At 43.1% G+C, this 144,179-nt stretch overlaps 2 protein-coding genes and 2 pseudogenes across 13 annotated transcripts; 2 read left to right on the top strand and 2 right to left on the bottom strand.

Moving 5' to 3' along the window:
• The first annotated feature begins 823 nt into the window (after positions 1 to 823).
• Positions 824 to 4,149, top strand: LOC107000777 (5-hydroxytryptamine receptor 7 pseudogene; annotated as a pseudogene).
• Positions 4,150 to 21,773: 17,624 nt separating this feature from the next.
• LOC100428529 (small ribosomal subunit protein eS26 pseudogene) lies at positions 21,774 to 22,274 on the bottom strand (annotated as a pseudogene).
• A 23,908-nt stretch (positions 22,275 to 46,182) lies between these two features.
• FAM234B (family with sequence similarity 234 member B) lies at positions 46,183 to 82,725 on the top strand. Of its 3 annotated transcripts, none has more exons than XR_013400920.1 (13): positions 46,183 to 46,240; positions 57,136 to 57,531; positions 60,025 to 60,123; positions 63,137 to 63,325; positions 64,405 to 64,535; positions 68,154 to 68,301; positions 68,661 to 68,802; positions 69,811 to 69,954; positions 70,137 to 70,218; positions 72,691 to 72,846; positions 77,474 to 77,591; positions 79,142 to 79,319; positions 79,925 to 82,725. XR_013400920.1 is itself a non-coding variant. In XM_015151168.3 (13 exons), exons 2-13 carry the CDS (start codon positions 57,441 to 57,443, stop codon positions 79,928 to 79,930), a joined length of 1,527 nt encoding a protein of 508 aa, XP_015006654.2. In that variant the 5' UTR covers positions 46,183 to 46,707; positions 57,136 to 57,440; the 3' UTR covers positions 79,931 to 82,725. The 3 variants fall into 3 exon arrangements, 2 of the variants coding, with proteins under 2 accessions (XP_015006654.2, XP_001087297.2); XM_015151168.3 differs by having other exon boundaries at positions 46,183 to 46,707; positions 79,099 to 79,319; XM_001087297.5 differs by having other exon boundaries at positions 79,099 to 79,319.
• Positions 82,726 to 84,039: 1,314 nt separating this feature from the next.
• On the bottom strand, positions 84,040 to 102,725 carry GSG1 (germ cell associated 1). Of its 10 annotated transcripts, none has more exons than XM_015151170.3 (7): positions 102,517 to 102,725; positions 89,789 to 90,107; positions 88,504 to 88,572; positions 88,156 to 88,203; positions 87,204 to 87,356; positions 86,446 to 86,557; positions 84,040 to 84,522 (listed from the first exon to the last, which is right to left on the bottom strand). In XM_015151170.3, exons 1-7 carry the CDS (start codon positions 102,562 to 102,564, stop codon positions 84,180 to 84,182), a joined length of 1,092 nt encoding a protein of 363 aa, XP_015006656.2. In that variant the 5' UTR covers positions 102,565 to 102,725; the 3' UTR covers positions 84,040 to 84,179. The 10 variants fall into 10 exon arrangements, with proteins under 10 accessions (XP_015006656.2, XP_077809786.1, XP_077809792.1 ...); XM_077953660.1 differs by having other exon boundaries at positions 86,446 to 86,584; XM_077953666.1 differs by having other exon boundaries at positions 88,036 to 88,203.
• Positions 102,726 to 144,179: the final 41,454 nt, after the last annotated feature.

Below are 144,179 nucleotides of genomic sequence, written 5' to 3' on the forward strand. Positions count from 1 at the left end.
TGGAGTGGCTTTAGACAGCGGTGGTGGGGAAGATCCTCCCTAGGCCGGTCCACCGCCGCGTCCTCTCTCAGGTGCCTGGGCTCCAATCTCCGAGTCCCGGGTTGCTCACGCTTCTTCGGTCCTCTACCCGAAGGCTCGATCCCGCTGGTACAGTGGTGGCCAGGCTCCCTGTCTTGGTAGCCGTCCCTCTACCCCCGCCCCATGACCTCTTCTAGACCATTGAAAGAGCATCCAAACCACTTTCCTGCTGCCACTCTTTCCCACCATCTCTCTAAATCACAGTTTCCAGATGACTTTTCTAAGCATGACTTTTCTCGTTCATGCCTATTAAAAAATCTTCTCACCAATTTTGTCACTATTTACTGGGTTGAGTGCCTGCTTTCTGTCAGGTATTTAACAAATATATCTCTACTCCACACACCACCGACAAGAAATATTTTGGAGCCATTTAAAAAGGAGGAAACGGAAACTTCTGCCGCTGCCTGATCCTCCATTGCTTCGAGCCGCGCGGCTGCTGCGGGCTGTGGAGCCGCCTGCCGAGCCTCGCCGGAGCGCCCGCGAGCCCGCGCGTGCCGGGCGTCCGTCGGGGTCCGAGGCCCCTCCCGCAGGGAGTCCCCGCTCGGCAGCGCTCCCGCGTTTCACGCAGCGGCCGGGGGTCTGGGACTGGCGGAGCCCGGAGGCCGAGCCTGGCGCTCCCCAGCAGCCCGCGCAGGCCTCAAGCTGGGCCAGGCGGAGGGGAACCCGCGAATTAAAGCCCCGGGGCCGAAAGCCGGAGCCTGTGGGGGCCGGGCGGGGGGGCGGTGGAGGTGGGGGTGGGGCCGGCTTCTTGGGCAGCGCCGCACGGCGGCGCGGTGATGGATGTTAACAGCAGCCACCCGGACCTCTACAGGCGCCTCCGCTCTTCCCTCCTGCCAGAGGTGGGGGGCAGGCTGCCCGACCTGAGCCCCGACGGTGGCGCCGACCCGGTCGCGGGCTCCGGTACGCCGCATCTGCTGAGCGGGGTCCCCGAGGTGACGGCCAGCCTGGCGCCCACCTGGGACGCACCCCCGGACAATGCCTCCGGCCGCGGGGAGCAAATCAAGAAAGGGCCGAGAAAGTTGTGATCGCCTCAGTCCTGACGCTCATCTAGCTGCTGACGATCGCGGGCAACTGCCTGGTGGTATCTCCGTGCGCTTCGTCAAGAAGCTCCGCCAGCCTTCCAACTACCTGATCGTGTCCATGGCGCTGGCCAACCTTTCGGTGGCCGTGGCGGTCATGCCCTTCTTCAGTGTCACCGACCTCATCGGGGGCAAGTGGATCTTTGGACACTTTTTCTGTAACGTCGTCTTCTCCATGAATGTCATATGCTGCACGGCCTGGATCTTGACCCTGTACGTGATCAGCATCGACAGGTACCTTGGGATCAGGAGGCCACTCACGTACCCTATGAGGCAGAATGGGAAATGCATGGCGAAGATGATTCTTCTGCCTTCTCTCCGCCTCTGTGACTTTACCTCCCACTCTTTGGTTGGGCTCAGAATGTAAATGATGATAAGGTGTGCTTGGTCAGTCAAGACTTTGGCTACACGATTTACTCCACCGCAGTGGCATCCTAATCTTCATGTCCGCCATGCTTTTCATGTACAACCAGATTTACAAGGCCTCCAGGAAAAGCGCGGCCTAACACAGGTTCCCCGGCTTCCCTCGAGTGAAGCCAGACAGCAGCAGTCACCCCGAATGGCACAGTGAAGTTCCAGAAGGAGGTGGAAGGGTGTGTAAACCCGTCGAGACTCCTCAGGCATGAAAGGGAAAATATCTCCATCTTTAAGCCGGAACAGAAAGCGGCGACTACCCTGGGGATCATCGTCTGGGCCTTCACCGTGTGCTGGCTCCCCTTTTTCCTCCTCTTGACAGCCAGACCCTTCCTCTGTGACACTGCCTGCAGCTGCATCCCACCGTTAACGGAGAGGATATTTCCATGGCTGGGCTATGCAAACTCTCTCTTTAACCCTTTTATGTATGACCTCTTCAACCGGGACCTGAGGACCACCTATCACAGCCGGCTCCAGTGCCAGTACCAGAAAATCAACCGGACACTCTCTGCTGCAGGCATGCATGAAGCCCTGAAGCTTGCTGAGAGGCCAGAGAGACCTGAGTTTGTCCTACAAAACTCTGACTACTGTAGAAAAAAAGTCATGATTTGTGACTGAAAGCGGGATAATGGAGATGAAATAAACAAGGCAAAATAGAGGTGGAAACAGAAGAAAGTCATTTGCCAAGACTGCAGAATGGAATGTGGCTTCTGTCCTTTCTTAGGATGGCTAAAACGTCACAAACAGGGTGACCTGATGTACAAAATATCTTATGAGGGAGATGGTGACCTCTCCTTTTTTCCGTGGATCAGTGTTATTTTGTGTTCTCAGTTTAAGATAGCAGATCATCTCAGCAGTAAGCACATTGACAGAGTTGAGTTCCAGAAAGGAAGCAGTTTCAGGTTCTTAGCACATGTCCAAATCCATGCAAGTGGAAGAGAGTTCCAATGCACACTTCCCATGCTTCGGAGTCTAGGTCTTGTGGTGAATATTCGGGAATCATTCATGAGACAGAATGTATTTTGTTGTGTGACAGAAGGGTTTACCAAGCAAACTGTGGTAAGCATAGTATTGAATATGTTGCATGTCCATGTTAGAAAACAGAACCCAGTCATCAGCTAATACAAATAATTTCCCAGAGCAGTGTTTGTTTCAAGCTTCTGTCAAACAGTTTGGCTTTTCTGCAGGGTCCCTGTAACTTCCCCACTAATGTACTTCTTTGTTAACTCCCTTATTGTTATGGTGTAGCTCAGGAACAGGTCTCAGGATGGAGAGCAGCATACAACCAGAGCAAAGCTTTTTCTTGTGCTCTGAAGGGTCCTGAGATGTGAGGGGGATGCCTTCCATGAGGATTTTTATCTCAGTGAAGTGCGAGTGGTACCCAACTGTATTGTCATTAACATGATTATTGGCATGTTTTTGACTCTCATTTTTCACAAGGGTGCAGTGGGGCCATGGACCATCCCACAAGATGGTCCATAACTGTAAGTTATATAGAGAAAGTGTGGGAATAATGGGTTGTCCATGAAAGGTTGTGATGCTTCTGGAGATGGGGACATAAACATGTTCATTCTTGTTGAGCAGCATTGTATTAAACCAAATTGTGTGAAGCGGAAGTCACCTGAACCACTCTTGGGAAATACTCCAGAACACCAGTCTGTTCCTTCTAGATACTTTGTTCTCTGTATTTATTTTTATTTTTTATTTTGAGGCAGTGTCTCACCCACCCTGTCTCCCAGGCTGGAGTGCAGTGGTGCGATCTCGGCTCACTGCAACCTCTACCTCCTGGGTTTAAGCAATTCTTCTGCCTCTGCCTCCCAAGTAGCTGAGATTACAGGCACCTGCCACCACACCTGGCTAATTTTTGTATTTTTAGTAGAGAGGGATTTCACCATGTTGGCCGGGCTGGTCTTGAACTCCTGACCTCAGATGATCTACCTGTCTTGGCCTCCCAAAGTGCTGAGATTACAGGTGTGAGCCACTGTGCCTAGCCTGTTCTCTGTATCTTAAATCAATTGTGTGCCAAAGCAATTCTGTCCCCTGACTCCCACCCCTACCCAGCAACAAATGGTAGACATGAAGGGCAGGTAGGGGAACAGAAAAGGTCTCTCTGAAGATATATATGTATTTTAAACCAACTGTGTAATAAGTATGAGCTAAGGAGACAGAAACTAGATGAGAAAAGAAGAGTACCTATACCTACAAGGGGAAAAATGAGTGCAATCCTTTATTTGATAAGAGATAACTGAAAGAGAATATTATTTTTCTACAATAAAGCAAGCTGTCCTCTCAGGATAAAGTGGAATTTCGACACGGATTATGGACTTCTTCCAACTCCCATTGACATTGCTTCTTACCACACATGGGGAAGGGCTGCCTTTCCTGAAATGGGAAGAAGGCACTGTACTTTCAGACAAAGCTTGTACACATTCCTGAACTGCAGATTTGCTAATGTGACCGTATATACTTATATTCATAATTAAGTGATTATTTATGGTCAGATACATATTGTCAAACTTGAAAATGTTTTATTATATTACATCAAATAAAGTCTATTTGTAGATGAAAAAATTAAAAATAATGAAAAGGAGGAAACTGATGCTCAAAATAATTAAGTAATTTTCCCAGGCAACAACTAATGTGTGGCTTGGTGAGGATTTGAACTCATGTCTGTGGTGTCAGCATCCATAATGCTTTGTACTCTGTCACTCTGGCTTTTCCGATCTGTATCTACATCTACATATGGCACTGCTTTCCAAATACTCTCTGAATGTTCAGCTTCCCCCTTGGACTCACTCCTTGAAACTGACTTCTTTGAAAGTGTCCCTCAAACACTGTGTCCATGAACACTGTGTGGTCCTTCTGTTTGACCTCTCTTGTTATCTCATTTGTTCTAATATTCTGCCTACATGAGGATTCTTTCTCTTTTCTTTTTTTTTGAGATGGAGTCTCGCTCTGTCGCCCAGGCTAGAGTGCAGTGGCGTGATCTCTGCTCACTGCAAGCTCCGCCTCCCGGGTTCATGCCATTCTCCTGCCTCAGCCTCCTGAGTAGCTGGGACTATAGGCGCCTGCCATCACACCCGGCTAATTTTTTGTATTTTTGGTAGAGACGGGGTTTCACTGTGTTAGCCAGGATGGTCTCAATCTCCTGACCTCGTGATCTGCCTGCCTCGGCCTCCCAAAGTGCTGGGATTACAGGCGTGAGCCATTGCACCCGGCCTCTCTTTTCTTTTTTGATACGGGATCTCACTCTGTTGCCCAGGCTGGAGTGCAGTGGCACGATCTTGGTTCACTGCAGCTTCGAACTCCCTGGCTCAAGTGATCCTCCCACCTTAGCCTCCGGAGTAGCTGGGACTGCAGGTGCACACCTAATTTTTCTATTTTTTATAGAGACAAGGTTTCTCCATGTTGCCCAGGCTGGTCTCAAACTCCTAGGCTCAAGCAATTCATCTGCCTTGGCCTGTCAAAGTACTGGGATTACAGGTATGAGCCACTTTGCCCAGCCTATTTTTCTTTTTTTGAGAGAGGATCTTGTTCTGTTGCCCAAGCTGGGGAGCAGTGGTGCGATCATAGCTCTTTGCAGCCTAGAACTCCTGGACTCAAGCGATCCTGCCACCTCAGCCTCCCGAATACCTGGGACTACAGGTGTGCAACACTACTGCCAGCGAATTTTTAATATATTTTTGCAGAGAAGGGAATCTCACTATGTTACCTCCCCTGGTAACATAGTTACCAACATGGGTACCATAGGAGCTCAAACTCCTATCTCAATTGATCCTCCTCCATCGGCCTTCTAAAGTGGTTAAATTAAGCCAAACTGCCTGGCCTTTATGAGGATTCTTTATGCATTTTTTACTCATTGGTTGCATTGTCATTTGAAATTGTTAACCTAATTGTCAGACTAATTTGTGGCAGATGCCCTAAACCAGAGCTGAGGGACTGCCTGCTGTGCTTTCATCCTGAGCAAGGGGAAGTTGAGCCGGAGCCAGGTAGTGGCAATCAATAATAGTGATACTGTTGACCTCTAGCTTTGTGGTAAAAGATATTAACTTTATTAACTCCAGAAAAAAGGTTTGCCCTTTGACAAATATTTGTTCATTGCTATAAAGTAAATTGCCATTTAATTATTTCATAGTTCCTTGACTCTAAGATGCTATTGATTGTAAGAGAGGCCCTGTTATTTTATGTGCCACCAAGAAAGAAAACAAATGCTGCTAAGTAAACTATGACATTCAACTGATTTTAAATGCATCCAGAGACATTAAAATGTGAAATATCATGCAGCTTGGAATTCATCAGAGATTCTTAGGTTGCCTTGTAAGGGTCTCTGAGTATTTTTGTCTGCTCATAACCGTACCTCCTTTATAACTAACTAATCTTTTAAAAAGGCAAGATCTATTTTTCTTTAGCATTTCCATCACTAGCCACACTCAGAGGTTGCTCAATAAGTGTGGAATGATTTAAAAAATTCTTGACATTAGATCTAGTCATCTATTTTAGTTACTAAACTAGATACAGTGCAATGGGCTCTATTACTCAGTATGGTCAAGTAGCAAAAACATTTGGAATTCAGAAAACAACGGGTCAAAAAAGATCTGGATTCCAATCTGGCTTTGTCCCACCAGTGTAACGAATATTTCTTCTGCAAATTTCCTAACCTCTGCAGAACTCTCTTTCTTTCTTTTTTTAAATTTAGAGACAGGGTCTCGCTATGTTGCCCAGGTTGGTCTCAAACTCCTGGGCTCAAGTGATCTTCCCACCTCGGCCTCCCACAGTGCTGGGATTATAGGCGTGAGCCACTGCACCTGGTCTCAGAACTCACTTTCTACATCTGCGACACTGGGGTAATAATGCCAGCTCACAGTGCTGTCGGGAGGATTAAAGGAGTCCAGGCAATAAAAAGCACTGTGTACACTGTTAAGGACTAGATTCTCCCGACACCCATGGTCAAGTTTGTTCTGCTACCAAGAGCTGAACATTGCTGCTTTAAGAGCATTGTGGGAAGCATCATTTTAGAGTCCAGATTATTTGGTGTCTTGCTTTTTTTTTTTTAGATGGAAACTTGTTCTGTCTCCCAGCCTGGAGTGCAATGGCACGATCTCGGCTCACTGCAACCTCTACCTCCTAGGTTCAAGTGATTCTTCCGCCTCAGCCTCCAAAGTAGCTGGGATTACAGGCACATGCCACCACACCCAGCTAATTTTTGTATTTTTAGTAGAGACAGGATTTCACCATGTTGGCCAGGCTGGACTTGAACTCCTGACCTCAGGTGTTCTGCCCGCCCCGGCCTCCCAAAGTGCTGGGATTACAGGCATGAGCCACCGTGCCCAGCTATTTGGTGTCTTTCTTTATCCGAAGAATTTGGTATGCTGTGAGACATTTTCCTTTGCAATTTATTAGGTATTATGATTGAATACTGTTGAGAGTGTATAAACCGAAAGAAAAATTCTAAGCCTCCCACTCAACTGAATGGACCCCTCATCTCCGCCAAGGGAATTCCAAAGAAACCTGAAAAACTAGTTCAGTCCATGATGGGAAGTGGGGGTCCCATCATGCCTCATTACACTCACCTCCTGTTGGAATACAGGCACAACTGACCAGCATTAACATTAAGTCTTAAGGCTGATAAAACAGACTCTTTGTAGCATTGAGATACCAAATCCTAACCTTGTATAGCATCATATGACAGATAGCATATTTCTGAAAGAAATAAAAATATTTTAGAGGCCAGGCACGGTGGCTCATGCCTGTAATCCCAGCACTTTGGGAGGCCAAGGCAGGCGTTGATTTTGGAGGCCAAAATTACCTGAGGTCGGCAGTTCAAGACCAGCCTGCCCAACATGGCAAAACCCCATCTGTACCAAAAATACAAAAATTAGCCTGGTCTGGTGGCTCATTCCTGTAATCCCAGGCTGAGGCACGATAATTGCTTAAACCGAGGAAGCAGAGGTTGCAGTGAGCCGAGATTGTATCACTGTACTCCAGCCTGGGCAACAGAGTGAGATTCTGTCTCAAAAAAGAAAAAACAAAAAAACCAAAAAACAAACAAACAAACAAAAAACCAGGTATGAATCAGAACATGGGTGGTTAGACGTGTCTCCCATCATAAGAGGAGAGTGGGAGGAAAAGGTGGGTGTCTGCCTATGTACTTTTGGAGGTTGGAGGTGGCAAGTTGTGGGAGCCCCTGTCAGAAGGCTTTCATTTTCTCTGTGAAATAGGTTATGGGAATGATGGAACAGGAAGCAGGAGAGAACAGTTACCACCATTCTTTCCCTATAGGCAAGACATGGGCAAATCAAATAATATTTGGCAATAAGGCATCAGGACCCAGTTGCATGTAAAACTAAGTAGGCCGGAATTTATTCTCAAGGTAACGAGGATCTATTCCATTAAGATTTTTACATAGGGTGGCTAAATAATTAGTGTTTCTGCCTCAGTTTGGCAGTAGTATTTTCTGGTGCACCTGGCCCAAGAGTATAAGGCTCATAGAGAGGGGGTATCTCCTCCTTATTATCCCCTCTCTCCTTTGTGCAGTCTGCACAGGGACTGCCTTCCCAGTCAGTTTTTTTTTTTTTTTTTTTTTTTTGAGATGGAGTCTGGCTCTGTCACCCAGGCTGGAGTGCAGTGGCGCGATCTTGGCTCACTGCAACCTCCACCTCCTGGGTTCAAGCGACTCCCCTCCTCAGCCTCCCGAGTAGCTGAGATTACAGGTGCCCGCCACCACGCCCAGCTAATTTTTTTTGTATTTTAGTAGAGATGGGGTTTCACCACGTTGGCCAGGATGGTCTTGATCTCCGGACCTCATGATCTGCCCGCCTCAGCCTCCCAAAGTGCTGGGATTACAGGCATGAGCTACCGCGCCCGGCCCCCAGTCAGCTTTTTAAATTTTTGCCTTCCTATATTTTATTTTTAAGTGACATTCAAAATTGTATATATTTATCATGTACAGCATGATGTTTTGAAGTATATACACATTGTGGATGACTAAATCTAGCTACTTAATGTATGCATTCCCTCATAGTTATCATTTTTGTGGTGAGAAAGCTTAAATCAACTCTTTTAGCAGTTTTCAAGAATATTTTGTTATAACTATAGCATCCATGTTGTACAATAGATCTCTTGAACTTCTCCTTTCTATCTAACTGAAATTTTGTATCACTAAACATGACCCCAATACCTACCCCTCCCAGCTGCCCCAGCCCCTCCTAACCACCGTTCTACTCTCTACTTCTATGAGATCAAGTTTTATAGCACCCACATGAGTGAGATCATGCAGCATTTATTTTTCTGGGCCTGGTTTATTTCACGTGACATAGTATCTTCCAGTTTCATCCCTGTTGTTGCAAATGACAGGATTTTCTTACTTTTTTATGGCTTAATAATATTCCATTGTGTGCATATACTGTATTTTCTTTATCTGTTCATCTGCTGATGAACACTTAGGCTGATTTCATATCTTGGCTACTTACTTGAAGTACTGTTCATTAAGCAAAGCCAATAGTTTGGCTTGATTTTCTTTTTCTTTTTTTTTTTTTTTGAGGCGAAGTCTGGCTCTCTTGCCTAGGCTGGAGTGCAGTGGCCGGATCTCAGCTCACTGCAAGCTCCGCCTTCTGGGTTCACGCCATTCTCCTGCCTCAGCTCCCGAGTACCTGGGACTACAGGCGCCCGCCACCTTGCCCAGCTAGTTTTTTGTATTTTTTAGTAGAGACGGGGTTTCACTGTGTTAGCCAAGATGGTCTCGATCTCCTGACCTCGTGATCCACCCGTCTCGGCCTCACAAAGTGCTGGGATTACAGGCTTGAGCCACCGCGCCCGGCCAGCTTGGCTTGATTGATTCAAGTACTGTGAATAGTGCTGCAATGAACATGGACGTGCAGATATCTCTTCAACATACTGATTTCATTTTCTTTGAATATAAGGATACCCAGAAGTGGGATTGTTGGATCACATGGTAGTTCTAATTGCAATTCCATGAGGAACCTCCATACTGTTTTCCAAACACACAGAGGATGGAATTTAGTGGCTGTACTAATTTACATTCCCACCAGCAGTGTGCAAGGGTTCCTTTCTCCACATCCTTGCCAACACTCATTGTCCTTCGTCTTTTTGATAATAACCTTTCGATGAGGTAGGAGGTGACATCTCACTGTGGTTTTAATTTGCATTGCTCTGATGATTAGTGATGTTGAGCCTTTTTCATATACCTGTTGGCCATTTGCACCTTCTTTCGAGAAGTGTCTAGCCAGGTCCTTTGTCTATTTTTTTTTTTTTCTTGAGATGGAGTCTCGCTCTGTTGCCCAGGCTGGAGTGCAGTGGTGTGATCTCAGCTCACTGCAACATCTGCCTCCTGGGTTCAAGTGATTCTCCTTCCTCAGCCTCCTATTTGGAATTACAGGTGCACACCATTATGGCCGGCTTATTTTTGTATTTTTAGTAGAGAAAGGGTTTCACCATGTTGGCCAGGCTGGCCTCGAACTCTTGACCTCAGGTGTTCTGCCTGCCTTGGCCTCCCAAAATGCTGGGATTACAGGTGTGAGCCACCAGGCCTGGCCCGCCGTTAAAAATTTTAAAAATTATTTATTTATTTTTTATTTTTTGAGACAGAGTCTTGCTGTGTTGCCCAGGCTGGAGTGCAGTGGCACAATCTCGGCTCACTGCAACCTCCACCTCCCGGGTTCAAGTGATTTTCTTGCCTCAGCCACTTGAGTAGCTGGGATTACAGGCATGTGCCACCATGCCTGGCAATTTTTTTTTGTTGTTGTTTGAGACGGAGTGTCGCTCTGTCGCCCAGGCTGGAGTGCAGTGGCGCGATCTCAGCTTACTGCAAGCTCTGCCTCCCATGTTCATGCCATTCTTCTGCCTCAGCCTCTCCAGTAGCTGGGACTACAGGCGCCCGCCACCAGGCCCGGCTAATTTTTTTGTATTTTTAGTAGAGACGGGGTTTCACCGTGTTGGCCAGGTTGATCTTGAACTCCTGGTCTCAAGTGATCTGCCCACCTTGGCCTCCCAAAGTGCGGGAATTTTAGGCATGAGAGACTGCGCCCGGTTATATTTTAAAAATAAGATTATTTGTTGTATAGCTATTGAGTTATGTGAGTTCTTCATACATTTTTTGGTATTAACCCCTTATCATATGTATAGTTTGCAAGTATTTTCCCCTGTTTTGTAGGCTGTCTCTTCACTCTGTTTTTTGCCCTGCCGAAGTTTTTTAGTTTGATGTAATCCCATTTGTCTGTTTTGCTTTTGTTGCTTGTGCTTCTACCAGCATTTCTCATCCAGGATAGGGCTCCTCCCAAGGTGTCTGACTGTGGACATGCTCCCCTCTTCAGGGTGGGCCCACTCTTTGCCCACAGTGGTGTGCTTTTTCTTCTGTCTCCCATCGGAACACAGGGTACCAGCAATATTTACTCACTAAGAAATTGTTTCCTTTCACCTTTCTTTCTAAATTGTAAAATGAAAAGTCACCTTCTTTAATGTTCAACATTTCTGGATGTCTGATTTGTTTAAATGTATAAACAATTTATAGATTTAAATTTACTGATTTGTGTTAAACTTATTCACCACTGTTTACTTATTACCTACCCAGTTCCCAGGTAGTCTATGGGGTTCTAAACTGTAGCAGTGAACAAAACCGACAAAAATCCCTGCTTTACTGGAGTTTACATTTTGGTGTGGGAGATAGGCAGCAAATAAACACATTCATAAATATATAATAGGTCAGGTGGTGTTTGTTGAGGCCGACGTATGTCAGTGTGCGCCACTTTAGATAGGGTGGTGACATTTCAAGAGAGACTTCCCAAAAAGTGAGGGCATCACTGAGAAGATAGCCAAGGAAGAAGTTTTCAAGTCAGTGGGAAAGGCACGTGCAAAGGCCCTGAGGTGGGAGAGGCCAGTGTGGCTGGAGTTGACCGAGAAGGAAGAAGTTTACAGGCATGGGCTCCAGAACCAGGCTGCCTCAGTTCAAACCCCTGCTTACAAGTCAGGTGACCTTGGGCAAATTATTTACTCTCTCTGTGCCTCAGGGTTCTCATCTGAAAAATGGCAATAACGATAATATGTACCTCAGAGGCTTGTTATGAGGATGAATAATTTCTAAGCACTTAGAACAGGGCCTGGCACATAGTAAGTGCTCTAAAAGTGAATCTTAACCTAAAAAAGGAGAAGAATGATGAAAAATCCAAATTGAAGCAACTATTTCAGTATCATAAAATTACTAATCTACATTCTTTAAAAATGTCAATGTCTTAAAAGACAAGAAAAGGCTGAAGAATTGATTCAAATTAAAGGAGACTAGAGAGACACGACAACTGAATGTCGTCTGTGATTATGGGCTGGACCCTGTGCCAGGAAAAAATACTCTAAAGAACATTAGTAGGATTAAATTGATTAAATTAGAATACAGACTGTAGATTAGACAAAAGTATCATATCAATGTTAAAGTTCCTGACATGGATAACTATATTGTGGTTGTATAAGAGAATATCCTTGTTCTTATGAAATACACACAGGGGTATTAAGGGGATGGGGGACATGATATATGCAATCTACCATCAAATGGTATAGAGATAAACTGTGACACACACACGCACACACACACACACAGCCTACTTCTTTAACCTAATATGTTAGTATCCTTCTCCTAGTTTCCTATACTGTAGCCACATTGGTCTCCTTGGTATTCCTTAAGAATACAAGTATGTTCTAGATCAGGATGTAGGTATTCACTGTTTGTTTGCTTAGAATTTCTTCTCCCAGAAATTGACTTGAATGGCTTCTTTTCATCATTCAGGTTTCCAATCCCCTTTTCTAAGAGAGCTTCCTCGACTCCCCAACCTAAAGTGTCCCCTCTCCCTAGAGCGCTTATCATTATCTGAAAATAATTAATTCATTTCTATGCTTCTTTTCCTTTTTGTCTTTTTCTTCCCACTAAATTGTACATGCCGTAAGAGGAGACATCTTCTAGATCACAACTCCATCTTCAGTACCTAAAATATTGCCAGAAACATAAGCTCTCAATATACACTTGTTGAATGAATGGGATGGGATAGGGGTGGGTTGTTGTGGGATAGGAGAAGACTCTAGGAGGAAGGTCAGCAGCATGAACACAGTTATTGGAGAGACTGTGTATGCATTAGTGTCTATCATTCCATCCTACTACACGTATAACTTTTTAAGAAGGGAGATACGTTTAAAAGAAGTCGGGAGGAGAAAGAGAGAAAGCACAAAGAGGAAAAAAGTATAAGATATGCTTATTTGAAACTTAGAGGTTGATCATAATCAGCACTTTTAGAGAAAAAGAGGAATCAAAGGGGAGGAACTTTGTTGACATGTCCAAAACAATTGTAATGTCAGCTATTTCTTTCCTTTATTTTATTTTATTTTTTTTTTTTTTGAGCCAGAGTTTTGCTCTTTCACCCAGGCTGGAGTGAAGTGGCTCAATCTCAGCTCACTGCAACTTCCGCCTCCCAGGTTCAAGCAATTCTCCTGCCTCAGCCTCCTGAGTAGCTGGGATTATAGGTGCTCATGACCACCCCTGGCTAATTTTTGTATTTTTAGTAGAGAGAGGATTTTGTCATTTGTCCAGGCTGGTCTGGAACTCCTCACCTCAGGTGATCCACCCACTTCAGCCTCCCAAAGTGCTGGGGTTACAGACGTGAGCCACCACGCCCAGCCTAATGTCAGCTATTTCTTTTTGATGACATAATCCACATTAAAATTGTATCTAGAACAGTAAAAGGAGCCAGTCTCCAATGACATCCACATGGGTGTATTGTCCTTTATTTTGGAAAATTCCCCTTCCATCTTTACTTAGTACAATGTTGTAAGTTTCCCACTCTATTGGGATCGGCACCTGGATGTTGTCTTTGGCTCTCTTCATCCTTACATTTTCTTTTTTACCTCCTAAATTCTCAATTCTTTGTGATACTTCTCTTATATTGCTCTCACATGTCGACCTATGATGTGGGTCAGTGTTTCTCAGTGTGCTCCTTGCATCTGCTGTATCACTTGGAGAGCCTGTTAATTATGCGGATTCCTTGGCCCCAAATCAGAATCTCTGAGAGGGGGCAGCAGGGAAACTGTTAACTTTAAAAATTTTTCATTTTTTTAAGTAAAATATACATTTCAAAAATTCAAAATATACTAAAGGATATGAGATTAAGAATTTTTCTCCTAGACTCTGTTTCTCAGCTACCCTTTTCCCTTTCTTAGAAGTATGCATTATTGCTTTTTTTTTTTTTTTAAGGCAGGGTCACACTCTTTCACCCAGGCCTGGAGGGCAGTGGCACGATCTTGGCTCACTGCAACCTCCGCCTCCCAGGTTCAAGTGATTTTTGACTCTTAACCTCCCAAGTAGCTGGGATTACAGGCGCATGCCACCATACCCAGCTAATTTTTGTATTTTTAGTAGAGATGGGGTTTCACCATGTTGGCCAGGCTGTTCTCAAACTCCTGACCTTAAGAAACCACCTGCCCCAGCCTCCCAAAGTGCTGGGATTACAGGTGTAAGCCACCGCACCCAGCATAAAAGTATGCATTGTTATATTACTTTCATATATATTTTTCCAGAGTTTTTTTGTGCATAGACATGCAAATACATGCATATATTTTTCTTTCTACTTTCTTATTACACAAATGATAATGTACTATGCTTATGATTTCTGTAAATTGTTCTTTTGTTGTCATGTGCCAATATATTTTGGAAATCATGCCATAGTGGTATATGAGGAATGACTCACGTTTTTCCCAGCTGTATGGATTTTCATGTATGGATGTGCCATAAATACTTAACAAGGAGCCTATCAATGGAGGTTCGCATTGTTTTCAGTCTTTTGATAATAGGAACAATATTGCAATGAATAACCTCTGACATGTATCATATCCCACATGTATAAATATACCTGAAGAAAATTTTCCTGGTCCAAAGGATATGTACATTTAAAATTTTGACAGATATTGCTAAATTATTTTTTGTATAGGTTGGCAAACTCACCAGTGAAAACATCTGGGCCTTCAGATTTCTTTCTTGGAAGGCTATTAATGATCGATTCCATTTATTTGATAGAAATAAAGCTATTCAGATTATTGATCCTTGTGTGAATTTTGGTAGTTTGTGTCTTTCAAGGAACTGGTCCATTTCATCTAAATTATCAAATTTGTTGGCATAGAGTTGTTTATAGTATTCTTCTTTTCTCCTTTTAATATCTATGTGATCAGCAGTGATAACCGTTCTTTTATTTCTGACATTGGTAATCTGTGTCTCCTCTTTTTTTCTTGGTTAGTTTGGGTAAAGGTTTATCAATTTTATTGTTCTTTCCAAAGAACCGGTCTTTGGTTTTGTTGATTCCTTCTATTGTTTTTCTGTGCTCAACTTCATTGATTTCTGTTCTAATTTTTATTCCTTCTGTTCCTGTGTTAGGATTAAATTGTCTTTCTTGCTCTAGTTTCTTAGGTGGAAGCTTAGGTTATTGGCTTTACATCTTTCTGTGTTTCTAATACATGCACTAAATTTCCCTTTAATCACTGTTTTTGCTGTACCTCACAGATTTTGATAAATTGTATTTCCATTTTTATTTAGTTCAAAATATTATAAACTTCCCATAAGAGATAAGTTGTTGAGCCTCTGTAACCTAAAAACTGACATATTTGCTGACTACCTGTGCTTAGAGAAAACGCAGAGAGCAATGTGAGGCTGAAGTTGAGGAAACAACGGAGCTTGCGAACCAAGAAAGTGGAACAGGTTTTAGGTTAGCAGGGAAAGGCGAGAGAGAATTCCAGCAAAGAGTTCGGATAGTAATTCCTACTGGGAGAATGTCTATTTGGAAAGCATTTTATTTTAAATCTATAAAACACATGACAAAATTACCAATTTAACGTGCAATTATGGGTATTCGTAATAATATTTTCTTTCTTTTTTTTTGGGATAGAGTCTCGCTCTGTCTCACCCAGGCTGGAGTGCAGTGGTGCGATCTTGGCTCACTGCAGCCTTTGCCTCCTGGGTTCAAGCGATTCTCCTGTCTCAGCCTCCTGAGTAGCTGGGACTATGGGCGTGTGCTACTACTCGACCAATTTTTTGTATTTTTAGTAGAGACGGAGTTTCACCATGTTGGCCAGGCTAGTCTCGAACTCCTGACCTTCAGAGATGCACCCGCTTCAGCCTCCCAAAGTGCAGGGATAACAGGTGTGAGCCTCCTAGCCCAGCTCATAGTATTTTCTGATTAATGACTGTAAGAAAGTGCTTTAAAATAGTCAAAATATACCTTTTAAAGCCTTATTCTTTGAGCCTTATTCTTTGACCCATGTGTTACTAAGAAGTGTGTTGTTTAATTTCTAAATATTAGAGGGATTTCCTAGCTATTTTTCTGTTATTGATTTCTAGTTTAATTTCATTGTGGTGTGATAAATTCCTTTGTATGATTTCTATTCTTCTAAATTTGCTAAGGTGTGTCTTATGGCCCAGAATGTGATTTATCTTGATGAATGTCCTGTGTGGGCTTAAGAATAATGTGTATTCTGCTGTTGTCGAGTGGAATAATCTATAATGTTAATTAGATCAAGTGACTGATAGTGCTGCTCAGGTCAACTATATCCTTACTGATTTTCTGCCTGCTTGATTTATCAATTACTAACAGAAAGTTGTTGAAGTTTCCAACTATAAATAGTGGATTTGTCTGTTTCTCCATTCAGCTTGGACTTTGGCACATTTAGGATTGTTACGTCTTCTTGGAGAATTGACCCCTTTATCATTACAGAGTGCCTCTCAATCGCAGAAAAATTTCCTCATTCTGAAGTCCGTTTGTCTGAAATTAATATGGCTCCTCCAGTATTCTTTTGATTAGTGTTAGAACGATTTATCCATCTCTATTTCCTTCCTTCTTTTCTTTCTTTCTTTCTCTCTTTCTTTCTTTTCTTTCCTTCCTTCCTTCCTTCCTTCCTTTCTTTCTTTCTTTCTTTCTTTCTTTCTTTCTTTCTTTCTTTCTTTCTTTCTTTCTTTCTCTTTCTTTCTTTCTCTTTCTTTCCTTTCTTCCCTCCCTCCCTCCCTCCGTCCCTCTCTCTCTCTCTTTCTTTCTTTCTTTCTCTCTCTTTCTTTCTTTCTCTTTCTTTCTTTTTTCCTTCTCTCTTTCTCTTTCTTTCTTTCCTTTCTTTTCTTTCTTTCTTTTTCCATTCCTTTATTTTTAATCTGTCTTTATAATAAGAATGGTTTTCTTGTAGATAATATATAATCTTGCTTTCCTTATCCACTCTGACAGTGTCTGCTCTTTCTTTCTTTCTTTCTTTCTTTCTTTCTTTCTTTCTTTCTTTCTTTCTTTCTTTCTTTCTTTCTTTCTTTCTCTTTCTTTCTTTCCTTTCTTCCCTCCCTCCCTCCCTCTCTCTCTCTCTTTCTTTCTTTTTTCCTTCTCTCTTTCTCTTTCTTTCCTTTCTTTCTTTTTCCATTCCTTTATTTTTAATGTCTTTATAATAAGAATGGTTTTCTTGTAGATAATATATAATCTTGCTTTCCTTATCCACTCTGATAGTGTCTGCTTGCTTGCTTTCTTTCTTTCTTTCTTTCTTTCTTTCTTTCTTTCTTTCTTTCTTTCTTTCTTTCTCTTTCTTTCTCTTTCTTTCTCTTTCTTTCTTTCTTTCTTTCTTTCTTTCTTTCTTTCTTTCTTTCTTTCTTTCTTTCTTTCTTTCTAGACAGGGTCTTTCTCTGTCACCCAGGCTGGAGTGCAGTGGCATGATCATGGCTCACTGTAGCCTTAATCTCCTGGGCTACAGTGATCCTCTCTCCTCAGCCTCCTGAGTAAGCTGAGACTACAGACACATGCCACCATGACTGGCTAATTTTGTTTATTTTTTGCAGAGATGGGATTTTGTTATGTTGCCCAGGTGATCTTGAACTCCTGGGCTCAGGCAGTCTGCCTACTTTGCCCTCCCAAAGTGCTGGAATTACAGGTGTAAGCTGCTGTGCTCAGCCTCTATCTCTTAATTGGTGTATTTACTGATATAGTTGGATGAATATCAACTATTTGCAACTATTTTCTATTTATTGCCAGAGGCTTTCTGCCTTCCCTGGTTTCAATTGAGCATTTTATATGATTTCATTTTATCTGCTCACTTAGTTTATCAATTATATTTCTTAAAATTTTTTTTAAGTATTTTGCTTAGTTTCAGTATGAATTTTTGACTAATCTAAGTCTATCTTCAAATAACACTATACCATTTCACCTGTAGTACAGATACTCTCTTTAGGTTGTAATCTTAAGCAAGTCTGGAGGGTTTTAGAGATAAATGTGTGGAGGACTGAATAATCTACTTTATCTCTCATCGGTGGAAAAAGAGGTTAAGGAGTCCCATACTGCCTACTTCTCCCTGTATCACCTAAAGGTTTGCTTTTATGGGTTTTTGATGCTATGTGATTTGGTGCACAGATATATGTAACTCATATCTTTATCATGCATTACACCCTTTATCATTATAAAGTGCTTTGAAAATCTTGTAATTGCTTTTTGCTCTTATCTCTGATATTAAGATCATATCCCCAGCTTTTTTATAGTTAGACTTTTCAGACACACTCTTGCTGTCCTTTTATTTTTAACTTTTTTGAATTTTGAGCACACATATTTGACTATGGACAAAGAATTCCACCTCTGCCTATATGCCCTAAAATGCACTCTACATCTGAAATCACACTTTTCTTGTGCAGAGATGCATCCATATGCATATGATCTTTACCAAAGAAGTTTCCAAATTTATTTGTGATGGATGAGAATGTGTATTCAAAGGTAATATAGTACTGGAGTTACCTTCAGGGGTATCATACTCCTCTTGACTCAGCCCCTACCTCGTCACTAAAGATTTGTTTTTAAAGGAACAAAGCAATAGACAATAGAAAATCTCTTTTAGGTGTGCCCAAAACAGAGTTTTGCTTTGCAATCCAATTTGCAAATTTTTAAAAAAGTGTATTTAGCTATTTCACATTAATTCCAAGACAAATGTTTGGTTTTTGTCATAACATTTCAAGTTATATTTTCTATTTTCACAATTTATAACCTCTTTTTTTGTGTGTTTCCTGTGCAAATACTAAAGCATTTGTATTTTTATACAAATGGTTTCCTTTATAACTGTGTTATTTATAACACCCTATTCACCTGCATTTCTTGAGATAAGGCCAATTAATTTCCTACAATGAGCAGCAATAAAATTAACATCTTTGTTCTTCCACCTCCCTCCTGGTGTTAGTTTGGAAGGGGTGCTATAACAAAGTACCAAGATGTGGGTGGTTTAAGCAACAGAAATTATTATCCCACAGTTCTGGAGGCTAGAAGTTCAAGATCAAAGTGTCAGCAGGGTTAGTTTCTCTTGAGGGCTTGGAGGGAAGGATCTGTTCCATGTCACTCTCCTAGCTTCTGGTGGTCTCAAGTATTCCTTGGCTTGCAGATGGCATTCTCTTTGTGTCTTCACATTGTCTTCACTCTGTATGTGGCTGTCTCTGAGTTCAAATTTCCACTTTTTTTTTTATAAGGGGGCAGTCACACTGGATTAGGGCCCACCCTAATAACCTCATCTTAGCTTAATCATCTGGAAAGACCTATTTCTAAATCAGGCTACATTCACAGGCTCTGAGGGTTAGGATTTCAACACCTTTTTTGCAGGAACACAATTCAAACTATAAGACTCTTCTACAGCTAGATTTTAGCCACATTACTCACTTCCTAATGTTTACTTTGAACTAGTAAATGTACTATGGTTGTATTATTAATTTATTATTTTTAAGTTATAGTTTTTACTTCTGACTCTAAATGATGAATAAATCAAATTACTTACTGCTTTCTATCTTCCCTCTTGGTCACCACTCAATTTTTGCTGATTATATCATTTATGCACTGTAGAGCTTCATAACATTCACATTTTACTCTATTATTTCCACGTTTGTTCAGCTTTGCTTGCTCTTCTCATTCCTGCCTTCTTTTTCAGTTTCTGCAGTCTATTCTTTCCCTCATTTTTTTCGTTTCTCTGATATTTTTATTTCTGCTTCTTTCTGAGCTCTCTTGAGTTTTTGTATTTCTGCTTTTTAGTTTTGTTCTACAGTGGTAATTGTTTCATTAAATTTTTATAATTCATGACAAAATATTTGGCCTAAATTTTCATCTGCTTTATAGGGATATTTTTCTGGTGTTTTTTGACCCATTTATTTTCTGTTCCTTTTCTCGGTGTTTTTTTTTTTTCCTCTTGTATTTCTGGACAGCTCCTGTGTTGGTTCTATTTTGAATACTTAGTTTTTTTGTTTTATGTTTTTTCCCGAGACTGAATCTCGCTCTGTCACCCAGGTTGGAGTGCAGTGGTGTGATCTCGGCTCACTGCAACCTCTGCCTCCTGGGTTCAAGTGAGTCTCGTGCCTCAGCTTCCCAAGTAGCTGGAATTACAGGCATGCACCATCGTGCCTGGCTAATTGTTATGTTTTTAGTAGAGACGGGGTTTCACCATGTTGGCCAAGCTGGTCTCAAACTCCTGATCTTAAGTGATCCACCCACCTTGGCCTCCCAAAGTGCTAAGATTATAGACCTGAGCCACTGTGCCCAGCCCTTGAATACTTAGTTTTAAGTAAATACAGTGTTTACTGTATCAGCGATTCATGGTAAGTCAACGTGGAGAAGGGGCAAGAATGTGTTTCAAGCTAGGGAACTTTTCAGAAACAATTCTCAGTATGAGAATTTATTTATCTCAATATGGGAGTTTATTTAGCCTTCCCTGCACCCAACCAGATAAAATCTGTTCAGTTTTCTTAATACCCCATGGACAGATGATGAGAAGGAGGAGAAGAGGAAGAGAATGTGGAGGAAGTGAATATGCCTGCATCAAGGGATTCTTCTTTTAAACCTACATAATTTTTAAAAATCAACCTGTGCATCCCAGTTCCCATTGGTGCAAACCAGTGATTTTGATTTTGTACTTCAGTGCATGCCCTTAACCTTGGCGAAATGTCTTTGCCACTTCTTTCTGAGATGTACAATCCTGAGTGATTGCTCCCTCTCTGAATGTTTTTGACTCCCTGCTTAATCTTCTCCACTTTTGGCATTCTTTTGCATACTTTGAGGTTCAAGGTTTTAACTGTTTCCTAATTTTACCATGTATTATGTTTGTGTTTGTGTTTCTCCTTCTCCTTGCTATTTTTGGATAATTTTCTAAGAGGCAATAGAGAAATTCTGCTTTTACACCACCGTATTTAATTGAAAAGATGGAATCTGCATTTTGAAGGTTTCAGTGTGATAGATGACCTCAAGTTCTTTGATGTTCTTTCCATTGAGAGGTGGGGTCTACCTCCACTTCCCCTTGAATCTGGACTAGCCTCAGCCACTCACTCATATAACTAATAGAAGGTGGCAGAAATGACGCAGCATGACTTTTGAGTTAAGTCAGAGAGTCCTGCAGCTACTGCATTGTTTGCCGGTACACTTGCCCTTGGAGCCCTGAGCCATCATGTAAGAAGGCTGCCATGCTGAGAAAGCCTAAGCCACAGAGAGAGGCCACATGGAAAAGCTTGGTTGATAATCCCAGTTAAGCCCAGCATTCGAGTCATCCTAGCCCAGGTACCAGACATGTCAGTGAAGAAGACTTCATCCGTAGACATTTGAGACATCCCCAACTGCTTAAACCTTTCCAGTGGCATCCCCCAGACATTGTGAAGCAGAAACATGCCGTCCTTACTGCGCTCTGTTGGAATTCTTGACCAATGGAATCCTTAGGTGTAATAAAATGGCTGTTTTATGGCATTCATGTGAAGGAGGATTATTATACAGCAACAGACAATCAGAATGTCTGGTGAATCTTTTGCACAATAAAATTTGAAAACTACTGTCTGAGATAATTTTCACTGTACCCAAGAAAGTTGACGTCATGGTTGTATGGTGTTTTAACCTAGCTAAAGTCAAACAGTTCTCAGAATTTCCTTCCTTGTGTGGTTCCAGGTTGGAGCTGGCCACAGAAGAAATTTGTGCAAGCTTTTAAGGGTGGAGATGAAGAAGCAGTCACTTTTAATGCTCTAAAGGACAGTGTAGGGCATCAATTGCCATTGCAACCCAGACACATTATCACTGATCTGCTGATTTACCTTCTTGGCATGGATCTGCAGCTCCTTCAGCTCATTTTTTTTTTTAAAGTATAATTCCCAGTTTATTTTTCTCCAGAGAATAGTCTGTCTTCAGCCTTTAAGAACTCAGCTCCTTACGCGGGTTTTGGTGGGGGTCGTGCGGCAGCATCTGCAGGTCTAAATCTGGTTGGGGGTGTTCGGTCCTTACGGGCTTCATGAGGTCAATTCCTGACTAATTTGTTGTGAACTGGATAACTCACACAGTAATGCAGCTTCACATACAGCTTGGGAAGCACATAGGCATCGAAGATGTTCATTTCAGGAACGTCCCTGACTGTTGCAGCCTCCACTGTGTTTCAAATGACGAATTTCTTAATGGCCTTTTCCTTGGGCACACATTGGGCACAGTTCGTGCAGCAAATAAGCTGCATGTGGCTGCGGCCCATTTTGGAACAACCATTGTTCCTTCTTTTCTTTGTCGTCTTGGAGGTACGGACTGGAGACTCCTTCAGCTCTTGATGGACCTCTTTGAGTTCTGGGTCAGGCGAGAGTGCTGCTCCATGGTGAAATATGCCAAAGAGTAGGATAGTTAACAGAGCCCTGGGGCAAAACAGTAAAGGAGTATTGCTGCTCATCTCACATTAAAAGCAAAAACCTGAAAAACATTTGGCCCTCTTTCTTGCTGAGGATTGAAAAGAATGCCCTTGCCAACTCCATAATGTAGACCAAGCAATACAGGGTTGTGTTGTCTATTTCAGTTAAGGTGCCATATTGCAATGTATCTGGGTTGCAGTGACAATGGGATGGCAGCTGTGTATGGGACTACAACGTTGTTCAGCTTTTATAGGTTTAAATTAGTAGTCCAGCAGGCAGTTAATTTTTTTCTTTTTATTTCTTTCAGGGCCAGAAAAGCAAATTAAATTGGAATGTGATGGAGACCACTATCCCTGCCTCCTGTCCTTCGTTAAAGGTGGTACTAATTTCTGTAATTCTTTTCAAGATGTGGCTTTCCTTCTGATATACCATCATGGCTGGAAGAGAAGACATAGGTGAGCTTAGAGGCTTCCACTTGGTCATTTTTACCGTAATAACTCTAATACAATAGGTCAAGAAAGAAATCTGAGGGTTTTTCCAGTTTTTAATTATAACCATCCCAGTTATGCACTCAGGGGTCTGACCATCACTGGTAGGTTTATGTAGCCCACGTACCCACTGTGAAATAGACTTGGACAGGGACTCCATAAATCTCCTGGCTTTCATAAGCTCCTACTCTAACCTGGGGACTATGCTGGCATTTCAGACCCCCTGGCAGAAGTATCAGCTAAGACTGTATGTCTAATGGCTCTCAAAAATCTGGGTGTTTCCCTTTTCCCTAGTATATCTGGAAAAAGGCTGCAGGTCCCTTTGGGGAGGGAATGGGGGCATGCTTATTGTATGTATTTGCAGTGGCATTGCAGGATTCTTTATCAAGGAGGTTAGACTTCCTCTGCAATCAGTAGGCTTTAGTTCTGAGAACTGGCCTGAGATCTGAAATATAGGATTGCAGTTACCCATTTGGTGACTGGCATCAGCCTTTTGTTCACTAGCTTTCAATTTTTGTGTGGTTATATAAACCAAGTAGTAGTCTAATTGGTTGCCCTTCTGTATTGCTCTTATTGGCCATTGCCACAGATACTAGTAGGTCAAGAAACCTTGACTGTCACTCTAGCTTTGGTCTGTATCACAGTAATTATGTTCCTCCTGACTTTTAAGATTAGATGCCACCATCTGGTCTCTGCTATTCTTGAATCTTATCATCCCCATTGATAATAGCCTAATTCCATTGCAAAATCTCTTGCTCTCAAACGTACTAAGACATAAGATACACAGATGTACTAAGGGACAGTTATGGCTGACCTCAAAAGACGCTGGCGCCTCACTACCACTGTTATTACTTCCTGTACTGGTTATTACTTTGGCCTTCCTGGGGGACCTAGGCAGGTGTTAGGTTCTCTGATTCACATCGCAAAGGATTTTAATATGTATACCTTTCTAACTTGTTGACACCTTTCTCAACACTCTGTTGAGGCAGTTCCAGCATTTCTATCTTATGAGAGATTGACACTGTATCCAAGCCTCGAGGAGTCGTCCCAACAACACTTTAGGACTGACTACAAGTGTCCTTATCAGGACATTAAGTTTCAAGTCATGAGTCATGAAAGAGTGCTCCCATATCATTATCTGCTCCCTTAGCTCACCTTATATTCTGCCCTCCCCAGTCTAACATCCTTAAGCTCCACTCCCATAAGCACTCCAATTAGTATATGTTAACCAGGTCTTTAAACTTGTTCTGTGTGTATATAATATGCTTCAGGAGGAAGAATCTTCACTTGAGTTGTGCTGCGCCTTGTTCCTGTCACTGGTTTGGAGGTAGTTAGGGAAGATAGAGTTAGATCTTGAGAAGGACAAGCACCATTTTGTGAAGCACCTGCTTCACATGAGCCCTCTGCAAGGTCTCCTATTGAATGGCGGCTCTTCTCTTTTAACAAGGGGGAAGAACCTTAATCCTTCAGGTTGGTGAAAAAAAAATCTCAGTAGGTCTCTTCTGTCAAGGTCACAGATCTGGTATGATAATCGTGAGAATCAGAGACTAAGATGAGGATATTTGGTTCAAGGTGGTCAGGTTCATGCAACCAAATATCCTCATCTTAGTCTCTGATTCTCACGATTATCATACCAGATCTTTGACCTTGACAGAGGAGATCTATTGAGGCTATCATTCAGTATTCTTGGAGCTCTGCTAGCCTGGCAATTCAATTCTGGGCTTGCTTTTGAATAGCATCTGCCCTGTGGCTACAAAGGATAAGAACCTCTTCAAACACTACCATGGAAGCTTTCTCACTTTCACGGTATGTCTTGAGTTGTCAGCTTAACCTGCGCCCATCTGTGGTTTTTTCCCCTTTTTCTTCAAGACCTCTAAAGCCGTGAACAAAAGTCAACCAAATTCATAGTTTTTATAATTATCTCTTTCCTGCTTATCCTACTTGGTGCTTTTTAAGGCTGACCAGTAAGTGACCCAGTCTCAGCATCTCAATCTGAGGGTCTGCTTTCTAGAGCTACTTCTTTATTTAACTGTTTTTAAATTGACAAATAAAAGTTGCATATATTTATGACATGCCACATAATTTTTGAAATATGTATATATTGTGGAACAGCTGAATTAGCATATGTTTTATCTCACATACTTACTTTTTGTGGCAAGAATGCATAAAATCTACTCCTGGCAATTTTCAAGTACATCACACATTGTTATAACTATAACCATGTTTCACAATCACCATCTAATGTCGTTATATTCTATGATAGATCTCTTAAACTTATTCCTCCTATGAAACTGAAATTTTATATCTTTTGACTGACATCCTCCTTAAAGACCTCCCTACCCCTCACCATTCTACTCTCTGCTTCATGAGTTTGATTTTTTTCGATTTCACATCTAAGTGAGTTCATGTGGTACTTCTCTTTCTGGATCTGGCTTATTTCATTTAACAAAATGTCATTCAGATTCATCCATGTTATTGAAAAGGACAGGATTTCTTTGTTTTGTTTTCAAGACAGACTAGTATTCCATTATGCAGAGCCACTTCTAGTACCAACTGTTTAGCCTAGGTTTCTTCAAAGTGCTGAGCCGAGACAAGGCTTGTGCAATGGTCATTATTTTGGAAAATAATACTTCAAAAAAGAATAAGGGAAGAATGAAGCAGGAAAGGAGGGAAAGATAACTTAAGAGCACCTTACTGAGTGGATGGCACTGTGGAGAACTGGAGATTAATCCTTGTTAGGGACCCTCTGGGAAGTCATGTGCAGCACATTTAAGAATCATCTACTTGAAGGGGAAGAAGGGAATATTTATCACTGACTCCTGTACATTGCTGGCTGAGGATTGTCCCATGGGATATAACTCTCACATTTCCATTTTTTTGGAAAAAAGTATTTGGTTCTTTTTTATGTTTTAAAGATGATCAATGAGACTTTTAAAAAGGTATCATTATGAACTTATGGATTTTAACATATTTAAGTCTCTCTATTGTAATCATTACTCTTATTGATAATGTCCCATCTTTGGCTATTGTGAGCGCCTTCAAATTGGTTCCTGTGACCTTTTAACCTGAATCCAGCAGACTTTAGTAGCTTCCTTGTTTTCTAGCGCGACAAGGTCTTCTAGGCTCATTCCTGCTCCAGACACGAAATCATCCATTTTCCCAAGGAGCCCTTCAGAGATCACGATCTGGCACTAGAGGTCCTCGTTGCTATTGGGTTGGTCAATGTATGAAGACCTGTTTCCTGGACAGAGCTAGAAATATGTTTTTGTTTATGGAAAAGAGAAATACCTCATGAGTTAGTACTCATATTTCCAATTCAAATAAAATATTACAGTTTTTCTTTACCTACCTTCTTTGATTTTATATTTGCACTTCTTTACTCTTTCTAATTAACATAATTACTTATTTGCTTGTTAAAAGAAAAACTTTAGACACAATTGAGCAAAGAGGGATTCACAAATCGGGGAGCGTTCCCATCTCCCGGAGCCAGAATAGGTTTGGAGCAACTGTGGAGCTGTCACGTGGTTGGATAATATTTATGGACAGAAAAAGGAAAGTGGTGGACAGAAAACAGAAGTGAGGTACAGAAACAATTGGGTTGGTTACAGCTCAGTGTTTGCCATGTTTGAACATGGTTTCAACAGTTGGGAACCTGTGATAGGTTACAGTCTGTTTACATATCCAATTAGGTTACAGTCCACTTTGGGTCAAACTTAAAATATGCAAGGAGGCAGCTTTAACTTAACACAGTTTAACCTGTTCTATTTGTATATATAATTGTTTCAAACATCATTACAAAATTACTTATTTTCTATACCCTATCATATATGTGTGTATGATAGTTTGATACTCACCATATCAATATTGTTATTAACAGTATGAGCCCTGAATACAATTTAAGATTTCTTTGCAATTCTATTTTTCCCCTTAGAACATATCCCATTAGGAGGGTACAGTCAAATTAATATGTTTTGAAGTTATTGAATTTATTTTATTTTATTTTATTTTATTTTATTTTTTTTGAGGCGGAGTCTCCCTCTGTCGCCCAGGCTGGAGTGCAGTGGCCGGATCTCAGCTCACTGCAAGCTCCGCCTCCCAGGTTTACGCCATTCTCCTGCCTCAGCCTCCTGAGTAGCTGGGACTACAGGCGCCCGCCACCTCGCCCGGCTAGATTTTTGTATTTTTTAGTAGAGACGGGGTTTCACCGTGTTAGCCAGGATGGTCTTGATCTCCTGACCTTGTGATCCGCCCATCTCGGCCTCCCAAAGTGCTGGGATTACAGGCTTGAGCCACCGCGCCCGGCTGAAGTTATTGAATTAATTGGATATCACATTCTCTATATGTTAATAGTTAAACCATCCCATCAACTTAGTATTTGTTTTCAATTTTTAGGAACTGATATTTTCCCACCTTTATTTAATTTTATTTTTAAATTATGTAAACCATTTATGTGGTTTGTAAATCAAAAGTTCTAAAACAAAGTATATTCAGAGAAGTTTAACTTCTAACCCTATTCCCTCTAACTTGTTTTTTCCTTCCATTTTTCATTAGAGTTTAATTTATTCTTCCAGTTTTTTGTTTGTTTGTTTTTGTAGAGACAGGGTCTTGCTCTGTCACCCAGGATAGAGTGCAGTGGCATAATCACAGCTCCCTGTAACCTTGAACCCCTGGGCTCAAGCAATCCTCCCACCTTGTCTTCCCAAAGTGTTGTGATTACAGGTATGAGTCACTGTGCCTAGCTCCTTATTCTTCCATTAAAAAAATCTATATATATGTATAGATAGATATATTTGCATTCCTTCCTTTCTTAGATAAAAGGTAGACTACTACACACCTTAATCTGCACCTTGCTTTTTTTCACTTAATCGTACTTCATGCAATTCACTTCATAATGATACTTAGAGATTGTATTCCTTACTAGAGCTTCACAATTCTCCTTTTTGTGAACTTATTAAGATATAAATTGAAGACGGTGCAAGCAGATTTGGAAAGCAACTGCGTCCTTAACTAGAAGGATAGATTTATCACTTGTTGCAATGTGGAAGACCGCAAAAGGAAAAAATTTCTGGAGAAATATCAGAAATTTAGTGGACATATTTTGCTTGAGATGTCTATTAGACATGTAAGAAGAACTACAAATAGACAGTTTTGGATACCCTAGTCTAGAATTCAAGGGTGAGGTCCAGGCTAGACATATAATTTGGAAGTTAATAGCTGGGGAGTTTGGTGAAAGAATGGAAGAGTAAATGCTCTAGGCTGGTCATTTCTCCCCTGATTTTATTAACTCCTAAATGTAGGAGATTTGGGTTGCCTGTTTTTAGCCCCTGGACTCCTGTTTCACTGATTTCCGTGGTGAACAGGTAGGCAATCACTGTCTGCAAGCAGAGCAGGAAAGGCGCAAGAGGAAAATGCAATCTTGTTCTCGCTAACCTATGTCCCCTGCCAGTCTTCTCTCTTGGGCTATTGTCAACCCTTCTTCCCCCACCCTCTTCAGGTGCAGAACTTCCATCTCCCAGGGTTTCTTACTGTTGATGTAATTAGTTCCTGGAATCTATGCTTCCTTCTTAGCTTCTGCTTGTTTAATTCTGGGGAAGGAAGCCGGTAACCCATGCCAGTTTTCCATCTTTGCAGGAACTCGAAATTCTATTAGATTTAAAAAATTAAACAGGGGAAAGAATTTTTTTTAAGAGAAACAAGATGAGGAAACTGATTTATCATCTCTTTCAAATATCCTGTGGAACTATTCCAAGGAGATTGATTCTGATTAGACTCAGCCTGGGGAAAACAGGGATTCAACAAAGCTGGAAATTGCGTACTGGCTGAGAAAATAAAGAACTGACTACTTGCCAGGAAACAAAAAGTATTCTATGTGAAGACACGCTTTAACTCTAAAACCTTTCTGAAATTTTACCTTGGGTAAACATGTATAGTATATCCTTAAAAGCTACATTTCCCCAGCCTATGGTAAACAAGGGGAAAGATACCGAGTTCATCTCAGATTATTTCTCTTCAATCTTGTATGATTCACTACTGTTATGTAGACAAAATGTTTTAATATTATAAAGTCAAGCATAAAAACCTACAATCAAAATTAAATACGATGAACATTAAAACAAACAGGAGAGGTAGTTTATAAAGTTAAACTAAATGACATAATTGGAAGTTAATAAAACTTAAATAGATCTTAGAAAAGTTTTCTGATGGAAATTAATATCTACATTTTTATATAGTTTCTCTTAATTGGCTATGTCCTTAGTATACTCTGTTTTTTGTTTTCTATTTTTGTACTGGTGGCTTTTAAACAATTTTTACAAGAAATATGTTTATTATCTACCAATACAGATGAAAAAGGAGTCAAAAGTGAAAGTTCCCCTATGATAGCAGAACCTTCCCTTCATGGATGCAAGGCAACATGCCTCCCAGAGATAACTGCCCTTGACAGTTTAGTATTTATCTTTCCAGACTTTAGAAACACAAATTAACATTTTTACATACATATGCATATATTGAATACATATGTATTTCAGATATATGTAGAGAGATAATTACATCTCTATGTATCTGAAACTTACGATGGGTATGTTTTGATATTATTAGTACATTTAGATCTATGTCTTTATTTGAAATAGCTAAAATTGATTTTGCACATATATTTATAAATTATATTTTATTTCATTGAAAAATACACACAAAAAGAGAAAATTAAAATGAATCTGCCTGTGGTCCCAGCTACCCTGGAGGTGGAGGTGGGAGGCTTGGGCCTGGGAGGTGGAGATTGCAGTGAGCCAAGATTGTACCACTGCACTCCAGCTTGGGTGACAGAGCAAGACCCTGTCTCAAAAATAAAACAAAATAAAATAAAATAAAATAAAACAATAAAAATAAAATAGAATAAAATGAACCATATCTTTTTTATTCCTTTTTAAAATAAAACATTATAAAAGTAATCTGAAAAAGTAGTATCTGATCATTGGTCCCAGTTGTATCTCTTCTTTTCTATGTTGCCAGTTTGTATTTTTTGCACATTCACTAAAAGAGAGAAGAAATTCACAGATCTGTAAGGCTAAGGTGTAAAAAGGAATGCATTTGTAATGGAAGCAAATAAACTCTTGAACGCCTGGTCTTTAAGACTGGGGAGTGGAGGAAAATATATTCAACAATTTATCAAATGAGAGAACAGAGATGGAGGATTAAAATTAAGGTTAAAAAGAGAATTTGAACGCAATTATATGGGACAGGCAGAAAAACTTCATGCAAAAACCCTTTCTTTAAAATGTTTACTGTTATTTAAGGTTGGCTTTGTAATGAAGAAAATAGCTTCATTCTTAGAAATGAGAACAAACTTCAGGTTTTTCAGGCCAACCAATGTAGAAAAACAAGAAGTGAGTTCTGTGATGAGACAGGTTGAAGTAGCCTCCAGTACATTCACTTCTCTAAAAATAGCCATTTTTTTTCATGACAAAATAGCTACAGAAGAATAATGAAAATTGCCATTCTTGGTCTTTAAGCCTGTACTAGTGGAAATGGAAATTTTCTCAGCTTTTAGAGTCCATATCTAAGGTCTTTAAAGACCTAAGCCCATGCAGTGAGAGAGAAAACATTTGTGAGAGGCAGGAGGAATTAACTCCATAAAGAAATACCTCTCAAGGGAATGTAAGGCTTGATTGCAGAAGTGAATATTAGCCTCAAAGGAAAACCTTTTGCAGTAAAATGATAAAACTTCATGTACTTAAGGCAAAGGGAAGGGGAAATTTCTTTTTTGTTTTGAGACAGAGTCTTGTTCAGGCTGGAGTCGCTCAGGCTGGAGTGCAGGGGTGTGATCACAGCTCACTGCAGCCTCAACCTCCCAGCCCAATCAATTCTCCCACCTCAGCCTCCTGAGTAGCTATGATCACAGACACGTGCCACCATGCCTGGCTAATTTTTTTTCTTTTGTGGAGATGGGGTCTTGCCATGCTGTCCAGGCTGTATTTTTGATAAAAAGAAGGAAATAGCGTCAAGCAAAATTTCCGAAGAACCCTGCATCAATATTTCAGGCATTTTCAGGGTTGATGTATGGAGCAGGGATTCAGCATTGCTCTCTCTGTCTTCAGAAGACAGCATCAGTTTTCCTGGGAGGCAGTCACAGGTGCAGTCTCCAAGCCCTACAACAGCGGCTATCTGCTGCGTGCTGAGTTCTGGGGAGCTGAGGATGTCCCAGCAGAGATAACATGACTGAGGATTAAAGAAGCAATTGCTACTCAATGGGGATTAGATTTGTAGACCTCTGAGATCCCTTCCAACATTGAGATCAAATGTTATTAAAAGAAACAACCACACACACCCACCAATCCCCTGCAGCAGGGCTGAAATTGGACCTGGGTAGGGGTGAAGTGGGGTGGCTATGTGGGGTGGGGAGATGGTAGGGTTGGGGGAAGACCTGGGGAAGTGTTTCTAGCAGAGCCTCATCAGTAGAAACAGTTTGGTTTCAAATGTATAGCTAAATTCCCCAGCATGTGGTTGGGGCAGGTTCCCCTAGGAGAGAAACAGGGAATAGCAGGGGTATGCTTCCTCAGTTGGCATTGCAGCCACTGGAGGGGACTTAGATTTCAAGGAGGACACCCCATAGCATGGCATTCTCTGAGGCATAAGGCTCAGAATTAGGGCCCCTTTTGTGTGAGGGCTGTACTGCTCTTCACTCTAAAATTGTCCTTCTGGATTTACTGAGAAGGCATGAAATTAAAGTTGGTAGGTGAATAATATCTCTGGCAAATACATGGTGTTTAGGAGTAAAGAAGTTTTTTTGTTTCTTATTCCATCTTAAACTAAATGTTTGCCAAATTTTCTCCTGCATTTCTTTACTTAAATTAAAAATGAAGAACATGTAGTTTTTTGAGTACCAGAAATTGCGAGAGATGATAGATCACCAATGAGATGAATATGTTAAAACCTGAGTAATGATGTAACGGAAGATAGATTGAAAGTGAAATTGTTATTCTACTTGGAAAGAATTACGTAATACAAAACTAAAGGGCAATACAATTCTTCGGTGTCTAATATTTTAGCCCGAGTTTCAAGGTAAAAGAGAAAAGATGTATACAGATTTTCTCAATAAGAAAACTCAATTATAAGTTTTTACAGCTGAGAAAAAAATGTGTAGTCTTAAAGAACAAGTTTGGCTTATGTGAAAGTTCTCTATGAGAAATCTGTTTGTCTCAGAACCTCTATTACTGAAGGAGAAAGTAGCTTTATGTAAATAAAATCTCTGGAATAAGACAACAGTTTCATGACTTTCAGGCCAAAGCATAAAAAGAAATACAGAAACAAGTATTTTTTCACTGACATAAGTAGCATTATGCACAATCTCCTGAATAAAAGAATAAAATCTTAGATTTTTGAGGCGGAAGGTGGTGGAGAGTAGGATGAAAATAAAATATTTGTGATGGTAATAAGAAAACAGCTTCATGTGAATCTCTCTAAGAATCCTACTTAAAAATCTTCAAGCTATTGACAAGGCAAAACAAACAAACAGCCAAAAAAACCAAACAAGTCTTTAACTCCAGGGTAAAAGAAAGAATGAAAATGAAATGTCTAATTTCATGGAAAGGTAACTCCATGCAATATCATCTGTCTAAGAAATTCTCCTGGATTTCATTTTCAGGCTCTTCCAAAATTAGGACAAGAGCCCTTTCTTACCTAGGCTGTACCTTGGTTTTTTTGATCTTGAGATAGAAATTTCAGACACGGAGGGACAGACGCCATTAGAGAATTTGTTATCACCTTTATCCTCAACATACAGTACCAGGTATGACCCTTGTGGCTCCTGTCCTCTGCCTGAAGAGGCCTCTTTGAAGTTTCCAGTGGTCCTTGGCCCACATGTGGTGAGTCTTTGTTCGTCAGGACGTGGATAAAAGACAGGTTGCCGACCCCTTGCAATTAAGTGTCTGCAGGCACAACCTAGTGACTATTTCAAGAAGGATTGCTTTTTGCTTCAAATATATTACTTTGTTCAAAGCAGATCCTGTGGGCTTACAGAGATATCGCAGCTTATCCTCTACTTCATTTGGTTCACCGAAGGACAAGTGTATGCCTGTCCTCTTAGAAACACGAAAAAATACAAAGCACAATTTCCCAGCAAAGAGGGACTCTTCATGGTAAAGTTGTGGAAAAAAAAAAAAAAAGTCGACGTTTTCCTCTTTGTGTCAGATGTGCAGCCTGGCTTTTGGGAAGAGCTTTATAAATCTTGCAGTGCCTTGTTTAAGAACAATAATTAGAAATGGTCTGTTAATCCCATCTGCTTCCCAGGAGGAGAAAGAGTCACTACAGGGATGGATTAGGGCCTCTCTCCAATCCTACATAGGGACATCTGCAAAGACTCTCGTAGTAAATGTTAAAAGCTTGGCTAGAGAAGAAGAAAGTCGCCTTAGAGAGAATCTCTCGAAGATAGAGCAAGAAGTAGATAAGATAATACTACTGGGCAAATATACTATATAAGAGAACAAAAATTCACGTCTACTAAGTAGAGATAAACCTAAGGAATATTTATGATTACTGAAGGTTCAGGGGACTCAGTAAATTAATACCCATCTTCTCTGCATAGCTCTGAACTGGGAATAGACTGAAGAGATGGGCGGATGGAGATAAAATATCAGCTTTACTATTGAGAGAAAGCTATGCTGAATGACATGGCTTAGATCTGTTGCAAAAGGGACTTGCAAATTCTTTATTTGAATTGGAGAGGTGTACTCAGGCTAGCACAGCTGGACAACTGAAGGCCCTTAAACCACAGCAGAGTAGAACAAAATGTGTGCTCTCTGAAGGCAGGCACATTACCCTTTAGTCTTTTCTTCCTTGATCTCTCTGTGGCATTTAAAATAATTGACCACGCTTTTCCCACAAACACTTTTTTGCTTGGTTTCAGGGACACCAAATTTTCCTGGTTATCCTCTGATCGTACTGGCTATGCCTGCTGCTTTCCCTGGCTGGTTCCTCCTCTTCTCCCTGAACTGTGAATGTTGAAATGCTGCAGCGTTCACTCTCCCCTCCCCTCCTGCCTCACACATGCTTTTTGTGATCTTATTCAGTTTCCTGACTTTGGGTTATGTGCATTAGCTACCAAATTTACTTCAAATCTACCAAATGACTACCAAATTTATATCTCCACCTAGGACTTCTCCCTGAACTCCCGAGATTCATACATGCAACTGCCTAGTCAACATTTCCACTTGCATATCTAATTGGATGTTGAATTTGACACATCCAAAGCCAACCCCTGATGTCTCCTTCCCATCCCACTCCCCTCTCGGTCTTCCCCTTCTCTAGTCTTCTGGTTGCTAGGTCAAAAGACTCACCACTGTCCCTGACTCCTTTTTCTCTCATGCCATACATTCAATTCTTCAACAAATTCTGTGGGCTCTACCTTCAAATTAACTTAAGAATCCTCCCACTTCTCCCCACCCTCAAAGATACTACCCTAGTCCAAACCACCATCAGTTCTGGCTTGGGTCATTGTGATAGTCAAAAGTGATTTATCACTCCCAGTACTCCCACAGTCTGTTCTCAAATCAGCAAAGTGATCTCAACAGACACTTTTAAAATCTAAGTCAAATAAACACTTCTGTGCCCCAAAGCTTTCAAAGTCTCCCTATTTAATCTAGACTAAAAGCCGGAGTCTTTACTTTTCCCTACCAAGTCTACAGAATCTGTTCCTACTCTGGCCATATCTGACCTCATGTAATCTCTAATCTGTCCCCAGAACCATCCTTTCCTGGTCGGGCACGGTGGCTCCCACCTGTAATCCCAGCACTTTGGGAGGCCAAGGTGGGTGGATCACCTCTGGCCAGAAGTTTGAGACCAGCCAGGCCAATGTGGTGAAACCCCACCTCTACTGAAAATACAAAAATACAAAAATTAGCCAGGTGAGGTGGCAGGCACCTGTAATCCCAGTTACTCGGAAGGCTGAGGCAGGAGAATCGCTTGAACCTGGTAGTTGGAGGTTGCAGTGAGCGGAGATAGCACCACCACACTCCAGCATGGGGAAAAGAGTGAGACCCTGTCTCAGAAAAAAAGAACCATCCTTTCCAGCCACCTTTTTGCTGGTCTTCAAACAGGTCAGGTATGCTTCTGCCTCCAAGTTCTTGTTATTCATGATGCCTCTATTAGATCTTTCTTCCCATATCACCCTCTTACTGAAGCCTTCCCTAACCATCCTATTTAAAATTGGACATCTGCCCACCACTCCCTGCAACTTCCACATCGCATCTCCCCTTCTCTATTCTATTTTTCTGTAATACTTACCACCATCTGACACAGCATGTATTTTACTTAACTATTTCTCTTCTCCCCTGCTTGACCCCATAGCTCCCACAAACATACATGATGTGGACAAGGACTTTTGTCTGTTTTGTCTGGTCTGACATCCCCAGCATCTAGAATAGGGCCTTTCAGTAACGACTGCTCAAATATGTGTTGAATAAATAATTCTATTTTTTATATTATGTAATATTATTTATTTATTTTTTGAGGTGGAGTGTCACTCACTCTGTTGCCCAGGTTGGAGTGCAGTGGTGCTCACTACGACCTCCGCCTCCCGGGTTCGACTGATTCTTCTGCTTCAGCCTCCCGAATAGCTGTGATTACAGGCGCGTGCCACCATGCCTGACTAATTTTTGCATTTTTAGTAGGGATGGGGTTTCATCACGTTGGCCAGGCTGGTCTCAAACTCCTGGCTCAAGTGATCCGCCTGCCTTGGCCTCCCAAAGTGACGGGATTACAGGCATGAGCTACCGCACTCAGCCTAAATAAGTAATTTTAAAAATGAATCAATGAATGAATCTCAAGGGGAAGCAGCTGTGCTAAGCAAGACCTGCTTCCTTCCTCTGAACACCAGTCAGGAGACTCACAAGATACTCTAGTGAAAACCCTTCCCTATGGGAATCTGAGGGTTGGGGACTAAGTGTTCCTCTAAAAAATGATGGGAGAAAATTTATCACAATATGTCTCTTCCAATCAGGCCAGTGTTGTTCTTTAAGATTGTGGAAGTGGAGAAAAGATGAGCTTCATGCAAAATCTGTCAGGAGAAGAATAAAACTAGGGTTTTAAAAATTGAGTCAGAGAAAGAAAGAAAATGATTTGTGTTAGGAAATACCTTCCAGAAAAATCTAAACAATCCTCCTTTGGTCATTAAGGCTGGGGTAAGAGAACAAAAATTAATCATTTGATTAAAGAATAAAATTCCCAGATCTTGAAGACTGAAATATAAAAGGAGAACATTTATGGTAAGAAAGAAGAAAAAGAAGTGAGTGAGATTTTATGAACTGGACAAGTAAAAAGTAGCTTTTCATACAGAAGTCCTTGAAAACTTTTCCAGAGCCTTTAGTTCCTTAAAGATAAACTCTTAGAAGGAATAAAACATAAAAGAAGAAATAAAAATATTTGTGGTGGCAAAGGTACAGTAGATTTATTTGTCTCACAACTCTCTCTAGTTTGTGGTTACATGCACACTTTTAGCTCTGCCATTGTGATTATTCCTCTCAAAACCTCAACTGGGCCAGGCATGGTGGCTCACACTTGTAGTCCCAGCTACTTGGGAGGGTGAGGCAGGAGAATTGCTTGAACCAAGAAGGTCAAGGCTGCAGTGAGCTATGATCGTGCCACTGCACTCCAGCCTGGGCGACAGAGCGAGATTTCATCTCATAAAAAAAAAAAAGTAATTATTCTTAGGTAATTCATAAAATTACATTAAACAATGTGCTTCAAATAAAGAAAGCTGAAAGTGTTAACTGTGTAGGAGTGAGACTATGGATAGTATTTAGCATGATTGTGTGTTAGGGAGAATTTATTTTTATATTTATTTATTTATTAGTTTTTGAGATGGAGTTTTGCTCTGTCGCCCAGGCTGGAGTGCAGTGGCGTGACCTCAGCTCACTGTAACCTTCACCTCCCATGCTCAATCAATTCTCCTATGTCAGCCTCCCAAGTAGCTGGGATTGCAGGCACCGGCCATCATGCCCAGTTAATTTTTGTATTTTTAGTAGAGACAGGGTTTCACCATGTTGGCTAGGCTGGTCTCCAACTCCTGACCTCAAATGATCCACCTGCCTTGGCCTCCCAAAGTGCTGGGATTATAGGTGTGAGCCATCGTGCTTGGCCTATTTATTTATTATTTATTTTGAGATGGGTTCTTGCTCTGTTGCCCAGGCTGGAGTGCGGTGGTGCAATCAGGGCTCACTGCAGCCTTGACCTCCTGGACTCAATCAATTCTCTTGCCTCAGCCTGGGGCTACAGGTGTGCACTACCATGCCCAACTAATTTTTACATTTTTTGTAGAGATGGAAATCTCCTTATGTTTTCCAGGCTGGTCTTGAACTTCTGGCCTCAAGTGATCCTCCCATCTCAGCCTCTCAAAGTGTGAGCCACCACAGCTGACTGCTAATTTATTTTTATATAGTATAGCTCAACTGATGGCTGTTTACCTTCCCTTCATGATAGCTCAATTTAGAGGGAATTTTTTTCCATATATTATGTATTGGGCTCTCACCTAACGCAATGGTTCTAGATAGCCCTGGCATCTCTCAGGGGAGAAGAGAGCCAGGAAGCCTCAGTGTCTATATGATTTGGTCCAGTCCCCAGGTGAGAGCTGACAGAGGCTGCAGGAAGACCAGCTGCTGGGGGGGGGGGTGGGCAGGAATGTGTCAGGCTGGGTATGGGTGACTGTCTCATTTGCAGTCAGGCTCGCAGAAGAAACAGGAGCTCTGTTATTCTTAATAGTTTGTGTAATAACAGAAAAATAAACAGGACCCGTATTTTCTTTCTTGTCAGAACGGGAAAGCAGGTGAAAAGCGAGAATTTGTGCACACGTTGTGTCTGGGAGACAGGGCATGAGTATCTGAATCCACCACCAGGACCTTTTGCTTATAACTATCTGGTCTTCCTGTCTTCATTCATGTTATCCTCCAGTTTATTCCCTGCATAGCAGCCAGTTGGATCACATCAACTTTTCTAATTAAAGTCCTTCAGTGTCAAGGCACCTGCGTGATCAGGTTCCTGTCTGCCTCTTGCTTCTCACATCAGCTTTCGGAACTATCCTTAGGCACACTGGTTTTCTCCATAGAACCAAGCTTCTTTCTTTTCCTTCCTTCCTTCCTTCCTTCCTTCCTTCCTTCCTTCCTTCCTTCCTTCCTTCCTTCCTTCCTGCCTGCCTGCCTGCCTCCCTCCCTCGCTCCCTCCCTCTCTCCCTCTTTCTTTCTCTCTTTCTCTCTTTCTTTCATGGAGTCTTGGTCGCCAGGCTGGAGTGCAGGGGTGGAGTCTTGGCTCACTGCAACCTCTGCCTCCCAGGTTCAAGCAATTCTTGTGCCTTAGCCTCCCTAGGAGCTGGGATTACAGGCATGTGCCATCACGCCTGGCTAATTTTTTGTATTTTTAGTGGGAATAGGGTTTCACCATGTTGGCCAGGCTGGTCTCGAACTACCGATCTCAAGTGATCTACCCTCTTCGGCCTTCCAAAGTGCTGGGATTACAGGCATGAGCCACCGTGCCCAGTTGAACCAAGCTTTTTTCTGACTCGACCTTTACACGTCCTGTTCTTCAGCCTTACGTGAACAACTTCTACCCATTCTTCAGGCTTCAGCTTAAGTATCAGTTTCTCAGAGAGTCATTTATTTCCTCACTCCCCAAACTAATCTATGATGTCCCCGTGATTCTTTCTCACAGTACTAGGTTCTTTTCCTTCATTGTGCTTGCTGCACTTGGTAATGATATATGTATTTATTGCTTGCTTAATGTCTGTCTCTCCCCTAGATTGCAAGGCCTTTGAAGGAGCTTACAGGATTTGTTTACTATTCTACATCCAGCTCCTTGAAAGCATGGGCTAGGAAGGCCTCATGAGCGTAACTTGATACTAAGTGTCAACTTTTCCTATTTTGTGTTACCATTTTTTTTTTTTCTTTTTTGAGACACAGTTTTACTCTTTTTGCCCAGGCTGGAGTGCAATGGCACGATCTTGGCTCACTGCAACCTCCTCCTCCTGGGTTCAAGTGATTCTCCTGCCTCAGCCTCCCGAGTATCTGGGATTACAGGCATGTGCCACCATGCCCGGATAATTTTGTATTTTTAGTAGAGACGGGGTTTCACCATGTTGGCCAGGCTGGTCTCAAACTCCTGACTTCAGGTGATCCACCCGCCTCAGCCTCCCAAAGTGCTGGGATTACAGGTGTGAGCCACCACACCCGGCCTTATAATTCTTTACAGATGTGCAGAGATGAAATGGCCAGAAGTAATTATCAGAAATGCTGAGTCCACCTAACAGGAGGGATGGGGAGAAGTGACAGCCACGAGGCATATGTGGCGCATGTGCACGCTGCTGAGATTCACACGCAGAGGGACTACGTTTCCCTGTCATGCGGCCTGGGTGCTTGGACTATGACACTGGTATGGAGAAGAGTGGTGAAAGAACATGAGAATATTTGCATTACATAAAGCAGGGAGTATGCTTTGTTTTATTAATTATATTTATTAATTATATTTATATTAATTATAAAATCCAGTTGGGCACAGTGGCTAACGCTTGTAATCGTAGCACTTTGGGAGGCCGAGGCAGGCAGATCACTTGAGCTCACAAGTTCAAGACCACCCTGGGCAACATGGCAAAACTCCCATCTCTACAAAAAATACAAAAATTAGCCGGGTGTGGTGGTGCACACCTATAGTCCCAGCGCTCGGGAGGCTGAATTGGGAAGGATTGCTTGAGCCTGGGAAGCAGTGGTTGCAGTGAGCTGAGATTGTGCCACCGCACTCCAGCCTGGGCAATAGAGCCAGAACTTGTTTCAGAAAATAAATAAATAAATAAATAAATAAATAAAACAAAATAAAGTCCTCCCCCTCTTTTTTTCCTAAATTGAGTTCATTCTTTTCTCATAATGTGATGGGTATTTATTCCTACATTCACATTTATCCAATACACATCTGGGACCATATGCTATGCATTGTGTAGGGCTAAAAAGATACAAAATTTCACTTCCATTCTTTAAGAACTCAACATTTAGTATGGGAGTTTTAATATGATAGACATATATTCAAATTTAATATTAGATATTCAAATTAAACATGGTATATATATTCATATTACAACACACAGCTGCCTATAATAAATAAGATGTGCAGAAAAATGAAGTGTTCTAGAACTTCAGTTACCTAGCCAGTGGTACCCTGATTTACTGACTTTTAGAGGATTACTTAGGACTTAACCAGTGAGCTAGACATGCAGAACTGAGAAGAGTCAACAGGGATGTAATCTAAATATGAAAAACACAGTACTGCATAGGTCCTGACTAACCAGAACATGTCTGACTAATCAGCTAGCACTCCCAACCAATGAGAACAAATGTTGGCCAAATGTCAGTTACATTCAACACTGACATCTGTCATGAATTAAGTACTGTCATAAAGGAGTTCATAGTTTGGTTACAATGCTATAAGTGAGGCAGGGATTACAAGTAGTTTTCCATTTTTGAGCCGAATCCAATTGATAGGTAGTGGCTCCCTGGATAGCAGAGTGAGGGATTCTGAAGCTATGTCTGGGCTCACTGTCAGAGTGTGGTGATTGACATGTGCCCTGGAAGAAGAAAAGACAAACTGGGCCGGGTGCGGTGGCTCACGCCTGTAATCCCAGCACTTCAGGAGGCCGAGGTGGGCAGATCACGAGGTCGGGAGATTGAGACCATCCTGGCTAACACGGTGAAACCTCGTCTCTACTAAAAATACGAACAATTAGCCGGGTGCGGTGGTGGGCACCTGTAGTCCCAGCTACTCGGGAGGCTGAGGCAAGAGAATGGTGTGAACCTGGGAGGCAGAGCTTGCAGTGAGCCGAGATTGCGTCACTGCACTCCAGCCTGGGCAACAGAGCGAGACTCCGTCTCAAAAAAAAAAAAAAAAAAAGACAAATTGGAGCATGCATGCCATCTATCTGACGTCACTGCTTGTGATTAAAAGACAGAAAAACCTGCATTCAAATCCTTCTTCAAGTCCTCGGGAATTGTGTAACTTTGGGCAAATGGCTTTATGCATCTGAGTTTACCTTTTCTCACTGATAGACGACCTGCCTCCTAGGATTGCTGTCAGAATTCAACAAGATATTATTAGAGGGGCAATGTGGAGAACAGTGTGTGAGAATTCCACTGTATGGAATGACAACTTCCATGGAAATGTTCTGCCCATAGGATGGAGGTGAGATTCCAGCCTCATGTTGAAGCTAACGGCTGCAGAGGCAAGGAAATAAGGGAGGAGGAGGAAGCCTGAGAGTGGAACTGACCCAAGAGATCTTAGTGGTGGGGAAGAGGAAGTGATGGGGCCAAGAGCAGAGACTGGGAGAAGAGATGCATCTAACAGAGATTTTTTTGGGGGGGCAGGGGTGGGGGGGGAATGCTACGTGCCTTGACCCATCTCCCTGGCCCCTTGAATCTTCAGGAAAACCCCTCAAGTCACAAGATGCTTGGCCCATTGCATATTTTTTTTGGAAGTCATTGAAAGGGCTGATCACGACTGGCAAGGGTCCAAAACACTGTCTTCTCTTGGGGGCTGTTACCATCCATACTGCTACTACAGGTCCTTTGGTCAACATGAACACGCTAGAATGAGGGATGGGAGGACGAAGAGCTCATTTGGCCTGGGTGTGTCTGTCCTTAATTACACTGTTCTCAAACATGTGTTCCAGCCAGAGGCTTGTTAAGAAGAAGCCTTTGTTTAAATTTCAGGGCCCACAAAGCATTTTAGAGTCCAGACTCTAGAAAGTTTTATAGGCTGGAAGTCTGTGTGATCTGAGTGAGATGAGCCCTTGTGTTTTATCAAAGGACATTCTGGGAACATAAACCTGTTTGTCTTCATGACAAGGCATGCAACTCCTGGGTAGAGTTCAGTTCTCTGTGAAGAGAAGTGAATATGCCACAGGTACACATGCCTTTCAAACTTCCTGATCCCCATGCAAGACTGATTTCACAGGCTCCTTGACATCTGTGTTTAACCCCCAAATGTCCTCTGCTGGGTACCTCTTTCGTTTTTCTCAATCTCACTGCCCACATTGCTATTTGCTATGACATTTTCTTTTTGCTTTTTGGATCTTGTACTCATTACTGCTTCCTGACCCTTTTTGGCACCCATGTAGCTGAGGGTACTACTCTCCGCTTCAGATAAGTCAGTGGAGTTCAGATTTGTCCATCCTCTGCTGATAGATGTAGGAATGGCTTCCAGGAATCTCTCTGCAGAGGGAGTGAGGCGCCTCCTGGGAGAACTTCAGCTTAGACACATAAGTCGTGATGAGAAACTCAGCTCAGGAACAAAGCTTTAGTCCCTACAGCAGAAAGGCAATCCTAAGGAGAGCAGCGCCTGAACCCTTTCCTACCATCAAGAACTCAAGAAGTCAGGTCTGTAATTTACAAAGGCATGGGGTGACCAGTGTCACAGAGATTGGCTAGATGCTCCCCAAACTCGTCTCCTTTTCTTCCTGGGCTCATACCTTCCCAGCACACATATTCTGTGTCTGAGGTCTAGCCTAATAAATGTGGGCAGAAGTCACGTACACCAGCTCCAGGCCTGGCCCATAAAACTTCCTGCATGATCTGGGATGCAAATGATCCAGTGGAGACCTCTGAGGCCCTAAGGATGAAGCAGCTGGAGACAGAAGGGTCTGGGTCCCTGAATGACTGGGAGTAACAGAGCCCCAGCGTAGTCTACTTGCACCCCCACCTTGACTGTGACATAGGCAGAAATAAACTTTTACACTCTAAAATCACTGAAATCTTGAGGTTGTTTGTTACAGCAATTATCTTGCTCTGGTTGACTCGCTAAGTAACCAGAGCTCTGTCTAATGAAAATACTGCATTCAACCTGAAGGAGTAGCAGCATAGCACTGGCAATTTCCTAATAAAGTGTAACATAAAAAGGAGAGAGAGGCAGTCTTCCGTAGTTACTTTGCTCCTCACAGCTTTGACATTTTAGGAGCACTAAAATATGAGGTGGCATTCAGTGGGAGATACAGGAAGAGGCAGCAGTTTTTGAGAGGAGGCGGTTTTTGAGGGGCCTGGCAGCGCAGTGGAACCAAGGAGGAAGGGAGGCGGCTGCTGGTAGATACAGTGGCATTGATTCCAAGAGGAGGTGGTGAAACCTAGCGGGGGTAGTCAGGACCAGCAGAAGTGGCCACACTGTCCAGGGAAAGGCAAGCATTAGATGGCCAGATTTGATCATAAACCCATGCAGGACACTTAGAGATTTTGAGCAGTACTTGGAGTATGACGAAGGTAATAACCAGCAATATGGGTTCCCTCTATGAGTTATGGGAACTTGAGAAGTTTGGGGAAGAACACTCTCACTGGAGATCAATGTAGGAAAAATAGAAGGTGATTTTTCTGGCTTCAGTTGTGCTTTTTCAGAAACGTAATTTCTTCAAAGAGGCACAGCCGCCAGGCAGGTTAGACTGTCCATAGGCATCCTGCCCCTGCCACTCTTGTACTTGTCAGGGAGGCAAGCCAAGTTCAGAAGGCAGAGAGGGCCCGGGTGTTTGCATTTTCCACAGTGACCTCAGTGGGTGTTTGGGCAACAAAGGTATTCACATTCCACTCGGTAGCTAGAGAGGAACTCACAGGTATTCTCTATGTAAAAGGTAAGGATCCTGATTCATTTGGCAGCTGCTTTGAAGTTTTTTCTTTAATTGAAAAAAAGTACATTAAATTTGGGAAATACTATTCTAAGCTGCAGTTCCTATATTCAAATGGAAAAAAGTTGTGGAGGGATGAAAGAGATTTCCAGAGTGACAAGGAAGACAAAGTGGGGGAAAGCTCAGAGAGCCAAGGAAGGAGGGATTCCTGGGCGCTGGCCTCCTGGCAAAAGTCATTCGGGCAAAGCTGGGGTGATTATGGAGCGTGGAGATGCCTTAAAGGTCAAGCATTGAAATCTGAGGAGCTGGAGATGCTGCATCTATTGGATGTGTGTACACTAACACATGTTTATATGTACACATGTAAGTGTGTGCATGCACATGAGCACTTTGGGTAACTACACAGTTTGAAGCAAAGTTTTTTTTTTTTTCTTTTTTTTGAGACAGGGGTCTCATACTGTTGCCCAGGGTGGAGTGCAGTGGTTCAGTCACGGTTCACTGCAGCTTCCAACTCCTCAACTCCAGTAATCCTCCCGCCTCAGCCTCTCAAAGTTCTGGGATTGCAGGCACAAGCCACTGTGCCTGGTCCTGAGAAAAAGTTTTTAAATAAAACTTTACATTTTACATCTTTATTTTATTTATATCACAGAAGAAAGTACTCTCCTGGAATATACCTTTTTACTAAGAAAAGGAGACAGATTTTTCTTCTTTCTTCCTATCCTGTGTGACCTGGCTATGCCTTTCCACCCAAACTTTCTCCTAGAAACTCAAGTTCTTGTTCTGCAACTAAAATGAACATTTTTCTACATCCCTGTCACATTCACAGGTTACTTTTCTCAGTCTTCGTATTTCAGGAATGTGTTTCATTTAGTTAAACTGATATCAGGCAAGCTACTACTGGCTCATGGTGACTTGTAGTGTTGCTCCTCTTAGATGACCTACATAGATGTAAAATATGTTTTTTAATCATGCCTCTAGAGATGTGGCAAGCTGTAGAAATTTTGGGTATTGTAGAATGCTGAAAGAATTAATAAATAAATACATTACTAAACCATTAAATTACTATGAAATGTATTATTTGTTATTAAGTTACAAATTCTAAATTGTTAAAACATTAAGAAATTATTGATAAAAAGAGTGAACACTTAGAAAACACTAAGTACCAGGCACTGTTGTAAGTACTTTCCACATATACATTTAATTCTCAGGAGAACTCGATAAACTAGAAACTGTTTTGTCCCCATTTTGCAGATGAGAAAATTGAGGTGGGGAGAAATTAAGCAACTAACCCTCTGCCTGGCATCTAGGAAATGAGGGAGTCGGGATTTGATCTCCGCAGGCCTGGCTCCTGGCTCCAGAGCCTGTGCTCTATCAGAGACAATGACATTTTTTTTTTTTTTCCCGTGGGAAGAAAGGAGGTGAGACTGATTGCTGGAGACTCTCAGATTACTCCCACAGGATAGTCCTGTCTGCAGTTTCTCACGGGAATTAGGCAGCCTGCAAATGAGATTATCTTGGAGCTTTTGTTGTGACCCTCAGAAGTTACATTACCTTTCTATTTCTCAGCTTTCTCTTAAATAAAACAAGGAGAGTGGGACTAGATGGCCTCTAGGATCTGTTCCAGTTCTAAGATAACATAGTATTAGCATCCCTGCACTAAAATGCTGATCTCTTGCTTGTGGGAAAGCAGCAAGTCAGTTCTTCCTTCTACACCACTGTGCCTGGTCCTGAGGCAAGCCAAATTCAGAAGGCAGAGAGGGCCCGGGTGGTGTTTGCATTTTCCGCAGTGACCTCAGTGGGTGTTTGGGCAACAAAGGTATTCACATTCCACTCGGTAGCTAGAGAGGAACTCACAGGTATTCTCTATGTAAAGGTAAGGATCCTGATTCATTTGGCAGCTGCTTTGATTTTTTTTCTTTAATTGAAAAAAAAGTACATTAAATTTGGGAAATACTATTCTAAGCTGCAGTTCCTATATTCAAATGGAAAAAAGTTGTGGAGGGATGAAAGAGATTTCCAGAGTGACAAGGAAAACAAAGTGGGGGAAAGCTCAGAGAGCCAAGGAAGGAGGGATTCCTGGGCATCGGCCTCCCGGCAAAAGTCATTCGGGCAAAGCTAGGGTGATTATGGGGAGTGTGGAGATGCCTTAAAGGTCAAGCATTGATATCTGAGGAGCTGGAGATGCTGCATCTATTGGATGTGTGTACACAGTCAGTTGCTCCTTCTACACCCTTCAACTAGAAGCTGCAGCGTAGGATGCTGAGTAGACACCTGTAAAGAACTGGGAGCAAGAAATGAGGGTTCCAGCTAATAGCAAACTTCAACCTCTACCTAAGAAGCATAATAGAAACACTCTTACTAGGTGCCTACTGTGTGCTGTGTGTTTTAAACAGGTCATATCATTTAATTCTCACTGCAAGCCTGTGAAGTATGTAGTATGCCTTTAATTTAAAAAAAAGCAGCTGCAGCTCAGATGCCCCAAGGGACTTGCCCAAGATGGCCCAGCTAGTAAGTGATGCAAGCAGGATTCAAATCCAGTCTGCCTGATTTCAAAGCCCACGTACATTGCACAATCCACACCTCCTTAAATATCTCGTTCGAATCATTTTCACTGCAAGCTTACGGGGTATTTTCTCCCCATTTCACTAACAAGGCAAGTGAGACTCAGAATGGTGAGGTGACCTGCACAGGTAGGGTGGAAGAAAAGCCTGCGGACCTTGTACTCGGGCTTGGCTTCCCTCGGCTCTGTCCCCAGCAAGCAGGTCTCACCTTTCCCGGTGCCAGCCCGGCTCACCGCCCGCCCGGAACTACGCTTCCCGGCAGAACCCGGGCGTGCGCACGCGCACCGGGGCCTCCGCCATGGCGACCGTGCTGTCCAGGGCGCTCAAGCTCCCGGGTAAGGAGTCGCAACCTTGCGACCACCCTGTCCCCGCCAGTGTTGGAATAAGGGGAGGCGAGGCTCTGGGGTGAGGCCGGTCGGGCCTTGGCCTCAACCCAGACACAGCTGCAGGCGCCCAGTGGCGAGGAGGGTGCAGTCCCTGGGGGCTGGGGTTCCTGTGCCACCAGGGGGCGAGAGGGGCGTCCAGCGGGGCAGGGGTCGCGGGCGCCGGGCGAACGCGGAGACGCGCGGGGAGAGGGCGCCGAGCAGGTGTTATGGCGGGGAGTGTCAGGACGCCGGTCGCCGCTGTCCCGAGGGGAGGCTAGTGAGAGGAGCATCCTTCCCGAGTGCCGCGGACCGGGCACCGCGGGGACTCCGGCGCCTTCTGTCTTGGCTGGACCTGGACGGGGGCGGCGGGACGGCGAGTGGCCCTCTGTGGATCATCCCCTCTACCTAATGACAGCAGCGAAGCATTCATGAGGCAGGTGGGACAGGTGTTTACGTCCCTTCCTAGTTTACAGAAGACAAAATGAGAGTTATTTGGCTAATTGAATTGTCCCAGGTCTCTCAAGTATTGGGAAAGCTCGGCCTTGAACGTCAGGGGTCTTTTCACTCTAAATCCTGAACTTTTGATTCCACTTGGTCGGTCTCCAGCTGCCGAGATTAAGCATGGGAAATGATTTGGCACCTATAAGTTGAAGATAATGTATGGAATCTTCTTTAAGGCAGCGTTAGGGGTGATGACAACTTCCAGAGCTGATTCAGTACTTCGGGCAGCAGCTCCAAGTTTTTTTTCCTTTCTTTTTTTTTTTTTCCTTCCTGAACCTCCAGAGTAGGATTGTACTGTTAGAAACTTGCTATTTTAATAAAAATATATTTATTCCACCCAAGTAAATTTTAAACATTAGGCTTTAGAAAAACTGATGGTTCTATCTAAATAAGTTTTAAGCATTAAACTATAAACATTTGTTTGCTGATAATTTGTATTAGAGGGAAAAGCAGTTGCTTTCACTGTTATCTCTAGAGAGGGCTCTTTGGGTGTTGGGTGGATAGCTAGTTTGAGGTTGCAGGGGGATTACAGGGTCCTTGTTCTCAAGGAGCTTCCAGTTTGCTACCCTGAAGTGAACCTTGCCATTTGGATGACACTGGGTTGGATATTAATTTGCATTTCTGTCCCCAGACTTCATGACCTCAGACAGATTTTTTTTTTTTTTTATGGGCTCATTGGAACATTGGAAGGAACACTGATAGTATCTGTCTTGGAATGTGTACATAACACTGGAATTAAATGAGAGACGTGGCCCTTTACTTGCAGGATTAATTTTTTACTTTGAAGAGAGTAGCCTTGTATATCCTTAGTGTAGAATGATATCCTCCCAGAGGGGTAATAAGATGTCAGACACATTTAGCTTTATTTCTTTTTTTCTTTTAGGGTCCTTTTTTTTAAAAAAATTTTTTATTTCAGTGTAGGTCATTGTTATTCTCTAAGAATGAGAATGCGGGGAAATCTTGCTTTAGCAACTCTTGAGCTCTTTTGTGTTCTTATGCCCCAAGGCTGTGGTGTTATTACTCCCTGGAGTATTAGTTGTAGGAACTGGTTGGGGTTCCCATAGCCCAGTCCCTGAGCCTGTTTGGCAGGCAGCTTGGCCCTGAACCCTGAGACATGCTTGATACCTTTTTAGGCCCAGATATAGTAGGCATGTGTTCTTTCATGTGATGTGGGTTTTAAGAAAATAAAACCACTTGCACTTTTCCTCGTCTTCTTGCCCTTTCTTGCCTCCACCCAAAATACTATTGTTAGTTTTTGCATTAGGTACAAGTTGTTTTCATATAGCTTTTTTTGACTCCCCTGTAATTGGGGTTCTGAGACTGCTGTCCTGTTTGGGCTACTGTGTTATGTTCCCGTAGTTAACATCCCCACTGTTTTCTTTTTTGTTTTTGTTTTTGAGATGGAGTTTCGCTCTTCTTGCCCAGGCTGGAGTGCAATGGCGTGATCTCGGTTCACTGCAACCTCCGCCTTCTGGGTTCAAGCAATTCTCCTGCCTCAGCCTCCCGAGTAGCTGGGATTACAGGCATGCTCCACAACACCCAGCTAATTTTGTATTTTTAGTAGAGACAGGGTTTCTCCATGTTGGTCAGGCTGGTCGCGAACTCCTGACCTCAGGTGATCGCCTGCCTTGGCCTCCCAAAGTGCTGGGTTTACAGGCGTGAGCCACTGTGCCAAGCCCCAACATCCCTACTGTTTTCATGTGTGAGGACGTCAGGATGGAATGGTGGCTGAGAGCATGAAACAGGCTCAGATTCAAATCCAGTCTTTACTTAATTAGTTACTTAATCTCTTTAAGCTTTAGTTTCCTCATCTGTAACAATAACATTATTATGGAACATTCACTCTATGCCACACATTCTACTACATATTTACCTCCTAGGGTTATCTGAAATAGTAAAGGACATGGATGTACTTAGGAGATCTAGTAAGCTCTGACATACGTTAATTAGTCAGTAAGTGTTAGCTGTTGTCATCAGCACCATGCTCATTTATGAATGTGATACCTGAAGGAAGGCTTGATGTAATAGTGAGCTCTTGACAGATCTCAGCAGCCTTGTTAGAAAAGAGCAGTTTCGCTAAGCTCGGGAAGGAAAGATGTTTGGCTCACATGCATAAAATGAGGTTAATTAGTAGCAGAAGGCCAATATGACATTCATAAAGCCAGTAGGACAGCTTGTCTCCTAAGTATATATGTATTTTTTTCCTTAGGCCATTTTATAGTTTGAAGGTCAAACACTGGAGGGAATATCAGAGCAAAATGATTTTTTATGATTTGTTTTATTTGTGTAACTTAGAGTCATTATATGCCCTTGGATAAACTAACCCATGATATGAATTATTTACCTTTAGTTGCAGTAGAGTGTATTGTATAGTATATGTACAGTACAGTATATGCTATAGTATCATATATGTTATAGAATAGTGTATGTTTTAGTATATTTCCTGAAAACATTTGGGTATGGTATAATTGCATCACTTTCCTATTTGTGTTTTCCTCTCTACCATTTTGGAAATCCTATTATATTTAAACAGCATCTTTAGTCTTCCTAAGAGGAAAAGCAATAGCTGTGGAAAGCTCACTTACAATGATTTGCTATGAAATCAGTGCCCTCTCCCTTATTCTTTGAAAACCTTTCATTCATTAAAAATTTGGGTGCTGGCTGAAAGTAGCAAGGAAGCGAGTGAGTGTTAAGTGTCCTGAACTTGGAAGCTGGATTTGATGCCTAGCTCCTCAGCCTGAGTAGGACTTAAGGCAAGTTGGCGGACTTCTTTTCCTTCACTCTCTCTTATTGTCTTTCTGTAAATAGAAAAAAAAATTATTTAAGACTTCTGTAATAAAAACTTGCAGTCGGTGATCCTTAAGCTGAAGTTTGTTTTTGCACTATCTGAAAAAAAATTAGTATAAAAGTATTTATTCCTCTGAAAAGGCTGGCCAAGAACTGGCCCCTAGTCTTCTGTAATGTAAAGAAAGCACAGGAGTATGATAACTCTGAGCACTTGTGTGCTTGTCTTTATATTTCGGCGATATCCTGGCTGGGTCAGAATGCTTGTACGTCAAATTGCATGTTCTTTCTCTGAGGACTTTTGAGATATTGTTCCACCATCTTTTAATAGTGTGTGTGACTATGGAGAAATCTTTGCCTGATTTTTGTTCCCGTCAGTAGTGACTTGATTCTTTTTCCTTTGGCCTGGCTGCTCATAGGATTCCTTCTTTGTCCTTGAAGTCCTGCGCCTTTACTAGGATGTATTTCAGTATTGATTCTTCTGAATCAGTTTTTTTTTGGGACTCTGTGTACTCATTATTCTGCAGTTTTAGGTCTTTATTGTAGGAACTTTTTTTTTTGCAACCCTTTAAAATACTGCTTTTGGTATTTTCTTTTCTGTTATCCTCTTCCGTCATGCATATATTGGCTCACCTTTGTTGTCAGTATCTATCATGTTGTTTCTAGTCTTTTTAAAAAGCCTTGATTTTTTTCCATGGGATCATATGTAGCCAGTACAGACTTTGAGGCCAGACTGGTTTTGAATTGTTACCTATCACTTGCTGTTTAACTATGGGCCAGTGTGTTAGTCTGGTTTCGCACTGCTAATAAAGACATACTTGAGACGAGGCAATTTACAAAAGAAAGAGATTTAATGGACTTACAGTTCCATGTGCCTAGGGATGCCTCACAATCATGGTGGAAGGTAAAAGGCACATCTTACATGGTGGTGGCAAGAGAGAGAATGAGAACCAAGCGAAACAGAGTTCACCTTGTAAAACCATCAGATCTCGTGAGACTTATTCACTACCATGAGAACAGTATGGGAGAAACTGCCCCCATGATTCAATTATCTCCCATTGGGTCCCTCCCACAACACATGGGAATTATGGGAGTACAATTCAAGTTGAGATTTGGGTGGGGACACAGAGCCAAACCATATCCGCTTAACTTAAACTTCAAAGCCTCAGCTTCCTCGTCTTGAAAGTGAAGACAGTAATGTGTCTACCTCACACAGTTGTTATGAAGATTTGCTGAGATAAGAATTTTTTTTTTGAGACGAAGTCTTGCTCTGTTACTCAGGCTGGAGTGCAGTGGCACGGTCTCAACTCACTCTAACCTCCACCTCCCCAGGTTCAAACAATTTTGATGCCTCAGCCTCCTGAGTAGCTGGGGTTACAGGCGCCTGCCACCACACGTGGCTAATTTTTGTATTTTCAGTAGACACAGGGTCTTGCCATGTTGGCCAGGCTGGTCTTGAAGTCCTGGCCTGAAGTGATCCCTCGCCTTGGCCTCGCAAAGTGCTGGGATTACAGGCGTGAGTCAGCACCCCTGGCCTGAGATAAGACATTAAAAGGGCTTGGAAGAGTGTAGGATAAGTGTTCAGAACTGCCAGCTGTAGTTATTTCCATTTCATTTTGCTTGATTTTCGCTAGTCTGTTCTTTATGTCTCTGACTCTGTTTTCAGCAATATCTGTTCCTTTAGCTGATTCCAATAAGGATTTCTTTTCTCAAATTGGTTTTTTATTTTTTCCAGTGTTTTCCTGAGTGCTTATTTCAGAGAAGACGATTTTCCTAAATTTCCCAGACTCTGTGGGGAAGTATATGTTCATTATTTCTTCCATCTTGTGGTGTGATTTGTCCAGCATTTGTTCTTCAGCTAATTGTTTGCTATGTTTCATTGTTACTTCTTTCTTGAATATTCATAGAGCTTTGTGGTATCTTGTGGAATGAGTACTAAACATGGCTTCTTTCTGGTTATTACTCACATTTAAATGGGGCAGTTGTTTGACAGCCTGGCTATTGCCAGAGGGGTGATGTAGGGCAGTTGGAAGCTAGAATGTAATCCAGGCCTGTTAAGTCAGCTGGCTCCCCACCAGCACGCTTCCTGTGTGGATGTCTCTATCCTGGCTAGGACGAGGCTTTTCACAGGACTGTAGGGTGCTGGTTTGGCGTTTCCTTCACTGACTTTGTTGTGCCAGTTATCAATTTATTGCCTGTGAACTCCAAATTAACCTTTGTTGACTGATCTGTGAAAGCGGGTGTGAGCCCTTTTAAATATCGTTTGTCCTGCCTTGGATATTGTCTCTCAGTCCTAGGGGACCTTGTAGAGTTCTCTTCCATCTTTATGTTTACTCTCCTGTCTTCGCTTAGTAATTTTTTATGTTAAACTTGTCCTCTTTGAACTACTGCTTGGCTTCTGCCTCCTGACTGGGCGCAGTCAGAGTGATTATGCCCGGTGACTTTTCGAACCTGCCATCCTGACAGTGTGCTTTTTGTGACGATGTCAGCTTGTGCTTTTCCTCCTTCGGTCCTACTTCCCTTTGACTCTGTGGTGTCGAATGGGGCTCATTGGTGCTTCTGTGACCCCAGACTTTGTCTTTCCAAGCAAGCAATTACTGGTTTGGCTGTATTTGTGGAACAAGGGAGGTAGTATAACTTGTTGGTTAGAACAACAAGTAGACTCTGCAGTCAGATGCCTGGGTTTGAATCCTGGCTTTTCTTTTGGCTAGTTCTGTGATCTTAGCCATCTTACCTCTCTATATTTTATTTTTCTTGTTGATAAAATGGGGGATAATAATAATAATATCTACCATATGAGGTTGATGTGAGGATTAAATGAATTAACACATGCAAAATGCTTGGATCAGTGCCTGGGACAGTAGTCACTCAATACACTTCCAGTTGTCATCGTCATCATCATCATCATCATCATCTTACTGTTGTCATGATTATTAATGCTGTGAACTCGGCTCATTGCTGAAGATCTGCAATGTATGTGCAATATATATCCACAAGATGTATTTGCCTGCTCTTACTGAGCTTTCTCAGCTGAGTACAAGTTTCAGTGCATTTGGTTCATAACTTGTGGTTTGGGAATGCGACTGTTTCCTATTTTGTGTTCTATTTTTATTTTTCTTTATTTGTCTTCCTGGTTTTAGGAAGAGAATGTGACAGAAATGCCCACTTTTGCCATCGTTAACTAGAAGCATGTAATCTTGCTAAACAGACCAATTTGACAGCAGCTTTTTTCTCAAGGAATGCTTGCAAATTGTTTTATAAATTTCTTACAGATTTTATAAGTTCCTGGAGCATATGCTTCTCTTCCTGCCTGCCTGTGATAGTACATAGCATGAGAAAAGTGAATTTCCTTTAAATTGTTTTGCTGGGCAGCATTTTATTAATGATTTCACTTTGACAAAGGTACTGTTTTAGCCCGATATGTTTCTTGCAGGGTGGAGACTGACTAGCAAGATTGAATTTGATGTCGATGCTAAATTTTTCACTTGGTGCTAAAAATCCAATTGCACAATTATAGGGTGGCTTAAGCATGTGTTCAAAATGCTTGGGAGTTTTAATTGAATCAGTATGTGATGTGAATGCCAAGAAAGCTATCAAGATCTTACATTATAGAAATTGAACTGTTGTTTGCTATCTGGAGTAGATAGGAAATAGGTCTGCCCTCCCTTTCTCTGGTCAGACTGTGCCTAGGATTGTATCCAGTTCCAGGAACCATACTTTAAAAAGCACAGACGTATCACATTGTGTCCAGAGGAGAATGACCAGGATGTTGAGGACACCTGAAACAATGCTTCTTCAAGTCATGGGTTGAGAGAGGTGGAGGTGTTTGACTTGGAGATGAGAAGAGTGGGGGAGGGCACTGGGAGATACAATGCCAGCACCAGTGATGGCAATGATAATAATAGAAGCTAAAATTTGTTGTGTGACTATAAGCCAGGCACTGAGAACCACACATATATTATCTTATTGGATTCTCATCACAATCGTATGAGCTAAAAAGAATAATTATTCCATTTCATAAATAGGGAAATTGATGCTCAATAAAGTTAAGAAATTTGAGACCACATAGTTCATAAGAGATATAGCCAGGATTTGGCTTGATGTTTGATTGTGAAGAATTGAGCTCTTAAATACCATATCATATGTCTCTTGTGACTGATACCTTTGAGTGTTTGAAGGACTTGCATGTGAAAGAGGGATCCCAGAAATTAAAACTGGGGTAGATAATTGGCAACTTCCCAGAAAAAAATTCTTGAATCAGTGTAAAGAATTTTTTTCTAAATTAGAGGTCAGTGTAGCCCTAATACAGGTTACATTCAGGTGTTTGCTAAGTGACTGATTGGTAGGTCTTTGTAAGTAGCTAGTTGTAAGTTTGGGATGGGGTGGGGATGGATTATGTGATCTTTAAGGTCTCTTGCTGTGCTTTCTCAAGTGACTCTAGAGTTGAGAACTCTGTGTGTGCTTTCCTGTTTTTCAGATACATATAAACATTTTAAATTGTCAAAAAATACATACACCATAAAATTTACTATCTTAACCATTTTAAGTATACAGGTCAGTATTAACTGTATATGCACCTCATCTCTAGTATTTTTTCATCTTGTAAAACTGAAACTCCATACTTATTCAGTAACAACTTTTCCTTCTACCTCCAGACCTAGGCAACAACCATTCTACTTTCTGTTTCTGTGAATGTGACTACTCTAGATAACTCATATAAGTGGAATCACACAGTATTGTCTTTTTGTGCATGGCTCATTTCACTTAGCATAATGTCCTCAAGGTTCATCCATTTTGTAGCAAGTGTCAGAAGTTCCTTCCTTTTTAGAGCTGAATAATATTCCGTGGTATGTACATATCACATTTTGTTTATCATGTCAGGTGTATTTTAGCTAAAAAACAAAACAAAAACAATCACTTTAAAAAGCATTAGAGTTAATATTATTCTAACAACCCATGGCTCTGTGTGCAAATTATTATGTATAGAGTTATCTGGGATGGTTAGGGAATGGTGTGCCCTAATTTACCAAATAATTTGGTTCATGGAGTAGAAATATAAATTGAAGGAGATTATCTGGAACCTCTACTGACCCCATGGCATATTCTGAAAGTACTATTTTGAATTAAGTTTCTAATAACTGATTTATTTTCTTGTAATTTGTGCCTTTTAAAAATCAAATATAATATTTATTGGGCAAAGTGTGTAGCTTTGAAAATAAAAATAAATGGAAATAATTTCTAGTTATTAGGATGACAGATTATTCAGTATTTCTTTGGATTTTTTTTGAAAGTCCTTAATGTTATAATTCTGTGGAATGTTCATTTTAAAAAATCTAAAATTTATTGTTTTTTTAATGTACCAAATACTAAACTTTAACACCACAAGTTTTACTTCCAACATCTGGTATCGGAGGAACCAGCCACCAGTATTTCAACGTAGGTTCTTTCTATTTTCCCTAAGTGTAGCCGGTCTGAGAAATAAAGAGAAAGAGTACAAAGAGAGGGATTTTATAGCTGGGCCTCTGGGGGTAACATCACATATCAGTAGGTCCGTAATGTCCCGAGCCGCAAAACCAGCAAATTTTTATTAGGGATTTTAAAAGGGAAAGAGGTGTATGAACAGGGAGTAGGTCACAAAGATCACGTGCTTCAAAGGGCAATAAAGATCACAAGGCAAAGGCAAAATTAGAATTACTCATGAGGGTGTATGTCCTGCTGTGCATGTATTGTCTTGATAAACGTCTTAACAGAAAACAGGGTTGGAGAGCAGAGAACCAGTCTGACCAAAAATTACCAGGTTGGAATTTCCCCATCCTAGTAAGCCTGAGGGTACTTTGGGAGACCAGGGCATGTTTCAGTCCTTATCTCAACCACATAAGATAGACACTCCCAGAGCGGCCATTTATAGCCCTCCCCCAAGGAATGCATTCCTTCCCCAGGGTATTCCTTGCTGGGAAAGTAGTTCAGCGATATCTTCCCTACTTGCACATCCGTTTTTTAGGCTCTCTGCAAGAAGGAAAATATGACTCTATTCTGCCCAACCCCGCAGGCAGTTGGTTATCTTCCCTTGTTCCCTGAGAATTGCTGTTATTCTGTTCTTTTTCAAGGTGCACCAATTTCATATTGTTCAAACATACATGTTTTACAATCAGTTTGTACAGAGTGGTCCTGAGGTGATGTACATTCTCAGTTTATGAAGATAATGGGATTAAGAGATTAAAGTAAAGACAGACATAAGAAATTATAAGAGTATTATTAGGGAAGGGATAAATGTCCATGAAATCTTCACAATTTATGATCAGAGATTGCAGTAAAGACAGGCATAAGAAATTATAAAAGTATTAATTTTGGGAATTGATAAATGTCCATGAAATCTTCACAATTTATGTTCTCCTGCCACGGTTCCAGCAGGTCTCTCCATTTGGGGTCCTTGACTTCCTGCAACAATCTGGTCTCCATATAGTGTTTTATTCTTTCATTTTATTAATTGAACAAACTGAGATATAATGTATGAAATGACATCACCAAGGCCAAGGTGACCCAGAGGTAGACACTAGCATTAGTAATTATTCTTTTCCTCTTTTTAATTAGCTGGGTTATGTGTTTTTTATTTTTAATATTTCCTCTGAACAAAAGATTTAATGATAGAGTTTACATTAGTGATAGATTACCAGATAAAGTCTCCCCAAAAGAAACATTTTCTTGGTTGTTACTTGGTGGTAACATGAAGTAAAGGCATAAAATCATTCAGTCATTGGCAGTGAGGCCAAGGGGTGAGTGGCTTGGGAGAAGGTGTGCCTAGGCCTTTCTGTAATTTCTGTCTCAGCTATCCCAAATCAACACTGCAGGCTAAGTAAAAAAAAGTGCTTGCCGTGCAAAGCAGCCTCAAGGCAAGTCCCCTACTTCTGTATTCCAGCTAGATCACCACCCCTCCCAGAATGCTTGCTCAGAAGAGCAGTTTTTGGGGGTAAACACTATTTACTAAAAGATGTACTGAAAGGGCCTTCAAATCACAGGATGGTTCTTAGAAGTGAGATTTCAATACATCTTCAGATGAACATTCAGTGTTCAACTTTCTAAGTTGTTTCCATAGAAACAGTTGGGAAGCCACAGATATCGGGCTGTGAGAAGCAGCGTATGGAGAATAATTGTTCTAAAAGTTTACCAGGAAAGATTAGGACGTCACAGATGTAAGAAAATCTGAGGCAGTATGCACATTAGGCACATGGAGAGTTGACACGAAGCCATGGTCTTTTTCTTGAGTGAGATTCGAACACATTAAGAGAGCTTTCTTTTTAAACTGAAGACATTTTAAATTTGCTAACTTCTGCCTCCTTTTCCGTTGTCTTCAACTCTTGCAGGCAGTGATCCTGGAGCACTGCTTTTGTTTTTCCTTCCATTCCTAACCCCTGCTTCGCTGGCTTGTTTTACAGATAGCCACCAAGGTTCAAACTTGATGTAAACCTGGATTTTTTTGTTTTAGTTTTCTGTGTTCTCCTGGGTATTTACAGATGCCATATATTTGGTGAGGGTGTCTCCTCCCCAGTTCTCCTTGACTGTCTGTTTTTCTGTCTTTTCAGGGAAGAAGAGTCCAGACCTAGGGGAGTATGATCCCCTCACCCAGGCTGACAGTGACGAGAGTGAAGACGATCTGGTGCTTAACTTGCAGAAGAATGGAGGGGTCAAAAATGGGAAGAGTCCTTTGGGAGAAGCGCCAGAACCCGACTCAGATGCTGAGGTTGCAGAGGCTGCAAAGCCACATCTTTCGGAAGTCACCACGGAGGGCTACCCCTCGGAACCCCTTGGGGGCCTAGAACAGAAGGCAGCCTCCTCCCTGGTGTCATATGTGCGCACATCTGTCTTCCTGCTGACTTTGGGGATCTCGATGATCCTGGTCCTCCTGTGTGCTTTCCTGATCCCCTGTCCTCCCAGAGATCTGCACAGCACCTGGAGCCGCCATTTGGGCTCCCAGGGAGGTGAGCTGCAGAATCTTCAGCCCTAATCCTGTGAAACTTCATGCTATCTCTCATTACATTTAAATTTTCCTCTAAATCTGAAAACTTAATATGTGTCATGTGGCATTCCCCACCCTGCCCTCCCCGCTGTGTGGAGGTGGCAAGGAGATTAAGATTTGAAAGAAAACAAACACCTCCAAAAACCTGGGAATCACTGCTCTGTGTGTCTGTTGGCATTGGTCTTTATTCGACCCAGAGAGGACGGGGCTGGTTTGCTGGGTTCCTGCTGTGGAGCCAGCACTGTATCGGGGGAATGCAAAGCTGTAGGAAGGGCTATTTACAGAGAAAAGCAAGGTTCAAGGCCTGGCTGCACCAGGTATAGGGCTCTTGTAGAACCCTTCGACATTCGTTGATTATAGAGGCCTGATCTAATTTAAATGATAAAATAATTTCATTTCCTGTAAAAGATAGTTGCTATCTTTTCTTTCTTGCTCCTCATGGTTAGGGTGGTGCTGTCTGAGTAATTCCAGCTATTCTGTCTCCTTTTGGAGCAGGCTTCTTTAAAACCTCTTGCTCTAGAATGGGACTTACGTCTCACCTGTGTTGAGTAGTCCTGTCTCTTGTGAACTGGATTAGGCTCTCCTCAGACCCTGGCATCCTGTTGATCTAGAAATGTTTATCTCTGCCACTTCTCTGAGCCCAGTTGGATTAGCTTCTGACAAGTTCTGTGTTCTCATCTTCAGTTTCTCTGAAGGCAAGTTTAATTTACATATATTTATATACAGTCTAAAGGTGACAGATTGTTGGTGTGTCTGCCACCCAGCTTTAGAAATAGAACATCATTGAGACCTTCACAATCTCTTGTGTGTCCCTCCTGACCACATCCTCCTCTGCCCACCAAAGGCCTCTGCTATCCTGAATTTTTTGTTGATTATTCCTTTTTCTGTAAAGTTTAACCATGTCAATATGCCAGGTTTTAAATTTTACATGAATTTAATCATGCAGTCTTCTGTGAACTGCCTTTTTTTTTTTTTGTGACAGAGTCTTGCTCTGTCACCCAGGCTGGAGTGCAGTGGCACAATCTCAGCTCACTGCTGAGACTTCGCCTCCTGAGTTCAAGTGATTTTCGTGCCTTAGCCTCCCATGTAGCCGGGATTACAGGAGCTCGCCACCACGCCTGGCTAATTTTTGTATTTTCAATAGAGACGGGGTTTCGCCATTTTGGCCGGGCTGATCTTGAACTCCTGACCTCAGATGATCCGCCTGCCTCGGCCTCCCAAAGTGCTGGATTTATAGGTGTGAGCCACTGCGCCCAGCCCGTGACCTGCTTTTTTGTGCCACTTAATTTTCTGAAAACAATTTATTGAGATTCATCTATATTGACGCATTATACCTGGAATTTATTCATTTTCACTACTGTCTAATTTTCCATGGTATGAATATCCCATGATTTATCCATTTTACTGTTGATGAACCTTTAAGTAATGCTTCCAGTCTTTTTTTTTTTTTTTTTTTTTTAAATAAATAAGTGATACTGCTAAGAACATTTTTGTGTGTGTTTCCTATTGCAATGTATAAGAATTTCTCTAAGGCATAAACCTGGGAGTAAAATTGCTGGATCATACCGCAGGGTGTGTGCATGCTCATTATTAGTAGTTTATGTTAAATTATTTTCCAACGTGGTTGTACCAATTTACACTTCCACCAGCAGTGTGTGAGTTCTCTCCAAATTGTGTGGGCATCCTCGGAGTCCACACTGTTGGGTGGTCGGGGGATGGAAGTCCGGACTCCACACGAGGCCTCTGCTGACACCACGCCTGTGGAGAGGAGGGAGAGGGCTGCCTTGTTGGTGCTAGTTGGGGTGGAACTGCTTTGGTCCTGCTCGGTGAGGATGACAGTCCTGGCCCCCAGCTGGCTTTCTCTGACATGACCCTGATGGTGGTGGTGGTGGTGGGGTGCCTTGTTACATCCAGGAGAGGATGGGAGCCCGGCTCCACGTTCAGCCTTTGCTATATGGGTGGGTGGAGCTGGGCCCATAATTTTATCTGGGGTGTTTGGTTGGAGTAGGACAGTTATTATCTAAAACTTTCCTGTCTTGCTGGACTGCACCTTTCCTGGGCTTTTGGCTAGGGAAGCCAGCCTTATCTGGGGCTTTTTTTGTCTGTACCTGTGGTGTTTTTCAGTTGCTGGCTTTTCCAGCACCCTGTCTGGGTATTATGAGGCCAAAAGAAAACCCAGAGGACTCATCACCTTGTCATTCCTTGGGTCTTGCAGTCCCTAGCTGGTCTACTTCCTTCTCTCCGCCTTTTAGAGTTGTCTTATGTTTGTTGTGCATACAGTGTGCAGGACTTTTCGATGCACTTAGCCGGGGTGAGGGGAGCAGGGAGTAGGGAGAGGTGTGTCTACTGTACCTAGTCAAGGAACTGGAGTCTGCCTGCTGTTTATAGAGCTACTGGCAACAGAGAACTGGTTTGTGGTAACTTGCTCAGGACCTTTTTGTTTTTTGTATAACAGGTGGGGACCTGTCTCCATTGGAATTGGCTGATGTGAATGGAGATGGCCTGCGTGATGTGCTTCTCTCCTTTGTGATGTCAAGGAATGGGAGTGCAGTAGGTAAGTGACGTGTCTTTTCAAGACTGCTACAGGGATACCGTCAGCTAGGAGAAAACATCAGAGCTGTGTCCCAAGTGGTACTGCAGAAGGATCTGCAGTGAACAGAAAGTTAACCTTGGTTCTGGCATACATGAAAACCCTCATAGGAAAGCTTCCACATATAAATAAAGCTGTCTAAAAAATCAGAAGGAATTATAGCTGGAAGGAATTTTTAGTCGTGACCAGGCCAGTGAAGAAACTGCGATGCAGAGAGGAAGCGACTTGCTCACACACTTTGCAATGAACAGTGTTTAGTCCTCGGGTTTCATGGGTTTTCTCCTGGTTTTCCATTGCTTCTTAGATTATAGTGAACATTGACTTTATGCTACTTTCCTATTCCTGGCAGAAAAGTTTTGTTCATAGACTTACACATCTTTACACACATACCTGTTGGCCGGGTGTTTTCCTTTCCCCCTTCAGTTTACGCTTGTAGACCTGCTGTCCATCCTGCTCTCTGCATGGGGAAGCTGAGCTGTATGGATGGTATCAACAGGCTTCCTTGCCTGCTGGTCTGCTTTCAATGGGGAGCACAGCTCAGGAATGGGAGGGGAGGAAGAGTGTGAGGGGAGGTATTCACTCCCCTGGCTCCCTCCCCGCCGGGGTCACCGCAGGATGGCTGCTACAGCCTTGACCCTGGGTCACAGCTCGTTTCAAGGTGGCCCTCCTATAGGACTTTGCTTTTCTGGATTCCAGTAATTGCATCCTCTCCTTGTGTCTTTGTGGGGGAGCCTAACAGTTCTGAGGGTCTGCACTATAACTTGTGGTGTTTCTACACGCTGGCCACATCTTTGTGAATAGTCTCCTTATGAAACCGTCCACCACTTACCCTAATTTAGGGTGCTGTTTCTGGGATCCCAGCTTTTACACATGTCAGCTGTAGAAAAAGAAAAATGTTCTGATTTCAGCCTAAGTACACAAGGCTTTTGGTTGGTCCTGCAGTCTCCACTACAGTGGAGTCAAACTGCAGGCTGTGAGCTGATGCAGGGACCTAGTTTGATGTTGAGGGTGCCCTAGTGACTGCTTTTAAGTCATCTAGGCCTTGGAATACACGTCTAGGTGTGTTTTAGAGAATTCTAAACCACATCTCTTACATTAGTAGGGGTGGCTTTCTGAGGCCCACATGAGATGTAAAAGCAATCTGGGTGGAGATCTGCTATAGAGAGCATCTCCAGCCTAGGAGTAGATTTCTGTGCAATCAAAACTTGATTACGCTTTTCCTGCCTGTGACTTCTGAAGTAAAAATCTTCCCCATCTACTTAGATTTAGAGATGTTTTTAGTCATTTGGTATCTTATGTGGTTTGCTTCATATCAAGACTCATAATGGCAAGGCCGTGGGTTTGGACACAATATGGACCAGGCTGATTTGGCCACAGACTGCGCAAATAAGGATGTAGCGAACATATGGTGCTTTCTATGTGTTGACACACCATTGTCAGCACGTAACGTATGAAGGAATTTATCCCTCCACACAGTCCTGTGAGGTAGACTCATTATTATTCCCCTTTTGCACATGAGGAAGGTGAGACACCGTGAGGTTAAAGAACTTGCCCGAAGTCCTGCCGCTGGTAAATGGTGGAGCTGGGGATTCAGATCCAAGGAGTCCGGCTCTGGAGTTCATGTCCTTGACCCTCATGCCAAGCTGCTGTGCCCATAACCCACAAAGCTCTGTGCCACTGGACACAGAGGAATTAAGTTTTTGGTCTATTCACTTGTTCCTTCATTCAGCAACTGTGTGTTGATGCTGACTGTGTGGCAGCCACTGTGCACCTTCTCTAGAGTTCTGCTGATTACACACAGACTGCCGAACAAGAGCAGCCTGGCCTCAGCCTCGAGGAGTCATGGTCTAGCAGGAAGGGGTAACGCATCACCACCTGGGAAAAGATGAGCTAGAGCATTGTAGGATGGAGTAGGTTCCTCCAGTAGGGAGAACTGCACAGGATAGGGATCCTAGCACCTTTGAGAAGCCTGGAAGTTACCATATACCACCCCTGTTTGTCATATATATCTTCTGGCAACAAGGTCTGAAACAGCCAACCATAGTTTGTCACTCGTTTTTAGGTTGTATAATTAATTAGTCGTACTGAGGAATAGATAGAAGGAAGCTCTAAAAGTTTTGTTTCCCTTTCTGTATTAGTTGTTGCTGAAAGTGGGAACTGTATGAAATGAGTCATGTATCCCTGTCCTGAGAGTGCATGTGAAACTGACAAGGGAGAAAGTTCTGAGTCTGATGTAGTAATTAAGTGACATAAAGGCTTATTTACTAAGGGCATGGCTACTCTAATCCCTTACTAGCTGTCCTTGGACCTAGGTATTAGGTCTTCCCAAATATTTTTTCCTGACTGGGACCAAATCAATTGATTCCGTACAACTCTAGACTAGCAAGACCCACTCATCATTGCTATATGTAATCTTCAAGTTTATTATTATTTTTTTTTAATTTTTCTACTCTCAGGAAGCATTTGTTAGTGATGATTAGAATTCAGGTATTTTGCTCCCTGCTCTGCACACATTCTAGATCAGTCTCATGTTTCCGAGCATATCTTTTCCTACCGGTTTTTTGTTCTTAACTACTTTTTCGTATTCTCGAATTTGCTCCTGTCTCTTATTAGGCAAACAGTTGGTTGCTATAGGTGCAGACATTAGTGAGACAGTCTTTCTCCTTAAGGATATCACCATTTAGTTGGGGCCAAGGTGGCAGACATGTAAAGAGAAGTGTTGGGAAAGGTGCAAAAGTGGAGATGCATTCAACGGTGTAGAGGAGGCCGCAGCTCTTGTCTTACATGAGAAGCGTGTTGAGCAAAGATGACAGGCATTCTGTGTTCACACCTTGCTGCCAGAAGTGTGGGAGGGAGCTAAATACACAAGTGTGGTTGCTGCCTTACCACCATCCACTTGGAGTTTTGTGGCCTCTTGTTCATCTCTGCCTCTTATCTCCTCTGCCTGCTTTCCTTTATCTCTCTTGTGTGCTTTTAGGTGGCTCAAGGCCAGCTGCTAATCTTGTGTGCCTTTCGGGGATGAATGGCAGCACACTGTGGTCTAGTCTTCTCCCTGAGGAGGCTCGAGATATCACATGTTTGGAGCTGATGCCAGGAAGCTTGGCTGAAACCGTCTGCCTTGTGACGGGGACACACAAAATGCTCAGTGCATTCAATGCAACGTCAGGTAAATACCATTGATCACAAAAGAACTTTGCTCCTACGAGCCATAATTTTGGATTAGAATCATCTGTTGGGTAGGGGACCTTTTTACTCTCACATGGTGGAATGTCTGATTTACTGCTCTGGAATATGGTTATTAAGAAAAATGAGAGAAAAGGTTTGGGCACTTTGAGTAAACAGATCCATGGTTCAACCTGTTTGGTGATAGGATGGGGCTGGAACTGAATTACCCAAACAGAAACTACCCTGAGGCCTTTGGTGTGTAAATAGTCTCCTGACTCTGTTCTTTGTACAAAAGACAACTGAACTTTGATTCTTCATATTTGATATACATGGGATCCATGTGTAAACTTGGGCATTAACTACTTAAAAAAAAATACTCCAGTGAAGAAATAAAGGTTTGTTGAGGCTTGTTGACTAGCCTTTTAGCTTCTTACTGCATTCAGATATACATGACAAAGGGAATGAAAAAGAATCACATGTCCTGAAGGTTCTTACAGAATCCTAAGTATACGGCCCATAGGGTTGGTACTGCTGGGCCGTGTGCTCACATGGAGCGGAATAAATAACATCCTTCCCAGGTTTAGAGGTTGGAGTTTGGTTGCGGGGTGCTTCTGAGTGAAAAAAACTGGGATTTGAGTTAACTGTAGAACTGAAGCCATCTGGAAAACTTCCTATGATGCTGTGGTGCTTACTTATGTGTGGGGGAAGGAAGCAGAGTGGTCTGGTCAGCTGCCCCTGGATGTTTCCTTAGTAGTTGTTATAATCTCTAACAGATCCGTTCCCTCACCCCAGGCAAGTGAGCCCTTCTTTGTTGGAAAGGATTTAGCACCTCCATTTTATCTAAAAGGATCTAGGTGGGAAATTATTGCATGTATTTGTTAGCCAGATACCTGAGGATTCAGATCACACTCCCTGCTCCCTCCTCCTCAGTAAGACAAAAACGAAAGGCAGTAAGTAGGCAGGAGTTGCTGTCTGTTGTTCAGCCCATTGTGTCTTTCTTTTCTGGCCTGGGAACATGGCATCTGCCTTTTCCAGAGGCAAGAAGCTGTCATAGTGACCAGCCTATGTGTCCTTCCTTAGGGAAAGCCATTTGGACTTTGAACCCAAACTACTTGTCTAATGGTACCTTAGCTGCCCCAGTTGTGGTGCTGCCAGACTTGGATGAAGATGGTGTTCGAGACCTTGTGGTTCTGGCCATTGGGGAATTGCAGGTATGATCTCTATTAAATGGTTTTTGTTTCTTATAGGGAATGCTTCTATTTTAGTTGTCTCAGCTCCTAGTGTTGCTATTATAAATACTGCTTGAAATGTTCTTTTTACAAGGGTTTAAGTAAATTCTCTTTGTGAGGTTAAGTGAATATATGACCATTATGAACCCATTTTCTCTGGCAGCCTCATGGCTCCATGGACTGCGGTGTAGTGGAGCTTTAGAGTCAGATAGGTCTGTATGTGAATTCCACCTTTACCACTTTATATCTTTGCAGCCTTGGGCAAGCCATGGAGCCTGTCCAAGCTCTGGTTTCTTCATATGTAAAAAGGGCATGTTATATCTACTTATATCATTGTTATGAAAATAAGAGCTAACATATTTAAAGTGCCTAGAGCAATGCCTACGTTTTACTGTGTATATGTATTTTTAGTTTTCCTATATTATATATGTACATTTTTATGTCAATTATAAAACAATAGAACAGGCTGGTACAAAGTTCATAAAAGATACGTAGGAAAAAAATCTAAGTCAAGCAATAATAACAACAATGACCAAAGAAAGGAGTGTTGTAATCTAGGCTGTGATAAGGCAGACTTTGATCCAGGACAGTGGCCCTTGAATTATGGTCCTAACTTGTGATTTGCAGGAACCTCAGTGTACTGGTCACTCTGCACACAGGTAAAGTAAGAGTAGATCTTTCCTCCAAATCACAGGCAGGAGTAAATTAATGAGCAGGATGATCTCGGTTTTAAGTTTTTATTCTGGAAGCGTTTTTCAGAGCTTTTGTCAAAGACTTTTTCTCAGACTTCCTAGTGTGTCTGCCAAGGAAATGCTTGGGCACAAAAGAGTCAATTGGCAAAGAATGTTTATGGAAAAATGTGGATATGGCTAATTTTGCCTCATTTGATAACCTATTTTAATTTTAATAGACCTTGTGTTTGCTGTTGTGATCTTTGTATTGCCTATATGGAGTAGAGTTGTAAATTCTACAGGTAAAATTATGCAGAATGGAATGAAATCTGTTAAGATTTTGTATCTTTCTGCCAAGAGTCCCCCAAACTCAGAGTGCCCCGTCAGTCATGAGTTTTGAGGAGCACTGTTCTAGCACACTAAACTCTCCCTTACATTTGCAGGATAAAGGCAAGATCCAGAATGAGCTAAATTTCTGAAGCCTACTTAGTTTTAAGGGTTTTAAGCTTTAAGGGTACTTTATGTTCGTTTTCTTTAGCTAGCCAGTTGGTCTCAAAGTGGACCCGAACCACGGATTCAGGAATGATTCATGTAATCTTTTTTATCCTAGCCATTATGAATAAAGAGATTGGGGACTAGGGAAGATTTGAATTATTACTTACATCAGGGAGCAATTCTCTGAAGGGGAACATATGGGGAGGCACAGCAAGCCATTGAACAAGTTTTTGTGTCGTGATTGAATTTAGAAATCGGTCTGACTGTCCCGTCTGGCCGCTTATTAGCTGGTGGTGGTTGGCAGGAGAGTGGCTCAGGCCCTTGGGGACCCTCCATAGTAAGGAGGTCTCCACCGGAGGAAGTGGCTTCTTGCCCACTCTTACTCTGTGCCCTTTGTGTTGGTCTCTATGCAGTGTATTGCCCATCTGGCCCTACAGAATTTTCACAATAGGGTACAGCTAGGGCATAGTCTCAGTTCTGCTTGAAAAGTGGTAGACAGTTCTAGGAAAACCTTATAGAGGCACTAGGTATATAGTGCAGCAGCTTCATCCTTGTACTGACCTCTTTTGACCTCTCTACCAGCAACAAGGGACCCCAGGAACCTGCATAAGCTTCTGAGATGGAAGACTCTTCACAAGGAAGGAAACCTAAGTCTGTGACGTAGAGTGATTGCATTTGTTGATCCGGGTTTAGAGTGAAGTGGGCTTGGAGAACTGGACCTGGTTTTTGATTAGAGGAACTGATAAGGTCTAGAACATTAGTGGGAAGGGACCTTGAAGACCATTGGGTTAACTTTCTCGCACCATGCTATGATCTGTGGTTCAACATTACAGGCATGTTGGCACCCCACTCTCTTGGCATACTCAGGCTGATGGGAATAACACGAATTTGTGAGGCAGTCCATTTCATTTTTGGGCCAACTCCAGAAAATTCTGTCCTAAGCAGAAAGAAATCTGCTTTCTCATAGCTTCCACTCATTGTTCCAGCTTCATTCCCATAGAACTACTCTGAATGAGTCTAATCCCCTTTCTATAGGAAAGCCGTTTAACCATTAGCCTAGTCCTTCTAAGCTTGCTACTCAAGGCTAAATATCCCCATTTCTTATACTGTTCCTCATGCAACCAGGAAGTCCAGACCCCTCTTTTTCTTGATTTCTTTCCCTTTGCATTCTAGTTTGTCCAAATCTCTTTTAAAATGTGGTACTTATATCTAAAAACAGCATTTTATTTGTAGTATAACCAATGTGTCAACCTAAGGGAATAGTTACTTATTTTGGTATAGACTCTGTATTTCTGTTTTTGCAGACAAAGATCATAATATATTTTCTAAGATTTGCTTTTTGTTTGTAACCAGTTAAAGTACCTATATCTTTTAATGTTTAATTATTAATAGACCAGTTTTTTTTTCTGGCAGATTTTGACTCATCTTCCAGCCTAAGGTTTTTTTGAATTTTGAGTTTGTCTTATGCCATATTAGCTATCCTTCTCAGCTTTGTGATAAACTTAAATTCTATTCTTTCAAGTCTTTGATAAGAATGTTTAATAGGAATGGGGCAATGGCAGAGTGCTACGACATTCCTCTAAAAACCTCCCTCTAGGTTGTTATTGATCCCATAAGTACCTTTTCCTGGTACACGGCAAAGCACATTTCTTTATCTTGTCCAGAGAGTTCATGATGATAAACTTTGTCAAAAGCTTTACTGAAGTCAAGATATCAGTAAAATCCTCATATTTAACTGGTGACTCTATCCCCAGAAGAAAATCCTCTAGAGCTGAAGTTGGCCACTGTGGCCTGTAGGTTAAATTTGGCCCACTACTTGTTTTTGTAAATAGAGCTTTATTGGAACATACTTACACCCATTCATTTATGTGTTGTTTATGACGGCTTTCACACTAGAACAGCAGAGTAGAATAGTTGCTACAGAGATCATCTAGCTTGCAAAGCCTAAAATTTGGCCCTTCACAGAAAAAGTTTGCTGATCTCTCTTTGAGAATAAAGTTGATGGTGTTCAGGCCAGACATCCAGTGTTCTGATGGGAGAGCACTGCCTGGATTAACTCTAGCTGGAACCAAATATTACTGGGGATTTCTGGTATTGAAGTAAAGACCCAGGGGCCAGCCATCCTATGTTTAGCTGTAGGCTAGAATTCTGTGCCTCAGGAGACTGTTCCGCAAGCAACAATTCTGCTTCAGAGAAACTGTCTGAGGTGCTTTGAAGATGCCCTTTGCTGGCTCTAGTGAGGCAATGGTACATTTGCCTCACTTGCTTACTTGAAGGGAAATAAAGCGAAGCAGGTTTGGCTTTGTGCTTTCCAATTTGGGGGAGTGTTTCTGAACCCGTGGCTAATGAGGAGGCAGTGACTGTCTGGAGAAGCCATTTAATTAGGAAACGATAGGGCTTCTGTTGACTCCACCCCCCTCTCTTACTTCCTCAGCCAGATCTGTGCTTTCTACTGGTGTCCGGCCGGACCGGAAGTCCAGTGGGTCGACCTGTGAAGTACAACGTCGTGGGAGTTGGGAATCTGATTGGTCCTCAGGTTTACATCACAACAAATGGGGCTGTCTACATCCTGTTTGGCTTTGGTAAGATGCAAGGCTACTTTTTGCTCCTGTTCCCCACTGGCATATGTGATGGGGTCTTCCTTGTGAGACAGGCTGAAAGCTCAGGAACTCCTGACACCAGCCTTCCCAGAGCCTTCTAATGCAGGGGTCTCTCACTGTCCCCTACCTATCACAGGCTGTTAACTCTGCTTTCCTTTGCTGCCTCCTCAAAAGGGAAGACTCTTGTCCAGCATCCACTTAATCACCTCCCCACTTGTTCTGTGTTGTCCAGTCTGGGTGGGCTCTGTTAGATCAGGCTCTGTGTCTCTTGCTCAGATCCTCACCATGGAACAGTTCTGTTAAATTCAGATTCTCAGTGTTGGTTCTTCCTGTGGTGCTAGGAAATATACAGGCTGTCGCCCTGCGGGACATTTTTGTTCAGGCCCAAAATCGAGACAGCTCACCACCTTCTCTGCAGATAGAAGAGCCAGAATGGGAGAAGCGAAGATCCATCAACCTCTCTGAGCTCATTGATGTTTACAGGTAGGGCAGATGTCTGTCCTTGGTCACAGTGAGGTGTCCTGTGAACTCACGTGCCTTTGAGTCTCTAAGTTTGGTTGGGCTGGTGAATATGTGGGTAGAGGTTTGGGGGAAACAGTGCTAATCTTAATTTACTATCTTCTGATCTGGTTAACATGAGTTAGAAATTTTCTTCTCTTGGTAACGTAATGCGTTGGTATCTATGTGTTGGTGACCATGTGTAATCACTCCTCAGGTAGGATGCAAGGAAGGATACTTAGGGCTCTGAGTCAGAGTGGGGAGGGAGATAGACTTATCTAACTGTTTGTAAAACTGTGTTGAAGGATCTGACCTACTCTTTTCTGTATTTTTCTCTTAGTTGAAGCATCATTTTGACAGAAGTGAGAATAGTGTCCATGAAATCTTATTTTTTTATTTTTATTTATTTCTTAACTAGAAGCATGTAGTTTGTCACATGCTGGGGATTTTACCCATTTAACCCCAAGCCTGGATAATAATTGTTTCATTCTTTTCTACCAGAAGTTCCAATTCATTTTCTAGCATTTTTTTAGGCAGTATCATGTTGTTTTGGTGAATTTGACAGGTATTAAGTAGAATAGTCCCAGGGGCACCGAGCAAGAACAAATTCAGCGAAGTGTATGCCATGGGCTGCTGCCCAAGCTCATTGGCAACCTCTGGCCTCCTGTCCAGATCTCTGTCTGCCTTCCCTGTGATTATCCTTGACTCTGTTGCCTTTCTCAGAGTATCCAATGTGAGAGATATTGCACTGGAACACTTCTCCTGTGAGTTCCTTTTGAACTTGTATGGAATTTTCTAGGGATCCTTGGTTTCTAAGGTCAAGAAAATGAGATTCAACTGAAACAACAGTGTGTCCCACTTGATGAGATAATGGTGGGGCATGAATGTAAGAGTGTATACAGGTATATGTATACTGAGAGAAAAAGCCAAAATAAATGGCTCAGAAATCTCATTCAAGCCAGAGACTAACTGTTGGGGTCTTATTTAACCCAGTGATGGTGTTGAGCTACTCCAGATGGTGAAGGCACCAGATTCCAACTGCAGCAACCTTCTGATTACAACCAGACAAGGCCTTGTGCTGCTTCGGGGGCAAAATCTGACACCTTACTGGACATTGAGACTTCAAGGCCTGCGCAGGTTTGCAGTGTGTTCCTTCTTGTGTTTGCTGTTTTGATCCACTTTCCCATGTCTAAAAATTGTCCAGAACAATTGCTTGCAATTCTTATATCTGGGGCCAGTGCAAGAGAAGGGAGGGAGAGTTCTTAGTTTTCCTGTTTTTCTTGTTCACTATTGATTGCTTACTTTATCCTTATTTGCAGCCAGCCTACTCCTGGATATTTCACTGATGATCAGACGTTAGACTTCCTTCTGCAGATACAGGATGGAGTTGGGATGAAAAAGGTAAAACTTTGGGCCTCAGATCAATCAAAGCACATGTAAAGTATATACTTTCTGTCCAACCCTCTGCTAGGCACAGCAGGGAATAAAAAGAACCTATAATATGATCTCTACCTTCAAAGAACTCAGAGTCTCACTGAGTGGATAAAATGAAAATTCACAGTTCAGTGCTAAAATCTGGAGCACTGGAAGCCTTTCTAGGATAATCTCCTTCCTATATAGGAGTTTCTTGTTCTGGATCCCTAGCTTACAGTTAGGCAGTGGGAACCTTCTGAAATCTCTTGGTGGGGAAAGACAGGTATACAGAAATGTAATACTTTAACACACAGCTACACCTGAGATTTCAGAGAAGTCTGTGGTGACTGGGGTTTTATGGAAGACCTTATAAAGAAGGGAAATATAAGCAGGGCCTTTTAAAGCTGAGTCATATTTATGTGGAGAGGAAAACATGCCAGATCAGGGGCACCAAGACCAGAGGCCCAGACACAGAAAGGATAGAGCATGTTCCAAGGACACTGAATAGATCCTTGATATTATATGAAATTGTATATTGTGAGAATATAATGATTGGATAGATGACTTTCATTTCTTTAACATTACAGCAGAATTACAGAGTTACAATTTTTTTTTTTGAATTATTGACCTTGCATTTTGGTTCATTTTCACTGTGAAATATATATCTGTTTCTATACATTGCCCACTGTTCCCTGAGAGAGAAAAAGAATTCAACAAACACTTTATCATCACCTCTAATGTGTGCCAACTTCTGTAATGAATGCTGGAGACACAAAATTAATGAAGACAAAGTCACTACACAGCTCTGCCACATGCTGGAAAGTGGTGTTGTGGAGGTTCACACAGGGGTCCACCGGAAACACAGGGAGCAGATGGAGTGCAGGCGAGCTGGAGGGCCAGGGAGGCAAGAGATGCCTCATGTTGGTCAGGGGTTGTATGTGCAGAATCATGAAAGCAGAGAAAAGGTTTGCTAAATAGATAAGGGTGGGCTGAGGTGCACTCCCGCCAGAGAGACGAGAATGAGGTCAGCTTACAGAGGGCCCCGAAAGCACAGCTGCAGAATCTGGATGAGGCTTTGGAGGCCATAGGGCTATTTGGTTATGGGCAGAGGACAGATACAGTGATAAAAGCATCATGTTAGGGAGAGACTTCCAACAGTGCTATATAGGAAAAGCCAATGCCTGCGTGTAATTCAAAGGAATTTCCGATACAGATTGGGATTTCACTGGTGCTGGGAGGACAATGGAAGAAGGGTGTATAGTAGGTATAGTAGGTTGAAGGTGGAGATACTGTTTCAGCCCTGGGTTTTAATCCTGACACCATTACTTATTGGAGACCTTGGGCATATTACCTAATCTTGCCTAGCTGCAGTTTCTGCATTTATAAAACAGGGGTAATAATATTGCCTGCCTTCATAGGATTATTGTGACAGTTAAATGAAATATGTGTTTGAGTGGATACAAGTTTTTAGTGCAGTGTCTCTAGACTTCTTTTTTCCCCAAGACTGCCAAAGGGAATCTTAAAGTGCTTCTCTGTTTTTCTTTCTCTGCTGGTTGGGAAGATTTTGCCTCTGCCAGGTTGGTTCCAGGAACTTGTGTGATGCAGATTCTGAGTACAGACACAGAAAGGCGGGACTCAGGAGCCTGGAAGAATAGGGCAAGCAGTTGTCCAAAGAGGTTAGGTCTTCCACTTATAGAAGCGTGGAGACGCTGAGTAGGAGGGAGTAAAGACACTTGGGCTGGAGGAAATTGGGGAACTTCTTGGGGATTGTGGTAAATGAGAGGTTCCAGATTTGTGAGGCATTTAGGGTGAAGAGCAGACATATGCCAGGATTATGAATTTGAACTCCTTCATCATTATCCTTTGATAAATGCAACTAAGCAATGAATTCCCTCTTGGATTTTTTTTTTTGCCTGTTTAAACAGCATTGCTTTAAATTTGAGACTTCCCTAGGTCCATATGCCACGACACCAAGAGTCAGATCCGTAAAGCTGGGAACACCGCGCCCGAGGACAGTGTTCACTGGGCCATTGTTTTCTGAGTGGCTGCTGTGTTGTGGGGAATAAGGTGCTGCTGTTGGCATTTGCAGAGTTGCTGCTGTCTCTCTGAGGACTGTCCTAATCGTGGACAATCCCTGTGTCCATATCATTTCCTGTTTCTCAGATCCTGCTTTTCTCACCTGTAAAATGGGGTGGACTACATGATTTGAATGTCCCTTTCCCACTTGAGAACTTTGCAGTTCTTGAAATCTATTAAATGGGAACAAGGGCTGCAGAAGCTTAGGTCCTGTCCTTAGCCATTATTCATGCTCTCTGAACACCCAGTTTGCTTGCATCTTAAAAGTGCAACCTGTTAATGTTTGTGTTATTTGAATACCTGCACATTTTTGTGTGTGCATTTTCTGGGCCTGCTGCTTTTTTGAGGCCTGGCCATGTTTATTCTCTGTCTTCTCTTTTGTAGATGATGGTTGTGGATGGTGACTCTGGCTCTGTTGTTTGGAGTTACCGTGCTCCGTGTCACATGAAAGAAACGCCAGCCACCTCGGCAGTTACTTCAGACCGGAAGTCTGTCTTCCTCTTCTGGGCCGAAGGGCTGTCAGCTGCATCTCCCAATTCCGTGAGTGAGCCTGGGAGGGTCCCTTTTTTACTTTGTCAGATGGCAGCTGCTCTGCAGGGCTGACTGTGTTCTGGAGATGTTATTTGATCCATCACTTTCCAAGGGCTGGGGTAGAAACAAGTCAGCACTCGGTGGAGAAAAGCAGGAACCCTGTGTCCTCCTGAGCCACACCTTTGCCTTTTAGCAGAGAATGTGAATGCTGACAACAGCCCCTGACTGCTGGCTACTGACAGGGGGAAGCTGAATAAAGAATAAAAAGTCCTCCCAAGATGCTAGATCCAAATTTGCAGACAATTCATATATGCTACAATTGTTGAAGAGGAGAAATCATTATGACTGGTCTGGAGTGGGCAGAGAGAATTTCAGGGAGGGGTAAGGCTGGGCTTTGAGGCGCATGCCCTGAGACTGAAGGAACGGATATGGGGGAGGGTGGCCAGCAGTTGGAGAGGGACATTGACCACATAAAACTGAGAGGTTGTTTGAGGAACTATGGGAGAGAACGTCTGACACCTAGAAGGCAGATTTTAGAAAGTCCTAAATGTTACACTGCAGTGTTTTCATGGGGTTGATGAGGCAGGGTGCTACCTGTGTTAGGTACCTGGGAGTTTTTAGTAAGACCCACCCTGACCTAGTTCAATGAAACACATCTTGACTCAGCACTTTCTGTGTGCCAGGCACTGTGATCTCTGTAGGGATCTAAGGATAAACTGAAAATAATCTTGGCTCTCTAGAGAAGACAGATGGTCCAAGATAATGGGGGGAACCTGATGAAGGCAGGATCCTGAATTCATCCACCAGGCTCAGTCAACAAGTCACTCAACTTCTCTGAGCCTCATGATCTTTATCCGTTAATGGTTAATGAAGATGCTAATATATTTGCTCATTTTGAGGATCAGATTTACCTAAAATCTAGATTATATTTCTAACTCTGACATGCCCTAACAATGTGACCATGGGCAATTTACTTAACTTTTTAACTTCCTCCCCGCATATGAGGGGACTTCAGGAAGTTCATGGAAAAATGTAATTAAAATATAAAAATAAAAAGTATCGGCCGGACGCAGGGGCTCATGCCTGTAATCCCAGCACTTTCGGAGGCTGAGGCGGGAGAATCACGAGGTCAGGAGTTCGAGACCAGCCTGGCTAACATAGTGAAACCTCGTCTCTACTAAAAATACAAAAAATTAGCCAAGTGTGGTGGTGGGCACCTGTAATTCCAGCTACCTGGGAGGCTGAGGCAGGAGAATCGCTTGAACCTGGGAGGCGGAGGTTGTAGTGAGCTGAGATCATGCCATTGCGCTCTAGCCCAGGCGACAGTGGGAGACTTCGTCTCAAAAAAAAAAAAAAAGAGCTTTATTTCTTAACATAAGTGCCATCAAGTTCAAGACAGTTTGTAAGCATTAATACCAGCCATTTAGTCCATCCCTAAAGAACTGAGGGTCCTGGGAAAATCTAACCATGTCAATGCAGTCTTTTTTTACATTATAAACTGAAGAAAAATGAGAGCTCTTTAAAGAATTTTTAAGATCAGGAAACTAAAGAAAGTCACAATGAGCTAACTCAGAACTATAAGGTGGATGCCTCATGATTTCCCATTGAAACTCACAAAATTGCTCTTGTTTGATGAGAGGAATGAGTAGGAACATTGTTGTGGTGGAGAACTCTCTGGGGAAGCTTTCCCAGGTGCTTTTCTGCTAAAGCTTTGGCTTTCTCAAACGCTCTGATTTTAAGCAGATGTTATCATTCTTTTTTTTTTTTTTTCTCCTTTTTGTGGAGAATGGGGTCTCATGATTTTGCCCAGGCAGGCCTCGAACTCCTGGGCTCAAGCTATCCTCCTGCCTCTGCCTCCCTAAGAGCTGGGATTGCAGGCGTGAGCCACCACACCTGGCCAATGTTATCATTCTTTAGCCCTAAAATCAACAAGCAAAATGCCTTGGGCATCCCCCCAAAATACTGCCATGACTTTTGCTGTTGACCTTTCCACTTTTCTTTGACTGGACCACTTCCACCTCTTGTAGTCATTGTGCTTTGCCTTCAGGAGCACACTGGTAAAGCCATGTTTCATCTCCTGCTACAGATCTTCAAAGAAATGCTTCCAGGATCTTGATCCCACTTTTTAAAAATTTCCATTGAAAGCCCTGCTTTTGTCTGCAGCTAATATGGGCCAACAGTTTTGCCACCCGTCCAGTGGAAAGTTTGCTCAACTTTAATTTTTCAACCAGAATTATGTAAGCTGAACCAGTTGAAGTGTCTTCAGTGATGGCTATTGTTTGTGCTATTAATCATTGGTTCTCTTCAATTAGGGCATGAACAAGATGAATTTTTTCCTCACAAATTGATGAGGATGGTCTGCTATTGTGGGCTTAATCTCCAACATCATTTTGTCCCTCGTTAAAATGAGCTATCCACGTCTAAGCTGCTGATTTCTCTGGGGCATTGTCATCATACATTTTTCAGAAGGCATCAATGATTTCACCATTCTTCCACCCAAAATTCACCATAAATTTGATGCATGTTCTTGCTTCAACCTTTTGGCAGAATTCGAGTTACTTTGATAGAGGCTCTTTTCAAACTGATATCTTACCCTTCTTGGTGCCTCAGACTAGCTCCTGTTCAGGTATGTTATAACAACTTAGTATGAGTTTATTTTGGTGCAAAAAGAATTTTGAAGTCCTTGCGTAGTTTTTTCATAATCTGCATTTCCATGAACTTTTCGAAGACCCCTAGTATAATAAAATGAGGGTATTGGACAAGATAAGTCTCAAATGTAGTCTTCTATAAATAAAGCGCCATGTTACAAATGCTTTAATAGAGGTACAAGTAATAAGTTTACATGGAAGCACAAAAGAAAGGAGATATTAATTTTGCCTAGGGTAATAAGGGAGCTTTTCCTCAAAGAGGGGGCCCAGGTGGGCACATAAGGATAAGTGTTTTAATGTGTGGAGATGGGGTAGAGAGGGTGGTTAGGCAGTCTAAGGGGCAAATAAGATTGGCAACGGTTAGGCAGAGTAGGGTGAAGCGTGGATTGAGGGTGATGATCAAACATTTGTGCAGCATGGGGTGGGCAGGTGAGTCATTGCAGTTTAGTCTGGAAAAGGCATATTTTGGTTAAATGGTGTAAGACTGCTTTTCATGCTAAGGAATTTGTGTTCATTTTGTAGGCAGTGAGGAAGGTGTTTGGTTGTTTTCTTCTCATGTTAGCTGAGCCAGAGATCTGTCCCGTTGTACCTGGGATCCTAAGGGTGTGTGGAAAATGCCCTCTTCTGCTTTGTGGGCATGTGGTGAGAGTGAGGTTGCAAGCTTCCTGCTCACACTTCTCCTCACCTGGGGACTTCTTCCCATGTAGCCATATGGAAGCAGGGGTAATATTCATCCCTCAGAGCTTCCATTTCCTCTACTGCAGGAGGCCCAAGGTAGTCCCAGGGGAGGAGAGGCACTTGGGAAGTTCTGGAGAGCAGCCACTTACTAACCCACATGGGTGTACTTCTGTGCTTTAACAACTGCATAGCTGCACACTCATGTACCTGCCAAGTCTCAAGTCCCATCCCCCCATAGAACTCATACTGATGAAGATAGTCCCAATGTGCATTTTTTCTGCTGTAGAGAGTTTGAAGACTGACACTCAGACCTTGGAACTTTTGTTTTATAATTGATGATTTGCCTCTGGTCAACATTCCATTCATTTCAGGAATGGATAAGATTTTTGTAATTTTTAGCCCGATGCTTGCAATTGGCTTTGACACCAGTGAAAGGAAATACCTTTGGCTTACTGTGTTTTCATAAATAGATTTCATCTCCACAGAGCCCCATCTGCTGCAAGGGATCAACCAGTGTTCTAGTACTTCCATGAGCAGAAGACTGGGAAGTCTCCATGTCAGATTCCTCTCTTGGGGCCTGCACATTGCCTCTTTCTTTCTTTCTTTCCCTTCCTTCCTTCTTCCCTCCCCTCCCCTCCCCTCCCCTCCCCTCCCCTCTTCTTTCCTTTTCTTTCCTTCTTTCCTTCTCTTCCTTCTCTTCCTTCCCTTCCTTCCCTCCCTGCCTTCCTTCCTTTCCTTTCTTTCCCTTTTTTGCAACAGAGTCTCTCTCTGTCACCCAGGCTGGAGTGCAGTGGTGCGATCTTGGCTCACTGCAACCTCTGCCTCCCGGGTTCAAGTGATTCTCCTGCCTCAGCCTCCCAAGTAGCTGGGGCTACAGGCACATGCCACCATGCCCAGCATTTTTTTTTTTTTGTATTTTTAGTAGACACAGAGTTTCTCCATGTTGGCCAGGCTGGTCTCGAACTCCTGACCTCAGGTGATATGCCCACCTCAGCCTCCCAAAGTGCTGGGATTATAGGCGTGAGCCACTGTGCTTGGCCTGCCTGCCTTTTTTTTCTTACAAGGGAGAAAGCATTTTCCAGCTGTAGATAGTGGTTTGAAAGAGTTAGTGATTAGTATTTTGAGCTCTTTGAAATATGTCTCTTATACAGGGGAGTTTCTTTCAAACACATTCTTGTAGTTAGGATCAGGCATTAGCATCTGAGAGGAATGAGGAATCACCATTTTCTACTCTGCCTTTTCACCTGCGGACTGTCATGTGTGGGAATGTAGAGTTACCTTTGCTCTTCCTTTTTGCGGTTCATTGTCAGGATATCATCCTAGGAACTGAGCTGCCCAGCCTTCACCACCTTTACCTCCTGCATCCTGCGTTCCCCTCCATCCTTCTGGATCTGGCCAACACCACCGGCACAGTGACGGCTTCAGAGGGTGAGTCCCGGTGCCAGCGGGAGTCTGTGTACACAGATGGTGGGAGAGTAGGTGCTGGCTGCGTGTGATAAGACCATTGCCCCACCCAGGGAAGGATGTGTGCTTCTCAGTCGACAGCAGGGCACTTTCCCTGGTGTCCCTGGTGCCTCGGGCTTTTCTGGAATGCTCCTTTGGGTGGAAGCCTTGGGCTCACAGGGTGAGAACCCATATGCTCTGAATGTGGAGGTGAAAGTGCGTCCCATTCCAAAGAGTGTGTAAGGTGTGATTCATCCAGCCACTCCTTCAGCAGACATTTAATGAACATCAACTGTATGCCAGGCACTGTGCCAGCTGCTGGGACTACAAATAAGACTAGTTCCTTGACCCACTCAGAGATTAGGATTTGGAATTAACTGGGGAGGACATGATGGAGATAGAATGTGTTTTGCCAGGGCACTGATTTAGAAAACCTTTTTTTGAATATAACTATGCACCTTGCATAGAAATCAGAGAAAGAAGAAAAATCAAAGGCAGAAAGAAAAATTGGCCATAATCTGGCCACTCATAACCACGATTAACATTTTGGAAGTGTTCTTCTGCTTTACGTATCTGTCTAAATAACATTGTAAATAAAATGGGACACTATATGGGAGACTCTCAACTCAGAAAACCAAAACACTGGGATCGCAGCCTGTGCTGCTGCTAGTCTAGGTTGTCTGGAGATCTTCTCGGCGATTCCTTCCCTCATGGAATCTGCTGTTCCTGTTGGGGGGTCAGGGGGTGCAGGAGTGGAAGAGGACTAGATGGCCACAGCTCCTTTCTTTCTTTCCACATTCTCTTGCTACTTATGGACTTGGCTGTCTACTTACCAACTCATTGGCCTTGGGCTGCAGCTGGCATTTGTAGCCCTCTCGATTTATTGGGATACATGGGGAAGAACAGAGCTTACCTGGAACTTGCAGGCACACCTGTCCACTGGTTGGGGGGTGGGGGCAGGGAGGTGTGAGCTTGGAAAATCCTGTGATTAGATCTGAGTGAGCTGTTTTTTCAACAGGAGCATAAAATATTCAGTGAACATCAAATAATGGTAATTAAGACTCTTGACACCATTTTTATTACAATTTGTATTTTAAAGATGAGGCAAAATAAACGCTGGCGAGGTAAATCGCTTCTGTGACTGCGCACTGACAGTCTGGGAATTCTCAGGCTCCCTAGCGTTTCGGGCTGTCTTTTCTACTGAATTCTCACCACAAGGGGCACATTCTCTCTGTTCCTGAGTTGGGTTTTTTGGAAATAGCTTCAGAGGAGTAAAGGCGCAAACACAAGGAAGAATGTGCTGCTTTACTGGCATCCAGTCCTTCCCCAGTTTGCACTCGTGGGCTAGCTCGCTGCCTTCTGTTTATTCAATGCTCAGGACATTTCCTGTGTGAACTAATGAGTAAATAAATGTATTGTTGAACCAAACCCCTCTCCTGTTAGTAGACAGTATGTGTCCATGTTAACTGCTCTTGTTTTTGTCCTTCCTCAGTTGGAATTAACGACCTCTGGAAAGATGCCTTTTATGTTACCAGGACAACAGGTCCAAGCTCCGAAGGCCATCCAGCAGCCCTGGTGGTCAGCAAGCTTAGTCTACGGTGGGCACTAATGGAGGGCCAGATGGCTCAGCTACAGGAGTCTACCCCCAAAATTGGCCGTGGGGAGCTGCGAAGATTTCTCTCTAGGATAAAGTTTGTCGAAGCTCCCTACGAGGTGAGTGGCTGCTGAAATATTGTTCCTCTTGAGGGTTTAGGACAAATACTACCAATTCCAGCTTTGTCCTTTAGAAAGTGGCAGAATGGGGAACTTTCTTGAGTAGATGTGTATCAAGACAGTTGTTTTGGACCAACACTATTTCCTATCTGACCATGAAGAAATGATTCTCAGTTGTTTTCAGCTGGAAATAATAGCATCTACCTTAGGGGACATTTGACAATGTGGGGTCGTAGTTTTTATTGTCCCAATGACTGACAGGGGTGGCTACGACTGATATTTTCTGGGTTGGGGCTAGTGATGCTAACATCATGCAGGGCTTGTAATAGTTACAAACTACAAAGAGTCATCTTGCTTAAAATGCTAATGTTCCCTCCCCACCCCCACTCCCAAGAAATATTATAGTCTAGTTCAAAGTTCAAAAGCTTATCATGGAAAATAACAAAGTTTCTGGGCCTTTCTGGAAGGAGGAGATGTTTACAGACTATTGGGGCTAAAGAAAAGGTCAGGAAAATAGTTGAATATTCTGACCTTTAGTTTTCCTGCTTTTCTTTGAACATCTCTACCATGAAAAACAATAGTCACTGATAACTCTTTTTCCATAGATCTAATCTGATGGAATCTTCAGTTGCAGAAGAAATGAACAGAGTGGATGCCCGCTCTACTCTCCTGTCACTGTAAAATCAGTTCTATGGAGAGAAGACTTCATCCTCATTTACCGCCTCCCTGATGGTTGTAAAGGCTTGGGAAGGCATGTTGGAGTCTTTGACGGCAGCATGTTCTATTTGGCTGGGGTGTCTTACCTACATTTTCAGTCCCTGCATTAACTCCCTCTAGGAACTCTGCGTGGATCGTTTGGAAATGTGACTCTCTTAAGTATTTTATTTTTTTGGTATGTCTAATTTATGAAGTCTTGCTGGGAAAGCCAGTGAAGTCTATGACTAGGAAACATTTTGTTGTACATTATGCTGTGTGTGTGTATTTTCTAATGTTGTGGTGAAGTTATTTTCCAGGTATGTCCTAAGTTTCAGGGATCCAGTTTCCTGTCCTTCTGAAATATATCTGGTTTGTTTGGTCATTTTGAGACTTCCAGATCCCCTACCTCTGATTTTGAGGGCCACTTATTTCTCTCCTTATTCTTTCCACCTGTACCTTGGCTACTTCCAAATTGTAGACAGAGTGCGAAAGATTTATAGTGGAAGACAGAGTTAGCTATCCAAGTATTTTCATCTCTTTTGTTTTATATCTTATTTCCTTAGATTTTCCATCCATGTCTATCAAGTGACCACAAGAATAACCATATTCCTATCACAAGGGGAGCAAGAGGATGTAGTCTGAGTGACCCATCTCTGACCAAGTCCACATGTTGTGTTATATGTGGCTCTGATGGTTCTGCCAGTCATGATCTTTTTTTCTGTGGCGACCTCAGAAGTGTATGTTTGCATGCTGTCTTCAACTTAGAGGAGAACTGGAAGTCAGGAGCCTTTGATGTCCTTATCCTGCTCTATCTCTTCTCTGCATCTTTTTCTATAGGGCATCCTCCTTAGCTCCCCTCACTCTGCTTTCTCTTCTATTCAGGGATATGTTTCTGGACTTTTGCTTCTGCTACTTGAGTCCAGGATGCAACCATTTTGTCCTGCATCTCTCCTTTCCTATAGAGCCTTTGAAGCTTTGTATTTTGGGAAAATTCTTCTGTAAATACTCTAAAATGGTTAAGTTATTTAGAATGATCTCCAGTGCTTACTCCTCCTTTCTTCTGTATCAATCTGCTGCTTCAATTAAGTTCTTCTTTAAACTTTTAGGTCATTGTTTATATAGCAGAAAATTCAACGTTGGCAGATGGAAAACTGTTTCTTGAATAACCTTGATAGGTCTTCCCTGAGTGCAACTCAGGTTCTCTCTTTACCTGGGCTTGTATCTTTTTTTTTTGAGACAGAGTTTTGCTCTTGTTGCCCAGGCTGGAGTGCAATGGCACGATCTCGGCTCACTGCAACCTCTGCCTCCTGGGTTCAAGCGATTCTCCAGCCTCAGCCTCCCAGGTAGCTGGGACTACAGGTGCCTGCCACCGCACCTGGCTAATTTTTTTTTTTTTTTTTTTGTATTTTTAGTAGACATGGGGTTTCACCATGTTGGCCAGGCTGGTCACGAACTCCTGACCTCAGATGATCCACCTGCCCCTGCCTCCCAAAATGCTGGGATTATAGGCATGAGCCACTGTGCCTGGCTGGGCTTGTATCTTTTAGCTTGTATTAGTAAAAGGATTGTAGAAAATTATGAAGTCCAGATTTAAAGGGATCTCTGTTAATTACCCACTGACAGGCATTATGACGTAACAGGAGGTTGGTAGCAGTAGATCCAAGCAGGCATGTTGCCTGGCTTCAGATTGGCCTTCTCAGGTTTCTGGGTGCCTCTGCCTTAAGATCCTGAAGGCAAATTTGGTTTCAACAGTTTGGAAGTCTTCTGTGGGTCCAGCTTGACTTTGGGGGATTAAGAAGATACTCCCAGAGTATGGAAATGATTCCAGATAATTTCTGGGATTTGAATCTACTTGAGTATAAGGGCCTGGGACCTACTTTGGTTTAGTATAGAATTTGAAGGATTAATTTATAGGCAGCTGAACACCCAAAACTTGGGTGGTGGTCCTGTGGTCTGACTGAGCTGTCCAGGCATCACCTGGTTCTCTGTCATGTTAAAGCTTTCTGGGAAGCCAGCCACTCTATGCGGCAGTGAAACATGAAGTTGTTAATGAGGACCTGTTTTGGTGGGTTTGGGGAGAGGACTGTGTTGATGCAGGGCAAATCCCAGAAAGAGATGAGAGGAAGCTAGAAAAACTTAATGTCTCTGAATTCTTCATGATGTATTTGCAAACTAACCTAACATAGATTCTTTGGACTATGAGTTTGAATCTCTCCTTGCGAAACGACGTTATACGCTTAGTTTTCTTCTTCCTCTTGCAGCCGGTACAGAAAGGTGTAAGTGGTGGCTGAAAATTGAGGAAGCTTCATCTGACCAATGTGGGTGCTGGTTTCTTGTGAAATGTGTCCCTAAACCTCCTTCTCCTTGCAGGCAGCCACCCACCCAGGTGTCTAAGATAGGAAATGCTCCTTTCTTTCTCTAATCCCATCGTGGGGTTGCCAGCAAAGCCAATATGACCACTACTGAGAAATAGTAATGACTTCTGCAAATGCAAGGGTCTTCCCCTCCTCTGTCCCTTAAGTACCCTCCCTTTTCCTTAGACCCCGTTTTTGCCATCCCCCAAATGTTGTGGTATGGTGAAACTAATCCCCTGAATGTGAATTGCTATCCTTATTGCCCTTATTAGAGAAGAGCCAGCTGGTATATTGTCAGGAAGCACTATTTAAAATGTGAACTGTTACAGAGTAAATAAATAAATACTCTAAGGGAATATACTTGTGTGCCATTCTCATTTGTCTGAGTCATCAAGGATGGTTTGTTTCCCCATATGGAAAAGAGAATGGGCAAGTAGATGGGTGGCATTGTTTTTTTTTGTTTTTTTTTTTTAATTTAAGTTCTAGGGTACATGTGCACAATGTGCAGGTTTGTTACGTATGTATACATGTGCCATGTTGGTGTGCTGCACCCATTAACTCATCATTTACATTAAGTATATCTCCTAATGCTATCCCTTCCCGCTTCCCCACCCCACGACAGGCCCCAGTGTGTGATGATCCCCTTCCTGTGTCCAAGTGATCTCATTGTTCAATTCCCACCTATGAGTGAGAACATGCGGTGTTTGTTTTTCTGTTCTTGTGATAGTTTGCTGAGAATGATGGTTTCCAGCTGCATCCATGTCCCTACAAAGGACAAGAACTCATCCTTTTTATGACTGCATAGTATTCCATGGTGTATATGTGCCACATTTTCTTAATCCAGTCTATCACTGATGGACATTTGGGTTGGTTCCAAGTCTTTGCTATCGTGAATAGTGCTGCAGTAAACATACATGTGCATGTGTCTTTATAGCAGCATGATTTATAATCCTTTGGGTATATCCCGAGTAATGGGATGACTGGGTCAAATGGTATTTCTAGTTCTAGATCCTTGAGGAATCGGATGGGTGGCATTCTTTATGGAGGAAATAATAGAGTATATTTCTCAGAAGGGATGAAAAGGTGGGATCCAGAGAGGAGCCTGTGCCCCCTTGTTCACTGGCAAGTCCCTGGTATGACTGTGTAGAAGGGAACCACAGTCCCATCTGAATAGCCTTGGTGGGCTATTTCTAGAAGTGACCCTGCCCCTGTGTGCTGTTGGCGCCTTCTCATGTTAAACCACTCTCCTAAGGGCTCCTGGGACAATGTTTCATAACACTTTTACTGGGTACCTACTGTGTGGATGCAGGACACTGTCTCAGGCAGTGTGGAGGACCTCTGTGCTACATGGCAAAGCACTCAGGGGTGCTTCTGTCTTCCCATCTGTGACTTCCAGAACAATTCGCGTGTACCATGGAAAGTTGAGCCACAGTCACACTACCGTTAATTTGCTCACCTCCATTTCTCCAATTTCCAGACTGATAACTAGATTTATCAGACCCTTAAGGTCAGTCAGGAAGTGTATTTTACTCCTCTTTTTATCTCCATGGTTTAGCCCAGAACTTGGCACAGAAGCTATCAGTAAAAAAGGGAATTCTGGATGTGTGAGATGTGGGGTGGGTGAAATGAGATGGAGCTGTAGAGGAAAAGAGAGCCATGGCACCCAGGAATCCCTTAGGACTTAAAGATAACCCTTATTCATAGCCTCTAAAAACCATGCTCAAGAGACGGACGTTGGCTTAAGCACATGTTGATAATCCGCAGACGTGTAAGGTGGGGCTCAAGCCTACTCCCCAAACCCGCTTAACTCCTAACACTGCTCTTCCTCTACAGATGACCTAACTGCTTCTTTCAGCTCCTGGCTGGCCTCTCGTTGAAATCCCTTGTTCCGCAGCTCAGAGTAGAAGTCGACTCCCTCAGAGACAGAGTGGATGGGCTGATTATGATACTGGTGGTAGCCGGTCAAAGAACCCGTGGTGGGGGCTGCACTTGACAGCTGCCGAGGGAAACACCGGTGGTGATGTGGTCGGCAGTTCGGGGGTTCCTTGAAGCTCTTACTATGCTTGCACTTGAACTCCAGCACCATCCTGGTGTACGTGTTGAAGGTGGTGACAGCTGACGCCATGCAGCAGGTGAAGGAGAGCCAGGCCATGCTAGGGACAAACGCACAAAAAGATTGGACAATAAGAATAGGACTTTCTTGAGAGAAAAATGCCATGACCTCTTCCTACTAGTAGACTAGCTTAATGCCTTGTAGGGATTTAGGGACTTTCCACCATGTTTCAGGTAAAGAACTGTGGGAAGAGAACTTACCGATTTCTAAAAAGAGAATGACTCATGTAGTCCTAGTATCAGACTAGGAGCTTAATGGATTTGTTTTCACTGAATTGTTGAGTTGTCGGTGCCATGCCCTTTTCTATCTGCTGTGCCTATTTTGTGTGTGTGTGTCTGTGTGTATTTGGACTCCTGTTTCCCAAGCTGCATTGACCCTTGTAAAATCTCCAAGATTCCCCAGGCCTGAAGCTGAGCTGTGTGCAGTGGACATAACCCACTGCATACCCTCCCTCTCCCACCCCAACACACACACACACACACACACACACACACACACACACACACTCTGCCAAAGATGTCCCCCCACTCAGATGCTGGGAGGAATCATCCCTCTTCCATCTTCCTTTGTTTTGAACTTAGCAGTGTTAGGGTCCACAAAGTTGAGCCTCTGAAAGTCATTCAGGAAAAATTTACTACAAATCAGGAGGTATTACAGGTTGTACTAGTGGAATTTGCTTCGTATGAAAACAGTGTGGTTTTGGCTTACAGGAGTTCATAATGGATGGGAGAGGAGCTGGAGATTAAGGGAATCTGGATGGATTCAAGAAAGGAAAAGAAGACACTAGGGAACTATATTAAACACATTCCTGAAAACTTGGAAAATCAAATCCCTAAATCTCCCTGTGGTTCTGGGAAGCTCAGGAAACAGGAAGTTTTGTGAGGTTAGGGAGGGATTTCATGAGGCCAAGTGATGGTTAAAGCCAGGTCACATGCAGGCACTGTGTGTTCATATCTGTTGCCTCTGACAAACGCAGTAGGTTCAGTCTGGGATGCTTCTGGGAGTTGATTGATAGGCGTTGCCTAGCCTGAGCTCCACAGCCGTAATGCCAAGAATGGCCTGAAGACAGACAAAAGGTGAGAAATGCTGGATCTGGGAACTGCATTGAGCCGATGCCCTGGCTGGTGGAGTAGACTCAGACTCCCAAATTATTAGCACAGATTGTGCCACGGGAAACGGGATAGGGCCTCACAACAGACGTGCAGGCTTCCTTCTCTGAGTGGAAACTTGAGCCCATCACTGTGTCTTTTTCAGTGCTCTCAAAGTACTTAGCACTTAGTAAATATCAGTACAAGTTGACAACTTGCTGTGAATAAAGAGTGCTCCTTAAGGGAGAAAGTAAGAGCTCTCAAAGGTAGTATTTAACTTGAATGTGTTGCCTCGTGATGTTTGCTGTCGCTGTCTTTTTAAGAGAAATCTAAAATGACTGACCCCTTAGTTCTTTAAGGGTTAGAGAACGACTGTGGTAGTGAAGTGTTATTTCCAACGCGGTTCAATAGAATAAGAATGGATATAGAAGGAAGTGAAGAGGAGAGGAGTAAGCTATTTACAGAGAATGCAATTCAATCCAAATTTCAAAGTGATTTCTCGATTTCTCTGTTCTCTAATACCTTGAATCATTAAGAAAAAATAGAGCCCATTTCCATAAGGCCTACAAAATCAGTCTTGTTTCCCCAGGGTGACATATATGCCAGGTGAAGAGGCTACTGCCACAGCTGATGAGCAGGAAAACTGGACAAAATAACATCCTCCCAAGACACCCTCGAGGAATCCTCCCTGTACCCACTCAAGGCAGGGAAGAATGGATGTGTCCTGATGATGCAGCCCTGTGTGTGGTTGACAGGCTCCTGGGATGAGGGATGAAGAGAAGGCAGGGCTTCACCGAATAAGCATCTAGCTGGGGGTAGAAAATCTCATGAAGGTTGGCTGGGGCTACAAAGGTTCAGGAGATGACAGCACTTACTAGAAGGCCCAGCCATAATTCCAAACATGGGGTCTCCAGTCTTCCGGACCCAAGTTGGCAGTCGCCTGGAAGACTTGTGAATACATCATGTGGGCCACCATCCCCAAGAGACCTACAGAGGAAACAGGAAGGCAGAGCCCTTAGAGAAAGGCTTTCATGCCATCTGCCAGGAGTATGATTTTGGATCACTCTTCTCGCAGTCAGGCGCAGCCTCTGTTGGAGTAGCCCATTACCCTATGCCACCACATTTCCTGAAGAGTAATCCACAAGGGGGGCTTCTCCTTAAATGCACATCTTTGCAGTAGGTGATCCCAGACTGCAGGCTGAGAGCTATGGAAAAAGTCTGAGTCAATGCTGCACCCAAGGCCATTGCACCCCACCCCTACTCCTTCCCACCCACACCCCAATGTTGGCTTAATTCTTCATTTCATATGTGCATCTCTCACTTTATCCAATGGAGACTGGTCTTGAAAAGCTGTGTGTATGTCACAGCTGAAAAGTAACCCAAACAATAGATTTTACATATTGAGAAAGCTTGCAAATAAAGGAACCTAGAGGTAAATCATTTTGTAAAGTACATGGTGATCCAATATACAATTTTACATGTTACTTCAATTTAAAATTAAAGATGCCTACCTCCATTCTTTATACTGTCTTTGGGCTCCTTCTCCCCTTCAGGGCAAAGACTCAAGTCCTCCAGCTAGGGCTTCAAAGGTGGCCAGGGCCAATCACCCCCTTCCACTCCAGGAGCAACTCACCTGACAGCACAGAGGAAACAGCAGCAAAGGCGCTCAGTTTGAGCCCACAGGCAGGGTTCGCAGTAAGTAGCAAGTCCGTTAGTAGCAGGAGGAAGCTGATGAATTGAAGTCCGATGTAGGTGATCTGCGTTCCCAGGGATAACCATAGGATTTCTGCCAGAAACCAGAGGAAGAGGGAGCGCTCACCCTCAGTTAAAAAAGTGAACAAACGGTGAGCATAGGATGCCTATTAGGAGTTAAGACCCTAGCAGCATCCGAGAAGGGGAGAATGAGGCACAGCTGAAACCAGGGAGGACCATTACTTCATTCTGGTTCTTTGACGTCGCTCACAGCTCCTACTCTATAACCAGTATATACCCAAGTAAGTTTGACCGACTGTCAATACTGTTGGGGAGATTTGAGAAGAAATCATCGAATTTTCATAAATCCTGCAGGGAAATAATGTTGCTCTAGTTATCATTTTTGTCCTCTTTTTCCTCATTTAATTTTGGGACGGTTCCCTCCCTGCCTCCTTTCTTCACTCCTTTCATTTGACCAAATAATAATATAATAATAGTGGAGGAGAAGGAGGAAAAACCTAAGCCTTCCTACACGGTTACTTGGCAACAAGAGTAGGTTAGCGCTGTTGGTGGTTTTCTATTTGTGAATCTTATTTATCCCCGCTGTTCCTTTTTTTGCGTTCCTGCATATGAATGAAAGTCAGTTCAAGGAGGAATTTGTGTCACCCTGTGGGGCTCAGAAGAGAAAAGTGGGAGATCACAGTGCAGTTTAGATCCGGAGAGGCTCAAGTCAATGGTAACTACTGTAAATTCCTTATCAGACACATACTTGCCACAAAGCCCCAAGGGAGGGGAGGGGAGGGAAGCCTTCTCCATCAACCGCTTCCCTCCAAATCGGAGAGTGGGGTGACATGGGCCTTGCAACGTGGCAAATTCCAGTAGTCCTTTCTCACCTCTCTCGGTTGGTGGTGTGAGTTCAATGAAACTTCGGCACCTCTCCCCTGAAACATACAAGGTGCAACGTCATGGAACTGCTCCCGGGGATGGCTGGAATGAAAACCTTCCCCACCCCATACCTGGCGCTGCTCCCTCTGCTCTGACAGCACCTGCCCCACATAGAGCAGGAAAGCAGGAAAGAATACCTGGGTGAATGAATGGCACAGCCAAGAGTCAGCCCAGGTGAATTTCTCTCTCTTCAATCTCTGATAATGCAGAAGCTGTTTCCCTGAGAGCACCTACATAGCTTAATATTCCCATTTCCCGTGTCCTGAAGAGTTAACGATCTTAGTGTTAACTAATACCTTTTGCTGCCGCTGTACCACTGGACCGAAGGGCTCTAAATTGTTTCCAGGACTGGGGATGGAGCAGTGCTAAGTGGCACAATAATAAATATAAATGTAAATACATTTTTTAAAAAAATTCCTCTTCCATCTCCCTTTTAGCTCAAATAGGGAGAAGTAGCAGATATCAAATTGTTCATGATTCTGGGCATTAGAAAAACTTCACTACCAGGTGCTTTCTTCCCAGGACACAGAGTCACCTCTCAGTGTTCTGGGCAGGGAAGAGGAGGTGCCTTCAACTCGTTCCTCCAAACCTGAGGAACACACATCGACCAGCACCTGCCTGCTTTGCTAGTGTGCACCGAGGGGCAGGAGATCTGGCAGATCTGCCTTCAGTTCCTTGAGGGCTCCCTTACGTGATCTAGTTACCCTAGCTGGCTGGCTTCAGTTCCCCCACTTTTAAATGGTAGCAGTAATACTTAGAATGATAAAACACTTTGGGGCCAGGAAAAGGCTGTAAAGATTATCTACTGTGATGCTTTCATCTCACAAATGAGCAAATCAAAGCCTATAGAAGCGAAGTTATAGGCTGGGCGTGATGGCTCACGCCTGTAATCTTAAGCACTTTGGGAGGCCGAGGTGGGCGGATCACCTGAGGTCGGGAGTTGGAGCCCAGCGTGACCAACATGGAGAAACCCCATCTCTACTAAAAATACAAAATTAGCCGGGCATGGTGGCATATGCCTGTAATCCCAGCTACTTGGGAGGCTGAGGCAGGAAAATTGCTTGAACCTGGGAGGCGGAGGTTGCAGTGAGCCGAGATGGTGCCATTGCACTCCAACCTGGGCAACAAGAGTGAAACTCCGTCTCAAAAAAAAAGAAGGAAACAAAGTTATTTGTATGAGGTCACAGTTGAGCAGAGCTAGGGCTTTCCTACAATATTCCTCTCCGTTTTGTTTCTAAACAGCAATTCTAGGTCTCTAGACCGGAAATTCTCATAATGTGAATGGTCTAAATGAAACTTTTAAGGTTAATTCTATTTTTAACATGCTATTTTGAACCCACAAGTCTACTACAGAGGGAGGAAGTGAAAAGCCAACCTTATTAAAAGGGGCTGCCATAGAGAAGGACACTACACAGAGGTGGAAGGTTCTGTGCTGGGAGAAGGAGGTGAGGCCCACTGGGGTGTGGGCTGCACTTCCCAGGGCAACCCCAGCCCTAAGCGGGCCTACCTGGTTTCCATGCCTGCATTAGATCTCTTGCCCACCCTGACCCCGTTGCTCTTATATCCCAGAATTGAGGCTACCTGGTTCTTCCACAGTTTCCTCACAGGATAGCCATATGCCACTCCGGAAGCTCCGGAAGGAGAACCGGTCATCCCCAGTCTCCCAGTTGTATTGTACCACCTCCTGGGTGGATGTGTTGGTGGTATCTCCATCCAGGGACACTGGCATGTCAAAGCACTTGGCTGCCAGACCTTTCTCGCACAGGGGCTTGGGCACCTTCTGTGTGCCCACAAACCAGTAGTTGCTGAGCAGGGATATTGTGGAGAAGCTGAGTGATAGCATGCTGAGGACGGCAGATAGGAGTGTCCGCTGGCCAGAGAAGGCCTTCGCGAGCTCCATCTGTAATAGACAAGCACAAGTGGAAGGGAAGGGAGCAAGGGAGCTTGACTCAGAGTCGCCTCGGAGATTTGGCCGCCTTTCCCTGTGCTCCCTCTGCTCAAGCCATACCCCCCCAAGGCGGATAGGCACAACCCTCCTCTGCCAGTTTTCTCCAGGGGCCGCATGGAAGCCCGGCTTCAGGAGTGGTCTGCAGCCAGCACCCGGAGGGTCTCAGAAAACCATATGCCCGCACGGGGGCCTCAGAGCAGCTCTCTCTGACCTTCTCCTGTCCTCCTGTCTCAGTCCCACTCTTGCCCGAGGCTAGCCACAGAAACTAGGATCCCTCTGCCTCAAGGTGGGTCATAGAAACCAGAGCCCCTTTCCCCAGAGCCAGCCATAAAACCTAAAAATAGTAATCTAACTTTCCCTCTGCCTTTCCGTGTACAAACGGACCCTGAAGAAGTTTTCTGACCTAGCTTGTGTGACTGTAGGTCATAAGACTCCCATTCCAGAGAGGGTCGCGCCCCACACCTGGAAGGAAGAAATGCAGGCTCACAGAGGCCAACGAGAAGCAGGCCTTGCTGGGTTTCCCCCACGCGGTCTATTAACGTTATTAGATCAGGCCAGATGCAGTGGCTCACGCCTGTAATCCTAGCACCATAATCCCTCCCAGAGGTGGGAGGGTTGCTTGAGTTCAGGAATTCATGACCAGCCTGGGTAACATAGTGAGACCCTGTCACTATGAAAAATTAGCCGGGCATGATGGTGCGTGCCTGTAGTCCCAGCTTACTTTTGAGGCTGAGGTGAGAGGATCACCTGAGCCCAGGAGGTCGAGGCTGCAGTGAGCCATGATCATGCCACTGCACTCCAGTCTGGGCAACAGACTGTCTCTAAAGTCTGTTTTACAGAGTGCAGTCTGTGCCATTGCACCCCAGTCTGGACTATCTGTCTCTAAAAAATAAAGAACAATCAATAAACAAAAAAACAGTAGATCATGTCCTTGATGTCCAATCATATTTCTACGTGACTGTCCATACTTTTTTGAAACTCAGCATAAAAACAGACAATTTTCCCTGCATCTTTGGGTCTTCATTCTGAAGGATCCCTTGTCATGTGAAACTATGATCAAATAAACTTGTATGTTTTTTCTCCTATTAATCTGCCTCTTGTCAGTGATTTTCAGTGAACCTTCGGAGGGCAAAAGGAAAGTTTTCTCCTGGCGACTACACAACGCGGGGATGATGCTTCTTCAAGTTGACCTTACACAGGTCCAACCGCAGAAAAGCGGTGATTTGCGTAGATTGAATGACAGGGGCTGGTCTCTGGGCATGATATGCAGCAATACACAGAAGTAGGATAAAGGTGATCCACCAGATATGACAAATTAGAATGATGAATGCAGAAGTCAGAATGAATTGGATGTGAACGTATTAAAATCTTCCATTTCTGCTTCAAATGGTGAGAGTAGAATCAACATAGCCTCCAGCTAGCAAATCCTAGGGAGGGTGTGTGTGTGTGTGTGTGTGTCTGTGTGTACCTTTATGGTAAGTGCCATAATGACCCCACCAACAAACAGCAGGGGGATCATTCTGAGTAGCAGTGATGGATCTGCCAGCAGCCACTACCTGGAGTTCTTGGACCAGCAGATTGAGCAAGAGAGAGAGAAGGTGGATTGCTGCAAATATTAATACCACTGCTGGCCAGGCCCTGTCTACTGAAGTCCTGCCCCTCTGGGGCTCACCCCAAGTCCCAATTGCTTCAGGGACATCCCCTAAACAGCACCTTCCATGGGAAGTGAGGCTTGGAAGGGCTTCAAGGACTGTGGTATGTGCCTTCTTAATGGTATTCTTTTCATATTTATTTTTGGTCATGTCTTCAAGCTTTCAAGATTTCAAGCTGCCATTAGGTAGCAAATGTGTCTTTGTGATTTTTATCTTTCCCACAGCAACTAGCACAGTATTTTACACATTAGACACTCAATACTAAATGACTGAGTAAATTGAGGATGTTCTGAATAAGCATCAGATAGCAATGACCTCAGTCAGAGGTTATATAAACTTTTTTTTTTTTTTTTTGAGACAGAGTTTCACTCTTGTTGCCCAGGCTGGGGTGCGATGGCACAATCTCGGCTCACCACAACCTCCACCTCCTGGGTTCAAGAGATTCTCCTACTTCAGCCTCCCGAGTAGCTGGGATTACAAGCGCCGACTAATTTTTTTGTATTTTTTTTTAGTAGAGATGGGGTTTCACCATGTTGGCCAGGCTGGTCTTGATCTCCTGATCTCAAGTGATCTGCCCGCTTCGGCCTCCCAAAGTGCTGGGATTACAGGTGTGAGCCACTGCACCTGGCCGGTTATATAAACTTTTACATAACAGTTTATATAAACTTTTAACTTTATATAAAATAATAATATATATACACATATATAAATATATAATTATATAATTAATAATTGACAAGGCAATTGACAACTTCTGGAAAACTTTTATATAAAGTCTCAACTTTATATAAAAGTTTAGAAAAAAGAATTGGGAGCATTCCAAATGCTCTTCGTGGTAATCGTTTTTGGCTTTGTCTTCACTGACAGGTAGTAGCACTGACTTGCTGAAGCGTTTGCTATTGTAACAATGTAGTGAGCTATTGGTGTCCTCTTCCCTGCATTATAGATTCCTCTGAAAGGAGTATGGCAATGAATATTAAACTGGAAACCTCCGGGGGAAGCAGATGGATGCTTTGGGGCCTGGAGGATAAAAGAGGGCAGTGAACCTACTGGGATGTGGGGCTATGGAAACCTTTGGAGAGGAGATGGGGCTTCTGGTTCTGGGAGAGGTAGCAGCCAGGCCCAGCTTCCATCCACTGCCACAGAGACAATAGAATTTCAAATGCTCGCATTTGAAATTGTGGTGCCTGTGTAGGCTGGACAGCAGGTTTGGTGTCCACAGAGCCATGGGTAGGGTGTCGGCAGCCAAGCCCTTGGTCGGTGGAGAGGAACCTGGAGGGCGGTGTCTTCCAGCCTGGTGCAGAAGTGCCTGCCTCACGGTGGGGACCTAGAGGAGGCTGCCGAAAGAACTGAAGCCCCCCGGATGGCTCTGGCTGGAGCCCCTACTCTCTATGTCATTTTCAGCCTAAGAGAATAGGAGGGCAAGCTAAAATATGACCAGTATTAGACTGCCAACTTTGTTGAGTGGTGGCTTGGAGCCAGATTTAATTTGACTTAGAGGAGTAATTTGGCAAGTCTCTCACTTTGTGTTAGAGCAGTTTATACAGTCATATTAATGCACACTGAACAGAAAAGAAGCCCATGCTTAGTTGCTGACAGACGCTTCTTAAAGTAAACCTTCTTGAGCTTTCCAGGGGATCCTTCATATCAGAATTAATCAGACTTAAATCTGCTTAGCTTAAGAGCCATAAATAAAACCATAGTTAAATGGACAGGCCCATAAATTTCCCTCCCTTATCACGCCCAACTTAATGTTTCTACATTAACGGAGAACTTTACCTTAGAAATGAAACAATTTGTTCTTCAGAATTTCCAGGGACTAAGACAGTGCATATCACAAAGTGCTTATTATTTATGGCAATAAGAAATACACAAAGATCATATGCATGTAAAACCAATATACAAAACATGATAAAGACAACTTCTGAAAAGCAATCTGCTAATATGATTTTACTTTTAAAAGCACTCAACAAATGAACTCTGCCAAGAATTGTCAGTTCTTGCAAGACTCTGGGTGACCTTGACTAAGGACAAATTATCTGCAGCATCTGGGAGGAGGGAAGATTTTCTATTGCCAGACACTGAAGTCCTATGTTGCCCAGTTCCCCTTTCCTAAAATGTTTTCATCTTGGTTTTAGTTATGAAAATCCTATTGGTTTTAGTCATCATTCTCTTACTGTGAGTCATCCTTTTCTAATAATTCTTACATTGCTTGAATAAGAAATGGATTTCCAGGTAAAACATCTTCACTAACTATTTAGTGTAAAGACTGACCTAAAGACTTAGGCAATTCTAACTTTTGTGACCTCAGCATTCATTTTTCAACAATCATTTTCAGTCTGGTTTGGAAATTTGTCAATTATCATGTCAGATTTTAACTCCACACTCAATCCGTTTCAAGTTACACTTGCAAGATTTTTACTCCACATTCAATCCACTTCAAGTTACATATATTTGCAAGTTATTCTCGGGGTTATTCAGAAATAAGAAAGAATAATGAACCCTGTGCTAAGATACACCCACTTTGTGGCAACAAGGTGACAACCAATTTAAGGAAGAGGCAATGTGAGAAACAAAGAATAAAAAAGAGCTTGGACTGAAGCTCAAAGAGGTTCCTTCCGGAAGGAGTGTCCACCAGGCAGAGACACAAGGAACCTCATTCAAAAATCATCTTCGTGATATCAAATGATAATTTCACTCGAGAATTTTCAAGAATGATCTTCAACACCTATAGTACCATGCCCTTTGTCACATACTTTACTCCTTTCTCCAAACATGCCTTTCCCTGCTAGGATCCAATTACCTCTTGAATTGGAAGAACAAATCTAATTTTGCAATGGTTTCCATAAAGTGATTCTGAAGAAGTAATGACCATAAGAACAACTCTATCTTTGCGTATGCAACAGATCCTATACCAAGGTGACTCTTGACTCTCTGGAAAAGGGACAGAGTGGTTTCTCTAACACTTGGGCCCTTAGATCATTAGGAAGTGCGTAGGCGCCTATGTATAATCAGTAACCCTTCCATCAACATATATCAACAGAGTAACCCAAAATTAGCATAGGCTAGAAAGGACAACAAATCGATGAGGCAGGTGCATAAAAAGAGCCAGGTACAAAATAGCTGTAGACTGCATCCCTTGAGCAATATGAGGGGAAGCCGGTTACCTTGGCCATGGTCAGCGTCTTGCAGCTTGTCTGGAAGAACCGAAGGATGCCATCTGCACTCCAAGTCCCTTTGGTTTAACGTTGCAAGAATACAAACTGTCTTCCTACCCTCCTTCCTCTCCTCCTACCCCTCCCTTTCTATCTCATATTCTTTGGAGTGCCTCATGATTAAATGCTGCCTTACAGGGAACATGGGCATTTAATAATTGACAAGGCAATCAGGGCCCAGCTGTTCTGGGAGATTACACCAGAGAGCTTGCCAATGGGGATCCGGGATTAAGCATAAAGAAGCAAGGACGTGCAATTTGCAGAGGAAAATTTCTTTAAAAAGTAAATGATGGTTTAGTTTCCACTGCCTGCCATTCTGTAGGTAACTGGAGTGAATAGATTGGGCTTGAATTTATGGCAGACATGAAGATATGGCAGGTCACCATTATTGCAGAAGTTTACCTTCCCTTGAGTAGGGTTTCCCAGCCCTTTGAAGAAACTCTGTTCTCTGCAATGTCAGGGCCTCACGGAGCCATGAACAGGAAATAGTTTCCCCGTTCCATGGGTGGTCTCCACCTTCCAGTTAGAACATTAGAATAAGTACTATTAAGTATCTCCTCTACACATGGAATGCTGAGTGAGAGTGTTGGCTGGGGATGGGGTGAGGATGCAGATAGGATTGGAGATAAATGAATTCCAGGATCCGGAAGGCCATGGCTATTTACCATTCCTCTCCCAACCTTCAGGCAAAGGAATGACAATATTTTATATTTCAAAAAAGAGTTTCTAAAATGTTGAGAAAGTAATCTGACAGACCAGTAAGGGGTCGTTTGCACATCTTCTTGCCACCAGTCAGTCAGAAGTACAAGTTGTTCTTTTTCTCCTCAAAATTGTACAAACAGCTGGGCCCGATGGTTCATGCCTGCAATCCCAGCACTTTGGGAGGCCAAGGCAGTTGGATCACTTGAGGTGAGGAGTTCGAGACCAGCCTGGTCAACATAGTGACACCCTGTCCGTACTTAAAAATACAAAAAAAAAAAAAAAAAAAAAAGCCAGGCATTGTGGCAGGCACCTGTAATCCCAACTACTTGGGAGGCTGAGGCAGGAGAATCTCTTGAACCCGGGAGACAGAGGTTGCAGTGAGCCGAGATTGTGCCACTGCCCTCCAACCTGGGCCACAGAACGAGACTCCATTTCAAAAAAAAAAAAAAAAAAAAAAGTGCAAATTAATTGGGACACCAACGTTGAAAGAGATTCTGCCGCTGTTTGTGAGTCCCTAAACGCTGCATGGACTTTCATCCTCCAAGCCTTTGCTGATACTCTTCCTTCTGCCTGGAATGCCTTCAGTCTTTTTTTATCTGGTGAACTGCCTGCCTCTCAACGAAATTAGTCTAAAAAGTCATCCACTCTTTGAAAATGTTTCTTTTCTCCCTAGGACATACAGTTCCCTCCTCATGGTCCTTGTCACACTATACCTCTCTCACAACACTTATTATTATTATTTTTTTAAATTTTAGCAGAGACAGGGTCTCACTGTATTGTCTGGGCCGGTCTCAAAATCCTGGGCTCAACCAGTCCTCCCACCTTGGCCTCCCAAAGTGCTGGGATTACAGGCGTGAGCCACTGCACCCGGCCTTCTCACAACACTTTCTATATTCCATTATAACTACTGCATTTGTCTTAAATGTAACTTCCTTAAAGGTCTCACTTTCATTTTAGAGCAGTTGTTCTCAGTTCTGATGGAGTATCAGAACAACCTTTGGAAGTCTGGAGAATATGCCGATTCCTGGATCCACCCTGAGATTTCATAATAGTTCTAGATGAGGCCCAGGGATTGGGAATTTTAGAAAGTTCTTAATATATACCCAGGGAATTCATGTAAAATGGTACCTGTTGGACTCATTTTGGGCTTACATTTAATAAAACCCTCTGTATCCCACCTGGCCCTTCCTCCCCCTCTTCCAGACTAGCCATGAGGCCGTATTTTTCCCATTCTATATTTGTGCAGTTCGTTTAGGGAATCAAAGGCAGGTTCTTGTGAACTTAACTGTTTGAATTAGTCCACGTTCTAGCTGAATGAGTTGCTTTGGATCCTGCTTTTGTCACCTGTAATGTCTGCTCTCCTCAGACTGATGTTAACAAGCAAATTTGATAAACATGTGCCATGTTCAAGCATATTTTCTGCATCGCCCAAACAACCCTTTATTTATTGTGACAGAATCCACTCTCCTTTGGGAGGAGAAGCAGGAATTTTGTGTTCTTTATTTTTTTTTTACAGTTGCATCGGCTGTTGGTTTCCTAGCTAGTAGTTTCATCATAACGCTGGGTGGCGCTATCCCCTCATCGTTTCCGCTTCCGTCACGTGCTTCCCCCACCAGTCGGCAAAATGTGGGTGGAGGTGGCTGCTCCTCCCCATAGGATCCTTTTTTTTTTAAATTTGGCATCCTCCCTGCCTGCTAATCTACAGAATGCCATGTGTCAGCCCTGTGGAATTCAGGGCTCAGGCTGAACTTTGGGGCATCCAGCCACTCCCTATAGGAGTCTTGTAGGATTGTTTCCTGTAGCACTTTTTTTTTTTTTTTTTTGTGCGGCCAGTTCCAGCTTCAGTGACTCAGTAGATCCTCATATACTTCCCATGGGAAATACAACTCCACAGTATCAGAAAATACAGTTAGCCAATGTTTCCTGATGAGTTTTGTGCACATTTTTCTTTACTTAATTGTATCTTCATTGTCTTTCCACCCCAGAACAGTGAACAATTATTTTCCCCTCTCTGTGCTTACACCCTTCAAATACTTGCAGACACTTCTCATAGCCCGCTTGAGTCACTGTTTGGCACGGTCTTATGTCTTTGGTTTTTATTGCCTCTGCTCATAAACCGCACCCCCTGTGCCTTAATAGCCTGAAGTTCGCCTTCTCCAGGGAAATGGGGATGGGAGTGGCAGGCTCTTAAGTGTGTTATATGAGGAGGCTCAGGGGTGGATTTATTTAGAGTGAAGCTAATAAGTGAAGCTTCAGCTTCCATGTCCCCTACTCCCTCCACCTCTTCTAAAACCTTGTTACCTAATTTACACTTGTAATTATGCACTCTTTTTCTTAAAGAGGGCCTCCAAAATTATATTATTTTAGGCCTCCACAAAGCCTGGGTCCACCCCTTAGGAAGCTGTGCATTTTGTGTGCGTACTTGGCTGCCTGGCTGCTGAATGTGACCAGTCTTGATCTCCCCCTCCCCAAGGACCCTGGACCACAACGTCTAATTTCCTCTTTTTGACAAAACATGAGTTTTTCTGCCTGGCCACAAACATCAGAGCCCAGCATCCCACTCACTTCCTTTCATTGTAATTTGGGCATGTTAATATTTTTTTCTTCCCTTTCCTCTCTTAGAACAGAAGAAGTAATTGCTAGTCAATGCGACATAAATATAATTAGGTTCGGCTCAGAAGCTCATGACTCAGCACAGACACGAAGATTCCACACCTAAAAACAGTATTTAGCTCTGGCATTTTGGACTGTGATCATTCCAAGATGACCTCCGCAGGAATATATATGCACCTCATAATTTATGACACCACAAGGCCAACGGTGGGGGATAACCCATATTTGCTAAGGTCCTCAGTCCCTGTTCCCTGTGCTGGACAAAACCACATTTACTAGGCTGTGCATCAAGAGAAAACAGTGGTCTTGGGGCACCTACACATACTTTGTAAATGGGAATGCAATTTATTGTTTTGTGAGTTCACTGCAGGTTAGGGGTGATTAAATGACAAGCGTGAATGCTGAGCCGGAAAGCAGGTTATATATCACACCACTTCCCTAATGCCAAGGCCTGGGGCTAAGGGATCCGGTGTTTTTCTTTGTTTGTTTGTTTGTTTGGTTTGTTTCTTTTTTCTTCACATCATCCATACTGGCATCTTCCCGGAAAGGTTTGTTTTCTCTCCCTGGCAGGAGTATCTCTATCCTGCCAGGAGCTAGATTTCCGACCCACGCGCCATTAACTTCTTTCTATTACTCAGTAGACAAAGGCTGGAGTGGGGTGTAAATGTTTCAGCTATCACTGGTCTGATGACCATGCCTGCCCCTGTTCTCTGCTCCTGCATGTTCTAGCATGTGCCTCTCTCATGTAACTCATCACATGGCTTTCCTGTCTGTTATGCTCATTTGACTGTAAGTTGCTTGATATAGTAGCAGCTATGTTTTATTCATTGTTTATCCTCAGAGCCTAGCAGTGTTTTAACATCTATAAATGAATGAATGAGGTTTGTAATGCAAAAAGGCTTATGGATACAATTAGGAATCCTGAGTGAAGATGTGAATAAAGAAGTGTGTCCAAACAGCCTTCTGTTGCTAAAGGAAACAGGATGCTTCCGGATTCACATATGTAAGAGCAGTGAGAAGCTACAAAGGAAGTCCTGGGTCCACAGGCACACCCTAAGCCTTTTTACGCAGATGCACCCAGAGTTTCATCAAACAGATTCTCTGCCAATCCATTTCCTCTCACCTGTGGAAACATTCCTGCTTTTAAATGAGCAAAGCCCAGAAAACAGTGATTATCTCATGAAATAGTATATTATCTTTAGTGCACAGAGATCAGGGGACAAACAGATTGCTCAAAAAACAGTGACAGATTGGAAATGTTATATCCTTTTCCAAGCTGGGTGGTCCCCTACCGATTAGAGCCATTTTGGATGATGTATCTCCAACCTTCTGAGCTTTTGCTGCTCTAACTGCAATGTTTACATCAGTGCCTGACCTTCAGCTCCTTCACTGATGAAGACAAAGAAGGTCTTCACACGGGACATTTTCACATTTGTTTCCCAACTCGGAAGGGAAGAGTAATGCCACCAAAATGCCCATGCTTAGTGTTCAAAATGACTACATCACTGTAGGACACAGCTCCAGGATTTATTCTTAGCTGTAACCACATTTAAGGGGCCACATCACCTCAAATGGTCACACAATCAAATGACTCTAGTCGTCCTAACGTAGATCCCGAGTGTTGGGAACACTTCAATTCAGTGGGAAGGACCCTGGAAAAGCGTTTCGGGACCTCGTTCTCGTCTTTCCCTTTCCGCCTTTTAATGGAATTGTTTGAGGACTTTTGCTAACGCAGTCATTTCCAGGAGAGGAAGCCGCCTTTCTTCCAGGCCCCAAGCAGCTGGAGTGAATCAGAGGGGCAGCCACATCTGCACTTCCTGTGGGGCAATCGCTCACGCGCGGGTGACGGCTCCCGCGGGCCGGCTGGGGTCGGGGGCTTTTGGGGACCGCGGGGCGGGGCGGGGGCGTAACGGGTGGGGCCTCTCGGGGGTGCCTGGGCCGCGCCATCTCCACTTCCGAGCGCGCCCTCCCACCGCAATGAGTAATGCGCCCCCTCCCGTTTACTACGGCGCCCGGTCGCCTAGCAACGGGGCGCGTTGCCGCGGCGACGGGCTGGGCGTCTTTGGCATTGTTTGCGAGGCCCCGCCCCACGGCCGCCAACCACCCAGGGCTTCCTGACCGGGTGGGGCGGGGGACCCGGGCTGTTTCTTCCTCTGGGTCTTCCTGCGTCGGCTGAGAACCGTGTCCCGGGGGTCCTCCCAGAGAGCAGGGACTGCCAGGGCAGGCCAGGGACCCGGCGAGCCGCGGAGGGCGGGGCCATGTGTGTCCGGGAGCTGGGCCGGGGCGCTAGGCCACCTGCGGCGCGGCCCCTCTGCGGCCTGGCGAGGCTGGGCGGGAGGGCGGGAGGGCGGGAGAGACGGGGTAGTCGGAGGGATTCCTTACACCCAGGCGGGTGGGCCAGGGCTCGGGATGTGTCGGGCTGCTGGGAGTCCAAAGTCAGGCATTTCCCTGCCCCTGCCTCCTAACGCTACGGGTCCCAGGCTCCCCTTCTACGGGAAGGGGATGTCTGCACCTCATTGGGAGGACTCGAGGGGCGGGACTTCGCCACCCAGACCCCTCAGCAGATCCGAGTTCTATTTACGACCCCTATGCACGACTGCACTGAGGATTTTGGCCAAGTTACTTAACCTCCCAGAGGGTTAAATTTACCCTCCGGGGTAAATGAGGGCAAAGAGTTGTCCTTCTGTGAAAGTCGAAACAGGTAGAAGAGTGCCTCTAAGCAGCAACGAAGGGGAAGTGCACGTGTGCTACCAGCAGACACCTTGCTAGACCCTTCAGACATCTTCCTTAATCCTCACAACCAGCGTGAAAGAGACGTGGCATCCCTACTCTACAAATGAGGGTTCCGATTCAGAGGGTTTGACTTGCTCAAGGCCACAAAGCTAGTAAATGGTAGAGTCAACATTGGCAATCTTTGAGGACTGTTCGCCTGACTCATCACCAGGCTGCCACTCAGTAAAAGCCAAGGCACAGTCACCTTTAACAAAATGTACAGATTGCAGGCCAGATTATGGGACCTCCTGCAGAATGAGGCAATGGAGTAAGTGTACTTTATACCTCTCAGGTATATATTAGCAACCAGACGCTCCCATATTCCCTCTGTGTCTCTCCTAGAAAACCACTGATAAAGAACAATAATAAAATTTATTCTAAGCCGTGACTGGCTTTTTCTATCATGTTCACATCCACTTCTTTATCATCTGTTCACTTTGGGCTGCTTCTGAATCAGGGAAACTGCCTGAGCCCACACCCCGATGGCTCTTCAGAACCACCAGCTCAGCTCTGCAGTCCCAGAAGCACCTCTTAAGTTATCCTGTTCTTTCCTTTGAGATCCTAACTTCCAGCTGGTCAACTACACACCACATTGCTCCCTCCGTTGGAGTGTGTGTGTGTACGTGTGTGTGAGTTTGTGTATGTGCTAGTTTGCTGGCTAATCACAAGCTTCATTTTTCTCTCATGAGAAAGGCAAGATATTTGCGAATGAACACCATTTGTTTTTTTAAGTAATCCTTAGAGCTGAAAATTGGGAGGCTGGTCGTTTCTGAATGTAGGTCAAATCCTAAACAAGCCGCAACTTCTCTGCAGAGTGTGAGAGTCTGCCCGGGTCTAGAAGGATCCCTGAAGACTCTCCTGGATTCTCTGAGACCAGAAAGAGCTCGACCGTGTGTTGTCCTTCCCAGTTCCAGATCAGAGCTGGTTTCCAGCAGGACTTTGGGGGTGCCCCACTGTTCTCTGGCATAGAGCTTGATGTCTGCTCTTCCAGCTCACTGTGACACACAGCTCTATTGTTGCCACCACTACTGGGCCTTTACCGGGCTCCAGATTTTGGCAACAAGAATAATACAGATGAAAGGAAAAAAGGAGAGGCATAGGGAGCCCTGGGAACAGAGAGGAGAAGGAAGACGATGAGGCAAGGGAAGAAGAAATGGAAGTTTTAATGAAGGAAGATGAAAAGGTAATAGGCTAAGGTATGGACATACCAGTTTTATCTATGAAAACTGGGCTGAGTAACACATTTTCATTCCATTTTGTAGAACCCTATAGTGCATTTCCAAGCTCCTTACTGTGACCATGTGAAATACATGAAATTGATGAGTTAGTGTAACCTGTGTTACAAATCCAGCAGTAAGTAAGTATGTGTACGAGATGTTCATGAGATTTCAAAATCCATGTACCTACCTCCTGGGTGAGGCAAACATTTTGAGTCAGTTGAGAGGAATCGCTCATTCACTCTTGCAGTGCGAAGGCAGAGAAGTTTCAGTTTATCTTCTGTTCTGTCTCAATCAGTTGGGTAGAATGGGTGTTTAGCGTGAGGATGAATCAGCTCCCCTCTTGCCAGCAGAGGGGTAAGGTGGTGTGTGGTGGATTGGAGAGGATGTCCTGAGGGCAGGACACCAGCCAGGGCGGGGCTAGGTGACTCAGGGGGTTTACTCTGTGATGTCACAATGGCAGGCAGGGGTCTCCTTGTTGCTCCCTCAGCCTCCTCCTCTTTCCAGCCCCAGAAGGATTGGGGGGTCATGCTGGGTACCTGCCAGTGGCTGGATGTCTTCTGAGGTCGTCCAGATCACTGCTTCTCTTATTGTGCGTAAGATTCACCTGGGGAGCCTACTCAAGTGCAGGTCCTGAAGGTCTGGGATGGCTCTCATGCGAGTCCAGCCAGACCACACTGAGTTGTGAGACTCTAGACCAGTGCTGTCAAAGCCAAATGCAATGTGAGCAGCATATGTCACTTAAAATTTTCTAGTAGCCACATTAAAAAAAAGTAAATTGGACACACATACGGCGATACAGCAATCATATGCTATACAATACTATGTTTAAAATGTAGCCCTCCCCAAACAATAAAGTTGGGTTTAATGAAAAGTATTTTATACTGCTTTCATTTTAAAATTAAAATTTAATGAATTCAGATTACATAAAATGAGAAATTCAGTTGCTCAGTTACACTGTCCATATCATAAGGGCTCCACAGCCACACGTGGCAAGTAGCTACCGTATTGGATGGCACAACTCAAGGCCATTCTCTGAAAAGGTAACAATGTACAGAAATTACCCTTCTAAAGGACTAGTATCTGGAAACCCAGTAAACATTCACTAACATCATTTTAATGAATCCATAATTAGTGTCTGGGGACTGTTAATAGGAGGTATAACTCTTGGAGACTGGAAGAAGGTGTAATGTTGGCCTCATCCAGGATTCCAGCTCACAGTCTGGACAGGGCCCTCTGCCCTGTGAAACCTGTCACACTCAGTCCTCCTCTGAGCTTTTGCCAGGGCTCCCCTCACTGGGATCCCTTCCTCCTCCTTGCTGCCCCGCCTAAATCTTACACAACCTCAGGGCACATGATTCCAGTCTCAGCACCTTGTGGCTCTTCCTCACTCCCCATTTCCTCTGCGCTCACACAGCATGCCTGCTTTGCTTTCAGTGTGTTAGTCTGTTTCTCGTGAAATTCTAAGTTGCTTGAGGACAGAATCTGCTTTTTTACTTCTATCATGCTTAATATAGTGCTTGTGCATTGATTTTATAGCCTAAGACTTTGCAGAAGTTTACCAAGACTAGGAGTTTTTTGGTGGAATCTTTAAGGTTTCTGGGTATAGTTTCATATTATCAGCAAAGAGATAGTTTGATAACTTCTTTTCCTAGTTGGATGCCTTTTATTTCTTTCTCTTGCCTGATTGCTCTGACTGGGACTTCCAGTAATGTGTTGAATATGAATGGTGAGAGTGAATATCCTTGTCTTGTTCCCATTCTTAGGGGTTCCCCATTCAGTATTATGTTGGCTGTGGGTTTGTTTTAAGTGGCTGTTATTATTTTGAGGTATGTTCCTTTGATGCCTAGTTTGTCGACGGTTTTTATCATGAAGGGATGTTGGATTTTATCAAATGCTTTTTCTGAATCTATCGAGATGATCATATCATATGTTTTTTGTTTTTAAGTATGTTTATGTGTTGCATCACATTTATTGATTTGCATATGTCGAGCCATCCTTGCATCCCAGGAATAAAGCCCATTTGATTGTGATGAATTAACTTTTTGATGTACTGCTGGATTCAGTTTGCTAGTATTTTTTCAAGGATTTTTGTATCCATGTTAATCAGGGATATTTGTCTATAGTTTTCTTTTTTTGTTGTGTCTTTGCCAGATTTTGGTATCAGGATGAACTGGTTTTGAAGAATGAGCTAGTGGGGAGTCCCCCCTCCTTGATATTTTGGAATAGTCTCAGTAGGATTGGTACCAGCTCTTCTTTGTATGTCTGGTAGAATTTGGCTGTGAATTCATCTGGTTCAGGGCTTTTTGTGGTTGTCAGGTTTTTTATTATTGATTCTATTTAATTACTCATTCTTGGTCTGCTGAACTATTTTTAGTGTATATACCTTATTCATCTTGTGGTAGATTGTGAAACAACTGTGGAACCGTTTTGGATGTATTGTGGGATTGGGCACATGAGTAAATGCTGTTGAGAGCCAGAGTTCTCATTATAGGAAAGGAACATCAACATATGGAATGGAGGAAGGCAAGAAGGAACCTATGGGTTAGATTGGAATGAGGGGCATCAGTATGAAGCCATGATTTCTTATATTTATATGTGAAATACCCACATATACATACATGCATGTACACATAAACACGTATGCACGTATATTTATCTATGTATATATGTGTATTATATTTGTATGTGTTTGTGTAAATAAATGAGTATTTTTTTCTAGTTTTATTTGCTAAAAGGACTTAGAAGAAAGACTCCCCAGTAGCAATGAAAAACTAGCACTCAAATCTTGTTCTCTAATACTAAGAGGAACCAGAGCTCCTCAAATAAATGTCCAATTCTAGAGCTGGGATAGGGCAGGTACAAGATGAACCTGGGACATCTTGATATGCCAGAAAGTAAAGAAATGTCTATGAAAAAATGATGGGGACATTTCACAGAGACACACCAGCCTCCTGAAGGGATTCCTACTGGCTAAATCTGGTACAATTTAAGCACCAAAATCATTAAACACGGTATTGAATTATAAGCCACAGGAAAAAACAGGACTTCATGAGTCCATATGGATGATAAATAGATAGGCAGATAAATATATACATAAATGAATGAGAACAGAAGACTCTTGCTTACTGTACAAAGCAAGGAGCTGACTGATGAATACGGAGGGTGTACTGAAGTTGGAAGATCATAATTTTGCAACTATTTTAGTAAATATGAATTTAGACACAATCATCAGTGGATGCTAAATACAGAGGAACATTTTAATGAGGAACAGGCCAGTTGCATGGTCTTAAACTGTCTCCCCACAGATTGCTCATTAATTTTAAGGGAAAAAGTAGCCCTACAATAGGGAACTCAGATAACACTTTACATAGTCAAGAAATCAAATAACAGCTTAACCAGGTAATTAAAATTGACTTCAGCTTGAGGAGGCAGATGACCATTGTGTGTCTCCTGAGAAGGGCACAATGTCACTTATGTAGTATTCAGGCAGTGACTGTATAACTTGAGTCTAAATGCAGGAAATCATCATACAAATTCAAAATGAGTAAATACTCCATTTTTAAAAGTTAGGATTTGTATTTATCAAAAATGTCAATGTCCAGACAATATTAAAAGCATCTAGGGACCCCCTATACAGTTCTCAACTATTTTCTGTGGATAGATGTGAATACATCCAGAATATCTGACATTATACTTTTGGGACTATAGGCTCAGGTCCCACTGTGGCTTCCAGGTGTTCATTGCTGTTGATTTCTTGTTTACTCTGTTATTTTTCATATAGGGAAGTGGGACTGCTGTTTTTTCTAGTTCCATCTGGTTCATTCCTGGGGGCAGATAATATATCTTACTCATCTTTGAAATTCCCACAGTGCCCAAAACACAGGTGCGTGCTCAGTTAACATTTGCTGACCTGAAATGGATTGAATGAATCCAGATTGTTCTAGTATCAGAATTTTTGTCTGGAGGTCTTGGGGGAAAACCCCTTTAAAATCAAGGAGTGTAGTCTGATCAGCAGTATTTCCAAGATCTCCTTTTTTTGGATCAGGTGAAAGTGGTAAAAGCAAAGCTGGATAAAGAGTTTAGCAGAAAAAGTGGTTGTGGTAGGCTGAAAATGCTCCCTGCGACCCCCTACCCAAAAGATATCCATATCCTGGGACTATTATCTTATATGTCAAAAAAGGACTTTGCAGATGTGATTAAGTTAAGGATTTTGAGATGGAGATTATCCTGGATCATCAGGGTGGGCCCTAAATATGATCACATGTATCCTTAGGAGAGGGAGGCAGAGGAAGATTTGACACATACTGAAGAGGAGCAGGCAACACGACTGTGGAGGCAGAGGATGCAGCCACAAGCCAAGGAATGCTGCCAGCCACCAGAAGTCAGAAGAGGCAAGGAAGGATTTGCTTCTGAGCCTCCAGAGAAAGTGCAGTCCTGCTGATACCTTGATTTTGGACCAAGGAAACAGATTTTAGACTCTTGACCTCCAGAATTCTGGGAGAATAAATTTCTGTTGTTTTGAGCCACCAAGTTAGTGGTAATTTATTACAGCAGCCTTAGAAAACTAATACAGTGGTAAAATGGAAATTACTTCAATTCCATTTCTACTAGCAACTCATACACATACTTTCAGGAAGGCGTGTACTCTCTGAGTCTTATTGCTTTAATTTGTGACATAGAAAAATTGAACACATAAAGATATAGTACATAAAGGAGCAAAAGTATGAAAAATACAACTTCTTCATGCAAACCTCTCCTCCCTCTAATAGATAAAGGCAAATGGTTCCCATCCTTCTTTCCTTGATCCATTCCAGTATTATGAACCACAGCATGATCCAGAGTGACCATATGAATAATTCTACCTCTTGTCTTTTCTTTGTTAAAGCATTGTCAGTCTGAGAAAGGATCCAACTCAGACTTAAAAAAAAAATCCAATTACATATTCTAATTAGTCATACTCTCCTTATTGAAATTTAACAGACTTAAACTCCTTGTCCTTAATAATAATAATATAACGTTGACTGGCTAATATTGATGGACTACTTAAAATGTACCAGGTACTATGCTATAAACTTTTTTGCTTATTGTCTCATTTAATCTCCATAATGCAATAAGGTAGGTCCATTAATATTATTTTACTGAAGAGGAACCTGAGGATGTGGCTTTATTGATGGTGACATGTGACTTTCTGATCAATTACAGCAGGACCACAGTTTTTATGGGGGTTCATGCAAGTGGGAGTACTATGGCCGAGATACACATTTTGTCCAACTTGCTATGGTGATTAGCAAATATGACAGAGTTTCAGAGAAGGTGACTCTCCATAGGGCAAACTGAGAGTGGGCAGGATGTATGGAGAGAATTTCCAATGGAGTTTGGGCTCTACTGAGTCATCAGGGATCCAGACATAACTGCTATTTTAAATTGTATGATTGCTCAGGGGAGTCTGCTGATTATCCAACCACTTCTGGCATTAAGCGGCTTTGAGAAGCGACCAGGGCAGAACTTTTCTCAAATGTAGGTCATTTCCAGCGTGGCTTTGAAGATTCCAAACCATCTGCATTCTCTATTGAGGAAAAGGTAGAGTTTTTAACATTTGGATGTGCTACTATCCATGAAGCAAAGAACAATTAAAAAATGCACAAATTGCACCCTGTTTATATTTCAGTCTCAAGGCTAGTTATGACACTCTTGCTTTTCCTCTAAATGCAAGTAGTTGCTGTTACCTTAGAAAGATGATGGGATGGATTGTAAGTAGAATTGAGTTGCCGAGTTAGTGGCAGAACTCTTGGGTAAGTCATGGAAACTTTGGGTGTTGCCCCTTTAAAAGGTGGGTTGATACAACCTTCCCTACTTACTTCATAAAGACATAATAAGGTTAAAATAAGGAAATATAAACTTCTTAAGAGCTTTGGATTTAGACCGATCTTGGTTTAAATTCTGCCTTTTCCACTTCTATGCTATATGACTTTGGGGAAATTTATTCAAAATCTCTATTTTGAATACATTTAGTCCTCAGTTTCTATGTGTAACGAGTGGAGATAATAAAAGCTACTTCATAGAGTCTTAGAGGGGATTTAATGAGATAACAATTATAAAGCATTTACATGTGCACAGAGTAAACATTTAATTAATGGAAACTATTATTATTAATGTTCATAGTTCATATGTTTATATAAAAGGAATTAAAAGGTGAAAAATAATTTTATAGTATATTAGTTGTAGTAGTAGTAGAACATGCAAGGCTTGTGAAATTAAAGCATGCCTCTGAATCTATGCAAGTGTGTTTTGATTTACTAATGACAGTAAGCAAGGTGAATATACTTGTTCCAGTGATTGGCTTCAGACATAGGAGTATGACCAAACCCTAATGAGTTTCCCTTGGTTGAGACATAGCACACCTATATTTAGATTTCATGTACTGGTATTTGGTGAAGCATTTTATGTCCTGTGTAACTTGATATGCATCTTCTTCTATTTCCTCTTGAGACTGTAAATTCCTTGAGCATAATGATAGCATTTTCTCTGTGGCCATAAAGCCCTGAAGGGCTTGGTGAGGACTGTGTGGGTGTTCAATATATTAAGTACTAACTAGTTCCAGAGGAAAGCTGAGATTGTTATTAACTTTTCCACCCAATGTGATTCTGGGGAGCTGAGTGTGATGCACACGGGGAGTGGGCTCTAGAAAGCCTAATGAGTTGCCAGGAATTCGGGGCCGCTTACAAATGAATGCACAAGTGGTTCTCTCCCCCAGGGCTTCCATCGACAGTGGTGTGAATGAAAATACATTCTATAAAGCAAAGAGGATTGGTTCTGCCTCCTTTAGTTCTCTTTTGAAGTGCTGCCTTTCATTAATTTAGACACCAAAGTCCATGCCCCGCCACTCCCTAGCCGTGGGAGCTTGAGTATGTCATTAGGTCACTTTGAGCTTCAGCTTTTTTATTTTTAAAACAGGGGTGATAATATCAGTTCTGTTTACTTCACAGGGTTGTCGTCAGCATACGATGAGATGGTTTACAGACGAACTGTGCACACTGTCAAGCATGATATACATGGAAGGTACTATTATGATGTCATCAGCTAGGACCTGGGTCTTTATTGGTAGCTTCCTTCCTCAGAGATGACAATCAGCTGCGTTCAAAGCTTTACATGCTTCTTTGGCTTCTAGGAGGGATGGCAGTACAGAGCACTCTGGGGGCTGAGCCCCTTGGTGGCCCCAGTTCTCCAGTGCATGGACTGTGCTTCGATTGCCTCCAAACAGCACAGATGCAAACCTGTCTGTCCTTCAGAAGTAAAGGAGATGTGCATGAATATATTCCCCTATTCCAACACTCATGTGTTCACATGGACTAGCCCCTGTTTCACGCACGGCCCCTGGGAGCACTGACAGGCATTTAGGAGATGGCTGGTTGTGAGTGGGATGCTTTTGAGGACCCCAGAGCAGAATTTCCCTGTGAGAAGGTAACCAGCCCCTAGTGGTTCAGGGATCCTGGTGTTTTCTGGGTCTTCTGCTAGTATTTCTACCCTGACACCTCCCTTGTCTACTCCACATTTTGCCAGATTTCTCCTTTGAGTGTCTCTGCTTTAACTTATGGTACGGGGTGAAAGAACAATAAGCCACTGGTACACCTGGCCCATGGAGCTTTAAGCCTGACTTGCCTAGTGACAAAGTCAGTTGCTGACGCCAGATAGGTCTCCTATCCATGCCTCCTCCTCCCTCAGGAAGGGGACACCATCAGCTCTCACCGTGACACTCATCACCTCATTTTTTGGGGAGGTTTCCAAAAGAGAAGGGACATCTGAGCTTGCTTTTGCCCCTTCTGTTGGTAACTATAAGACACAGAGGAAGACAGAGGTGGCTGGTCCCCTGGAAAAGTCTAGAGGCTTCCTTGCTTACATTTCTCATCATGTCTGTTCCTATTAATATTTACAAACTCTTCAAGCAGCTCATGAACAAATTCCCTTCTTGCCACTTTGTGCATTTCATTGCTTTACCTGGAGGAAGGTGTTTCCAGGGCAGTCACAAAGTCCTTTAAGCTTAAATCACAGCATCAGCGAACTTCAGAGTTAGTAGGGGCCTTGGAAATATCTATCCTAAAGACTTCATGTGAGCACATGTGGACCCTGAAGCTCAAAGAGGCGAGATGATTTAAAGTCCCTCAGCTGAGCAGGGCAAGAGAGACTCCCACTCTGCACTGGACTGAAGTTCCTCTTTGCAATAATCAAAGAATCATAAACTAGAAAGACACTTGAAAGATCCTTGCTCTACTCCTTTAATTGAGGCAGCATTACTTCATCTTAGATGATTTCTTTTACTGAGATCCCTTCCAAGCCTCTCTCTCTTTCTCTTTTTGCTTGCTTTTCTCTTAGTTCCTCCCTCCCTATAAACTGTAACTAAAAATTACTATTTTAGCCACGAGGTATGTGATGCATGCAAAGAATAAATTAGCAAAACAGAACAGTGCTGTAATCTGAAAGGACAACTGTGTCCTGGACGTTTCCTACCTGGCCCACAGGGACACCAGCCTGGGCCCTTCTCACGCCCCTCCTGCCCTTGCTGCCCATTTGTTTTGAACTTAGATCCCTTCATCAGGTCCCCTACGCCCCAAAGAACACCCTGTTCAGAAAGCTCTGTCATTCCTCCACCCTGCCTGCCCCAGCTGCGGAATTCCAAGTCAAACAGTGCTTTCCTGCCTTTTCCATTCCGTACAACATTCCTGGGCTCGTTTCCACTGCTGGCATGCGGCTCGTAGGTAGAGGAAAATGGAGCAAACCTTTGAAGGAATATGTTCAATCACCACAATGGAAATGATGAAAAGTAGATAAAAAGTATAAGCCATGTAGTTACAAATCCTTAAAAAGATTGCTATCTCAAAGCATCCTGTATATGCAAATTTCATAATTGCAAGCTTGGAAGTGTTGTGAAGCCAACACAAGCTATTTGGGAGCTGAGGGGCTGTGGACCCTCTTTCTGGTGACCAGTGATTGAGACCCAAACCAGGACTCTTTTGAGTGAAAAGGTGTGTTACTGACGAGGATGCCAGTGGGCTTCTAGCTGGTGCTTAAATACTTTACTGAGATCAGGAACTTCATTTGTCTTTGAATTTCTCTGAGTATTTGCTGAGATTAGCATCTTTGTCTTTGTATGACTTCTTCCCCTTGGGATCACCAGGTGGGGAAAACCTCATCCCTCTTCCCAAGAGGACAGCTGAGCTATTTGGGAACAGCTCTCCTGTCTCCTGAGTTTTTTCTTCTTCAGGCTAAACATCTCTAGGTCCTTCAGCAGTCCCATATTTGGGGTAGTTTTCTGGCCTTTCATTGGCCTGGTTGCTCCTCTGCATGAGCTGCCTATGGTCTGTGTTTTACAGGGTCTGGCCAGAGCTCGATGCAGCTTCCTTCAGCCTCTCGTTCTCGTGTCTCTCAGCCTGACCTGACGCAGCCACTTAGACTCAGGGAGCAGATGCTTAGCTCCCTCATTTCCTGGAGCTTCTTTTCACATACTTTCTTGGGCACAGTACATGGGATTGGCGCTCATCAATGACAAGACCAGAATCAGGGGGAGGAACAAGGGCAGCAGTGTGGGGGCTTTATTCACATCTGAGTTGCTCAAGGGCCTTATGAAATGAATATGATTCAACACCTGTGTCTCTTTTGCTATGTCAAGAGCTTCATTTCCAGAACCAGGCTACTTGGATACAAATCCTGTCTTGTCCCACTTAAATAATGTCTAAATGTGAGCAAGTTACTGCATTCCTCTGTGCCTCAGTTTCCTCCTTTGGGGCATGTAAAATTGTACAGGATCAAATTGAAAGTACTGAGAACAGCATTTGGCATCATGGTGTGTCTCAACCCATGCTATAAAAATTATCATTATTATTCTCCCTGCCCTCCTTTTCTCTTGGTGCTGTAGGTCACTCTTGGGGAGATTTTCCAGAGTAGCAAAAATTGCACCTTGCATGAGTACTTCAGGCTGAAAAGTCACCTTCTGCCCTCTAGATTGCAGGTGTCTCTGGGGGAGGAGAACAACACCTAAAGCCTGTCATTACTGCCTTTCAGGCTCCTGAGGCCTTTCATCCTGAAAGATTCCAAGGCCCTCGAATAAAAGAAGCAAAAACATTCATTAAAACATTAACAATTGCATGGCAGGTACAACAAGTCATCCCGATACAGCCCATTGTGAAACATGCTCGTTATCTGGAGCATTCAAGCAGTTTTAAGAGGTTTGCTTATTCCAAGTATTCTTTGAATTTCAGTGACCAGAATAGTTGAACCCAGAATCTCCTTTCCATTCCTTCTTTCCCTCTCCCTTGGCAAACCGGAGACAAAGGCTTGGTCTGAATGTCCCCTCCAGCTCTGCTTTCTCAGATGGGGCAAAGTGGAAAGCACAGGACAAAAGAGGGAGAGGACAGTCATATTGGATCCCCGCAAAATAACATCACCAACAGCAGAGAGAAATGGGCCTTTCCTCTGAAGATCTCAGATCTATTTATACTCAACATACTGATATCTGCTGTCAGGCATAGCTGTGCTTAATTTCTGACTTGACCCAGGTTAGAATTTCACTTTTTAGGTGTAAACAGCACCAACAGTAATGTGTTGGCTTGTGAAAAGATCAGTCCATTCTTTCTGATTTTTAATCAACTCTGGAATATTCATCAATCGAGGATGTGCAAAAGATCTGCTCCAGTCTCAGTTCTGGGCTGCATGGTTGGGCCGGCTGACTGCACTGCAGTGACCACATAGTGGGTCATTTGGAGGTTGGCACATGCACAACTGTGAATGGTCCAAGGCTGACTCAGTCTAATTCACTAGCACTCAACTGCATTGCAAATCCCTCACTTTTGGTGAAAAAAAGTGATGGCAAAATTTTATTTCCTGATCACCCATGTGAACAGTCTCAATAGGGTGTGCCATCTGCTAGAGATAACCTGAACCTATCAGTCAGAAGGATTAAAGTTCATTGATCAGGGCGGATCTGTTCACCACACAGGTTTTTAAAGAAATGCATTCCTGGGCCGGGTGTGGTGGCTCATGCCTGTAATCTCAGCACTTTGGGAGGCCGAGGTGGGTGGATCACTTGAGGTCAGGAGTTCGAGACCAGCCTGGCCAACATGGCAAAACGCTGTCTCTACTAAAAATAAAAAAAATTAGCCGGGCATGGTGGTGGGCACCTGTAATCCCAGCTACTCGGGAGGCTGAGGTAGGAGAATTGCTTGAAGGCAGAGGTTGCAGTGAGCCGAGATCGTGGCACTGCACTCCAGCCTGGGCAACAGAGTGAGACTTATCTCAAAAACAAACAAACAAACAAAAAATATATACGTGTGTGTGTGTGTGTGTGTGTATGTGTGTGTGTGTGTGTATACATGTGTGTGTGTGTACATATATATATAAAGACATGATTCCCATTTCCAGTGGCAACAGATGCCACTGGATTTTCTTCTTGCCTGCTGCCCTTGTCCTCTGCAGAGATGGGTGTTCCTCTTGTCCTCTGCTCAATGCATGGCTGGCAGGCATGGAGGTGGCACTCAATGAAACTGGCTGTTGCCTCTCACTGTCACCACTCCCTTGGGTTTGGTGGCACATTCTTATCCCGCATTTCTAGTTTCTTAAGAGAGATGGAAAGAGAGAAGTGAATTAACATTCAGTGGATGCTTATCATGAATCAGACGTGTCACATACATGAGTTCAATTAATTTCACAGGTTGTAATGTGACCTGAGAGCCGTGGTGTTTTTGAAAATCCAAGTTAAGGAACACAGTGGGTAATATACATATTAATATACATTTAGACCAGAACACAGGAGGCAAGAGGGCAGGGAGATTCCCTGTGGCCTCTTCTATTCTTTCTGCTCACAGGGCATGAAAGTGCTGAAATGTCAGATTCTAGCATTGGTATACTTCCACATTTGGGTACTTTTGGGGGTTACAAATTCTTGTTTGCAGGTTCCTGAAATGATAGATTTATTTACATTCTGGACTGTCATACCATTGGCAGTGGCATTTTGGATCTGCGTTAGTGTCTCTGCAGAAACACTTTAGTATCTTTAGCCTAACTCATTGGGAGAACATTCTCAGCTCTTAGTTAGCCACATGTCTGAGGATCATAGCTGTTAGACCATGAGGCTATAACCAAGGCATCTTTCTTACCTTGCAGGACAAACGTCTTGGAGGAGGAAATAAACTGCTTGTATTACCGCCAATCTGTAAAAATGCAGGCAATGGCATAATTACCATTTGTAATATCAGCTGATTTTGGTTCCTATTGCTTTAGTTTTGCTTTTGCTCATGAGAATTATTGCTTGCAGATCATAATAGCTTAGACCTTAATTCTGTTAACATGTTTTTTGGAACAGATGACATGCTTGGTGGGTCAGGGATCCTAGGAAAGGGGCAAAGATGTGGCTTCTGAGGTTTGACCCTGACTGTTTTCTGTAGGTGGGCAAATGGCCCGTTCCACATGATGAGTTGCTGGAAAGAACTAATATGAATTATTGCAGTTGACTTTGCATACATAAATACTTAAGTTGTGCTTAATAATACACTTGATCCAAATATCCTGCAAACACATTTACTGCTAAACCAGCCTCAGGTAAATTCAGTGGGCTTGCCATCCCACAGACAGTTTTTACCAGCCTGCCCTCTCTCCAGGCTACAAAGCCTGTGTCATAGAGACAGTAAAACTGAGTAAAAATGATTAACATTCTTTCCTATTGACTTGTCTTAAGCTTCCCCTGGGAATGGGTATGTAGAATGGTGATGTGTGAGATTCAATCCATACACAAGTGTTTACTGGCATCTTGTGTGTTCCCACCATAAAGCTAAGTGTAGATGCTTGATCCAGAAGATGTGAAAGATATGATCCCTGCCTCCCTTGTGCATGAATAATCAAATCGGAGAGCTAAAAATAACACTCAAGAAGCAAGCATAAAAATTTTTGACAATATGTATAAATGATGTGACTAACCTCTGTCCTGGAGTATTTGAAAAGGTCACCATGAAGACAAAGGGATAAGCAGGACCTTGAAGAAGGTTTGAATTATTAATAATACTTATAATGGAGTACATTAGCATTTACAGTGAGCTCTTTTTATAATCCCTCTGAGAAAGGTGACAGAAGGAGGGAAGACAGAAGGAGGGAGGACAATTTGTTGAGTAACTAAGCAAACTATGCAAAGTGGACCAGATGACAACTGCTCAGGGTTCATTCTAAGAACTTACAGAAACCAACTCTTGTCTGTCTGTCCATCCGTCCGTCTGTCTTCCTTCCTTCCTTCCCTCCTTCCCTCCCTCCCTCCCTCCTTCCTTCCTTCCTTCCTTCCTTTCTTTCTTTCTCTTTCTTTTCTTTCTCCTTCCTTTTCTTTTCTTTTCTTTTTTCTTTGCCTTGCCTTGCCTTGCCTTCCTCTCCTGTCCTCTCCTTTTCTCTTTTCTTTCTTTCTTTCTTTCTTTCTTTCTTTCTTTCTTTCTTTCTTTCTTTCTTTCTTTCTTTCTTTCTTTCTTTCTCTCTTTCTTTCTCTCTCTCTCTCTTTCTTTCTTTCTCTCTTTTCTCTCTCTCTCTTTTTTTTTTGAGATGGGGTCTCGCTCCATTGCCCAGGCTGGAGTGCAGTGGTGTGATCTCAGCATCCTCGACCTCTCAGGCTCAAGCGATCCTCCCACCTCAGCCTCGTGAGTAGCAGAGACTACAGGTGTGCACCCCTGTGCTTGTGACTTTCTTATTTTTATTATTGTAGAGATGGGGTTTTACTATGTTGCTTAGGCTGGTGTGTAACTCTTGATCTCAAGTGATCCCCTTGCCTTGGCCTCCCAAAACGCTAGAATTATAGGTATGAGCCACCGTGCCTGACTTCCCAACTCTTTTGTAATGGACAGTAAGCCTGCTTGACTTCTGTTCCAAAGGAAAATTCTACTCTGTCTTCTAAGGCTGCTTACTATACAAGCATCCTTGAAAAAGTAATCTGGAACCAAAGATAGTGCGTCTCTCACAAAACATGGAAAAATGTGAGAGACCCATGGAGAATTCTCTCCTAACAACTTGCTCAAGGTTCCCAAGCTAGCAGCAAGCATCTGGGCTAGGATTAGAAACCAAGCAGGCCGAGGAACATTTAATGACCTCACTGACTCCCTGTCCAAGATCATCAGACTCCAATCTATCCCAATTTCTGGGACCACCTCTCTTCCTGCGTGGGCAATTTTGGCATTTAAGCAACACGGCCTTTATGTTGCTGGCCTGGCTTGTGTGGGGTAGCACCGTGTCAGTGATTATGCTCCTTCTTTGTCCCTTGGGGCCACGCCCTGATCCTGGGCTCCACTTTTGCGATGTTTCTTGTCTAGTTCCCCAGGATGAAGTGCCTGCCTTGTCCTTGACCTAGTCCCACAATCCCATGCATTCGACTGCCATATTCCAGGCCACTCTTGGCCAGCATGATGCCTGGATCTTTGTGTCTTCTATCCCGGATGTGCTGCTGCATATGGGCCACTCGTCACACTTGCAGGAGCTCTGCCTTGTTGACCTGCCCACCAAGAACTTTAACCTGTCACTTCATCTGCCAACCTAAGACTGCTCCACAGGTTCTGTTGGATTTCAAGTATCTTCTATTACATCTACTCCCATGTGCTTGTCTCACCCTGTACCGTGTGTTTTGTTGCTGGATCATTGTCTCGATGCACTCAGGCAGCAGTAAAAGAATACCATAGCCTGGGTGGCTTATAAACAGCAGAAATTTATTTCTCACAGTTCTGGAGGATGGGAAGTCCAAGATCAAGGAGCCAGAAGATTATGTGTCTGGGGAGGGCTTACTTTCTGGTTCACAGACAGCTGTCTTCTCACTGTGTCTCCACATGGTGGAAGGGGTGAGGGAACGCTCTGGGTTTTCTTCTTGTAAGGGCACTAATCCCATTCATGACCTAATCACCTATTAAAGGCCTGACCTATAATTGCCATCATATTGGGGGTTAGGATTTCAACATATAGATTTTAGAGGGACACAAACATTCAGTCTCCGGCAGTCATTTGTCCAGTTGTTTACCTGGTTTCATTGCAATGAGGGGAGAGAGGTGGTGATGGGTGCTTCAAAGGTGGACAGCATAAGCAAAGTGCTGCAGGGAAATGAGTGTATTTGGCCAACCAGGAAGCCAGTATGATCTGACCCGGGGTAAAGAATGGGAGAATAGAGATTCCCAATGCCAGGATGAAGAATGCAAACAGAACTCAGTGACTGAATCATTGAACATCACAAGAGACTCCATGGTGGTGTGGACTGGTGGATACAGTATGGCTTGGGTGTCAGGTAGAGATGGATTTGAATCCTGGATCTGCTACCTATGAGGTGTGACCTTGGAACTTTGTGTCTCAGAGTTTCTTATCTAGAAAACTGTGATAATAATACCTACCCAATGGGGCTGTTATGAAGATTGTCGATAAAACAGATACAATATCTAGCACAGTGACTTTGAATTATAAATGCTCGGCCGGGCGTGGTGGCTCACGCCTGTAATCCCAGCACTTTGGGAGGCCGAGGCGGACGGATCACGAGGTCAGGAGATTGAGACCATTCTGGCAAACACGGTGAAACCCTGTCTCTATTAAAAATACAAAAAATTAGCCGGGCGTGGTGGCGGGTGCCTGTAGTCCCAGCTACTTGGGAGGCTGAGGGAGGAGAATGGTGTGAACCCAGGAGGTGGAGCTTGCAGTGAGCCGAGATTGTGCCACTGCACTCCGGCCTGGGCGACAGAGCGAGACTCCATCTCAAAAAAAAAAAATTATAATAATAAAATAAAATAAAATAAATAAATGCTCGATAAGTGGTGGCTGTTATAGATTGATCCTGATGGAATGCTAGTCCTGGAAGGGACCTTATGGCATATTTAATATAACCTGTTTATTTTAGACATGAGAAGAAATGAAGAAGCTCAGAGCAGTCAGCTAAGTGACCTGTTTGCTCAACCTTGCCAGGGGTGACAGAAACTTACTCACTGAACACTGATTACTTATCAAGGGCTTGATCGTGTGCAGTCAATCATTTATTGGTTGCTGACTCGCTGCCAGCAGACAGACAGCAGCATCCTCTGGAGACACAGGTGATGTGTTTGTTTATGGCTTACCCTGTAGTGGGGGCACTGTCCTCTCTTAGCTATCTGGATGTAAACCAGTCAAGTCCTCTGTGATGTAGCCAGCCTACCAGCCCTTCAGCCTCACCGCCTTCCTTCAGTTCATCAAAACTGCTCTATTCTTTGCTGCCACTTAGGGCTACTTCACTCAGCCAATTCCCAGTCATTTTTTAGGTCTCAGCGTAAGTGCTCTTTTTCCAGAAAAGTCTTCCGAGATGCCAGCAGTGAGGCGAGGTTGCCTGTCATCTGCCCCCTTAATGCCTGGGGCTCCTCCTTCACTGTGCTTCTCCTGACATCATCAGTACCCATCTTTTCCACTAGGGAATCTCTGTAAGAGAGGAAGTTGGTTGCTGTTGTTCACTGGGACATCCCCAGGGCCTGGCAGAGAGGAGATGCTTAGTGAATGTTGGTTAAATGACTGATGAAGGTTTGCTAACTGCAATCGATGTTCCAGAATTTTGGTGTTGCTGCTTGGAATGTAAAAAATACTCTAAAAATGGAGTAGTTCTTAAAGTATTTCTTCCCAAGAAAGGCAATGAGGAAGGTTATACTGATAGGTACATATTTATGTAATATGTATTCCACCTACTGGCACAGAAACAGGCATTGCTTTGCCCTTATGCTTCTCAGTTTATCTTGCAGTGACACTTCATCACGGACCACTTCGTCCAAGGACTGATATTTGGATACTGCTCTCCTAAAAGTCACAGCCATTAATTAGCTGTAGCAATTGCCATTGCTCTATATTGCTAAGGAAAGCAAGTTTCTGAGTCCCAAAGGTTTTCATGACAAATTTACCAAATATACATCCTTTGTTTATTTCTTCATGGCTCAATTTTTACCCTAGCTCTACTTTTTATTTTTTAAATGAATATCTTACCTTGTCATGGTGGCTTATTTAGTTCCCCGGTCAGTTCACACTGTCCGGGAAAGGGAGATGGCAGCATATGTGGATAAGGACATTCCTCTTTGAAGTGTCATTTAGCCAAAGTGGAACTTGACCACTTACTACAGCTGAAATCCCCTCATGGACTTATGGTGCCTTTAGATTTGCCCAGTCCTGCCTCAGGGTGAGAACAAGAGGACTGTGCATGACTGTGCTTGGGAGATAGGGCACGGTGACACAGTGTACAGTGGTGCAGGTTGCACCCTGCCAAGGGTCCCCAGCTGAGGGAAGAGTGGGCTCTCTCACTAAGCTATGTACCCAAGCGGAGTCTGGGTCTGTTAGGAAGACAAGGCCACATGTTTCTAGTTCACACGAAGGAGAAAGGGCAGGAGGTGATGGTGGTCCAAGGAGCCAATAGGGTGGATTAATTTGGAGCATGTGGGCTTTGCAGGAAGAGAGGCATAGGCTTAGATCTTTGCCCCCCACCACTATCTGTGTGACTTTTGGCAAGTTTGTCAGCCTCAGTCTTCTCATCTGTAAAACAAGAATAAAAACAATAGCAACAACAAGATCTGTTTTATATGGTTGTTGGAAGGATTAAATGAGATAATGCAGCAGAAGGCTCAGCAGAGTGTCAGGGCTTCATAAATGCTACCTGTGTTGATCATCGATGGTTCCAGGAAGCCCTGAGTCATCCAGGATGCCTTATGGACAGAGAACTCACATGCTCTTTCCTGTTTCCTCCTCCTCACCTCACTGCTCTGTCCGAACAGGTGACTCCCGTCATGTCCCCACCATCTCATTTACTAAAACCAGAAACCAAGACATCACCCTAGACTTCTCTCTCTCCTCCTCCCTCACCTCAACATCTAAGCAGTCTCTAAAGTCTATGAGTCCTACCAGCTCACCCTCCTTCCGCCGACCTTAGCTCAGCTACTTGGTCCAGAGCAGCCTCATTCCTATTTTGGACAATGGCAGCACCCTCAGACTGGCCCCCGCACCAGTTGTTCAGAAATGCAAATCTGATCTCATTGCTTCCTTGCTTAAGACTATCCACTGGTGCCCTCTTTATCTACAGGATAAAGCCTACGTTTCTTTGGGATTAATCACAGTTTTGCAAGACCTAGCCGGTCTCCTTACTACTCCTACCACAACTCCTGTGTCCAGCAACAGGGCATTCTGTGGGCACTTTCTATAGCTTTATGGCATTTCCTGTCTCTGTGCCTTAGACATGTTCTGCTTTCTAGGAATGCTGTTGATGATGATGATGATGAAGAGGAAGAGGCTGAGAGTAACAGTAACAGCTGCCAGGTATCGGCGATTTACAACAATAACCGTTTTCTGTGCTCAGTGCTTTGCATTCATAATCTGTCTTTCCCCAACCTTGGTTACCTGGTGAACTCCTCAAATAGAATTATGATTTTTTTTTTTGAGGTGGAGTCTCACTCTGTCACCCAGGCTGGAGGGCAGTGGCACAATCTTGGCTCACTGCAACCTCCGCCTCCCAGGTTCAAGCGATTTTCCTGCCTCAGCCTCCTGAGTAGATGGGATTATAGGTGTGTGCCACTATGCCCAGCTAATTTTTGTCATTTTAGTAGAGACGGGGTTTCACCATTTTGTTCAGGCTGGTCTTAGACTCCTGACCTCATCATCAGCCCACCTAGGCCTCCCAAAGTGCTGGGATTAGGCGTGAGTCACTGCGCCTGGGCACAGAATTATGATCTTTAGGAATATATCGTTGTGTTGATTTACGGGAGTGCTTCACCTGGAATACAGAGGGCTTGACTTTACTGGGCCCTTACTCGAGCCCACGTTGGCATGTGTGGTAGTCAGTGCTGCCCTCCTACTCATTTTAAAAAAATAGACTTTGGTTTCTAGAGCAGTTTTAGGTTCACAGCAAAATTAAGCAGACAGCAGAGTTCTGACATGTCCTCTAAGCCCTTGCCCCAGCCTCACTATCAGCATCCCAGACCAGAGTGATACATTTGTTATGATTGATGAACCTACATTAACACATGAGTATCACCCCAAGTCCCTAGCTTACATTAGGGCTCCCTCTTGGTGTAGTACATTCTATGGGTTTAGGCACACGTGTAATGACATGTATCCACTATTACAGTGAGACAGAGTACCTTCCCTGCCCTACAAATCCCCTGTGCTTCACCTCTCCTTCACTCCCTCAAACCCCTGCAAACCACTGATCTTTTTATTATCTCCATAGTTTTGCCTTTTCTGAAACGTCATATAGTTGCAATCATACAGTACACAGCCTTTTCAGAGCAGCTTCTTTCACTTAGTAACATGCATTTACGTTTCCTCCATGTATTTTCATGGCTTAATAGCTCATTGTTGTTTAGTCCTGAATAATATTCCATTGTCTGAATGCAAAACAGTTTTTGAAGGACAAAACTGAAGGACATTTTGGTTGCTTCCAAGTTTTGGTAATTATGAACAAAACTGCTGTAACATCTATGTGCAGGTTTTGGCATGGACATAAGTTTTCAACTCATTTGGTTGAAACCAACCAAGGAATATGGTTGCTGAGTCATTTGATAGGAGCATGTTTTGTTTTTTGAGAAACCGTTCAAACGCCTTTCAAAGTGGTTGTACTGTTTTGCCTTTCCACCAGTCATGAACGGGAGTGTCTTTAGCTCCACATTCTTGTCAGCACTTGATGTCATCACTGTTCTGGATTTTGACCATTCTATTAAATAATAAGTGCGTGGTAGTATCTTATTTTAACTTGCAATTCTCTAGTGACATATGATATTGAGCACCTTGTCATATGCTTCTTTGACATCTGTATATCTTCTTTGGTGAGGTGTCTGTTCAAATCTTTTCATCATCTTAAAATCAAATTGTTTTCTTTATTGTTGAGTTTGAAGAGTTGTATATATATATATATATATATACACACACACACACACACACAAATATATATATGTTCTGTCACCTAGGCTGGAGTACAATGGCTCACTGCCACCTCTGCCTCCTGGGTTCAAGTGATTCTCCTGCCACAGCCTCCCGAGTAGCTGGGATTATAGGCACCCGCCACCATGCCCAGCTAATTTTTGTGTTTTTAGTAGAGACGAGGGTTCACCTTGTTGGCCAAGCTGGTCTTGAACTCTTGACCTCAGGTGATCCACCTGCCTCAGCCTCCCAAAGTACTAGGATTACAGGCGTGAACCACCACGCCAGGCCTGCATTTTGGATAATAGTTCTTTATAAGATACGTCTTTTGCAAACATTTTCTTTCGGTCTGTGGGTTGTTTTCTCATGCTCTTGAGCTCCTACTCATTTTTCTTTCTTTCTTTTTTAAATTTATTTTTTTCTACTCCCCAGATTGGAAGAGCTCCTACTCATTTTTAAAGCACAGCTTGGGACTCAACTTTTGTGATAACTGGAACTGTCTATTTCTGTCTCCAGAAGTTGATCACTATTGACTCTGTGCCATTACTGTGTCTTTTACAAATATCCATCATATTATAAATATTTACTCATCAGACTGTAACATTCTTGGGGAGAGGGATATGCCACTCATTTTTACATTTCCAGAGCAAAGCATAGTATCTGACACTAGCTAATGTGTGTAGTATATGTGTGTCAAGTGAGCTAAAGGTGTAAAATGAGGACCCAAGTGAGCAGGGCACCCCTGCTTCCCTGAAAAGCACTGGGTGAGTTTTGCTTCAGCAGAAGTATGAGAAACATGCTGTGTCTCCTGGTCTTGTTTCCATTACATCCTTACCTGGACACAGGCTTTTTTTTTTTTTTTTTTTTTTTGTGGAGTCTTGCTCTGTCACTCAGGCTGGAGTGCAGTGGTGTGATCTCAGCTCACTGCAACCTCTGCCTCCCAGGTTTAAGTGATTCTCCTGCCTCAGCCTCCTGAGTAGCTGGGATTACAGGCACGCGCCACCACACCTGGCTAATTTTAGTATACTTGGTAGAGACTGGGTTTTGCCATGTTGGTCAGGCTGATCTCTAACTCCTGACCTCAGGTGATCCACCCACCTTGGCCTCCCAAAGTGCTAGGATTACAGGCGTGAGCCACCACGCCTGGCCTGGACACAGGCATTTTTGATAGATCCCAGATGTAAGCCATCCCTCCCTACTGGAAAAGGGGTGGGTGATTAGAGGCCGAATTCCTCCCCAGTCAGGGTAAATACATTTGTAAATTGCTCCGGGGGTCTTCGTGGGCAAGAAGTGTGTCTGTCGCCTGCATATAATTTTCTAGAGTGTGTCCTGACTCAGCTCTTCCCACTCCTTTTTCCATTCCTGCTTATCATTTAGCTAGAATCTTCACTGTGAAGGAACAATTACCATTCTGTCTGCCTCCACAAAGTCTCATCTCTTGCATGGATCTGTAAGAGCGTGTGCATGTGCGTGCTCAGGTGGTGAAATACCTTCTGAATTCTTCCATGGGTCAGAATCTTGCAAACTTAAGTCAAAACCCTTTTCTTTCTCTCTTCTCCTCCCTCTGCCGCGACCTCTCTTCTGTTTTTTTCTTACTTCTCATGTCTGCCTCCCTCTTTCCTTTGGCTTGCAGTGTTTTTGTAAAATTCTCCCCTTCTTGACCCCATATAATCCCTGGCATTTAGCTCAGAATGCATTCCATTATATCTAAGAACAGTTTTCTCTCAATGGGGCTTCTATTAAGACCAGACCTTGCACCCAGAGTTGGCTTAAGCCCTAAGGGGATGAAGTTGGGAGAAGAAAGAATTTTCACATGGTTTTTAGGCTTGTGACCAATTGACTTATAGACATGAATGCTGAGACATTCAAATGAAAAGTAAAGAAAAATCCAGTAAAAGATCAGCAGATGTTTTGTCTGCAAGGCTTGAGGGTTTCGATGTTAGGCAGGAAAAATGTGGATTCTTGACTGAACTTTGCAATTTTCACAGGGTGTTTTAGGGATACTTAGGTAATAGTCGTGATTAGCATCTTGAGTCAGTTGAGATAATTAAAAAAGTTAGCAAACTATTGCATGATTGCTGTAAGAAGTCCAAATAATATGAAAATCTACAGAGCAGAAGCTTAAATGTCCCTTCCGCCTTCCTTCCTCTCCCTCCATTTCACTCTTTCCTGAGACAAATTCATGGATTGAATATATGCGCTTTGGGACAATTTTTTTTCCTGTGCATTTGCACACACTCGGTTCTATTATTACTTTCACGTAAATGGTCATACAATTTATTCTGTGATGTTCATTTATTCATTGAATAACAGACCTTGGAGATCGTTCATGTTAGTGCATACAGAATTATCTCCCTCTTTAGCTGCTGTGGAGGGTTCTGGAACATGGGCATAACATCCTTTACCTAACCATTCTCCCAGGGAGGGTTGTTGGGGTGGCATCGTTCCTATTCTCTCTTTCCTTTTTCTATTTCGAACAATAAAGCAATAAATACCCTTACACATATATTTTTTCATATATATTTTTGTGGATGTTATAAAACTTTACAAATTTTTGCTGATTTCAGGTGACATTGAGCCTCTTGTTCTCTGTCCATTTTTTTTTTTCTAATTTCAAATTGTTTGTTCATTTTCTTTTTTTACTGTTCTTAGGAATTGTACATATTTTCTTATTAATTTCATGGGGTTCTTTTCCAAGATTTTATGATTAATTTTTAAGCATACAGAAAAATTAACAGAATTGCATATATAATAAACATCCATGTATCCACCACCGAGAATTTATAAATAACATTTTGCTGTTTTGACTTTTATTACGTAGCTTTTCACCTATCCATCCTTTTATTCATTTATCAATCCACCTTCTTTTTATGCATTTCAGAATAAGTTGCAGATCTCAGTATACTATTTCAGATTCTTATCAATAACAGAATTTAATATTTGTTTACAATCCTTTTTATTTTTTATGGTAATGTTTACAGATAGTAAAATGCACAAATCTTAAAGTTTAATTCAATGTGGGGGCTTTATATATATATGTTAAGGGGAATAATCGTTCCCTTTTTATTTATATTGCAAGTATTTTCTTCCAATCTGGCACTTACCTTTTAACTTTGTTATGATATCCTTCACATACAGAACTGCAAAATTTACATAGTCAATAATTTTCTTTATGGATTCTAGAGCTTGCATCTTCCTTAGGATGACTTCTCCTGTCCCAATATTATTTTATTTTATTAAATAAAATAATTGAATGTTATTTTATTTTATTAAATAAAATAATTGAATGTTATTTTATTTTATTAAATAAAATAATTGAATGTTATTTTATTTTATTAAATAAAATAATTGAATGTTATTTTATTTTATTAAATAAAGTAATTGAATGTTATTTTATTTTATTAAATAAAGTAATTGAATGTTATTTTATTTTATTAAATAAAGTAATTGAATGTTATTTTATTTTATTAAATAAAATAATTGAATGTTATTTTATTAAATAAAATAATTGAATATTATTTTACAAATTCAATTTTTTAAGAGTTTTGGTAGTTATAGTTTTAATTTTAAAAATCTATATTAAATTATATTTTTGTGTAGGGAGTAATAAAACCTAACTCTTGCAATAGCAAACCAGTTGTCCCAAAGCCAGACTGTTTTCAGAATTATCTGCTTTAGTCTTTGATGGATGATTTTCTCCAAAATTTAGAAGAAGTTGGAAGAGTGGAAGAAGAAAAGGCAGCAAGAAGGCAGGAAGAAAGCAGCAAGAAAGCAGGAGAAGGCAGTGCAGAGGGGATGGACAGAAAATGAGAGTTTGGAGTGAAGATTCTAAAAGTCTCACGAAATTTTTTCTGCAACAATTGAACAAAGTTATTTTTTGCATAAAACTGTGAAAACGCAGGTTTTGTCTTCAACAATATCTCCCACGTAATTTTATTTAACAGGATAATACGGTGATTCAGAGCTTGGGAATTATGTCAAAAACAGTTTCTGTATCTTTTTAGTGAAGACTTATCTGTGAAAGCGTTGGAGTCAAGGTGTGCAATTTGTCAGATATCAACTGCAGCATTAGTAACTGATGAGTCTGGGGACATGTGAAAGAAGAGAGAGAGAAGACAGCAGCCAAGAGCACAGCAGTCAGAGGGAGGGTCTGGCTACACTTTGCAGTTTCACTTTTGAGGTAGGGGACAAGGCAGCCTTTGGCAAGGGAACATGATGTAGGGTCAACGTTGCCATTTGAGAAACAAGGGAACAAAAGAAATATGGATATATAGTTCTTTTGAGAACACATCTAGACTATCTCATCCAGTCTTGGAAATGTTAGTTAGTGTTGTTTAGCAGACAATCAGTTGGAGCGAACCAGAGAAAGAGAAGAAGAAGAAGAAGAAAAAATCACTTACAAGGACATGTTAAAAGGAATGCAAAAGAATTTTTGTCAATTGCACTGCATAGCACAAAAGCAATTTCTTTCTATTATTAACACAACATAAGGAAAGAAGAAGAAAGTGCCAATGTTTTATTGCCATGATAAATACTTGCAGGGGTTCAAAGAACTATAAATAAGGGTTCACATGTGTCATGCTTTCTACAATACACTATGTATTTATTCAGGATCTAATAAAAAGTGAATATTGTACAGCAGGTCCTTGAATAATGTCATTTCATTCAATGTAGTTTTGTTATAATACTGATGAGGAAAAATAATCATTTCCTGGCTGGGGCTGTTGTCTGTGTGGAGTTTACTTCTTCTCCCCTTGTCTGTGTGGATTTTCTCCAGGTATTCCAGTTTCCTTCCACACCCAATGGCTGTGCACGTTAGGTGAATTGGTGTGTCTAGTTTGTCCATTCTGATTGTGTGTGTGTGAGTGTGTGAGTGAGTGTGCCCTGTGATGCAATGGCATCCTGTCCAGGATGGGAGCCTGCCTTGTGCCCTGAGATCCTGGAAGAGGCTCTGGCCACCCATGACACTGAACTGAAATAATTGGGTAAATAGCTATCTTACTTGTTTTTATTAATCTTTCATAAATGTATGCATAACTCATTCTTTTTTTTTTATGTTTTTGAGACACGGTCTTGCTCTGTCGCTCAGGCTGCAGTGCGGTGGCATGATCATGGCTCACTGCAACCTTGACTCCCTGAGCTCAAGTGATTCTCTCACCTCAGTCTCCCAAGTAGCTGGGACCACAGGCACGCGCCACGACACCCAGCTAATTTTTTTTGTAGAGACAGTGTTTTGTCATGTTGCCCAGGCTGTTCTCAAATTCCTGGACTCAAGCCATCTGCCCACCTCGGCCTCCCAAAGTGTTGGGATTACAGGCGTGAGCCACCATGCTGGGTCCACTTTTATTTGAATGTTTAATATTAGAATTGCTTTTGTCTTTATTTAAAAGTTTGGTGATGTTTTTGTGATCAGAAATATGCTGTAGGAATTTAACTCTGGTGTATATCAATTAGCCTATGTTCAAATTGATTTTGTTATATGTTGTTTTGCTTAAAGTCACAATTTCCAAGAAGCTATCAATGACGTTAAACAAGGACTTCCTGTACTATATGACCCAGCCATTCCACTCCTGAGTATTTACCTGAGAGAAATGAAAGGATAGATCCATATAGAGCCTAGTACATGAATGTCCACAGCAGCTGTGTGTGTAGTAGCTGTGTCTGAAATAGCCTAAATGTCCGTCAACAAGGGAATAGATGTACCATTGTGGAATATCTGCACAATGGAATCTTGGTCAGCAATAAAAAAGAAGGAACTATGATACACCCAACAACATGAATGAATCCCCAAATAATTATACTGAGTGAAGGAAGCCTGGCAGGGCGCTGTGGCTCATGCCTGCAATCCCAGCACTTTGGGAGGCAGAGGTGGGCGGATTACTTGAGGTCAGGAATTCGAGACCAGCCTGGCCAACATGGTGAAACCCTGTCTTTATTAAAAACGCAAAAATCAGCCGCGCATGGTGGTGCATGCTTGTAATTCCAGTTACTCGCAGGAGGCTGAGGCAGGAGAATTGCTTGAACTCAGGAGGAAGAAGTTGCAGTGAGCCGAGATCATGCCACTGCACTCCAGCCTGGGTGACAGAGAGAGACTCTGTCTAAAAAAAAAAAAAAAAAAAAGAAGGAAGCCAGACAAAAGAGAGCACATGCTTCATGATTCTATTTCCCTAGAATTCTAGAAAATACAAACCATGGAGGAAGGGAGACAGGGAGCCCTAACAAAAGTGCACCAACGGTTTTAGGTGTAGTGGATATATTCATTATCTTGATTGTGTTGATGGTTACATGGATGTCTATGTATGTCGGAATTGTTCAAATTGTACAATTTAAATAGCGTATATTATTATATGTCAATTATATCCCAATTAAGTTGTTAAAAAAGATAATGTCAGAAGGTACCTATTCACTTTAAAAAACATGATCTTTTCTAAAAGATTCAAAATTAAATGTTTTAAGCCAGCAAGATTTATTACTATGTTTAATCCACAATTTTATTTTGAAAAATTTAGTTAATACCAATATTTTTTTTTTAGAGATGGAATCTTGCTCTGTCACCCAGGCTGGAGTGTAGTGGCATGATCTTGGCTCACTGCAACCTCTGCCTCCTGGGTTCAAATGATTATCCTGCCTCGGCCTCCCGAGTAGCTGGGACTATAGGTACATGCCGCCATGCCTGGCTAATTTTTTGTATTTTGGTAGAAATGGGGTTTTACCGTGTTGCCCAGGCTGGTCTTCAACTCCTGAGCTCTGGCAATCCACCTGTCTCAGCTTCCCAAAGTGTTAGGATTACAGGTGTGTGCCACTGTGCCCGGCCCCCAAATATCTTTAGAATTAAAATTATTCAAAGAATTTTTCTTAGAGTTGAATGAATCTATGTTGACCATCTATGAGAAGGAAAATTAGTCAGAAGGAAATAAAAGAGGTTTGTAAATGCATCTATTTGCCACGACACTCTTAGGCTTATAGAATTAACTCTCCAAAGAGAAATTATAGAAATCTCATTGCCATTGCCAATAAAACCCAGCTGTACAAAGACCTCAGCTAAGAACAGAGCTCAAAACTTATAAACCCTTTCATCCGAAGATACAAACTTTTCCAGATACCAATTAACAAAATCTTGCACCATGGTATGAGCAGAGGGGTACACTCATTGCTGGTTTAACAGATATTGAATTGGAACCCCAAAAGGTGCAGACAACCTGTCTGAGGTCATCTGGCGAGGCAGCTGCTGACTCAGGGATGAAGCTTAAGAGTTCTGCCTTCTGGCCCTGCCCTGCCTGACTCCAACCGACAAAGAACTCTCTGGCCCTAAACCAGACCAAGTAGGGGGAAGAAAATTCATGGTTTAAGCAGTTTGCATTGGCACCAGTGTGGTATTAGAGGCCACAGCAAGGGTGGGAACCAGTGGGTCTAATTCTAAATCCATCTCATTTCTCTACTTCTTCCCTCCCTACTTTGGACCAGTCCATTGCTGTCTTCATTGAACTCTTTGGGGCTTGACAGAATATATTATTGCATCCTTTTTGCATAAAGGAGAGATTCTTACAATTTCACTGGACTGTGGGACACTCAATCCTACTAGATTGATTATGGTGATAAATTTGGAGACTCCTGGAACCTGGGAGGGAATTACTGTCAGATCCAAAGCAACAGCAAGTGGAAGATTTACCAAATCCTGGGAGAAGTTTACCCTGGACTTTTGAGGAATATTGTAGCCTTTAGATGTGTCAGGGGCTCCCACTTGTCTGGACTGGGATTCCCGGTTGGCTTTGACTCCCAAGTGTGGAGGAACCGGTTAATTTAGATGTCGGATTCTATAATTAGAAGCAATCTTTTTCCTGGATGACATATGGTGAGATATTCTAACCAATGTAGAAGGCATCTATTATGCATTTCTTCTGCAGTTCTCACAGTAATATTTGACTTATCTGGCAATTATTCACACAATGCAGACACAGCCATCTGAAACACAGGTGAAACCAGCAGGAAGCAAAAAAGGCCTTTGGGTGGCCAACATGGACATCAAAAAATCTTCGAACTATTCTGTATCTCTTCAACACTATTCACTTTTATTTCAGGCATGACCTAGTAAGCTTAATTATGATCTACAGAAGATTAGAAACAGCACATTAATGGGACAGGGGGAAACTTTAGAAACAGAAGCTAGAAGTTAGCAGTTTTATGATGAGGGAGGAGCCAGGAGAATTATATAAGAATGCAGAAAATGTATTAATTTGAGGTAAGGGCAAACAGCTCTCCAGAACTCATGAGTCCAAGAGTTCATTATTTTTCTTCATCAAAATTAAATATTGGAGGTTATAATTATCTCTTTTACAAACATATATTGGAAGCCTGGATACTCCACCTGGCACTGGGTATGTAATGACAGACACGGTCCTGCCCTAATAGAAGGTAATAAATTATGTTGAGTAAACTTTAGAAAAGTGGAGAATAATACAATATATTTAGAAAGATTTCCATAACAATTAAAAATGTTTAAATGACTTCATTCCCCAAATTGTAAGCTCCAAGAATCTGAATCAATTATGTAGAACAGCTAATTTCCCACTAGACCTAATAAATGAGGCATTAATTATATAAGCATGACATTGTTATTAGTTTTAAATGAAGAGCAGTAAGCATATGTGCTCTAGTCTGAAGACACGGATGTCTGCTGTATTCTTTAATTATTACCAGCTCTTGTGACCTTACATATTTCAGCTCAATTAATGCAGCCCAGGGTCCCTGGGGTGAGGAGGCTGGGCACAAGCTCAAGAGCCTTTGGTGATTGGAGGTGACATATTCAAAGGAGGAGAACGTAAAGACATGGAACAAGGGGTGCAAGGGGCCTTTCAATTTCTCTTCCTCTGTTTACAGGAGACCCTTATTTTGTTATGTTCTCTCCCCACCCTCTCTCCCAGTTTCCCTTTCTCATGCGTAGAAATAAAGGTCCAAAAGGAATAGATTTAAAGGGCTTAGATCTGAGGGTGGAGCTGCCTGGGGATGTGCTGTGCATTTAAAGTAAAACAAAACAAAATGCCTCTTGATTGCCAGGGCAGGAAATTTCTGCTCAACTGGAAGGGCTGGTTGCTGGAACTCAGGAGAGTCCTTGAGGGGACTTTCTGTAAGGCTGGGGGAGGTGTGGCTGTGGGAGAGCTCCTCCAGGCACCCACGCCTCCCTGCGGACTGGCTGAGGAGTGAGTCAAGTACCACAGGGGTGTCAGGGCAGTGAGATGAGTCGGAGCCAGCCCAGGGATCCGGTCCGAATGTGACCACATTCTGGCAGGGTCATCTCCGTGTCATGGAACACTGTGTGCCCAGCAGGCCAAAGACGATTGAGTTGAACAACTAGTTTAGAGTAGAATCAGGATCCAAGCCAGTGTTCAGTCATGCAGGAGGCCTCTCCTCACTAGCCTACTCAGACTACAACCTTTTCTGTGTATTTTTCTCATCACTTACCCCTAGTACCTAGCACAGCTCCTGGCATGAGGTAAGTGTTCACTAATGAATGAATGGATGGATGGATGGATGGATAGATGGACGGATGGGTGAATAGATGGATGGGTAGATGGATAGATGGAGTAAGGAGGCTTCTTTGTTATCCTCTTATAATATAACCAACTACATTTCTGAAACAACTTACCATTCCTGATTTAAAACACACGTGTCCCAAGAAATAAAGCAAACAACACCACCCTGACCTAGGACAGTTTGCAAAGCTCAAGGAAATTAATCAGATGCTAAAATCGGGAGAAATTGGACAAATTACCTCCACATTATTATTATCTACTACTTCACAAAAATTTCCATAGAATGAAAATAAATAGTTTTTTCCTTTCCTAGTAAAGATTTTGGTGGTTTCCTGTTATAATTTTATTTACCTTTAGTGACGAAATGTATCCTCAGAAGTTGATGGTTAAACAAGTTTTACCCTGAGGAGTGAGCAGTCTAATTATAATGAACACAAACAAGCATAAACACACATACATGCTTCTCTCATCAAAATAACCTGCAGGCAGGGCCTCTGCTCTGTAGCTCCTGAGTATCTTTTAAGTATGGTGTCCAGGACGTCTGTCTGTTATGGAGGGAAGGACGGTGGCTTCGTCTCCTTGGAGCCTGACCTTTGAATCCACAGGTAAGCTGTAGCTGTCCTTCCCCACTGCTCTATGGACAGCACTGCTCAAAGTCCATCACAGAAGCCTGGCCAGAAACTGCTACCAGTTACAACTAGTTAAGGTGCTTGCACCAAAATGTAAACCAATGATGTCAGGAAGCACACTTTCAGGTTCTATTGATTTTTTAGAGTAAGAATTTCTAGACCAAAGGTTGACATATTTTTTCCATAAAATGCCACAGAGTGAGTATTTTAGGCTTTGCAGGACACTGTCTGTCACAATGACTCAACGTTGCTGTCTAGGGGAGCCAAAGCTGCCAGACACAATGCATAAGCAAACGGGTATGACCGTGTGCCAATACAACTTCTTTTTTTTTTTGAGATGGAGTTTTGCTCTTTTTTGCCCAGGTTGGAGAGCAATGGCATGATCTTGGTTCACTGCAACCTCCACCTCCTGGGTTCAAGCGATTCTTCTGCCTCAGCCTCTCAAATAGCTAGGATTACAGGCGCGTGCCACCATGCCCAGCTGATTTTTTGTATTTTTAGTAAAGACGGGGTTTCACCATGTTGGCCAGTCTGGTCTCGAACTCTTGACCTCAGGTGATCCACCCACCTTGGCCTCCCAAAATGCTGGGATTACAGGCATAAACCACCATGCACAGCAACTTTTTATAAAAACGAAAACTGGTGCAGGCAGGAGATACCTAGTGGGTTGGATGGGCTCTGCTGGTAGAGACAAGGGACTGTAGTTTGCTGACTTCTGTTCTAGATGAAAGAAGCTATTCATTGATTACCTTCTGGCTCAGGCTCCTTGTTATGGAATAGATGCCTCCTGAACACCACTGGACTGCACAACTTAGGAGGAACCACACCAGGCAGGGTCCCAAGGTCCACCCAGCTGTGGCTGGTGAGACCACCAATGCAAATACTATGAGGAGGATGATAGTTTTTCTCCATGGATTTTTTTTTTTTTTTTAAACGAGATGAGGTCTTGCTCTGTCACCCAGGCTGGAGTGCAATGATGCAATCACAGCTCACTGCAGCCTCAACCTCCCGGGTTCAAGGATCCGGGACTACAGGTGCAGGTCACCATGCCCAGCTAACTTTTTAAATTTTTGGTAGAGACATGGTCTCACTATGTTGCTAGGCCTGGTCTTGAACTCCTGGCCTCAAGTGATTCCTTTGCCTGGGCCTTCCAAAGTGCTGAGATTACAGGGGTGAGTCACCACACCATGGAAAATGTTTTTACAAGAGTAAGCATTTACCTACCTTTGGCTATATTGCCTTTCCTCTCAAACTCACCAATGGCGTTATCATCATTGCCAGCCTCATAGCTTCATTTAGTAAATGCTCACCAGACACCTTCCTTGACCTGTCTTCTTCTCAGTCCTCTTCTACACTACCACCTACCTTCTTGTCTTCTCTCACTTCTATTTCTCTGTTCTGGTTAACTTAGTTTTTTGCAATCACTCCAGCTTTCCACTTTCTACCACTCATGGTGCCTGCTTCTACCAATATCACCCATATCACCCGAGAAAGATGCTCTTTTTCCAGCTTGTAGTCACAAAATGGCCAGGGGCCAGGTGTTGTTTTTTCATCTTTCTTTCTTCTTCTTCAATTTTCTTTTTCTTTCTTTTTTTTTTTTTTTAGATATGGAGTCTCACTATGTTACCCAGGCTAGTCTCGAACTCCTGGCCTTAAACGATCCTCTTGCCTTGGGCTCCCAAAGTGTTGGGATTGCAGGGGAGAGCCACCATGCTTGGCTACTTTTGTCATCTTTCTTTCTGTTTAGGTGTCCACATCCTCTCTCTGAAGTTCTGTGCTATTCAGATCTCCTGTCTCTGACTCCTCTGGGTCCTGGTTCTTAAAGACACCTCTGCCTTTGCCAAGAGTAGGTTTCCACGCTGTTTCCCATTGCTGAGTCCTTCTTTCCCTTTCTATCTAGTTTCCTAACTTGCTGCCCCTGGCCTCTTGGTCCTCTCTTCTGGGTTGCCATCAAGAAGCACCAGTGTTTTCTCTGCCTGAAAAGTTAGTGGGTTGATCCTTCCTGTCTCTATCTTTCTTGTTCCAGTCAGGGTCTTTGACACCGAGCCTTTCTGTTGGTTTGTACTCTCATAGTCCACACGCTGAACCATAGATTTTTGCAGGAGCCATCCTCCTCCACTGGATTGACAGGGCTTTTTAAACCCTGAACCCTAGTAGCTGGCACCTGGTGTATATTTTATAAGTTCATTAGACTGAGGACTGTGTGGATCCATCCTCAGTTCCATGATTTCTTGTAAATGGACAAAGAAACTCTCAGGCAGTGGTAAGGCTGCAGAGGAGTTATGTGGTCCTTGGCCAGTCAGACTCCAGGCAAGGTCTGTCTTCTGTTTCTAACTGGGTTTCTCCTTGATTGTCAAATATTTGCCCTGTCTTCTTTGGGGTGACCCTTGACCCTTGCAGGACTTGAGGATGCCTGAGGGCTAGATTGCAGACAGCAGTAGAATGGCTACATGCACCTGACTGTTGTGGAGAATTGGATCTGGAGGGATGGGAGGCTCTGACTTCTTCCCTTCTCATCCCACTAGTGGATACTCTGGATGGGGCATTAACTTCTCCATGGAGCTGCTTGTCAGTGATTTGCACCACCACTCATTTGTCACCCAAGCCAGAAACCCAGGTATCCCCTTAGATGGTCCCTTCTCCTCACCTGCTGACAGCAAATCCTTCATCTGGTCCTATATCGAATCCTTCATCTGGTCCTATATCCAATCCCTCAGCCAGTCCCACATCTAATCCCTCATCCCGTCCCACATCCAATCCCTCATCCCATCCAGCATCCAATCCCTCATCCCATGCTACATCTAATCCCTCATCCGATTCTACATCCAATCCCTCATCCGGTCCCACATCCAATCCCTCATTCCGTCCTACATCCAATCCCTCACCCGACCCTACATCCAATCCCTCATCCGGTCCCACACTCAATCCCTCATCCCATCCTACATCCAACCCCTCATCCCGTCCTACACCCAACCCCTCATCTCGTCCTACACCCAACCCCTCATCCCGTCCCACATCCAATGCCTCATCCCTTCCTACATCCAATCCCTCACCTTGTCCTACATCCAATCCCTCATCCGGTCCTACATTCAATCCCTCATCCCATCCTACACCCAACTCCTCATCCAGTGCCACATCTAATCCCTCATCCCGTCCTACACCCAATCCCTCGTCCCGTCCTACATCCAGTCCTTCATCCGGTCCTACACCCAATCTCTCATCCCGTCCTACACTCAATCCCTCATCCCGTCCTACATCCAACCCATCATCCCATCCTACACCCAATCTCTCATCCCATCCTACATCCAATCCCTCATCCCATCCCACATCCAACCCCTCATCCTGTCCCACATCCAATCCGTCATCCCGTCCTACATCCAATCCCTCATCCCGTCCTGCATCCAATCCCTCATCCGGTCCCACATCCAATCCCTCATTCAGTCCTACATCCAATCCTTCATCCCGTCCTACATCCAATCCCTCATCCCATCCTTTAATCCCTCATCCAGTCCTACATCCAATCCCTCATTCAGTCCCACATCCAATCCCTCATTCTGTCCTGCATCCAATCCCTCATTCGATCCTAAATCCAATCCCTCAACTGGCTCTACATCCAATCACTCATCCAGTCATACATCCAATACTGCATCTGGCCCTACATCCAATTCCTAATCTGATCCCACATCTAATCCCTCATCCAGCCCTACATCCAATCCCTCATCCAGTCTCACATCCAATCCCTCATCTGGTCCTATATCCAATCTCTCATCTGGTCCCACATTCAATCCCTCATCCAGTCCTACATCCAATCCCTTATCTTGTCCAGCATCCAATCCCTCATCTGATCCTACATCCAATCCCTCATCTGGTCCCACATTCAATCCCTCATCTGGTCCTACATCTAATCCCTCATCCCGTCCTACACCCAACCCCTCTTCCCGTCCTACACCCAACCCCTCATCCCACCCTACATCCAATCCCTCATTCCATCCTACATCCAATCCCTCATCCTGTCCTACATCCAATCCCTCATCCGGTCTCACATCCAATCTCTCATCCCCTCCTACATCCAATCCCTCATCTCGTCCTACATCCAATCCCTTATCCGGTCCTATATCCAATCCTTCATCCCGTCCTACATCCAATCCCTCATCCCATCCTACATCCCATCCTACATCCAATCCCTTATCCCATCCTACATCCAGCCCCTCATCCGGTCCTATATCCAATCCCTCATCCTGTCCTACATCTAATCCCTCATCCGGCCCTACATCCAATCCCTTATCTGCTCCTACATCCAATCCCTCATCTCGTCCTATATCCAACCTCTCATCTGGTCCCACATCCAATCTCTCATCCAGTCCTACATCTAATCCCTCATCCCGTCCTACATCCAATCCCTCATCTGGTCCTACATCCAATCCCTCATCCGGTCCTACATCAATCCTTCATCCTGTCCTACATCTAATTCCTCATCGAGTCTTCTCATCATAGGCCTTCATGCCTACTTCGCTTCCCCAGTTGCCGTTAGTTGGTTCAGTGACTGGCAGCCCTCCGGTGCATGACCATAACAACTCTCTTCTCTCTAGGCTTGTTGCCTGTAGTTTGAACCCAATGAATCCACTGTCTCCACTATAGCTAAAGTGACCTTTCTAAAATGCAGATCTGACCCTTAATGGTTTCTTGTCTTTTTCAGGTTAAAGGCCGAATTTCTTAGCCATTCTTGACTGCCACCTGCAGGTCCTCATCACTCCTTGTCTACAGTTACGAGTGATGCCTCCACTAAGTTCTGGCCGATGTGCTATAAGCAGAAGTAATGTGTGGCACTTCCAGGAAATCTCTTTATAAGACAGTTGTCAGATGCCAGTTTTTTCCCCTTCGATTGCATTGTTACTGCCAGGTTCATAGTCATTCTGAGAATTTCAGAAGGCTGATCTCTGGAGAACTGAGGTGTTCGAAAGATTGACTTCTCAGCAGCATGGCTGAGAATGGAATGGGCCCTTAATACCTGACAGTTTCCCAAACCCTGATGACAGAAAGCCAGTGTAATTAACACAGAACATAAGGCTTCTGATTGCATTACTGACTCATCATCAGTGGTGGCAGCAGCAGCAGAAGTCACTTAAGCTCCTTGTGCTCATGGCACCATGATGGGAGTCCTGCATGTTCCTTGTCTGCTGACAATGGTACGTATCTGCAGTGACGTGGGCTGCTTTGGAAAGTGAGTAGCTTGGGTTTAAGTCTTCAGAGATGGGGTTGGATGTCAGTTTGCAAGGCTGTGGTAGAGGTACGCTGGGTGAAACAGCTTCCCTGAGATTCTAACTATGGTACAGCCAGTGGGAAACACTGGAATCATCCATCTTTTCTTTCAACAAACATTTCTTGAACACTAACTGCGTGCCTGGCACTGTGCTAGGCCCAGAAGATCCCCAGGTGAATATCACCAGTTCCTGCCCTTCCGAAGCTCACAGCTGAGAGAAGGGAGCCACTCCAAAAAGCCATCCCCGGATGCTGTGCAGAGGAGTCACATCATGTTCGAACTTAGTCCAAAGTCAGCACAGAAAGGGAGGTGACAAACAGTCCGGAAAACTCCTCCCTCAAAAATCCCATAAATCGACTCTAAGTAGCTTCCTTTATTTTCAGCTAGAACCTCCTTTTAAAACGTTTTTATAAAAATAATATATAAGATTTTTTTTTTTAGAGGATGGGGAATAAAGAGATTTCTTTCTCTTTCTTTTCTTTTCTGTTTACTGAGCATGCATAGTTAAATTAAAGCAACTCAACTATGCATATGATGCAGTCCCTTGGCTGTCCCTAAAGACTGAAATTTGCTTGAAGGCAAAGTGCTTTGGAAGCGTAGAGGAGAAGGGGTCTAACTCTGCCTGAGGAAATCCTGGAAGGCAGAGGAGGTATTATTTGCACTCGTGGAGGGTTAAGAGCATCCTAAACACAGGGAACAGCATGCACGAAGACTTGTTGCTCTGGAAGAACATGGCTGGTTCAGAGAATAAACTGGAGTTTATGTTTGGGGCAGGGATGATGGCAGTGGAGACCATGCAGGGACCAAAAGCACACCCCATGGTGGGCACAGCTGGAGGAAAGAGTGGTCGGGAACACTGTGTCCACTCCCCGTCAGCCCCACCCTCCAGCCTCTCTCCTCTTCCTTCGCCACTTCCTTCCACTGCCAGCTACTTCCCGAAATGGCCAGATCTATTATTCTCCATCACAATTGTGTTGTGTGGGCTCTGACCCGGTGAGTGTTGTTTTCTAGCTGAAGACACGGATGTGTTTCTGTTTCCTGAGCCTCTTTTATCTAAGGATCACCAAGTAATCTGGAGACATCAAATTGCTATTAATCTCTAGGTTGGTTCTAAATGTAGGGGGGTGTGATGTTTCTGTTTAATAGTTATACTGTGGCACAGCTGCCCCCAGGGAACCCTTGAATCAGGATGGGATCTAAATGATATTCCATTTTCTCCCTTGTCACTCAGACCATGAATTTCTGAGCAAGAATTTATTTAAGATAACTTATGTGTTATACCTAAAGCCTGGAGAGATTTTTTTTTGTCAGTTAGAATCAGATCAGGTCACATATAACAAAGAAACCAAAATAATAGTGTCATAGACAAAGTAGAAATTTATTTTCTTTTTAAATAGAAGAAGTCTAGAGATAAGCAGTCCAGGGTTGATATGATCATACAAACTGTCAGGGATTCAGATTTCTGTCTAAATACCCTTACCCTCTGCATGTGGCTTCCACCTAATAGTCTAAGGTGGCTGCTCAAACTCCAGCCATCACATCCACATTCTAACCAGGAGAAAGAAGGAAGGATCAAAGAAGGAGGGGAAAAAAATGGCATCTGACAATGGACTTATAAAGAGATTTCCTGGAAGTGCCACACGTTGCTTCTCCTTATAGCACATTGGCCAGAGCTTAGTGGAAGCTGGGAAATATTGTGATTTCTCCAGTTGGCATGATGAGAATAGAGAGAAACTGCAGTGGGCAACTAGCAGCCTCTGCCACAAATCCCACTAGCAAGAGTGCAGCACTGTACCTGTGCTCAGAGAACTGACACCCTTGCTTATCCCCCATCCCTGGTGGCAATGAGGCCTATGCCTCAGAGAATCATGTCATGGTGGCAGGGGCTCCTCTGGAGTCCTTAATCCCCATACTCCATACTCATAGATGTGATCTCTGTGATCTGATTCCCCCTGGTTCTAATTTAAATGCTGGAGAAAGGAGAGGTCATCCCAATTTGTGATCACAGTAGCCCTCCAGGTTTCTTGAGCGTATAACATGGAGATATCCTGCCTCTTAGGGTTCCATCCACGGGACATTCACTCATTCCAGGGAGAGCCATAAATATCAGGGCTCTTACGGAACTACTTTCTCAGATTCTTTACTTTTTTTCCCAGAGCCTCCTGTGTTTGGATGTTACATAAGAGGTACCTGGCATCTTGTTTTTAGGCAATAGTGAACATGGGCTTCCTGTGTAACCTGAATCTTACATATGTGAGTGAAAACAGTAGGAAAAGAAGAGGAGGAAGTAGTGGTTCATGTAGAGAAGTAGTGGCAGGCAGGGAGGAGGAGGAGGAAGGAAGTGGGTGGGCCAGGCCAGCCCCACACAAATATGTGAATGAATCCAGCTTCCTTTCAGGGCCTTTCCCTATCTTTGGGCACAACCCTCTCCACTTACTCTTCTGTCTGCACAGTCCTGCACTCATCACCCTCAGCGCCCTCCTTAGTACTGCCATGACCAAGCTTCCCCTCCCTCTTCAGAACCTAAAGCAACATCTACTGCACTGTCTCTTGAGGGATTCACAGAAGCAATAACACTTCAATAATGGCAAGTAAATGGCAGGCTCTCAAAATATGCTATATTTATCCGCTCTTTCCAACAAGTTTGACAAGCTCAGTCACTTCCATAATGAGCAAGATAAGAATATACTTCTAGAAGCCATATTTATCTTGTAAGAGAGATTTTTAAGCCTAAACCCAAAGATATATCAATCACCTTCAGTAGAATTAGCAAAGGGAAAAGAATTGTGTAGGAGGTGCCTCTATAGGGCTGGGGCTGGAGTTCCAGGGCCCTAACAGAAAGGAGGGAGAGGTGACACAGGGCTCACGTCCACCACGAAACTGGCATGTGCCTAGCACGGTGTCAGCTTCACACTAAGTGAATAATCCATAATGAATAAATACCTGACAGGGGATTTAATGAGTGAACACTTTACAAAGCTGTGGGGTAAGTCTGAGAACCAGGAAGGGATGGTGCAGTATGCAGGGATTAACAATGTGGAAATCCTTATACCTCTCAGCCTGAACGGGCACAGGGAAGGAGTGGCTACCAGATCTGCAGACAGCTGTGGCTATCAGAGAGGGGACATTGGATAGGAGCTATGGCATTTAGTAGAAGAACACAACCACTGCTCAAAGCATGGCCTGGCAGGAGGGAGTAAATACCTGGGCTCTCTCTCTTCTTACCCTCCAATCTTTCATCTGCGCATCCCATTGGTCACACCCACCAGCAGCCACAGGTGCAAGGGACCCAAGGTGCGTTGGTGGGGAACTGAAGAATTCAGCCTCCCTAGGGAAGGATGGAGAAGGCGGAAAGTGGACCTGGAGGGACAAATAGGAAATCTAGTACATTAGCCTTTAGGTTTATATTGTAGTTTGAGAGACAGACTGATACATAATTCTAAAAAAAGACAGTGAGATAAGACAGTAATAAGACCAGGCAAGGATGACTTCACTGGGGTAGAGGATCCCGCTTGGGAGTGGAGAGAGATAAAGTGGGATGGGTATCAGGACCACTCAGCAGAAGATTTTTAAAGGACTTAGGGCTGAAAAAACAAAACAGCACAGAGTGTCCATCAAGGTCATTAACAGAATGTATTATTGACTCATTTTATAGAAAAAAATTTCAAAGACTGCTGGCAGGCCCTGAGGATAGTCTGAGGTCTCCAAATCCTCAGATCAGATGCAACTATACATCAGGGTAATCCTTCCCTCCCTCCCTCCCTCCCTTCTTTCTTCTCTCCCTGTGTCTGTCCCTCCTTTCCTCCTTCCTGTCCTGCCCTCTCTCCCTTCTTCCCTCCCTTCTTCCCTCCCCCTCCCTCCCTCCCTCCCCCCTCCCTCCCTCCCTCCCTCCCTCCCTCCCTCCTTCCTTCCTTCCTTCCTTCCTTCCTTCCTTCCTTCCTTCCTTCCTTCCTTCCTTCCCTCCTTCCCTTCTTCCTCCCTCCCCTCCCTCCTCATGAGAGGCAGTGTGCCTGCCCTTGGCTCGTGGTTGGTGTCTGCCCTTACATGCCTTCATCACAGGACAGATTTTCTTTCTGTCCCATAGACCAGCCTTTCCAGATCCTTTTTGAGAGACAGCAGGGCTTCCTTGTTGCTGGCAGGCAACCATTCTTGTTTAGGGAGGTGTGAAGGTTTTTCAAAAGAAACAAGCCATGTGGACAAAGGAGTGGAAGGAAGGGTTAGGATTTTGGAGATACTGGGCTAGAAGGCAAAGGCTACAGGTCCATAGGGAAGAGGAATGTGGGGGAGACTTAGTCAAATGTTCTAGGGGAAAATGTATTGAAATGTCAGCAGGTATCTCTTTCCTTCTTCCCTTCCATAAGAAATAGGCACAAATATGAGGGAGAACTGACCTCAGAAGTTGGAGGCATAGCTTTCTTTCAGCTCACTTGACCTAGAACTGACCCTTTTAAAGCTTTACACCAGGAATTCAGCAGTATATAACATCCATTCACATAGTCCTAGAACCATTAAGCAATGCAGACAGACTCTTGGAACATGGCATGGATTTCTGGCAGTTCCCCTTGCGACATGTGCCCCTCATTCTGTCTATTGGGACCTGCTTGTTTATCTTTCTCTCACTCTGCCAGTAGTCATTGACCTGGTTTCATCATTGCTTCGGAGAGTTATTCAGTATGTTCCTCCTCTGTCCCTAAGAGCCACTGCTCCTTAATAACTCTGTGTGTGGCCAACCTATTCTAAAGTGTCTCTGAGGCATCCCTCTAGATTCCTGTTTTTATTGAGTAGCTACTGTATGCTAGACAATGCAGTTCACTACTTTTACAGCTTCTTCTTCCTTCTCTGATGGGTCTTCAGACCCCAACAGAGTCTTCATCTTGGTCTCCATTTTTAACAGCATAGTGCTTCAAAGCACTGATGTTGAAGTCAGCTTCTGCTATTAGCAGCAACATGATTTTGGACAACTCCCTTAACCTCTTTGAGCCTTAGTTTCCTAACCTGTAAAATGAGATTGATATTAGTTCCAATTTCATAGGACTGTCCTGGAAATTAAATGAGTTAATATGTATAAAATGCTGGGCTCCATATCTAACCCATTGTGAGTTCTCAATAACAACATGCTTTTATTATTCTCATTTTGGGGGTGATTATAATGACCCAGGGCACAGGGTAGTCCTCTTTGGAGCACAATGTGCAAATTTTCTTCTCTGAATTGCTCTGTGTGATGGGTTACAAGGATCTTCCAAGCATAGAGAGGATCTAATAGTTCCCAGGTTGATCTCTCCATAAAACTCCATTTTCCCATGAAGAGGAGACTGTAGAGCGAGTTACAAGATCATTAAAGGCAACTGTAGGCATCTTGTAGAGCTTCCTTGCAATCAGAGAGCCAACTAATGTTGGAGTTAAAGGTCCTTAGAGAGCACTTAAGAAAAAAAGAGAGACTTACAGGTTATGATCACATCAGAACTAGTGGTAACCTAGACCAGAAGTCATTTCTCCTAACTCCCAAGGCAGCATTCTTTCTACCCCACCAGGATTTCTCATGCTATACATGTTTTGTCTATCTCTCTCTGTCTTGATCTGGCTTCCAACATTCTTTTCTCTCTCTTTCTTTCTTTCTTTCTTTCTTTCTTTCTTTCTTTCTTTCTTTCTTTCTTTCTTTCTTTCTTTCTTTCTTTCTTTCTTTCTTTCTTTCTTCTATTTGTCTATCTGTCATCTATAATCTATCTATCATCTATTTAATCTATCATCAATCTATATCTTATCTATCTATCTATCTATCTATCTATCTATCTATCTATCTACCTACCTACCTTCTATCTAAGCCAGCTCATCTATCAGGATCTTTTTCTCTAAACTGAAGCTTTTTCAGAACCCAGTTTATGGGGCCTGAAAGCTGAGCTCCTCAGGCTGCAGGGAGAAGCAGGCCCAGCTCCCTGCTTACTGCTTTTCCTTTGCCCTCTGTGGCAGCCCTGGAGACAGACCACACTCTTACCTTATCAGTACTTGTGCATCTGTTTCTTTGACATGGTTTCAAATTCCACTTTTTGAACCAGTTTTTCTGGTACATGGAGTTTTTGAAGCAGTTCTGTCTTAAAAGGGGGCTGTCACCTAATTTTCTCCGTATGATACACTGTAAAAGGAGAGGTTTTTGGACAGATCACTCTGAACTTTGGTCTTTCCAAGGAGCCTGGAAGCCAGTCTGACTCTAACACTGGCCAGAGTTCTGTAGAATGGGAAGGACCCTAAAGCAAACAAGCCGACACCCCACTTTCATCAGTCCAAATATTTCTGTCCTCAGCTTGCAGCACACCCAGGACCAAGTTCCAAAAATTCCATTTAATTTTTCTTGGCTTCTATATTCACTTAGTTACAATTGGATCAGAAGGGGTCTTGGCACCAAAAACCTGTAAGGAAAAAGCTGTTCTTTAAACTTTGTTGCCCAATTTTGTAGACATTACAGGTTCAGATAAGGTTGTGGGTGGCCCGTCAATTCTTTCTACATGTTGTTCTAAAATGAACCCAAACCCTGCCA

The sequence above is a fragment of the Macaca mulatta genome, chromosome 11 (assembly GCF_049350105.2).
Source record: "Macaca mulatta isolate MMU2019108-1 chromosome 11, T2T-MMU8v2.0, whole genome shotgun sequence".
Taxonomy (NCBI): domain Eukaryota; kingdom Metazoa; phylum Chordata; class Mammalia; order Primates; family Cercopithecidae; genus Macaca; species Macaca mulatta.

Bases quoted from the DNA above. Each gene is read 5' to 3' on its own strand.
- FAM234B (XM_001087297.5), top strand. From the start codon at position 46,204: ATGGCGACCGTGCTGTCCAGGGCGCTCAAGCTCCCGG. The intron at 57,532-60,024 runs GTGAGCTGCAGA...TTTGTATAACAG, and splicing joins CCATTTGGGCTCCCAGGGAG to GTGGGGACCTGTCTCCATTG. The intron at 68,302-68,660 runs GTAAGATGCAAG...CTGTGGTGCTAG, and splicing joins CTACATCCTGTTTGGCTTTG to GAAATATACAGGCTGTCGCC.
- GSG1 (XM_077953666.1), bottom strand. From the start codon at position 102,564: ATGAGCGATTCCTCTCAACTGACTCAAAATGTTTGCCTCACCCAGGAG. The intron at 90,108-102,516 runs GTAGGTACATGG...TGTCTATTACAG, and splicing joins ATGTTTGCCTCACCCAGGAG to ATGGAGCTCGCGAAGGCCTT. The intron at 86,558-87,203 runs GTGAGTTGCTCC...TTTCCTCTGTAG, and splicing joins TGTTTCCTCTGTGCTGTCAG to GTCTCTTGGGGATGGTGGCC.